At 40.0% G+C, this 144179-nt stretch overlaps 4 protein-coding genes and 1 long non-coding RNA gene across 9 annotated transcripts; 3 read left to right on the top strand and 2 right to left on the bottom strand.

Annotated features, from left to right (window-relative positions):
* Positions 1-40261: 40261 nt before the first annotated feature.
* stmn1a (stathmin 1a) lies at positions 40262-43111 on the bottom strand. Of its 2 annotated transcripts, none has more exons than XM_067611578.1 (5): positions 43028-43111; positions 41196-41239; positions 40927-41099; positions 40560-40751; positions 40262-40464 (listed from the first exon to the last, which is right to left on the bottom strand). In XM_067611578.1, the coding sequence occupies exons 2-5, from the start codon at positions 41209-41211 to the stop codon at positions 40390-40392; spliced, it is 456 nt and encodes a 151-aa protein (XP_067467679.1). In that variant the 5' UTR covers positions 41212-41239; positions 43028-43111; the 3' UTR covers positions 40262-40389. The 2 variants fall into 2 exon arrangements, with proteins under 2 accessions (XP_067467679.1, XP_067467680.1); XM_067611579.1 differs by having other exon boundaries at positions 42963-43060.
* A 14495-nt stretch (positions 43112-57606) lies between these two features.
* Positions 57607-63204, top strand: LOC137198002 (uncharacterized). The gene is made up of 2 exons (XR_010931555.1): positions 57607-61531; positions 62430-63204. It is a non-coding gene; the product is annotated as an uncharacterized lncRNA (long non-coding RNA).
* A 2087-nt stretch (positions 63205-65291) lies between these two features.
* pkib (protein kinase (cAMP-dependent, catalytic) inhibitor beta) lies at positions 65292-88201 on the bottom strand. Of its 2 annotated transcripts, none has more exons than XM_067611576.1 (3): positions 87955-88201; positions 68259-68414; positions 65292-67249 (listed from the first exon to the last, which is right to left on the bottom strand). In XM_067611576.1, exons 2-3 carry the CDS (start codon positions 68398-68400, stop codon positions 67167-67169), a joined length of 225 nt encoding a protein of 74 aa, XP_067467677.1. In that variant the 5' UTR covers positions 68401-68414; positions 87955-88201; the 3' UTR covers positions 65292-67166. The 2 variants fall into 2 exon arrangements, with proteins under 2 accessions (XP_067467677.1, XP_067467678.1); XM_067611577.1 differs by lacking the exon at positions 87955-88201 and adding an exon at positions 85319-85523.
* serinc2 (serine incorporator 2) lies at positions 83720-98788 on the top strand. 2 transcript variants are annotated; one of them, XM_067611575.1, is made up of 10 exons: positions 83720-83797; positions 94536-94697; positions 95018-95205; positions 95369-95448; positions 95923-96060; positions 96314-96483; positions 96771-96861; positions 96966-97125; positions 97665-97880; positions 97966-98788. In XM_067611575.1, the coding sequence occupies exons 2-10, from the start codon at positions 94605-94607 to the stop codon at positions 98102-98104; spliced, it is 1275 nt and encodes a 424-aa protein (XP_067467676.1). In that variant the 5' UTR covers positions 83720-83797; positions 94536-94604; the 3' UTR covers positions 98105-98788. The 2 variants fall into 2 exon arrangements, with proteins under 2 accessions (XP_067467676.1, XP_067467675.1); XM_067611574.1 differs by lacking the exon at positions 83720-83797 and adding an exon at positions 91538-91687.
* Positions 98789-101987: 3199 nt separating this feature from the next.
* On the top strand, positions 101988-139321 carry hivep3a (HIVEP zinc finger 3a). 2 transcript variants are annotated; one of them, XM_067611571.1, is made up of 7 exons: positions 101988-102954; positions 124680-128936; positions 129381-129559; positions 133220-133389; positions 133490-133564; positions 134954-135555; positions 138373-139321. In XM_067611571.1, the coding sequence occupies exons 2-7, from the start codon at positions 125067-125069 to the stop codon at positions 138913-138915; spliced, it is 5439 nt and encodes a 1812-aa protein (XP_067467672.1). In that variant the 5' UTR covers positions 101988-102954; positions 124680-125066; the 3' UTR covers positions 138916-139321. The 2 variants fall into 2 exon arrangements, with proteins under 2 accessions (XP_067467672.1, XP_067467673.1); XM_067611572.1 differs by lacking the exon at positions 101988-102954 and adding an exon at positions 120086-121122.
* Positions 139322-144179: the final 4858 nt, after the last annotated feature.

Genomic DNA, 144179 nt, shown 5'->3' with positions numbered 1-144179 from the left:
CCTTTATTTCCACGTTAATGGCACAGTCACTACATGTCTCCTGACATCATGTCAGTTTTTACTCTCACAGCAGGTTAAGATATAATGAAATGCCATTGCTCGTTATGTTAGGGCCTGTATAAAATTATTGGAGTGGGGGGGAGGGAGGGCTTAATCTGAAATTTTGTTTAATTAAAAAGCTTCCCTTGTGTTATTACCCTTTTCAGTAACACTTACTTTAAGCCACTTTATCTAGCATTTATAAGTAGGGTACAAACAGTTAATAAATGGTTTATAATACACTGTAATGTGGTTAGGGTTAGGGGTTAGGGGTTAGGGTTAGGGCCAGGGTTAGGGTTAGGGTTAGGGTTTTTTGAAGTGTTGTATTTGTCAGTTATGATAACTTCACGATATATTTTATATTATTACAACTTTTACTATCGTCATTCATTATCTTTTTATACTGCAGACTCCACAGTAGGAGTTATAGTTATTGACATTAATAAACACTTATATCTGCTAACATCTACATTATTACATGTTTGTACACTGCTTATAAACTCTTAGTCCCCCCCCCCCCCCCAACACATCACTATTTTTGAGGAGAGTGCTGCTATATAAACTGTTAGCAACTGTTACAGTCACTAAATAAGTGATTAAAATTAATAAAAGATGAGAAACAATCAGGTTTCTTAATGGTTCTGTCCATATTCTAGGGTTGGAAAAGGGCAGGTACTGGTGGTACCTGCTTATTTACTGCACAAATACAAGTTGGAGAGCTAACATTACTGCTTGTTAACCAGTCAGCCAAGGTTTGACTCATCTTTATTTCAGAATGTAAAGTAATGTGTACTCTGCAGTTCTGGCTGAGTTTAATTCAGAAGCTGTTTTGGTTTGTGATGAGTTCAAACTCAGTGCAGACTGAACAAAGGGAAGGGTTCTGTCTGCTTCCTAGGAAACATAAGTGATGTTTATTTGTGGTGTGAACAGAAAGCAGATTTTTTGATTGAAGATACATGATTTTAGCATGAATTCAAAAGCTAAACTATTACTATACTATACTACTATCACATTCATTTGCTAATCACTGGGACTGTCACTGTGATGTGTACAATATGGTAACCATAGGAAGGACAGTGAGTGATGAGTATGATACATTTGTTTATTACTAATCAGTACCACTTTCTAATAAGGCTGCCTTCATGAAGTATAATTACTGTCTTTATTATTGGTTAATAAATTGTTTATAAACTATATTTTCAATCCATAAAAAAGAACAAGATCAAGGTTTTGTTATTGTCTCCTGAAAGAGAGAACTGTCCTGCAGGGAACTGTTGCACAAAGACAGATATAATCTCAAGAGAAATGGCACCTAGACACTGAATAGATAATGTTCTCGACTCTCGGGACCCACACCATCATTTAATCAGGTGCAGTGTATATATATATATATATATATATATATATATATATAATTATTACCTGATGAAGACATAATGTCCAAAAGTCATAAATCATCTTTTTGGAATGATCTATACACAATAAAATCACAATATGTCCCAAAAAAGACATTTAACAAATAAAAACACATTAACATACACTGGCCTGTATTGAAATAACTGAACACACTGTTCATAAAAACATGCTCATTGCCATAATGTCAAGAATTCTAAAATATACATCTCAAAAAAAATCTCACATCTTGCCTGTTAATAAGTCTGATAGCTAAAAAGGTGACGGAGGAACAAATTAATGTTGTTGTTGTGTGACAACACTTACACATATATCTGACACACAGAATTGTTGCTTTTTTTGCAAGCATTCCTCTAATTTTTGCTTTTAATTATTGTGAACTGCTGTGTTTCATCTCCTCAAGCTTCTGAAATGTATTCAAATAAAACAAAATAGCAAAATCATTCAGTTGGCAGACGATGCAACATGTGAGCAGGGGTCCTGGGCAGACATTGCTTTATTTTAAAGGGGCCACAAGCCAAAAAGGTTAAGCCATTAACAATGCAGTTAACAACAAATGTTGTAAATGTTATAAATAGATTTTGACCTTTAAGATAAGTGGTTCAACTTTACATCAGTAACTACAGCAACAAACAAGTGTCATGTTTAAAGGAGGATAAACATCGGCCAAATGGAATTTTCACAACCCGGCTACCCAAAAGCTGTTCTTATAACTGCTCCAAAAATCGAACACAAAATAAACAGTTGCATCAATAATGTATATTTGAATATAAAAGAATATATGAAGAGTGAATAAATAAACAGTAAGCAGAATAAAAAATGATATGGATAACAAAAAGCTGAATATTATCTCCGTGTATGCATCAGTTATTAATGTTAATGGCTAGTGTGTGTGTGTGTTTCTTTCCTTCACTTGGAGCTTGATCTGAGCATGCCTCCATGAACACTGTGCTTTAAATGGGATACAATATGTGGAGGCGAAGGCTCAAACACTTCCACGGAGAAGTAAACACAGCAGCTTTTCTGAACACAGTGTACCACTGCACCTGGTCAAACATCACCGAGGGCTGTTTTCATCTTCTCCCGCCGAGTCTTTCCTCCCTTCACAAAGTTGTTTATCTCCCTCTGCAAATCTCTGTTGTCATGTCTCTCTCTTCTTCTGTGAAACCACGCAGGCGGCATTTTTCAGCCCTGCTGTGAATTGCTTAACCCCGCCTCTGTTACTGTACTTTCTAGCCCATATGATCCATAACAATAAAGACACAGTTTGACCTTTTTGATTTTTACACTGCATGTTGCTTTTTATCAGGCAGATCTCAGGAGAAAGGAGTCTTTCTCCCTCTTATTCCTCTGCTTGTTTTTGTCAGATGTGCTTAATTGTGGCTCATTGATCTGTTGAATCTTCTTTTTATGTTTGCTACTTCTGACGGAGGAAGAGCTGTAGGAGCACCCTTCATATTCTTGCCTGTATAGATGCATTCTTAAAAAGCTCCCGGAGCATCAACAATCCACTGGCAGATGATAAATATCCCCCCCTCAGTGCCCCCCCAGCAAGATGTCGTCAGAGAATGTGAGTGTTTGTGAATGGAACAAATGTGTATTATAAGGCTACCTGAGAGCACAGAGTAGGGCTCTTTAAAGTCCTCTCTGCAGCTCCTTCAAAGTTTACTTTGTGGAAAGGCGATTTTACGCAAGAGGGAGAAAAAATAGGGCAGTGTGAGGCCGCCCACACACCTCGGTAGTACAGTCCATCTCTATGAGGTCAAGGGGGTTAAGATCACCAATCAGAGAATGGTGATTGAGCCCTTGGGATGAGAAACACCGAGAGCCTCTGGAGAGCCAATCAAGAGTCCACATGCAGGATACAAAGTCTGTACTTTGGCTAACTCTGTCACATTGGAATTCAATCAGGTGCTTTGTGGGGAGATGGGAAGTCCTCTCATGTCAAGGTTAGAGATAGTGAAAGAGAGAGAGAGATGGATGCATTAGAGCAGATCTTTAAAGGTGTTAGTGCTGGTGAAACAAGCAGCGGCTCAACCTTCCTTTTGAGCAACACCCAAATTGGCCGGCATGCTATCCCTGGAGTTAAGTCGCATCAAAGTTTGTCCCGGGGCTGATTGACTGGAGAGAGCTGCATTTGAAAATTGTCAACGTGTCACTTTTCTCTCTTTCCCATCTCTTTTGGGCACTCTACTAAGCCGGACAGATTGTCGCTCCCTTAAACCCCATTATTCTATGCATTTTCAAACAGCCACGTGGAAACCCGCCGGTGAATTCCAACCGAGCCATGGCTGCCCAACGCAGCAAGGCTGCGCCTGCTGCCTGCCTCTGGTATTGATTTTCAGCTTCTTCTGAGTTTGCTTTGTTGTGGACTGAGGCAAGGTGCATCAAGGGCAAGCAAAAACATGTTAAGGGTTTCTATGACAACAAGTGCTAGGCTGGTAATTTTTCTGCCGGCTGTATGTGGGAAAGGGCAGGTTGTCACAGATAGGTAAACCCCTGTGGTGTCAGGATGATTGTTGTTCAAACTTTGTCTTTATTGTCTTAGAACACACACATACACACAAAGAAAGCACAGAGGCAGTAATCATCTCTACAATACCAAAATACCAAAACTGCAAAAAATAAACAATACATGGCATTTGGAGATACGTTGAAAAATGTATTTCTGCTCAGTAATATGTATAATGTCAAAGTCTATTATGCCCCTTTCAGTGTAGAGTGTCCATCTGTCCAATATGTCTGTTCCTGGTCTAGAACAAGCAATATGTTCATACACTGGCCTATTGTAATTGCCTTAAAATTTCAAATAGGTAGTCATGGTCCTCCCAGGATGATTGCTAATGATTTTCAGGACCCCTGACCTTTCATTTGCTTGCCATTGTCAGATCAAAATTTCTCACTTTGATCTCTGATGAGGCATCTCGAAAATGGTCTGATTTCCATTCCATTTTGCTGTGAATATTCAGAAAATGAAACAAATAACAGACACAATAATTTGTATCTTTCTGTTTATAATGTTGACAGTGTTGCATGTAGTGACAAACCAACAGAGAATTATCACTGAACTCTGCAGTTTACCTCAGCTCTAAAGAGCATTTGGGCTTCTTTCAGCTCATTTTTTTGGTTTTACAACTTTACTCACCACTCTCATCACCTTTGTTGCAGGAGCAGGCAGCTGTTTTCAGCAAAAAAAAAAAAAGCTCTGATAAACACCCTTTACACATCCTAACTAACCACCAAAACAGTAGACAAAGTGAACTCCCTGGTGTACCTAATGGAGCGTTTAGCTGCTGAATATGAGCCAGATATTTTCCCTGAGGGAGTTGGTGAATACCAGAACAGAGCTCAAAGGAGACTGAATATTGGACCTGGATGACTAATTAGGCAACTCCTTGCCAACACTTTTGCTTTTTGCTTACACTTTTGCTATAATGACTTGATGAGATGATGTCATGGATGTGTTTTGGAGGTTGCTCTGCTTCCCCAAGTGGCCAAAAAGCAAATACATTTTTTGGTAAGTAATTTACATTTTTGCAATAGAAAAATGGCTATAAATCTAGTGGTATTGAATTTAAACATTAAAGAATCAGGCTCGCATTATTAGTAGTACTAGTTTTTCTTATTGTCAACAAATCAGACAATCAAACAATGTGTAGTCCTCAATACTTTCTGCATTTCTTACCCTGTCAGTGGCACTCCGCTACCCAAACCCATTTATCCCCACTGAAATTGTAAATCTCTTAAAACAGAAAACCACTACATACTTTAATTTTTTCTTCTAAAACAGCTGTTCACTGTAGTTATTTGTGAACACTACTTAAATAGGAGTAAATAGCGCATTTGTTCGGGGCTATTTTCAGCTGCGGATTAATACACATTTGGCTACACAGGAGATATTTGTTAGTAGGGTCAATTTATTGTTGATTTTGGTCTTTCCATGAGATTCACTGACAATACAAAAAGTATAGAAACCAGTCTTATCTTTTAAAGTACTCAGTAGTGGTTAAACATCACTGTAAGAACCCCAGTTGATAACATTCAAATTATTACAGGTATTATTTATTTCCATATGGTCCCCAGAGGATATACACCAATATTTCTGGTGACCGCTAGCTCCCAGACCTTTCTCACACAACCAACAGGCAAACAGGCAAATTTCCATAAAATTTACTGCACACATTCATGCTCCACCAGAGGATTAACTTTTTTCATTTTGGACACTTCAAGGTGCCCATACTGCCACCTTCAGGCCAAAATTTGAACTTTGCACTCATAATATCTCATAATCTAAGAGACAGATCTTTAAATAGGAATCAATATTCTTAATGAGAGAATTACAACAGATCTCCTTTTTTGATGTGTTAATTTTTTTGCCCTCATAATTAAGCCTTTCAGCCATTCCTAGAAACTGCATAAATAAATCAACATCACTGTGGTTTGAAAGGGGAAGTCCTGTGAGAATCTCATTACACTAACTAAAATAACACTTTCTTTAGAGACACAAAACACCATCAATAATCACGACAGAGCAATCTGATGAAATAAAGTTAACTATGCAAGGAAAAGCAGCTATTCCAGAGTGAAATAATTCAGTATTAATCCATTTTTATTTGCCTGCAGTAATTTCCATTTGTAATAATGGCTTCTGACACTTTAAAAGAAGGAGGCCTCTGGGGTGTGAGACAGTCAAAAAGGAAAGTTTGTGTTTCAGCCTTGTCTCATTAGTTGGAAAAGGACATGGCGACAGCCCCGTTCTTTTTTAGAAAAGAGCTGAAAGACTGAAGGGAGAGCATGGGAGGAGAAAGGACATTTTTCACCTCCAGGTAATCTTCTCTTTTGCACTGCAACAATTATTCAGCCTGATGAGGTTATGGACAGAGTAGAGGATACACCGAAAGCCTGCCTTCAGTGTTTTGGAAGTACAGAGAGAGCTTTTGTGTGTTATGCAGCCTCAGAGTGGTTTTGTTCCTGCATTTATTTTTTATTCTGTCACAAGCGTCTGAACTCCCTGTGAAGACCTATGAGGAAAACATCATTAATATTTGCTGGTATTGACTGAGAGAAGATTTGAGCTGAATAGGCTTTGCCATCCAGTCTAATCGCACACCTGAGCACATAAACAGCGCATAACATACAGAGGGATAGAAGTGATGATGGTGTTTCTCACAGTTGAATAACTCTGCTTAGTTTATCCTGTGGACAAATTAACAAGAATACACAGTACAAGTACTAGAGCTGAAAATTGAATCAACCTCACAAAATATTAACATTTACAAGCTTCACAAGTATTTATTATTAAAGGGGGGACCTATTATGCTCATTTTAAGCTCTATATTTTTTATTTTTGGATTCCACAAGAGTAGCTTTGCATGATTCACAGTTCAAAAAACTCCTTATTTATCTTATACTGGCCCTTTATGCAGCCCCACAGTTTAGCCTCTGTATCTAACAGGTTCCTGTCTCTTTAAGGACCCCCTCCTGATGAGCCTACTCTGTTCTGATTGGTTAGATATATATATGTCTAAATCCTATATCTGAGAATGTTGAGAGACACAGGAATGAAATTTTGAGTGCCACTATTTGTGTCTCTGACATGAATACTGCTAATAGATATAGTTTCATACCAGTATTCCCAAAATTACAAGTTTTATTTTTATCATTTTAATTTATTCATAAGGGCAACCTCTAAAACTGTTTTTAACCATCATACTGTACAACACTATGGCTCATTTCCATCTGGCCCCTACACAGTATGTTGAAGTGGACAATAAACCCTCCAATAGCAAATCTACACTACTAACCTAATCAGGATATGCTGGATAATGGATGAAGCATCACATTAATTTAAGTTCCTTAACATTACTCTGGTCATGCATATAAACCCATATACTCTCCTAGCATTGACCTTTCATGGTGGCTATTATGAGACAATGTGCAGCAAAGTAAAATGATCCTGTTTCCACATCTCTGAATCACTGCCCATGTCTCTGATTTGTTCAGAGATAGGCCACAGAAGACATTTTGCATGCTACAGTAGGAACACAGGTGTGAATATTAAATTAATGATTGTTAAATTTAATGTAGCTGCCTTGATTTCAGGGTGTATGGTGTGTGTTGGCTCACTGTCACACTGTCCTAGCTTGCGCTAAATATAACAGATCCATTGTTAATGTTATTAGTAACACCTGTTTTTTTCCTACTATTACAAGTCAAGATGTGAAAAAGATCTATTCAAATAGGTGTTATGCTCAGTGATGGCTGTCAGATGGAGAAACAATCAACCAATCAGAGCTTTTGTAAGTGGGATTAAGAATGGGGACTTCATCTTCCCACATAGCTAGCTAGTTATTTAGCTACAGCAATAAACAAGTAGTGACAGAAAACACCACAAAATGTGGCGATAAGTGTGGATGAGATGGGCAAAGCTGTGCAAGCTGCTGTACTGTAAGTTGACTTATAGAGATACAGTAACTATGTGCAGTATATTTCTTTAAACATTGTGAAAAGTCCAGCACAGCTTCTGTACCCCCCCCCCCCCCCCCCCGCCCCCCTCTTGCAAACAAGAATGGGCCAAAACAAGCTCAATTTCAGACTAAATGAATCAAGTTAAACAAAATGGCAATTCAGTCGGATTATTAGGCTAAAGTAAGATAAAGGGAACCATCTCTGCATCGCCAGCTAAATGTATTTAATTTGTCTCACACCCAGATATTCACACAACTATTTAACCATATATTTTATAGCACCGGCTGATGGTGTTGAGGTTTTCTAGTTGAATAATATTATTATATACTGTAGACTAATTCAACAACTGAATATGCAAGCTGTCTTATCAATATCTATGGTGATGAATGATTCCTGCACATGGTGGAGAGCAGTAGACCTTTTTCACAGCAAACATAATGACTTGTCATAGGAAAAGCGCAGGTGTCACTAATAACATTAACAGTGGCTGAGTTCCGTTACATGACAATGTGACAGTGACACAGCATGCACAGTAACAGGACCCCGAAACTGTGGTAGCTAAAGGGGACCTATTATGCCTATTTCTTATTTTCAGTCATATATATAATTTTGCAATGTTGGATGTTCATATTAAAAGTGGCTAAAGTGTCATATAACGAGGTAAACATATGTTGAAGTAATCCCCATGAGCATAAAGCACTGGCTTCAGACTGCTCCGAATGCTCAGCTTCCAACGGTTCTTTCTACTTTCAGCCCGAGCCGACGTTGGCTTCATCATCACTGTGGCTGCTTCTGCTTGTACTATTCCTCCTTGCATTATTTTTGACTTGCTGAACAAAGAGCTTCAAATATTTTCGTATGTTGTTGTTTCCACTGGTTTTTAGCACCCCTAACAAAGTTCCTCTAATGCAATGACGAACATGTTTCATTTCCTGTAAATTCTTCACAATAAAAGTCTCACGTTATTTAGTAATTTAAAAGCTTTTTATATGAATCAGTAAAGCAGGAAATGTTGGGTTTGCATCAGCGGTAACTTAACACGACTCTGATACGGCTGCTCCTGGACAGGCTTCTGGAAAAGCTGGCCAATCAGAACATAGTGGGCTCATCAGTAGGGAGACCTTAAAGAGACAGGAGCCTGTTACAGACAGAGGCTAACCTGAGGGGCTGCATAAAGGGCCAGTATAAGATAAATAAGAACTTTGTACTGTGAGTCATGCAAAGCTACTCTAGTCGAGTCTCAGAATAAAAATATACAGGTGGAAATTAACATAATAGGTCCCCTTTAAGGAATTTGGACATCACTCATTTTATTATTTACACCTGTGATTTTCCTAAAGTGACATGTCAAATTGTCCTCTGTGAGAAAGTACTATGGTAGCACTGTACTTAAGTACAATTATGAGGTACTGTACTTGAAAATGTATCTTTTGCTATGCTATGTTATACTATGTTTCTTTGCTATTGATTGGACAAACAAATTCTACATATACTAGTGAAAATTTGCTCCACCTGGACCAGCTACAACATTAAAATGCTGACAACGTGTTAATGTACCACTAATAACTCCAATGATATAAACTGTAAACACATAACACTCTGAATAGAGCCATTCTGCCTAATAAGTACTTTTACTTTTGACACTTAAAAAGCAAAGTAAAAGTAAGTAAAGTAAAATGTTAAGTGCAGGATTTGTAATGAAGCATTTTTATGCTGGGGTTTGGAATGCTTACATAGGAGTCAAAAAATCTTAAAGGTCCCATGAAATGGTATCATTGCTTTCTTAAAATAGTGTACTTCTATTTAAAACAGGGTGTTGTGGCAGGGCATTAGACAGTAAGAGATCAACTGTAAAACAATGAAATAACACATAACACTAATAGCACTTACAGTTTAAAGCTATTTCATGTGGTCTTTATGTTTTTTTCATGGACAAACAGTCTTTTATGAATCAATATGTAATCAAACAAATGGTGCCATATCCAGCGAAGTGTGTCATTGTAATAAAGGTCTGGTTACAGTTACAGTGAATGCACACAAGGCTGTAACCCTTGCTGAGAATTAAGTGCTCAGGTTGATTATCAAGGATTATTTGGCAGCTGTGAGGAAAAACAGTTAGAGGTGCAACTTAAGCCACTGCGATTACCACCGCTCGCTTTGAAATGAGATAGATCAAAGCTCTAACTGCACTTTGCTCAACTTTCCATCACCGTTAAGTAGCAGAATGTTTCTTTTTCACCTCCACAAGACTTCACTGGATGTTATTTGAAGTGGTGTCAGGGCCAAGTGGCAAAACAGAAAGCCATGCTGCAGCAGAGGCAACATATTAACATTTTGTCAGCATACAAGCACTCAAGGAACTCGTTTGTCTTCAGGCTGGGAGCCGTCATCTTACCACAGACGAGTTGTGTAAAGCTGATACTACCTCAAGTGATAGTCTCCCTACAAGCTCTGACAAGTTCATTTGGGTATAATTACTTGCCACGCTCAGGTATTCTGTCGACATTTGTCACCGAGATACCCGCATTGCCCGATGAGATTAATTTGTCATATTTCTTCTGTTGAATATTTTTCCTTCCTGTAACTGATCTAATCCTCACAGCTCAGCAGAGTATCGTAGCACAGGGCCTTTCTTTACCTGCCGAGCTGCAGTGCTTTTCGCAGAGTGGACCACCTCCAGGCTTATTTATGTGAGTGGTCCCTGCACCCGTAGATAACGTCATTTAGCAGGACCCTAGAGAGCGGCCCCTCCACTCCTGTTCAGACCTGACACTGGGCAGACGGATTTAGCTCCCCTGCCCCTGACTCTGCACCACTTAAACTATGGGCCATTCCGGTCTCCATTAAGAGAATCGCTTCCTAATGAACCCTCTTCCTCGGGAGGAAGTGATTAATTGGAGTGGCCATCCAGGATTGCATTACCCAGCAACACTCCTCTCTGCAAAATGGGGCGCACACAGGAATACAAAGCGAGCCGGGCGCTAGCATGCTAACAATCATCCTAATGTTGTCGGGAGAACAGAGGCAGTGAGCCTGTATGCTCTATCACAGCTTTGGATGTCCTATTTCTGCATTACACAAAATGGCAAGTTATCTGGCAGAAGTTATTTACTAATCCTTTGATTCATAGTGTCTGTTTGAAGTCTAAAACCACACACATCTCCATAGTGATCACATGAGACTTACTTCAAGCACAGTGGAGATAAAGGGATTACGCTGGAAGGGATCATTAGGTCTTTTTAATCAGTTTCACTTTCACTAAAGTAGCTACTGGGCCTCAAAACAAACTAACACTGCATTCTTTGGAGTCTAGTGTTGTACAATGAAACTCCACAACAATGGAAGCCATCAGACAAAGCCACAGGAGCCATATGTTAGTGACAACAGAACACCATCTCCACTGCCTCCTCTTCCCTAGGGCTCAAATCATGCCAAACTCAGCAGCGTGTTGCCTCCATTTTGCTTTAACATATGGCAGAGCAGCGGCTGGAGAAGATCATGTGTTGCACAGGGGAGAGTTTTGACAGTTGCACAGCTCCATTGGCTCTGAGGGGGTTTCATTTGTTGGCAATGACACAGATGAGGATCAGGCAAAGTCTCCCTAGGGATCATCTCCATGCTGTGGAGAAAAGCTGTTTTTACAGTATTAATCTACTGATCTATGACTTGAACACAAGCCCCATAAAGTCTATAAAGGCCAAAGGCTGCAAGAAAATACTAGACATTTAGAAGTGCGAGGCCTCTTAACGGACTTAACGATGTGGCTCGCTGGTTCACTGGTAAACTTTGCTGATCCTCAATGTCTTGACCCTCAGAGTCACGCAGGAAATGAGTAAAAACCTTTGCCCTGGAAATGCGTAAGGCTCTGCCACCTGTACACCTTCATGGATGGTTTCATCAAAAAAACATAAGAGGATACAGACAGCCTGAACCCTTGACACCCTTGATGAGGTGGTGAGAAAAGCATCGGAGAGTACTCAAAACGTGGAGAGGCTTCAGAGGACAGCTGAGACTGATTACAGCGACCGCCAGGGCTTTTCAAGCTCATCTGAGCGTGCTGGCAGCCGCCACATATACTCCATGACCCGGCTCCAGCTCAGCAAGATGCAACATGAAAAACCTGCCGCTGCACTCTAATTCATCAGCGACCTTTAGCCTGCATGCATGAACAGAGCTGAGCCTCTGATAGAGGCGACACACCAACCTGTTGGAGGCCGCCAAGCAGGAGTCATGCAGGTCACTGTGGATGAGGCTATGAAAGAGACGCTAGGCAGAGGAATGGAGTCCATTGTTCGCACTTCATTTTCTGGTCAGTTGGCATTTGCTCTCTGATTAGCTCATTATGGTATTCAACGAGCGGCAGGCAGCGCAGCCAGTGGACCTGATGGAGCGTACTGGGCCACATAAAATAGCTGCTATCACAGATGTGCATGACAGACATTCTAAGGCATTAGCACCCTGTTAATGAACTACAAATGATGATGATGACGGTGATGACTATAATTAAAGCCATTTCATATGTACATGTTTGCCCACAGAGAGGAACAAGCAAATGATCTGTTGAGCCCCAGAGAAATTGTTTTTCTGACAAGGGGAGTGACTGTTGGAGTTATTGCACGGCTTTATGCTGTATTAATACCCAACCATCCACCCCCAACCCTCCCCACAACAAACCCACATGCACACACAAAAATGATGGCAGCCCTCATTAGCTTTAGTAAAATATAAATCGAAAGCTGACACTCTTAAGTGACACACCACAACTCTGTCATTCTGCTTGCCTCAAAGGAAACATTAAGTAATTGTCAATTCAGAATAAGGCTTGCGGTGCTCGGCGGTCTTAACAACATCATTTTCTGCTTTTCAATTTAGAGGCAGCGCTTTATGACCACAGGAAACTGTCAAGGAAAGCCATAAACAGCGCCTCATTGCACTGAATGTTTTGTTTTAGCACCTTATGTCCACGCTGAAACCAAAAGATGAGCTTGAACTCAGACTGAAAATAATTAATTGAGGGTGTCAATCAAACACCATCAATCCATATGTGATCGATTGCCACCGAGCTGCCGGATGAGTGCTACGGGGAGAGTGTGGATTCGTCAAAACAGCAGATCTGTCCTTGGATGCTGTGTGGGCTGAATGACTGATTTGAGTTTGACCTCCACTGTTTTTGGAGGAGGGAATGGATTCTGCTTTGTCACGAACACAGCCCAGACTGATCCAAGAAGGCAGAATATTTTCCCTTTGACACTTCACTGAGAGCTTAGCAGTGGAAATAGAGATATCCCCCTGCAAATCCTTAAGTGACGGTTACTCCTCCTCTCCAAAGTGAAGTTAATCCGCTGCTCTCGGCCCACTGGTCACTGTCTGGTACATATTAGTACTGCCTGATCACCAGGACAGGTGCCTGCTGCTTCAAAATCTGAATAAAAATCCACTTTTAGTCATCAAGTGGGTTACATAAACCAAGAAGCTGCTCTTCAAAGATGGAATTTGTTTTTGAATGTTTCCATGATTCCATTGATAATAATGTAAGGAAAAACAAGTTTCAGTGTTCAGAGGAATATATAAAATCTACCCCCTTGAACATTTTGGTTTGTTAACACACTGTAACTGAATGTCATTTGGAAAATACTGGACTTCTGGTATCAAATCAGAAATCAGAGAGAAAATCAGAAACATGTCTGCTAATAAATGAGCTGATTTTGTCTCAGTGTGGCCCTGTCAGATATCTGCTGCTCATTGACTACAGTACAATAATATGTTTGATTACATATTCAGTGTAATCACCATAGATCATATTAGTTTTCTCTGGAAAACGCTCAACTAGAGATTATCACAGTGGCACATTTTGCTAAGATTCCATGGGAAAAAACAAAAGTATGTTTATGATTAGTACTAGTTGAACTTGTATCAGTAGTATTACTAGTATTATATGCTGAGCAGGTAGCAAGCTGTGAAATTATTAGAGCTTCACTGAAACAGCTGCCTGCTGTGGCCCAAAACCATGCTAATGATATCAGTCAGAGTGAACCAAACCAGTTCAGTTGCAGGCTGTGAGCTGAAAGACTGAACTGCTCTATAGGTTTGTCACTACAAGCGACCCTTTCCATATACAGGTTGTCATGTGATCCATTTTCAACTTTAAGCTATAGTTAAAACACTTTGTGAAGTTTAATGGATAGATCGTCACGGTTAATAATAAGGAAAGCAATTGAAAGTCTGTGACGTGGGTCAAACTGTTGTCTCCTGCATGGAAGTCAGACTTGCTACACACCTGTTCACCACCCCAACCTTTTCCCCTCTCTACATAAAAGGCACACTACCACCTTCACTGGCACTGAATTTATGGTCACTATGTGTAGATTTTTTATGTGATCAAATCATCTGTTAAATTATTTTTTGTTTGTTAAAAAATGGACAATTCCAGTGAAAATGGGTGCAGTTTGTGTGTTGCACTGTGCTCAGACCATTCATCTCCATATCCCCGAGGGAGTGCTGCCATCTGCCACAGTGTTTTTTTTTTTTAAACTATGACCAGTGGGTGCCAAAGTAAAAAAACAAATTCTAATTGAGCATATTGTGCATTTAGACAATGTGTAATATATATTATATATGTAGAGAGAGAGAGAGTCATGTACCTACAACCTGTATGTTGCATGGTATGCTGACCGAAATAAAAGCAGTGAAATAGGTGAGGTGAATAGGAGCATGAATCTTTTTAACATTTTATCTGTGCTCACAGCTCGGTATACTACATTCATCTTAGGCCAGTGACAGAACCCAGCGCAGTGACCCCTATCCCCCTCTCTACTCCCAAACAGTAAATTATTACTGTCCATTGCATAATTACAAGGCTAAGTGCAAGTTATTCCAGCCTACATGCACTTACCCAGCAGACAGTGCTGTCAAAGGCGGGTTATGTAGAGTGTGTATGCGGTCTTATTTCTGGGAAGAGAGAGAAGATGTGTGCTTAAGGGTAACATTGTGTAGGATGTGGGATCAGATTTCCTAATCAGGCAGCAGTGAGGGAGCATCATGTGATGAAACGAAAAAAGGGGACAGAGGGGAGGAAGAATGGGAGGATTAAATGAATAAGCTGAAATGCGATCAAGTATATGGAAAAAGATGAGATGGAATGGGAGCACAGAGATGAGGGGAAACACAAGCTTGTATTTCTGGAGAATATCTGACAGCAGCTCGTACAGTTCTTATATGATGGGGTAATAAATCAGAAGTCGCCCTGCAAGTCCCCTCTATCAGTAGACTTTTCTACATGGGCAATTTTGCATTGATGGGGGAGCCAAGCATGGAGCAGAGCTGAGAGTCTCATGATGGGATGGCAGGGCTGTGGTTGCGAGATGACTGATAGGATGAGCTCCCTCAAGCACTCAAGTTACACCTCAGTGGGTGGTGTTGACTAGCTGGCGGAGGCAGCGCTACACTGCTGTACAGCTCGGTGCAAAGGTATACTCACGACTGCCTGAAATAGAAACCGAGCTCAACACATACACAGCACACTGTTGCTACTTTTGTAATGTGCTGTAACTTTCTTTATTTATGTCCCCACACCAGAAAGAAGGCACAAAGATTAAAGTGGTAACCACAACAGTTGGGAAACAGGAGGCAGGGGTGGCAAAAAGTCATAAAAAAAAAGCTGCAGTGGCTGTGGTGAAAGAGCAGAGGCAGCTGAGGGACTGTGAGGATTCAGATGGCGTTTGATCGGCCACAAAGTTGCAGAAATCCTCTAACAAGCTCAGTGAGGCGAGCCGCCGGACCATTCATTTTGAACGAGTCGATCACTGGACTTTAGCGTGCAGATGGAAATAAAGGCGATGAACTGGAAAAAGAAATGGAGATGCTTTCGTACGTGCCAACACAACAATTTGTGTGTTATTTTCGACTGGTTGCAGATGGTCACCAGTGGATACTGGTGTGTGAAGAATTAGATTATTTCAGTCAGTGAACCTTTCTCACAGTAGAATATGAAGCCAATATGACACAATTGTTCCTAAAAACCTGCTGAAGTTGTTTCTGCATCAACTATACCACCATCTATAAAAGACCCGTTAAAACCCTGTTCCCAAGGTACCTTGCAATGAATGTTTTAATCGCCAAATCAGTGGTTCTTTGAGTTCTTGAAATGTCTCTACAGGGACCCCTAGCTCATTGACACATCTTTTGAATGTAATTTAATTCAAAAGAAATGATCCCGAGTAACAGTCTGGAAGAATGACTACAGCATATTAATCATAGTTTTTCTCTCGTCACCATCATCTCCCTGCAGTTCTGTAATCCTATAAAAGGCTAAATAAATCAATCAGTCACAAAAATCTTCTTATACGGGTGTCTGGGCCTGAATTGGTGTCATACAAGGATGACACTGAGACAATAATGGCTTCATGTGTCTGTGACATGAAAATAAGTGAGATCACTTGCAACGAGCAAGGAGCTAAATAACGAGTTTGCGGTGGATATTAATGTGTTGTGGTTGAATCATGGGTTCTCGTCTTACCTTCCGATGAGAGAGCTGTGTAGGTTTGACTGTTCTGCAGCTGGAGTGTGTTGGAGATTAACAACAGGGCTCAGCTGTGTTACTCTGTCCAACTACTGCCCCCTGCAGCTTGTAAAAGAAACTCATTGAATTGTGACAGCATGTTTCTTGGTATTTTATGTGAGCATGAAGGCTGAGCATGGCTGACACACTGAGGAATACTTGGTACCAAAAATGTTTAATATCAGATTAGAAAGAATATTAGATTTCTGTATGACTTGTTTCCCCATTAAGACACCAAAAGGCCACATTTTGTCTCCAGTGAGGAACAGATGAAGGCAGCAGCTATTTTGAAAGAGCAATTTCATACCATAGATTCTTTTTTCAGTCACTGTTGCATGACAAGGTAGGGCTGTCTATAAAATGTCAAAAATAATGACAAATTCCCATCTCAAGTTATGAGAGCCAAAAGAGATGCCAGAGCCAAAAGAGATGAACTTCACAAAGTTCATCTTGCAATCATTATCTCAAGTCACAGGTTGTAAAGAGAGCTTAAAAAAACAGAACTTCATATTTCTGTTCCAGAAGAAGGAAAACCAGATTCAAAACCCCACTGATATTTATAATAACAAATAACTAAAATCCAGCCTTGGAACATAGTCTTTCTCAACAGTATGCATGTCATGTGTTTGACTCCTTATGTCTAGATAAGGATGGTAATTATTTCAAAAAACAATTTAATATGGTCTGGGTGAATACTCTTTTCTGATTGGCCGACAGGTGTGCATTAAAACCATGTATAGCGCATGCAGTTCGGCTAAAGTTTAATCACCATTCTAAATTCATCTGCTACCCGAACTTGTAACCATGGCGACATTAAAGAGCACAGCTGTCAAAGATTACTCGTCAAGACGTTTTGAAGAATGGGATGCAGCAGAGGAAAAAGAAATGAAGAAAAGAAAGACACCAAGTGAAAAACAGCACAAGGAACTGACACCTGAAGAGCTTAAAATGATAGAGGAAGAGAAGGATGAGATTAATACAAGAAAGGCAACAAAATAGGCAGTTAATATACTGAGAGACTTTCTCTACCAAAAACAAAAGAACACTGATTTGGAGACATACTGATTGATTATCCCTTACTTATTTAATATTTCAGGTTTCAATCTGGCAGAGCATCACAGGTTAAATATCACAGCTCAATAGATGAAGAGAGACCATGGGTGAGTCCAGCTGTTGCGGTTAGTTCAGACATGTCTGTAATAACAGCAGAACAGAGAGAACCGAACAATGTAGACAGTTTTAGACAACAGAGATTACAGTGAAGAGAGTTTGAAAAATTACATTAAAAGATGGAAATGAAGGAAACCAAGTTACAATAGTGTAAGTACCTGTGCTGCTGCGTTTGGTATCTTCATGGGGGCTGTACATTCTTGTATGGTTGTTTAAAATTACAAATGTTTTAACTTTTAAAAGCAAGTGCCGTAGTAGATTTTTCTGAGAACATTTAAAGTAAACACCAGTAACACGCTTCATTTTTTCAGAAAGACTTATCAAAGATATTTAAAGAGAGATTGCATTGAGTTAGGGAAGGTATGGTGGAACAGAGGCTAGCATGGACATGACGTCCTAATGTGACAGACATGATAAAGAAAGTTGCAGCCACTTAGAATAGTCTGCAAAAGGAATTTAAATAGATGAATCTGATTTCTCTGACAGAATTTAAGACTGTTGTGAACTCCAGTGACTCAATTCTTAACTGTCTCTGTTCATAGCCCAACTTTAGCCTTGTTTGGATATTATTATTTTAGTATTAAGTGATCTGTTGTCTGATTTTGTATTGTTCTGTCTGTGACTTCTTATGCTGTCATCTTGGCAACGTTTCACATTGCAAACCTCACTGGGTCTTAAGTGGTTAAATAAAGGTTAAATAAAAGATAAAATACCATTTTACAATGGTATGAAAGTGATAAAAGAAGCAAATTCCCACATTTGGAATACTGAAAGCAAAATATTTTAGTATTTTACATACTGATAGTTAAATTTCTCTTCAGTTCAATTTCTGTTGACAGTACACTTTTTGGCTTGTGCGCCTTAAAACTCATGTAATTGTGACCCTTGTATTTTGTGTTTGACCAATTTTGTTTCTTTGGCCTTTAGAGTAAAAACTATCCAAAACATAAGAATTTAAAAATTCAGCAGTAAGTATTTTCTCCTCCAAAATGTCCGTCCCACAACTTAAGATCTCAGTATGCTTCAAACGAATGAGTTTGTTCAAAGTGTCTGAATAAATAGCAAGTTTCATCTTCAGAGAGGGTGGCGAGATGCAATGAAGGTTGTGGAATTACCTCCTCATCTCTGCTTGAGGACAGCAGCTCCAGGCTACATTAGCATCAGAATCTGTGCAGTCAAGTGAATTTAGTCACATTGTACCATGGGTAATGTAGGCGCCAGCTTTTGACGAGGAAGAAAAATGTGTGTGAATAAAAACAACAATATATCTGCTCCTGCTGTATCGATTTTGATCCTTTTTCCTCCAGCTGTCCATCAGGTGTCCATCAAGAGTGCAATGCTAAATCAGTGGAGTACTCTTTTAACACTGCAAGCCTTCATCAGATCCACTGACAATTTGTTTCCTTGGTAAGCTAGTCTCATGATATTTTGCTACTACTTTAAATGGCAGTCCTTTCACGGTCTGTGAATCTTGAGATTATAGTCACAGTTGATGCCTTTCACAATGGGCAAGTAAAATATCACTGCTGAGAATCTATCTCAGTGTGTAGCTTCACTGTAAAATAGAATACCTAGGGAATATATTCTTCAACACCTCAAATTTTAATAACATACCTTCACGTTGGGGATATTTTGCAAATTGTAATGTATTCCAACCATGAAATACTATCCTTGAGGTATTCTGCCCTCTGGGAAGGCAGAGGTCTGAGTCTCACTGTGAGGAAAAACTTCTAGGTAGTAAGAATGTTAAATGACCAGTGCAGGGTCATCTCAATGCAATCAAAAATACTGGGTTTTCATTCCCATAAGAAGCCAGCTTCACACTCTGCTGGCACAGAGAGGAAAATAAAATAAAAAGGGAGCATTGGGTTTGAACGGCAATGGTGATTTTTGTCTTGATTTGCTTGTGGCCACCTGAGTCAGCATTTGTCACAGCGCATTTCGTTATGGACTCAGTCGAATTTATCTTGCCACTAATCTAATTTAAATGCTATGGGAGGAGAGAGGGAGCCCTGTGGCGCATACTATCATGGCCCGAGTGCCAAAAAGTTGATATTCAGACCCAGCTAAAGGGACAAAGATAGAACACCGGCATTAATATTTCATGAGGGAATGCCATTTTCTTTGTATAATCAAAAGTGTTCTTATTTTGCAGTGGCATTTGATAAAGCATTATCAGAACTGTAGCTGCCATGCATAAAAAGATAGGCCTCTAGTGTGCATCTTAATTAGTGTGTGGATATATATATATTCCAGTGTTGCTGTTCGAAATGTTCTGGGGGAGATTAGCCCAAAAAGAATGTCCTTGCATGGTCAAGGGCTTCACTGCTCCTCTGAAAGAAAGATTTAAAACTCAGATGGATTATTCATTCATATAATAAAAACATCCATTGATTTAACAATGAAAGCATTTCATAGATACAGGATGGTAAGATTTTTTTTATCCTTGAATCAAGTCAGCCTTAACTTAGGGTCACATCAACAGCTCATGTTAGAATACAGTTGAACCGCATTTATAATGTCACCTATTTACAGCGGCTCCGCTGAAAACTTTATTCCACAACTTTGATTGACGACATCCTTGTTGTTTAAAGTGTTGTGTAGGTGTGTGACTGTGGTGCATATTGCCTCTAGGTGCTGAGGAAAGAGGGGGGGGGTCAGGTAGTTTATTGGCCCATCACTGGTAGTGCGACAGTATTACATTCCATTTGCATTCTAATTTTGTACAAATCCACTGCTTGTTCAATGGGCCTTAGTGAGATGGATGCACAGGTTTATAATAAACAGGGGACATCATTATGCAAATGAGGGAAATATTACACCCAGGAGTCATAAAAATGTCTGTGATGTGTGCGGTGGGTGGTGGAGTCTTGAAAAAGCGTAGCACAACACTGTTCATTGCCTTACGCAAATGTCATTATAGTCATATTAGAAGGCGAGGGGGACTGAGGGTAGTGAAGCAGTCACTGGCTTGGATAGCAGACTGATAGGTTTGGCATGGGAGTCTGTCTGTAGTACAGCATCGGGCACTGATTGCACAGAAGATGTACATGGCTTTTAATAATCAGATTTACTGAGCACAAAGCAGCTCTAATTGGTTTTAAATTTTTGCTAATTGGCAGTTATGGAGAGCTGCTCAGCAGGAAAAGAGGGATGGCGAGGAGAGGCGGGGTTGTGAATGAGCGGCCTCAGCGGGGTCGCTACGCTCGTAGAAGCTGTCTGTCAACTTGGTGACTCTCGTACATCAGCTCCTCAATAGTGAAATAGATAAATAAGAATAGCCAAACACACATTGGGAGACACACAGTGGTACTTAGTAAAAAAAAGCCCCTAGTTAGTATTCAGAGAGAAAAGTGTCCATTAAAGTTAATTTTTTGTCTCTCCCCAGAGAAAGCTTAATGGACAGGAGCTCTAGCAGCCGCCAGCTCAGAGTCCCATACTGAACTGAGCTCTGACACAAACACACGACTGTGTGAGAAAGTTAATCTGCATCAAACAGTGTGCATTAAAGCAGCCTGGAGGAGCCTCGGAAGACTTTATACCCTGGGGAAGACACGGCGCTGCTTTTAGCGGCTTTACACTACCTCATATTATAGTCACAGCTCATGAAAATAAACACGCTAAGCTAACCTTAACATAGACTGCTGATTCACTGCTTGTATTAAAACTATCAGTCATGTTGTCACTGTTTTCTTTTAACACATTCATCTTGATGGTCACAGTTGAATAGGGCTATATTAGTCTTTATCTCAGCCTGCCTTGTTCATGTTGTTTTCATACGTCTCTTTATAAGCAGTGCGGTTTGGTCCTGAGGCCTACTTGCTCGGTGGCGAGGATGTGATGAATGGCTGCCAGGGGCTGGCACTGCCTGTTGATGGATGGGGGGGAAAGTATGCTAATGGCCTATTGTTTTAAGGCCTTCGCCCGCTGTAACTTATAGCATTGTGAAAGCCTTTTCGCCGCAACCCCATCAATTTGTCACAACCCAAAAGTTCAGAGTCAGAAAATAAAAAGGGAATAGGGAGAAGGGCTGCCGGGTGATTTAAAGTCAAATAGGCAGCAAGAGAGAACACAGAATGAAGTAGAAGGTGCTGGAATGCCACCATATGTTTCATGGCATGTGTTAGCATAACATAAGACTTGCTCTTGTAAAATGAATATTTTACAAGAGCAATTTTGTTTATGGTGTGCAGAGCCTAGCTGATAAAACATCTGTGCTAATGGTGATGGGTTATAACCCAGTGGATACAGCATCTTCTTGTGATTCCTACCGATACAGTATGTCACACAGTGGGTAAGGTGTGGATCGTACAACACCCTCAGAGTAAGAAGGATAGACTGTGTAGGGTTTAAACCCGTTGAGTTGACACCTCTTCATTTCAAGTGTCAGTGTTGTACCTGCAAGGAAACAGGATTATTCACAAGAGATGAAGTCTCTCTGTCCTCGGCAGACCTCCCCGCAACATGTATGAGTCACCCGTACCTGTTCTTTAGCTCTCATTATCACAGATGTTTAGCAGCTTTGCACACAGACTGTGAAAAACACAGACAAGGGTTTTTGAGGGGATGTTTTGATGCTGCGCTGGCGGTACACAGGTGGGACAAGCAAGTGGAAACTACCAGTTTCCACAGAGTATTGGCTAATAGGCTGAGACACCTGTCAATCAAAAGTACATACTTCTCTTAAAGTTGTAAAACCCTCCACAACAACATGATTTAAGGCAGTATCATTTCTTATCTTATCTTCTTATCACCTTATAAAGTTGATATGGCAAACACAGCAGACAATGGAGCAACATTAGCCTTTATATTCTGATGTGACACTGCTATGGTTTAAGTTCCCCACCACTCAGAAATGTGTTTTCCTTTTGTCACTTGGATATTTGAGCGTCACTGTACAGAATGATGTATGTGCAATACAAAAGCTGTGCTCACCTTAAATCTGAGTTTAAGAAGCTTATGTACAGGATCATTTTGTGATGTCACAACTGATTTGGAGCCAATCATGGTCCAATATGCAATTTACACAAGTGTGATATAGAAACTTGAAGCCTCCAGTGCACATAAACTGAGAATGGGCTTTTCAGTGGAGTTGGAAACATCTCATGTCCAGCAGTTAAACTTTTGAAATAAAAATATTTGCATAATCATAAATTATGGATTTAAAAGAATATTTCTATGTCTTAAAATATGTCTGGAGAAGATCTTTGAAGGGGATGTACCATGCACATTTCAAGGTATATATTTATATTCCGGTGCTCTACTAGAATGTCTTTGCATGATTTAGAGTTAAAAAGGTTTTATCTTTATCTTATACTGGCCGTTTATGCAGCCCCTCAGTTCAGCCTCTGTCTGCCTCTTGTACATGTTTAACATAGACATCAGACATTATAACAGTATATAAATGACAGAAAATCATAAAATATATATATATATATTATGTCCCCTTTAAGTTTTGGCTAGGTTTTATGCACAAAATCTACTTGGACAGGGTTAGGGAAAGGTCATGGTCATTACAATAAACACTTTAAGGTTAGAGAACAGTCATGGTCATGGTTAAAAGAAACCAACATTGACTGTCATTCTCATCCAATCTCGTTCTCGCTCTATAACATCACACTGCTTCCTCCCGACGAACAAGAGTCAAAAAAGCTTCGGTGAAGTATTCCAAAATGGTCACATGACAGTTCCTCATCATTATAAAGTAAAGATGTCCGATGGCTTCAGGAGTTTTGTCACCGTTCTACACGTCTGACCTTCAGTTCCACTTCGTAAGCGCTCCGAAAATGTCTGACCAAAACTATCCAACTCGTTATAAAAGGCGAAGCATGTGCAGTCCCATTCAGCTGATCATGCCTTTCATAGTGATCTGTGACATTTGACTTCATTTTCAATTTCCAACACTTTCTTAAAAGGATAAGAATAGATTGAATATGTATAAAGAACATCTGCTTCCACCAATTTATTCCTGTGGAGCTGCAGTGTGCAAGGTATCATTGGCTAACCCGGACTGTATCCAGGAGAAGTGGAAATCATTTTGGTGGTAAATTACGGAGAATTTCACAGCTTTCCATTTTTTTCCGAGAGAATATGCTGCCTTATTTCTCCTAAATATATCCCCTCCTCAATCTCTCACTTTCACACCTCCTGCCTTTTATTTATTTATTTATTTATTTTCCTCTTAATCCTTCTCTTTTCACCTATTCACTGCTAGCATGCAGATCCGGCCTGATAAATACCTCTCATTGTGTTTCAAACAGGGAATGATTTGCATAACAAGGAACATGATATGTGACATCAAACACATTCATTGACTGAAGTGCTTCCTGATTTAAAAAAAAAAAAATCATTCTCTCTCTCTCTTTCTCACTCGCTCTCATGATACTGATTCTGTGTTTGTTATGATATTTAAGACCTTGAATCTCTACAAGAATGAATGTAAACACAGATAATAACAAGGAAAATCCATTCTGTCGAGCAGCTGTGACCCTTGATTTTCTCACAGACCCTGCAGTAATCTCTTTCCGGAGGACAGCGCTGACAAAATATGATGTGCATAGACTTCTTACATGCAATTTATTCAAAATAACTTGTGCTGTAATTTGGTAAGGAGTCAGAATATCATTCTCCGTTCTAGGACAGGACCACAGATAAGCATTTCATATCTGATGTTCAAATAACCTTGAATATATAGTATGTATGGTCTCAGAGGACAAAGTTTCATGATGGGGAGGGGGATCTCTGACTTTTGTACACACACATAAAACAGATCTTAAAAATACCAAGAATTACTAATACATTCATGCTCCCCAGATGACAGGTTTAATGATCCCAACGCCTGTCAACTGCTGCCGGATGTTACATTTTTAGCACCACTACAGGTATATTTCCGAGAACAGCAAAAGTCTGTATGTTTGTTCCGTCTGAGGGTGTGTTGAAGCTGAACATATTTTGAATTTTAAAGGTGGTGCGACTTCATACAAGAAAATGGAAAGACATGAATTTGCTCTAGGCAAAGACACAAGTGAAACCAGTGTAAACTTAAGTTAATAATTCACATTTATCTCCGGGCTTTTCGACTCCACTTCGTAATGTACAGAGACAAAGGTAAAAAAGAGTGCAACTTAAATAAAAAAATTTAAAAAACTGGAGGTCCTTTTGACTGCTGAGATGAGCCAGGTGAGTCAGGAACACACACACACAACCACACTTGGCACACATGACTGGTGAGTATGTTGCTACCTAGCTACGGCTAACATTTATGTACTTTGGCTGTTTGGGGCAAAAAAACACAGACTGTAAAACACACCAGCTGTCATATTTGTGGGAAAAAACATTCAGCTTAAAGGATAAGCTCATATTTTTTCCAAGCCTGTCCTAAAACAATACTTACATGCCCATATGTAGAATGAAGACTGTGGATTTTTTCCTTTTTGGTACATTAGAGTTGTGTTAGGAAGAGATCTCTTCACAGCCATTATGGGGGGTAACTGTGACCATAATCTGCTTCAGTGCACCTGTCTTGGTAATGTGACCTTTGATGGAACAGAGTGTAGTTCAACTACAGCTGAAGCTATCACATTAGCCGTTATATAACCCAGTACTCTGTTGAAAGAGAAGCAACATCGGTAGAACTTTACTCATTGTGTCTATTTTGCCACAAACAAAACTAGCCACGATGAACAGCAGCCATAGCACAACTTGCAAGTAGTGACTGTCACCAAATTTCCAGCACCACCTATTATACGAATGAATACTGTCATCCACTAATTGGGGGATTTTGCAAAATTCAATATTTTGTGTTCAGTGCTAACATTTTATTAAGTCTTAAGTCTACAATATCTCTGCATGGCAACAGATAAGTCCTAAAAACGCTGTGAGGTCATCCACTCAAGGACGACACAGAGAAGTGTTTTCTGATTTGATGGTTCTATCAGCAGGGCAGCATCATTTGTCTGTGCCTTCCAAAACCATTGCAAATCACTGCTGATGATGTCACAATGCTATGGTGAAGGTTAGATTTAGGTACAGAAACTACTTGGTTAGGTTTATGTAAAGATCAGGTATGAGTTAAAAAAGTACTTTGTTAAGGTTATAGAAACATCATGGTTAAAATTAATACCCTAAAAATTGTTTTGACTCGCAGTTGGAAATGGGGAGGTGAACAGTGATCTCCTGTGTTAACTTCCAATGTTTTGTTGACCCATCCGTCCACTCAGACCTCCCCCTACATGGACTTTATTGCTATATCATAATGTCGTCCTATTTCTTCCTTTGCTCCAGTCATAATTACAACAAAATTTTTCTGAACATATAACTGCAAGTGTTAGTAACTGTGAATACAAAAGCATCCACTAGATGTAGTTTGAATGACTTTGTGTTGTATCAATAAGAAATACTCGAAAGCATTGCCGCATTTTATATGAAAGGGATTAAATATAGATGCAGCTGAGTCACTCAGAGCCTCCATCCTGCTGCTCTTTTTACTCCAAGATGAAAATTGTTGACTAAAAACTTAAAACTGTGGAGTGCCAGACACAGCCCATCTGGTGCACTCACACCTAAACATTTAATTAAACTGAATCTACTGTATCACAACATGTCACAAGAACAGTGTCCAATAAGTACAACCGCAGACTCAATGTGACACTCACTTCCGGATGGTAATTGGAATCGCATTTACTTTTCGTATTTCCTCAGATAAATCTTTATCTAAAACTTGCAGATGTTGCCTCGGTGTATTTGGATACACAAATAATCACCCAAGCAAGCCATGCTTGATGTAATTAGCAACTCTTCCAGTTTAATCAAGTTACCCCGACACCAGACACATACACACATTCCTCACTGTTTGAAAAGAACTCAATTTTCAGAAACATCAAGCGGCGTCTCTGCCTGTAAAGTTCCTCTTTCTATTCACATTTCTGCTTATCTGCTCTTCGTTGCAAACTCCCTCTATCATCGCAGCTCAGAGTTGCTGCCACTTGCCACCGCTTCCAGGAGCGTGCTTTACCTCTTAGAAAAACAACTCCACATTCACCAGTCAGGATTTAGATGACTTTTCCACAGTGGCTTTGCATAAATCAACTTTGGAAGTGATCCCTAAAGGGAGGGGGAGGGGTGGGGGGGGGAGGGAGGTACATCACGGGGGCGATAAAACCCAACAATCAGTTATTATTCTTCACAATAGTGGGAGCAAATTGTAGTCACGGCGCACTGTGCCCAAAAACCGGGTGAGATTTTAGCTGCTTAACAGTGGGTCATCTCCTATAAGCACTGAGGCGTTTGGATTAGCTACTCCTACACTGCTGTACTTCAGGACTGCTCCATGTGAAAAGTATGCACGGCTCAGTGATGGTGCACGCACTCACACTGTAGGCCTGTTTGAATACACAGCGCTGTTGATCAATATATGTGTGATGCAGCTCAGAGTGAAGAGATACTTGCCTTGCTGACACCTACACAAAAAGCACTGCTCACAGAGACGTGTCACTAAAACATCCTCCTCCGCTTGACATCACTTATTTACCATTTATATCAACACTTTACCAGCCACTGATGATGGAGCATGCACAGCGTGAAATAACCAAAGGCTTTTTGAGGGTTCAAGCGTTATTATTTTGCAGATATTATCAGGACAATATTTTTTATTATGTTTTACTGCAGTGTATGATTGGCTGATAGCTGTCCTTTTGGGAAAATTCAAACACACAGTAGTCATGGTCAAAAGATTAACCAATGTTCTAAGTCAGTGCACAAGGTACATTAAACAGCACGTAACCATAGCAACAATGCTTCAGCTTTAATACATGTTCCTCCCAGCCCAAAGCAGTGCAACAACAGAAAGGATGCAGATACATATCTAAAAAATCCCTTAAAAATGATAAAAACATATAAATCCCAAGAGAAAAAAAAAAAGAACAAGTAGCTGCACAGTGCATTAAAGTGCATTTAGCAAGAAAGTGCATTTCTTAGTTTGTATGTTGACAGCTGGTGCATGTCAACAATGACCAGCACTGATGGGGGGGTTTATATAATCCATTTTGCTGTCAAGAGAATGAACATTAGGCAGCATGATTGTTGGAACTGCCAGTTTGTATGGGTTACATACAGTTAGCCTAGCTTGCCCCACTTCCACGTCCTGTTGCACCGCTTTCAGTGTTTCCGCTCCGGTGCAGCTCCAGGCAAGTCCGTGATCTCCTTTGGGTCCACTGGGCGTAGTGGACCAAGCTCGCTCAGCTGATTTAGCTCCTAGCAAGTATGTCTCGTAGCAAAAGTCTTTGTTACAAATGTCCAAAAGAAACTGACGATCATAGACATATTTCCCTTGCACGCCACATGACGACACAGATGTAGACATAGACGTGGACAATTTTAAAAAATATATCCAAAAATGATATTTCCTCTTCTCTTCTTGTTGGTTAATGCTGTAATCTCTTCTTTAGAGTCCTTTCTGAAGATTATTTCAAGGTTATTTTGCAAAATGTTCTACTTCTTAGGTCCAAGTTCGAGATGTATTCAAGAGCTCATTTTTGGTGCAGCTTCTCTCTCTCATAGAACTTTTTTTCTTTTTTTGCCACATAACCACAGATTTTCTCTCTTTGATGAACTGATCTCCAGCTCTTTGGTGATTTACTGCTGGCTCTAATGTCTCTGTAGCATTGTGATATATGATATAATTTCTTTTGGAAGATAAATGTTGCTCTCACAGATGATATCTAACAATTGTAGCTGCCACATTAGTTTGTCTAAATGTTAAATGAAGCCTCATGTTTCTACTGTACAGAACAACAGCGCCGCCCCTGGGGCTCTATATGCATTCCTGGAATTAAGTCATTTTTAGGGCAAGGCCACTTTGGCCTTTGATAAATACAAATTTATTGGGGCATCGCCCCCAAAATGCAGGGCACCAAGGCCAAAACCAATGGTACAATAACAATAAGTGATAATTTCATTGTATGAAGACAAAAGTATACAATCAACAATTAGGAGTTAGTGTATTGAAAAACAGTACTGAGTTTATTAAAACACTGATATTTGACTTTTCCACAAAATGCTGTCTGATTGATTTTTTTTAAAAATGTGAACAATTCATTATATTAATTGTTATTGTTATATTTTAATGATAAAATCAAGTCTATAAATGGGTAAGGATGATCAAAATGAACCTGAACAGGTTACAACACACATGCAACTATTAGCATTTGAGTCTGAGATCATAGGAGCAGTCACTAGAATGACTTAAAACACTTTTTTACACATTAAACATTAAACACACTGATGAAAAACTTCTCAAGCAGAGACTAGGATGAGAGCTGTGAGTCATGTAACAGTCGACAGACTCTCCTGATGTGTCTCAACTGAGAAGTGGCTGTCTGTTTACAGAGAAATGGATGTGTGTATGAGTATGTGTGTTAATGTCGCATTGCACTCAAAAAGTAGCAACCCATCAGATCTCACAGCAAGTTATAAACTCTATGTACGTTCATAGTTAGCTAACACTATGCAGCAATATCCTGGTTAGGGATGTCAACGGTTAACCACTGAGAATATTTTTGATCGGTTACACGTCAGTCTATAGGTAAATTTGCATACACACTCCACTAACGGCTAGACAGTTGCGTCTTCACAACATCTGATGTGTAAAACTGACTCCTACATGGAGTGTTGCATTACAGGTTGTTTGTAGCATTAATGTTGCTAGGCTAGCGAGTGTCTTAAAGTCTGTTTATAGTGAGTCAGCTCTAGAAGTGTTTCATTAGTCCAGTTTAACCTGCAGGAGTTTCTGAAGGCTCATGTAACATGTTTTTCTGCCAAAGGAAAGAAATTCATGACAAGTGAAACAAGTCCAAAGCATCTCCCGACGTCTCTACTGCAACAACAGAATATGTCAAGCTGCCAAATACCACTGTCACAGATGATAAGGAACTCAAAAGACAAACAGGCAGTCAACAGCTAACAGCTGGAGAAAATAATATGACTGCTTCCAAGACTCTGGTGGGAGTGTGTGACTGGTAAACTTAAAAACACAAAATGTGTTCACACTTACACAATACAGTGTTTAGCTTCTTGTGCTTATCACATAACAATTGTTAGCTAACGTTAGCTAGCGGGTCAGCTGTTAATGTTTACATTACACATATATTTGCTGGAGTGGGAGAAATCTTGCGCTACTGTTGATGTCCAGCGTGATGATGGAGACACTGAGAAACGTTCAGTCTGTTTATCTGCTGCATCGTTTTAAGTGAGGAAATCTGCAACTTTCTTTTAAGGGTACAACAGCCAGTTCAAAACAGGACATGCCAAACTGGCCGTGTGGGTAGTTAATGTTAGAAGGGGCAGTACAGCCACGCTCCGGGGCATCCACAGCACTGGCCGTTTGGCCGCGGTATAATTACCTGTTGCTGGACAGCTCCCTCAGCAACAGGCTGCTCCTCCCACGCTGCTCTAAGGAGCAGTTCTGCAGATCTTTTGTCCCTGCAGCAATTAGACTCTACAACAGCAGTCATCACTGCTCACGGCGGTATCATTAGTATTAGTAGTAGTAGTAATATCATTGTATTATTAGTATTACAACTGATATGTGTCATATCTCCTCACACTGAACCATCCAACCCCAGGGTCTGTGCTGACATATTCTCTTTCATTTGTCATCTCCTACATATTCTTATATTGTCACTTTGAAGCAGTTACATCCCAGGTCTTACACTTTTGGCTGCTATTTGTTTGTTGTTTGTGTACATTGTTTGCATTCATATGTTGTGCTCTTATGTTGTGTATGTTGTCTGATTCTTACATGTGGCTTGCTGCTGTAACACCTAAATTTCCATTTGTGGGATCAGTAAAGTTTTATCCTATCACATTTCAATAAATATAAATGTATTAAAATGAACAGATCAGTCTATATTAAATTTCATTTTATTTTATGAAGCTACATAACAGTTTGCAGTTTTATTATAGCTACATTTTAGACTGAGTAAAATAATTTGCTGCATTTCTCTGTCGATGTGGTTGTTTTTGTGAGAAGAAAGTGTTAGTGGAGCTTTGAGTTGAGATTAGTCAGGTAGGTGTGTTGAAGCTGAGCTGGTGCTGTCAGCAAGTACGCTGCTGCAGAGAGAGGCAGAGGAGAGCAGAGCAGAATAGACAGCTTCCTTCTACACCAGAGATTAGTGAAAAATACAGAAATACTCAGTGAATTAATTGAAATAAAGTAATTGTTAAATACATTGTTTATTTCATTTACAGCAGTCTTTACAACTGTTTACAACATAAAGAAAGTACATAAGAAGTGGAATAACTGCAGGTCATTAAATTCAGTCTTATAAATATTAGGCCTTAGAAAATATGTTTATGTATATTTAGTTTCAGCTGAGCAGTCCCTGGTGGTGCTGCTGGACTTGGATGCCACAATCATAAAATTTAAAGTTCTGGCTCCATTTCTAATAGCTGTGTCCCAACTGGCAATTGCAGCTGTCAAGGTTGCTAGGCGACAGGAGAGGCACTTCGTGACGCAGGGGTAAAGGCGGGAACAGTCGGTGACACAAATAGGAAATTCTCCGTAGACCAGACCGTCTCATTTAACAATGCTCGGTTCCAGCCTTCGCGGTCTACGAAGGACACGTCTTTGTTGGCCGTGTCCTTCAAAGGATGTGGCCCCTGAATTGAGACACAGCTTGTGTGTGTCAGTGATGGAGAGCCAGTACATCTACGTCTCAGCCCTGCTTTGTTAATATTACTGTTAGTCAGCCCTTAATATCGTGTTAAGGTCTGGATAAAGCAGTTATCGGCAGGGTCATGTGTTGTTTTTACTGTTATTGAAGAGGAATAAATCTCTCTTGTCTTGTTCATGTAAAACGTCATCACTTGGGGAGTGTGTGTGAAGGCTTGCTAATGTTTCCAGCAGCAGCTACAGTCTGTGAGAGGCACAAACTGGAGCTAAGGTCAGCCAGTCTTTCACTATTTATGCTTGGAGCGGCAGCTGCTAGCATAGTTGGGGAGGGTAAATGTATGAAATATACCTCGGAGTCTTGCCTATTACATCACGGTTAGGGAGGGGTCACAGAGTTCAGCTGAGCTGAACTTTCAAATCCAGGCAGACACAAGCTAATTTGAGCAGAAAAGGCATTTTTGCATAATGTTGGAAAAATCTGTATTAACATCAAATGCTGAAAAGAATCTAAGTGATTATAAAGCACATCAAAACGAAAAAGTTTGGAGTTCCTCTTATAGATATACTTTGAAGGTTGTGCCCAATGCAATGAGGGTGAATGGGTTTCTGTTTGTGTAGCTCAAAGCGATGCTGTAGCTGCCATTAAAGAGACAAAAGGCACGTCCTTAGTATTGTTTCTGGCAATGCGGGGGCAATGAAGCTGAGGAGGATTTTACATTCTAAAGTTATGAACAAATAAATCTATTTAAAATGTCACTAATAAGAATGTAATAAAATGAAGGGATTTAAATTATATTTCTGGTAGTGTGGAAAAAGCTGTGAAACTGAAGTCAGATCATCCTGTATGGAGAAAACATTCACTGAAAATATAATTGGACAGTTACACAGATACAATAGAACAACAAATAAAATATGAAAAAATATTTTTGGAAGGCTAGTTTCTTAGGGCAAGAGTACACTTAAGGATTTTGACTCATGACTTTGGTAGTTATGAAATCATGGGTACAGCCCTGACTCAAAGCAGTAAAATGTGACATTTGAAAAACTCAATAGTAACATCTCGTTCCAAAAACGATGCCCTGATCAACAAACCTCACTATGGACAGTTTTCATAGGGACTGTTTTTTGGTGAAAAGTCATGCCAATCAAACGCTTGTCCCTTAGACCATAAATCTGTAAATAAGCTGCTTCTATGAGGAAGCGTACTGATTTAATGGGTGAGTGATTTACTAGATTGCACCATTAAACCTTGTCTCATGCTCTTAATATGGGATAGATGGGAAAGATTCCAGTGTTTATAACTTTTGAGCGTTCCGTCAAATGACAAAGATGGTTGTAAGATTACAAAGTTAATTGAGTGAGGGTTAAAAATAATGTGCAATATACTTATGTGAATGCATCAGAGTTATGAGCGTGTGGCCTTCCTATTTATTGATGTCTGAATATGACATGAACATGGCATTAGTGAGTAATCAACTATGTAAAGGAAGTCACTGTAGCATAACTTCCAAAAGTTGTAGTTTCGGGGGCAAACAATAAAGTAGATTAAACTTAATGCCTTTGTAAATTTACGCATTTATATATGCACACATGGAGAAACATTGGTCATTCAGCCATTCAGTCCAAAGTTATTGGCATGTAATTTGAGCCACAGTGTGTTATTATTGTGAAATGTAATTTAAAATCTTCCCAGTACACATCCTTCACATCATTAACTCTGAACGGGTTTTATTAGCATGCTTAAGTTAGATTTTTGTCAGTTACTTCAGTTAGTTATGCTGCAGATAATAAAGAATGACTTATCTCTCCATAAGAACTAGTTTTTGAATGAAAAACTCAGGGAGGCCAAAGTCGCTTCTCTTGTAACACTGAAAATTACTGTTTGAAAACACTTCTGTTAAAGTATAAAACTCACCTTGGTATCCATAGATGTATTAAGAGAGCTGGATATGGTGCTGCCACTCAGCCTTGCTGGCCACTTGTGATACTATAAAAAAGTCCCCTGCAGCCCAAAAAGCATTTTCCTCATAGACCACCATTATAAAACAGACGTAGCTAAAACTAGGTAGGTAGGACACCTCCAGCTGCAAATAAGGTCAATTATTACTCATTGTATTAGGAATTTTTAATCCATGAGGATATTTTATTCTATGTTCCCAGAGCCTAGAAAAGCTATCTTTATGTGTGTGATATTTTTTAATTTGAGAAAAGTCTCAATTTACCCAGAATTCACAGCAAATGACCTCACCTTAAATCACCTACTTAAGATAGTCAGGAACTTTGTGCAACAGATACATTTAGACGTCTGTGTGAAATCTAGTTTATTATAAACCAGCCAAAGTCTGTCTTTGTGGCAACAGGTGCCAAATCTGCACTCATATTAGCTAAAATCCTGAATTTTAGGTATCAGAATCAATATTTGCAGAGAAAACATGGAATGAGTCAAGAATGGAGAAGCTACAGTTCACAGACCTCAGGGGCCCCAGTGGCCCAAAACTCCAAGTTACTGCGTGTTCAACTAGACGTTGCTAATTTAATTGAATCTACATCTTTGCATCACTAAAGCACTATATCAGTTATCTTTAAAAGGATCTTAAAGTGGGTCCTGCTTTGTTATCTAATCTGGAGGAAAAACTGAGGCCAGGTAGATTAGAAAAATTGTACACATTGCACAGAACCTACAATGGGGGTCAATGGGGGCCTGGCAGCTCATTTTTGCCCTGGGGCCCTCTAGCCAGTTAATGCGACCATTCGATCGGTGCATGCTTACTTTAAAATATCCATATCTTATCAGTTATTTGTTATATACTAGCTTTAACAAAGCTGCATTAGTTGAACCCTAAACTATACAGTGAAGTGATCTGAAAACAAAAAAAATCTTAAAAACAAAAAACCCCAAAAATTCTAGATTTTGAATTACAGCAGAAAACATCTGTTCCTGGCAGTGACTGTTTCTGCTCTGTATCAGTATCTGCCTTAAAAACCTGACATCGGTCAAGCCCCGGCTGATATCATCCCCTCCCTTATCACTACGTGTGTTCAACCACCTGCTACTTTTAATATTAACAGCATCTCTTTGCTACATTAAAAACCCAGTCAACCCTGTAATAGTGTTTTCACGTCCGAGTTCATCATTCCGCCTCCCATGCCTCCCTATCCTGGGTTTATCTCACTCTTACTCATCATCTCTGGTGATCTGTGTTTCTCAGCCTTAATATGCCCGTTACACCACCTCCGCTGACCTGCTCAGCACCGCTTGCCTTATCCTTCCCTGCCTCAGTCTATCTCCACACCTTCTATGCTCCCTGTAGTCCCAGCCTTAGCTTGGCCCTATTTGTTGTTTCCCCACAGACATTTTCATTAAGATTATGTCAGATAGACTCAACTCATTCTGCATTATGTTTACTCAAGGAGATAAAGGGAGGAACGTCCTTTTTCTTTGTTGTGATCTTACCAGGCTCAATATGGCTCTCTTTAAATAAATAAAAATAACTGAAACAAAATTCAAATGGAAGAAGATAAGATGAGCATGTGGCGGAGTAATGATGTTCATTTTCTGTGTATTATGGATTTACGGGGATATTATATGTAAGATTCAGTAAAACCTCAAAGCAGGTGTTCCCACCTTGGGAATGATAAATCTGAGAGGTTGTAAGATTATCAAAGTTATACAACATTATTTTTGTGTTTTTCTGACATACAGGTGACTACCTCATGAAGCTGGTTAAGATATGGCCAATAGTGTGCAATGCTGTCATCAAGGCAAGCAGTGGCTACTTGTAGTTTAACACTTTCTTGATTACTTCATAATTCCATGTGTGTGATTTCATAGTTTTGTTGTCTTCAGTGTTATTTGACAGTGTAGAAAATAGTAAAAATAAAGAAAAACCCTTCAATGAGTAGGTGTGTCCAAACTTTTTACTGTTACTGTATCTCTAGTTTTTGCTTTTTTCCTTGTGTAATACTGGATAATTGTGCCTCTACTGGATCCTAAAAACCTATTTAATGAAACAATCTCAGAAGGAAAAATCACTCCTCGTTTGAACTGCTCACAATTTATGTCCGCAGTAAGACCATCATCTGTGATAATGAGTCACAAGTAGACACTGGTTGATTTTAAAATAGGCACTCTGGTGATATTATTGCACCTCTGTAAAGGTGTAAGCCCCACAAGTGACAGATTAACAGGACTAAGAGTCTACAGTCATGCTGTGAGGGCTGTACATCAGCACAGTGGAGCTTTGAGCTAGCATGCTGATGTTTAGCAGGTATAATGTTTACCATGTTTGGCATTTTAGTTTTGCATGTAAGCATGCTAATATTTGCTAGTCAGTAGTAAATACAAAGTGCAACTATGTCTGATAGGACGCATGCATGCACCAAATTTAATGATAATCTATCCAATAGTTGTCAAGAAAATTCACTCAAAACCACAACCTCATAGCTGTACTAAGAAGGGTGAGGGGATCACCAGAATAATTAGGATTCATCCATCCAATGGATCCTTTTTTCACAGCAGTAAAAGCACAGATGGAAATGATCCCATTAACAATGGCTCCATTCCATTAACTGTCATAAGTAAGTAAGCCATGTCAGTGAGTGAGCATGCACAATACCAGAGTACTGGAACTGGCTCACCTAGATGGAATTCAGCCATCATTCATGTTATTAATTCCACCTGTGCTTTTCCTGATTTGACAAGTCAACATGTCAGCTGTGAAAAAGGGTCCATAGTTGTTGACATATTTCAGTCTGGACCAAAGTGCTGGATGTTCTGCCCGATTAACAATGTCATCCATCGAGCTACTGGCATGGCTGAGAACAAGAGTGGTCAAACTGGAGGCAGCAAAGGCAAAGATTTTTTAATCCCTAGTATCAATCACACCGCTAAAACACTGAATCCTACACTTCCCATAATGCAATTAATGGCATCTTTTTGTTAGACCCTCTAAAGGCCCACCATGGCTGTAATAAGAGATGTTCATGTCTTTCAAACACCATTTGTATCGAAGGTTTTTTTATTATAAATGTGTAATCTCCAAACCCAAGCTGATGACATCATCTGGGGTTATTTTCTTAGATTTAACAACTCTCCTCCTGAGCCAAAGAGGGCAATATACAAAAGGTGGAGGAGTAGTAGTAGTACATGAGAAGTAAACTATTCTTTATGAGTAAAATCAGTGGAGTGCACCTTTAATGGGTTCACAAGCCAAAAATACCTAAAAGCAATTTAAAATGGAGGATCTTCTGCAGAGAGTGAGTAGCTCTGCATTTCCTTATTAGATGAATATAGCCAAATAAAACAAGGGTTGATTGCAGTAAATGCATGTGATTAGTTCTCTGCAGGCTGTGTTCCAGAAAGTGATAAGTCATAATGAGTGCCCGATCTACACTGTTAGTACTGTGCCCAGCTGAATAAAATCATTGAAAGTGTAGGCCTGCAGTGTTGTGTCAAGTAAAGATAGTTTTTCATCAAACTTTATGGAGCCAACATGTTCAGCCAGGTACTCTCTGTGAGGAGCCGACAGCGGGGTTCTAATATGAGTTTATGTGGTTTGAGAGCAGTTTGACAGGACTTAAAAAGATATTTCACAGTTAATAGGCAGACTGAGACAGCAGCTCCCAATCTAGGACTCCCAGGGGTCCCTGAGGGTGTTCTAGGGGTTATGGACCCAACACGTCTACTTTCTACTCTCATGTTATCATCTCCTCACTATGGTGGAAAGTAACTAATTTAAAGCAGCTAAGTACTGTGCTGAAGTGCAATTGAGGTACATGAACTTGAAAATTTGCATTTTATGCAACTTTATACTTTTACTTCACTGCACATATTTTTTTTACCCCACTACATTTAATTCACAGCTAATTTACTCATAACATTTCAAAACACATGATTGTTTTATAGAATATGATGCATTTTTAGATTAAACCAACAAACAATGTATAAACTACCTACAACTAAGCATGAACATTCATTCTTCACCATGGAAACAGTACTTTGCCCCCCCAAAAAAGAAAAGAAAAAGAAACTTTAACTCAAAGTTCTCTTACTCTCCTTTTTCCAGAGCTTTTAAGCAACACTCAACGTCTTCAAAATGTAGTTTGCCCAGCTGTCATCATCTGTCCTAATTACATGTATGAGGGTTCTTATTATCCAAGGTCTGGAACTTTGGTAATATGATGACAACTGATCTCCATGACAACTGAGTGAATTGAGAAAATTGTAAGAGACATGGTTGAAAGGCCTTGAAAAAGTGAATAAGTGGACCTGGAGTTAAGATTTTTTTTGTCAAACAATTTGAAATTTTCTGTTTGTTGAGCAGCTGCAATAATAAAATGATGCTTACGGCATTTGTACAATCCAATAATAAATGTTTTAAACATGTGTATGGATAATGCTTTAGGGCCTTCTGCATAATAAGTACTTCAAGTTTTATACCACACATTTTGTCAATTATACTTGTATTGTTTTACATAAATAAAAATTGGAAAACAGGAATGTTATGTCTAATTGAATATTTTAACATTGTGGTATTTCTAATACGTCTTGCACCACATTCAGCATACTGCGTAGCGCTACAATTCAAGACTACATCAGCAACTTTAGGTTCTTACCATATGGATTCCTGGAAGCAAGCCATATGCAATGATGCAACTTTTTGAGAAATTTAGTCAGTTACTCATACAAAGTCACTATGATGCAACGAAACAGTAGTGGTTACAGATTGGTTGGCTGTGGCTGTTGGCCACAAAGTTGGCTTTTTGTAGGGAAAAATGGATTTAATCCAAGATTTAAAGATAGTAATTTTAACTGGTATGATTGCTGTTTGGAGAGAGGCAAAGAGAGGGAGTAAAGAACAACATTGCCCTCTGCTGGTCTGTTAGACTGATTACTAAAAAAGCATTATCTACACAGACTCACAGCATATGAACAAAAAACCACACCATTCAGATTTAGTCATAGTGTTTATGTAGACATTTGCCTCTCTGAAACTCTATTGTGGAAAGTAATGAATTACATTTACTGAAGACATTTTACTTGAGTATTTCCATTTTATATGACAATGATGATGATAAACTATCCAGTAGTATGTAAAGCAGTAGTACTGCTTACATGTTACTGCATCAGTAATACTGATCCAACCCTCACAGGGGCCATTCTGCATAATGGCCACTATTACTTTAAATACTTTTAGTATATTTTGTCACTAATACCTCTGTAGTTTTAGATTTTGAAGGTGGGACTTTTACTTGTAATTGAATATTTTTATTGTGGTATTGTTACTTAAGAATGAAATGATGTGAATACTTCTTGCACAACCGCTGAAACGTCTCTTTGGGAGTTTTTCTTGATCTAAATCAAGGCTCTATGGATAGAGGGTGCCATATGGTGTGCAGATAGTAAAGCGCTTTTTGACAAATTTATGATTGGGCCATATAAATTTGACTTGACATGACACCAAAATGGCATTTACTTTTATACAGACTAATATACAGAATAAAACTGAAGGAACCGTGAATAATAACCCTCCCATTAATTACTATGTCCCACTTTTCATAAAGCAAATTGATCAGTTTAAAACAGCATATGTGCGACTCAATACTTTCTATCTCAACATCATTACAATAAGTCTTGTTTCTGTTATTTCAGGTTTGTTCATAGCCTCTAATCAGGTTATATTTAGCAACATTCAACCAGAATAAAATTAATTCCATATTCAACAAACATCTGTGTGCATGAATCCTTAATATGGCGTCACATTTAATGTAACTGATCCAGGACTTTCATCAAAGCACCACCAGAGGGAGACACAGACTGCAGTTTTAATGAAGCTGATGTACAGACTGGACTAGTTGTGATGTCACTGATACACATCTATAATCAGCAAAAACCTCTTTCTAAATGTATTTATTCACTGGATCTTTGATGATGATCTATTATTTTTAACACTTGACAATAGAACATGTTATCAACACTGTGAGGGTCTTTGGCCAGTTTTTCCACCTCTCCTCCAGCAGGGAGCAACATACATTTGAGCATCATTTCAGTACTGTCCACTGTAGCGGTTTATATATAACCAGTCAAGATCAATTACTTTACAAGAAGTCAATATTTCGGTTTGTCATGTTATTGAAGCACAATTAAGAAGTGCTGAACCTTATAAGTTCAGTCTCATTGACTGGAGAGGTTACAGTGTCTGCTTGAAAACATGGAAATGTAGACATTTATAAACTGGAGTTGTTCATGGAGAAAATGCTTTGTTGCTCAACCTGCCACAGTAGGACAACACACACAATAATTTCAACACCAAGCAAAACAGTTTGTTTGCATTTTTTTTTAATTTGTTTTAGTACAACAGTTCAAGTCAACTAGCCACTGAATCTATTGAGATGCCAAAGTGTATTGCTCTTATGCATTCCATGTGTAGACCCCTGTTCAGTGATATTCAAGATGGCATCCATTTACATGTCTGGCATGTTAATTCACAGCTGTACAGCAAGAAGTCATGTGCTTTGAAGACAACCCCAATATTTTTACAAAAGCGAAGAATCAGCAGTGGCACAAAACATGATCTGCAGGAGCAAACTAGCAGAATCTGGGTAGCAAAGCTGCACTAAAACACCTGTATGTGTAACAGCCAACGCCTTGATCAAACCTTGTGCTACTTTTTTTTTTGTTGTTTTTTTAAAATACACAGTAAGTGCAGAGAACAGGTGTGGTTCACAGGGACAGTTTCAAAATGCACTATGAAATAGGCAGGGATAAAAGACCTATGCATAGAAACATGCTTCCTCAAAAAGGATAAGTACACACTGCTAATTTTCAAAAAGGGCAGAAGCTGCACTGACAAGCTACATATCAGATGGATTAGACTCGACAAGGGGGGAAAATAATCCACATGTAAAACCAGCGCAAGTACACTTATAGCAGGAGAATTGAAAAATTCACAAAGTGGAACTTGTTTTATTTCAAAAAGGTGGGTAGTGAACACAACAAAAATACTGGCCGAACAAAAAATAAATCAATCTTTGGATACGTAAAAAACCCTATACAATCCCCCGTTGGTGACTTTCAGTCTTCCGAAGTGCCTTCTTCTGAGTTCTCTTTGGTTTCCTTGTTCTTTCGCACCTCTTCAAACTTTTTGTCCTGTTAAACAGAAGAGGAAAATGCAAGGTTAAGTCCCAACATCCTGGCAGCAAACTATTTTAGAGTATCCATTTACTATCATGTGAAACACTAACCTTCTCCTTGAATTTCTCATTCATCGCTGCCATAATTGCTGTGCGGTTCCCTTTGTTGGCCTCCATCTTCTGATTGAGCTTCTCCTCTGCCATCTTGCTAAAGTTGTTGTTCTCCTCCATAGCTTTCTGTAGCACTTCCTTTTCATGCTCACGCTTCTCAGCTAAGTGCTTCAGAACCTCGGCTTCATGGTTCTGAAAAAGCACGGTTAAAAAAATATCACATTTTAGTTTTCCCACCCAACATCCTCCACACGCATTCAAATGTATGAAACTGATGAGCTTCAGATTTTAAAATAAATAAAAAATGTATGTTTTTGTTTCTGTGACAATCTGGGCTCAAAGTTTATTATATTGAAGACATTTTTACCTTGCGTCTCTCCTCTGCAGCGTCCAGCTTCCTCTGGATTTCCTCCAGTGAGACATCCTTTTTCTTGGGAGGAGACAGGGGGAACTCACCCTTGGCGTCTGGGGCAGGAGCACCCAGGATGACCTCAAAGGCCTGGCCAGAAGCCCGCTTGTCGAGCTCTTTGACCTGGATATCTGCACAGAAAAAGGCAAGACAACGCATTAAAGCACACTGAACCATTATTCAGAATGATTTACATTTTTAAAAAAGAAACTTAAGCTATAATTCACCTTCAGAGGCTGCCATCTTAAGAGTGCGCTGCAGGTCAATTTACCTAAAGGGAAAAATAGAAGAAAAAAGTCAAATTGTTGTGACAGTGATTTACTGTCTGATTAATTCATGTTAGCAGATGCCTCTCAAATGAGTGACCTCTAGCGGCTCTTTCACAGCATATCCTAGCAACCACCTCCTTCAAAAAAAGCCAGATTAAAACAAGGCCCTCAGTCGACACCCCATGGCCGTCTTCAGCACTGCAGCCAACCACCGCCCATCAATCCACATAACGGCAAAGGCATTCAACGCCTGCAGGACACACACACCATTGTTTATCTTCAAACTTGTGGCAGCAGTGACATTCAGATCAATCTGCAAGCCATTGAGCCGCTTCACTAGACAAGAGGAAGGCCTTTCAGAGACCCATCTACCGCCGCCTTAATTGTTAATGAACGACACAAGCCACATTTTGTTGAAACAAAAGGCTGTGATCAGGGTGGGTACGGCAGGCAGTGCCAGGTGCAGACAAGGCCTACACCCGGCCTACTAACAGCCAATATCCACCATCTGAAATCAGATTAGTGAGCAATGAGAATATCTGGGGAAAATCATCATCAGGGAGCACCTGTTCTTTTCACCATGTGTTTGAGCCACAGGAGGGGGGGTGAATACACAAGTGTACAACAACAGCCGACTAACCATGCAGGAGGGGGGAGCTGGTATAGACTGATCCTCTAATGTAACAAATATATCATTTGAAAGACTTCCAAATTTCAAAAATTGACTATAAATCTGAGGAAGTGATAGAACAATGACAAACAGCTGTCATGTCATTTGGTCAAGTAGTTAATGAGAGTCATAAACGATTACCAAAACCAGCTGGGCTCATTGAAAGAAAAGACCCCTCCCCTGATATTGCATAAAAGGCTTCCAACTAGCTAAATGTGTCTCTTTTTGACGTCTGCTTCCCATATAAATCCAAAAAACACTATAGAAATCTCATTTTGACCCAATTAGAATGAGATTTGGCAGATGCCCACACCTTGCAAACACCAATTTGCCACCCACGGTTGGCATTTTTTTGAACTGTTGCCTGACATCGTCTTAACAATGTCCTCGTTGACAATGACGATACGTCTCCTTCATTCAGACACAGGTTTCAGTCAGTTTGCTGGTGTCATTAGCTCAAGCATAATAAGCAGCATCAAACAAAGGCGCTTTTGACAGCGACGTGACTAGCAGCTGCAAACAAAGAAGAGCTGACGGCAGGTTGCTTCCACAGAAAATGTCGAATAAAAAAAGCTTTTCACACACACACACACACATACACACTAGTGCGGTGGAGGGTGTGTATAAGAATTGGGAAAATGTGGCCGCAGCCCACCGATTTCACCGACATGAAAGAAGTCCTCCAAGTCTGTCCTCGTCTGTCTGTCTGTCTGTCTGTCTGTCGGTGCTGTGCCAGTGTCTCCCACCATACAATAGGCGAACCACCCGCCATAAAGCACACTGCCAGGCGCCGTTTCTGTCTTTTCTTTCGTTGAAATAATCCCAAACGATTTTTTTTAAAAAGCCTCACTAAATCGAAGATATCCACCTACAACTTATCAGTCAGTGTTAGTTAGCTCCAGTGCTACACTAACGAACACACAATTCACAACAAAAAAGGATGAACAAAAATTCAAACAGACCGTCCAAAAATAATGCCTATAACATTAAAATATTAAACTTGTCTCGGCTGCATCTCTTTACAACATCATGAACTCAGCTATGTTTGTACTTACAGACTAAAAAAACAATTCCTGTAGACTTTTTGGAGGGTAATAAAGATGCTGTCTGTCACACCCACCTTCAACAAGCCGTGGATGCTGTGCTCCTCTCTCACAGAGTTTACCGCGAGCCCTCTGCACGAGCTGTAAAAGCTCGCACATAAATGGACCAACGCGAGTGCCGTCACGCCGTTTGCTGCCAACCATTGGTTGGACCCCAACTCCAGGGGGCTTCTGGGAATTGTAGTTATTTGTGACTTTATGTGTAGACAATGAGCTTCAGTTACTCCACTACAAAAAATGTGTTTAATAGAATTTATCATGACAATGGAGGGCAAATTATGTGAAGTAACAATCCATGATAATCTACTGAAAGCCATATATAAGAAAAACACATATTATGGGAGTTTTAGAGTTCATTGTTCCCCCGAAAGTGATTGTTGCCCCACCCAATTATTAATATAAGTGTATGTTGGAAGGTTCAATGTCACAAATGGTTTTATTTTTCGCATTTGAAACGTTATGAATTTAAAAATGTTTAGTTCATGTCCATGACTGAAGCATTACATGATTTCAGGGTTTCACTATATTACACAGCACTAGAAGATATGGTGTCAAAACTAGAATAAATAAGTAAATAAAAACACAGGAGATTCTTAGCCACACAATCTAAACAAACTCCCCATTATGATAACTAAAAATACACATTTTGATATGTTTGGTTTAGGCTATTTGGAGATTTTAGATTTAGGGCCTTGATGTTGGCACACCCTGTGCAATGAGACTGTTGTCAGTATGATGTCAAAATAAGTGCAGGACAAGACTGAAAGAGGCCAATCTTGAGACAGATCATACAGGTTCAAGCCCCTACATCCCTACCAGCTCTGACCCTGACCTTTGACCCTTCTGTGAGGAAAAGGAGGAGCAGAAACAGTCAGTAAGGTAAATATAATTTTACATTTAGATGCAAAGGATTCCTGTAGGGAAATTGTGACATGAATGTAACACAGGTGGCAAAGTCAACACTGGAATATGTAAGGATGTATAAGAAGGATGACTGTGCTGCTATCCTTGTTAGTTTGAGTCCTCACTCCTGACACAACATTTAAGTGAGACATGTGGACAGCAGATGCCCTGAAAGCAAATTGAATTTATTGGGAGCAGTCAGCTGTAGCCCAATGTTCCTATATAGCTGATCAGTGACATCGACACACACAGTCTTTACTCTGTAAGTTAACAAAGCTGAATTAGCAATAACAACTGGTGCATGATTTAAAGGCCAGTATGCCAGGCATGCAAGGGAAGTAGAGGGAGGTGCTGTTGTGGTATGATATAAACTCAGTCCATGGTGTACATTTCAGTTCTAGTGCTTAAAGGTCAGAAGGTCACATTCACAAGATGTTTGACGTGACAGTCAAAAATTGCATCCTTGGAGAAACAGGCTTATTGTCATTTTCAAGTGAGTTGACAGTCGCCCTTTAAAGGACTGTCAGGACACATCGTAACAAGAAAGGATGAAATCAAATCCTTAGAATTTATCTTTTCACCCTCAGAATCTATACGATAATGCCTCAAAAATACCAGGTCACGGAAACAGCTGAAAAATTTGGCAACCCTCTAAGCTTCGGAAAAGAAGTTATATTTTATATCAACTTTTCTTATTTTTGCTGTCATTATAATGCCTTTTGCGTCTGTAAACACCCAGCAAGCCCTGTTCCACTGTCTATACTCTAAATAATAATTGGTCATAAGATTCAACCTTGTGTTGCTGATTTGTTTCCACAAAACCCAATTTTGGTCCTTCTCAGTTAAAATGTTCTGTCCCTTTTAATCTGATTAATTATCGAAGCTGTTGTTCATCTATGTTTCCCAGAAGTTGAAGTACTTCGTGTGCTCTTCTTAATTTGTTCATCTGCAAATCCAATCTAGTGTTAAAACTGTAGGTTTTAAGTGATATCTCTGAATCTTTGTGGCTCCTGGCAACCAATTTCCAATGAAACTGCCAGGCATTATGTAAATGCCAATGCCTGGACTGAATTCAGCTTCAATCGACCTAACCCAGAGTATTTGATTTATTCTGTTCTATTTTTAGTATAACATTATTCTGATGACAGGAGGAGCAGATCAGTGTTTTTTCAGTCACATTGAAGATGCACTGAAAATATTTGTAACCACAGGGCCCAAGTTAGATCTATTTTTACTGTTGCCATTTGGATGTCATTTCATCTTGTGATTTGGGCCACTGATTTATATTTTTGTTGAAGGGACTTTCAGTTGGATGTGTGAGTGCAGACAGGGAGAAATCAGTCCATGCTGCACAGTGGATGCATGTCCTCTCCTCCGTTGTGTCACTGAGTGCAGCTCTGGCTGGACTGATCAGATGGTCATGGATAGCCTGTGGACATTCAGCTTGATTCAGTCTCACACTTTACAGTAGCAGAGTCACCAGCACGGCTGCATGGTCTCACAGTCTGAAGTGAATTATAATTACTCACATCAGCACTCAGACATCATTCTTCACTCCCCAAAGGTCACCAGTCCAAATCCCCAGAGTCTGGGTGGGAAAATTGAAAGAATAACACACTCAGACAGATAAGGGTAAAGGTGCCTTTGAGAAGTAAACCCACTGTTACTGCAGGACTTGCACAGTGGTCGGCAATGCAAGAGTGCAGCTACTGAGCAGTGTGAATGTATTAACTTTATAAATGCAAAGCAGTACAATTTTGTCCAATTTTGAAAAATAAAGATAGTCAGGGAGAAAATAATCATCTTTTAATTCTTTTCTAATAAATGATTATTTTTTTAGTCTGTAAAATTTCTAAAATGATGACATTTACTCATCACAGCTTACAAGAGTTAGTTACATATTTTGTTTCTGAAGAACAATGTTGTCAGTTTCTAAATTATATGAAATGTAGAAAAGAAAGCAATCCTAATATGACAATAAAGACTGTGGATTATCCAGGACAACCAAAACATTGCTTCTGCTGAGTTTTTAGATTCTTAGCATGAAGAAAATTCAGTTCATGTCCATCACAGTCTGAGGCATTAGAAGTCTCAGACACTAGAGATTACGTTCATAACACTCATTTGCAAAATACATTTTCTAAGAAATGTTTTGTTGTCTGGATTGCATTTGTTTATTGATTAATTAATGTGCAAAGTCACAAAATGTTCATACTGAATGTATCTACTAAGCTTTGAGTCACTTACAGCGACTAAAGCATTATTAATGTTTGTGTGGTTCTGTTTAGGCACTCACAGCTCTTGATGTTAGGGAAGGATTGTGGTCTTGAATATTGAAAAAGACAACATTCACTTTAAGCACAAAACTGGATTTGTTTACTTTTTCAATATTTAACTGAAACCACTGTCTTTTTCTAACCTAACCAAAGTCTTTTTGTTGCCTAAACCTAACCACACACAGGACTCAGCATGCAAATCCTTGTCTCTAATTTCAAAGGCCTGTGCTCTGTGCACCAAGAATCTAATGCTTCCTACACTGAAAAATAACTACAGTGAACATATTTGCAGGCAGCAATAATGTTTCTTTTAAAGGTGCAGTGTGTAGAATTTAGTGACATCTAGCAGAACAGACTTGGCAGAAATGGAATACAATATTCATAAGTGTGTTTTAATTAGTGTACAATCACCTGAAAATAAGAATCATTTTGTTTTTGTTACCTTAGAATGAGCCCTTTCTATCTACATAGGGAGTGGGTCCTCTTCTATGGAGCCCGCCATGTTGCACCACCATGTTTCTACTGTAGCCCAGAATGGACAAACCAAACACTGGCTCTAGAGAAGGCCTTTCACATGTTACGCAAGTTTTGCGCTTGGAAGGGTAGGGGAGGGAGCAGGGGTATTCAGTCGGTTGCAATCTGCAACGTCACTGCTAGGTGCCACTAAATCCTACACACTGGTCCTTTAAAGTATATTTGGAGGACTGTCCTCCCAAGAAAAACGACAGCTTTCTAATTCTTGCAGACACATACAGTTTATTCACCTGATGCACCAGATGGTTTGTTAAACAGAACCATCTGAGAATTCATCCTTCAAACTGTTGGAAAAGGGCAGGCACTTTAAAAAAATACTTGGCATGTGATATGATGAACCATCTGTCTATTACTATCTATCATGGGGTCATGTAACATGCCGTCAGGGTGACAGCATCAGGGCATTGTGTCGTATAGTAAAGTGGGTATGTCATGTAGGGTCATGGTGAGTCTGCAAGACTGCAGCTAGACCCTTCTCCCTGTCGTCACACGTAAACCACGCCCACAGCTGCCAGGAGTTCTTCATAGGATGCTGATTGGTCGATAAGGGTCTATCTGAAGTCTTGCAGACCTACACAATACACCCACTTTACTACATGTCACGCCCACTTTACACATGACATATACCCCCTGATGTTGTCACTGGAACAGCATGCTGCACAACACACCACCCTGACCCCTAACCCTAACCATCTCACTGCTCATGCCTGAGCCTAACCAAGTGGATGTGTCATGTAGATACTGCGAGTACACAGATAGACTTACTTGGATTGGTCCAAACCACTGTGGTTTGGCCACAGGTGCATAACTTGAAGACTGACAAGGTAGATTCTTGCATGTTAGGTGTGATCTAACATAACACGACATAAAACAAAATCTATCTGCAATGCAACCAGTGGTGGAATGTAACTAAGTACATTTACTAAAGTACTGTACATTAGTACAATTTTAAAGTACTTGAACTTTACCTGAGTATTTTCATTTTATCCTCTTTATACTTCCACACTACATTTCAGAAGAAATATACCTTTTACTACACTACATTTGTTTTACAGCTTTAGTTACTTTTCAGATTAAGAATTTACATAAAAAACCATAATGATGAGCTTATAAATTACACTGCATTGTTAAATAATTGTTAAAGATTAAACAGTGGTTCCAAAACTTTCTGGCCTGTGGCCCCTTGCAAAAAATCCATGTATTTATGTCCCCTTGTCATGTTTCAGATGTCTATGAGTTTCTAGCAGGTCCACCAAAGAGACATTTTCTCTCTAAATTCCTCCTCACATGGTTTCAAATAAATTACTGTTTAAGGTAAAACTTTCTCATAGTTCACAAAAATACAAAGATTAAAGAAAAGTTATGAAAAAATTAATCCAAATGTATGTAACCGAACTATGTTTTTTCTTCTTTCCTACCCAAGTTATCATCTCACAACTGGTCAGTTTTATCTTGTGACCCTTTTAAAGCAGTTCAAACTAGCTCCGACCTGCTACAACTGTAAGATGCTGGTTATGAATGTATTTAATATATCAGTCACAGCCAAATTATCTGCAAAACCAGTACTTGAACTTCAGTACATTAAGTATATTTATTACATTAAGTTTTTTTAGTGGGCAATACTTCTATACTTTTACTTAAGTAGGATTTTAAAGGCAGGACTTTTACTTTTTGCATTGTAATTAAGTATTGATAATTATACTCAAGTAAAGGATCTGTGCACTTCTTCCACCACTGATGGCAACATAATACTACAGGCAAATCAAAAAATAGGTTTTTGGAATTTGTGTGAACTGATCCTTTAACATCACCATGTTTATCTTGTCTATGGGGATCAATATTCTGTATATACTGTAGGAATTCTGTAGGGTGGATACGCTGTGTAGATTTTATCCCATAAGCTAACTTAAAAAAGCAACATGGTAGCACCTTATGTGTCACTTTTGGTGCATCCAAATGTACAAAATCCAAAGAGAATGAATTGGTACATAATTTGTACAGTAAATAAAGATCCAAACAATACACGATCAATTCTAAAAACCACTCAAGTCAATCTGCTATAGATCGATGAATCAACTAATCACTTACATACAGTGTTACGCCGGTCGAATGTGACCCATCTTACTGTTCTTAATGATGTAAACAGAAAAATAATAGTTGTCACGTAGTCTTTCTGCAGTATTTTTCACCTATCAATAGGAGCCTGTTGTGTCTTGTGTGTTCAGTCATTTCAGTGCTCTGAGCGGCTCTGTCTTGGTGAAGAGGAGCAGATGGTGTTCACGGCCTGCCAGCATCAGTCTCCCTCACTAACTGGATCTGTGGTGCTTCACAGGACAAAGACGGGCAAATGAGAGAGGGGCAGAGAGATGGGCAGGGCGGGGGAAGGCACAGGAGGGCTGTCTGTCAGCACGGTCCAGTGGCGGAACCAGCCAAAATTTGCAGATGTGTGTGTGTTTGGAAGAGGATTTGGGTCTTGGTAAAGTATCTTGTGTCTGGGGGAGCAAGTGTTTTGGACTTTATGTGTGTGTTTGTGTTGCTGATTATCTTTTCATACATTCAGCCTTGTGGCTAAGATTTGAAAAATCAGTTTCGGTATTCAGGTCATTGCTTTGAAACAGGAAATTTACTTGCTCATTTACATTTTTCGATGAGTTTTCAACAGCAAAACTGAACATTTTCAAGGCCTCACATTTCCAAAAACAGCTTGGCAGAAATGATTCATGGTCCAATTTGATCATCAGGGAGTAAATTCTGCTTGCTCAGAGGTTTCTTCCAATATTAAGGTTTAGATTTTATGTTTATCCGCCTTGATTTATTCATGCTGTCTCCTCAGAAATGAGTTTCCTGCATTGTGAAAGTGTTAAAAACATTTTCACGCTAAAGGAGGATGCTGTCCGATGAAGCAGCACATTGGGTTAACTGCATTGAGATTTCAAAGCTTTGTGATAAAAGAGAGGGCAAGTGGTTGCATGATGGGAAACAAGGGGGGTTACTAATAATCTATGTATCTCCTACTGGGCTGCCACTGTGTCACACACATATCAGCAGCTGATCCACAGGGTGCATTCCTTCTAAGACGGCGGAGGAGTGAGACCCTCCTTTCAGAAGCACTCAGCCATGCTGGTGTGTGCTGTGGCTGGAGCTGGAAGCCTGACCCATTTTTAGTCCACACAAACATAGTGTGGGCCACCTCCCCACCCTCCCATTCATTCCCTCCCGTCCACAGAGGCAGCAGGATCCAATAGTGAACAGATCAGGGAATATGGGGACCGGGAGTCCTCTGTGTTCCTAGGCTGCGCCTCTATTGGTTGGTCCTGTAATTTTTCAGATAGGAAGCCTGCAGGCGTAATGTGTATGTCTGGGGCATGCAGAAAGGAGGCTGTTACATGTGCAGGTTGCCAGAACACAGCAATTACACATATTCCACAGAGGTTTATGTATTGGCAGAGTAACGTGATGAGCGCCAATAAGGTATTCAACCCTATGAGAAATCAAACACTGATTCACAAGGAACACAAAAGCCTTTTTTTGTAAATATGGCATGCAAGGCGACACAGTATGTTCCCTGTTTCCATGAATCCAAACCTATAGGGTAGTCATGTTTAAGTATAGTGATAACTTTTATGTAACTGTGGGTTACATAATCTCTAACTCAGCGGCTCTCCGCTCTGGGAGGCTGCAGGCTGTCTAGAAGTGGCTTCAGCATCCCTGCCCCCACCCCACATTTGCTCTGCATGTGTGTGCATACTGTAAATGTGTGTATGTCTGAATGATGGCTCCTCATGTGCTGAATGTACAGTGTGTTGCACAACAGTGCTGTGCTGTCAATTCTGAATAGGTTGTGATTTTTTATTTAAAGCTGGATCACAAAAGTCATTGAAAATACAATATATATAAAATATTTGTGATCTCTCAAATAATAGATTAAACTATGGATTATTCAGTCTTAATATTATTGTTCTTAAATACATCAAACAGGAACAAAAAGATAATATGATGAAATCCTGAAGTCACACACATAACCAACAATTATGACAAAACTGCCGCAGAAGTGGAGGACTTTGTTAGTTATGCTCATGGAGACATCACGTTAATCCTGGGAAGCTAAAAAAAAAATAGTTTGAGTATTTCTATATTTTAAGTTTTGTGGTAACTTTGATATATTTTATTTATTTAATTATTACTATTATGCCAATGCTGTGTAATAAGTGATGAATGCCAGTGTGATTGCCAGATGTGAAAACTATTTTAAAACAGTAATATGTGATGTGAAACATGTGTCTCATACTGTACGATAATTTCACATACAGGCACATTATGCACTGGCCAATGGTGCTTTTGTAATGATAATACACTAACGTCAGTAATCTACAGAGCCCCCAACCCAGATAGCAAAATTGCTGTGGCCCACATCCGGCCCACACCCGACACTTTCATGTGGCCCACAAACCGCATGGAATGATGGCACTTGGGCTGTTTGCTAGATCCGGCCCACAAGCAAACCATAGCAATGCCACATGTAAACCAAAAACCAAACAAATAAACCAGATCTGGCCCACATCTGGACCACAGTTAATTTTTATTCTGGCCCTGATCGGGCCCACATTCCATATCCTCATTTGGCCCACATACTGCATGGAATGATTGCACTGGGTCGTTCCACTCCTGTTTGCCAGATCCGGGCAACAAGAAAGCCATAGCAATACCGCATGTCAACCAAGAACGAACCCAATAAACAAGAACTGGCCCACATTTCTAATGTTCATATGGCCCACATCCTGCATGGAATGGTGGCATTTTGGCAATGCACCCCTGTTTGCCAGCAACAGGCCTTGCAACATTGTTTTTGCAGTCACCACAGTCAACATGGTTTGCAAAGTCTGAGACCTGTGGATAAAGCATTTGTGTATCACTGGAAAGACAGCTGCCTTACGCTGTGCAGCCCCCAACAAGGTGCTATCAGTTAATCAGTTCAATTGGGTACATGTGGGGTTCAACCCTAATTGCACCAAACAAGGCAATGGAAACCAGTTCTTAGACTAGAGGTGGGGACTGTGGCTGGACTGTTACGACAATGATCACTGGACTAACATGGAACAGTAAATTCCATGTTTGTAAGAGGAGGAGGCCAGGGCACGCTTTGCTGTAGAAAAATAATCTTCTGGGAGCAGTGTGCCATATCTTGGCCAAAACTGGCCCAGATATGTTTTAAGATGACTGGGCCACATTGGCTGCATCATATGTTGGCCACCTCAGGCTCACTTCCAGATTAGCCAGTACTAATTGCGCTGCATCTTTACCTATAGTGGCCCAATACTGTTCAACCATATTTGGGCCATATTCACCATTTCAAATATGGGCCATACTAGGCTCACACCCTGATTAGCTAGTGCTTACTTAAGATAAACGGGCCCAATAATGTTCAGCAATATTTGGGCCATATTTACTATCTCAAATGTGGGCCACATTAGGCTCACACTATGACAGCCAGTGCTGACTGTGCCATACAATGCCAAAAGTGGGCCAAATTTGTTGTATAGTATTTAGGCCATATTTGCCATATCATATGTCGGCCACTTTAGGTTCACATCAAGTCAAGCCAGTACTTATTGTGCCGTATCTTTGTCAGAACTGGCCTAGGTATGTTTTAAGATAACCGGGCCACATTTGCTGCACCATATGTGGGAAACTTTTGGTTTACACTCGCAGTGCCACATCATTGCCTGAAGTGGCCCACTTCCGTATGCTATCTGGGAAAGTACTAAAATATGATGAGTACATCTTGTGCTAACAAGACATTCATGTGTATACATAAATTATAATCTTGTGTGCACAAGTTATGGATCTTATGCAAATCAGATAATGATTAATATTACAAACATTGATAGTATTCAAAGGTTTGTGTGAATGTTTGTTTAGGGTGAGTTATAAAAAAAATCACTCCCCGTACAGTTGGGGTCTATGAGGATTGACTCGCTTTTGGAGCCAGCCTCAAGTGGCCATTCGAGGACCTGTTTTTGGCACTTCTGCACTGCAGTGGTTGCCACTTGTAAACAACATGTGCTTGGCTAGCTAATAACAGCATATAGTAATAATAGCATATACATTTTTAACATAAAACCTAGTTATGTGGCTTATAGCTTATTACATATATGTGCAGGCAGTGTTGTCAAGGTGGACAGTAGTGACAATTCTTGGAGGCCACAGCAGCCCCTAATAAATACCAACAAAATGTTATTTTAAAACCAGAGAAGCAGTGAGTAATGATATCAGGAATTCCTCTCTACATCCCTGCATATACTGTTTTTTAAAAACACTGTGCTTTTTAATGCCATGTGTCATATTTTGTAATATTAATATTTACATGTTTTGCATATAAAGACTATTGCCCATTTAGAATATAAACCAGAGCCAAGAAAGCAATTGGTAAAACATAAAATGTAGTTCAAATATCATCATCATCATAGTTGATATGAGTTCATTAAATTTGATACTTCAATCATTATATTTTATTCATAATCAATAAATGATAATGGCTTTAATAGAGATTAGCAGATAGAGTGGAAGTGTCTTTTTGAAATTATACCTATGAAAAGCTTCATATCGATTTGATTAAGATGACGGCAAGGACTGAGTGGTGTTTTGGCAAGGTATTCTGTAATTGTAAAAAATGAATGAACTGACCCTTGAGGTCAAAGCAATTGCCTGTGTCAACATCCAGATTCCTGACCACAGCTACCACTCCTGCGGTAAAGCCCATTCGTCCCATTAGCTAGTCCTTTGCTCTCTCCTGATCTAAGACCCCTCCCCCCCGCCCACCCTTCCACCTTGGCCTCGACCTCCCACTGTCCTGTCGCTCCAGGCATTTGTCTGCACACAATAGTCCTGTTTTGGGTTTTTTTCCCAAATGAGGCCCAACAGATGGGACTCACACCCATTGAAACAGCAGGCAGGGACAGAGTTGAGAGTAATAATTCTGTTTGTTCCGCTGGCTGTCAGAGAACAACAGTGCGTGACATAGATATGAGAGTGGTATCAGTCTTCTCATGTAACTCCAGCAAAAATGGGAATATGTGTATTTTCCAAAATGGTGAACGATTACTTTAAGATGCATGGCTATTTGATTCTAGCTCTGGACCAAATTGAACTGAAGGACTGGACATATTACACAGAATGAAATTTCCCCCCATGGGCCAAAATCCCAAATGATTTTTAATTTGGTCTCAATAGAATGTACTAGTGTTTTCTAGATACACATTTGAATAGTAAAAATAGTCATAGAAAAGAATTACATTTGATTACTTATAAACAATTACCTCTGAGTTATGAGTGTGTCAAGGTGAAGTTATTACAAGGACAATTGAATGTCTTCTTTCAAAAATATTGCTGATAAGGCAAAGCTGACAAAATGCCATTATCCTCATGTGCTCCCAGCATGCATTATTAATCCAGGCATTTAAAATATAAACCACCGTCAATATTTTGCTCCTGGTCGATGTTCTCTCACATGATAGCAGGACAAACTACTGTACAGTAGTGTACTGTATGTTTTGTACGGAGCTGGATTAGCCTAGCTTAGCATAACAATTGGAAGCAAGGGGAAACAGCTAGCCTGACTCTGTAGCCTACTAACATCTCTAAACCTAACTAATTAATATGTTACATCTTGGTTGCTTAATTTGTGCACAAAAAGAAATTAAAAGACAACTATTTGTGGTTTCAGGGTGAGTCTGCAAGGGCACGATAGTACCAAACCTGGCAACCTCACTGAGATGACAAGACAAAAACAAGTCTTTTTTTTTTACTTTTTTTTTTTACATTTTGGACAGAGCCAGGCTAGCTGTTTCCCCATACTTACAGTTTTTATGCTAAGTTAGGCTAATTGCCTTCTGGCTCTATCTCAGTATTTAAAGGACCAGTGTGTAGGATATAGTGGCATCTAGTGGTGAGGTTGCAGATTGCAACCGACTGAATACCCCTCCTCCTCACCCTCCTGTTCTATGCGTGTAGGAGAACCTACAGTGGCCGCGTAACTCGTTAAAAACACGAAAGGCCCTCTCTATAGCCAGTGTTTGGTTTGTCCATTCTGGGCTACTGTAGAAACATGGTGGTTCAACATGGCAGCCTCTGTGGAAAAGGACCCACTCCCTACGTAGATTTAAAGGCTCATTCTAATGTAACGAAAACACAATGACTGTTATTTTCAGGTAACTGTACACTAATTAAAACATAGGCTTCTCATGAATATTATATTCCATGTCTGCCAAGTCTGTTCTGCAAGATGCCAATAAATTCTACACACTGCACCTTTAAGTCTTAAATTAAGTCTTTCTTTATGCATCCATGTAGTTAAATTATTACGCTATACTAATGGCAATTGTACACAGAGACGTCATAATAAAAAAGAACATATACAGTAAATTATTTAAAAACTGATTACTTCAATTTTCTCTTCAAATTTTTATCATTTGCAGACCCTAATGATACAACCCAATTTACAGTGCATTACCACAGTGTCACAATATTTTTGTTTAGCATTAGTTAAAATTATATTGTTTTTAGTGCTCTTTGAATTATTTATCATTTAGCTAATGTGGTTTAGATGATGGTACTATACAGACAATGGTTTGCTTAGACCTCTCTTTGTCTTCATTTGTTGTTTTTCTTTTTTGCATCATCACAGCAGGAAACTTTGAATGTTTGGCAGGTTCGTGCCCTCTCTGGCCTGTGTTCAGCCTCCCTCCCCATTTTACCGGTGCTTTTAAGCAACATTTTAAAAAATTCATTTCAAGCCCTCGGACTTCTTATCTTCGAGTTCTTTTCTGTAGTAGACATTTCTTCACTGCAAGTGAGACACAAATGTTCTTCCTTGAAAATGGGAAGCAATCTTGTCCGAAAAGACGGTGAAATGTAGAAGGTAATACTTTGATGTTCTCTTTCATATTCATGCTTTAGATAAATATTTCATTTTGGTGTTGCCCTGATGTTTCCCAGTAATGCACTGTAGCCACCCCAGGCACAGCCTATGGTGAAATAAGAGCCCTGCCCACATGGGAGAGCTTGTTTTCAGCACAGTAAAAGCAGTCTGAATGCTGGAACCTCCTTAAGGCTGGAGGGGTGGAGGGTAGAGGGGTGATGGGCATGTTGAAGGGAGGAGGGTTGGAGGGAGAAAAAGATAGATGAGGAGAGGGATGCAATATACATGGGGAGCAACCGCTGACTCAGAAGTGATGCAGGATAGGAGCATAGACGGGACTACTTGGTGCTGAATCAGGGCTTGTTACCATCACAGGGCTCCTCTGGGACCATGATGTCAGCCCCGGGACAGAGAGAGGAAGGGAGACAAACAAAGGGATGAGAAGGGAGAGGGAGGTGGAGGTGGCAAGGGAATCCACGGGGGGATTGACAAAGACCTACAGAGATGATCCACAGATGGCTGCTGAAAGCTGCAGGAAAACACAAGGCATCAATGGAGACGTATTGCAGAGCTACAAATCAGATTTTCGTCCCCCTTGATGAAATTAGTTTCATGACTAGAATGATACTTATTGGTTTCTTTGTAATTATGGTGATTGATGCAATGGCATGGTGCTACAACCTTTATTTACTTGTTACTGATTGGCCCAAACTTGCACTGACTCTGCCTTGTTTACGGTTGCCTCGTTAGATGAGGCCTGAGGTATGGAAGAAAGACTGTTTGTGTGCTGGTGAGTGATAATCATAATCCCAATCTGGGCGATTAGTGTTATCCTGATATTATAATATTATCATACCAACATCCACTCATACAAGCCAGATGTCCTGATGTGACGCTCAGTTCAGTTCATTTCAAAGTATTATCTCAGACTGTGTTAGCGTTTTAGTGGCCCTTAGCTTTCAGCTCTTAGACATTGACACTGATCTCTTTAGCATCGTTGAGGGACAAAGCAAATCCCATACGACTGTAACTGACGAAGGAAATGAAGTAAAGGTGTGTGGGGAGAAACTATTATCTCAATCTCAACAGATAACTTTGACTGCTGCCTCAAAGTATTAGAATTTGCAATAAACTTTTGTTCCTACATGCAGCAGATTAAGATATTTGGTATTCATTTGCATTAATCAGAATATTAAGCATTACAGCAAGGCACCATAGGTGAAAATGACAATAATTGATCAAATCTATTGTTGATTAATTAAAATTTTAGATATGCTATCTATCATCAAAATCATCTATCAATATTTTGAACACACCATAACATGCCCACTGTATACTGAGTACACAGCACAAAACTAAAGATATTAGCTGCCATTTTCTGGAGAATGATGTTTACATTTCCAAGATAACATCTGTCAGGTAACATTTGCAATATATATTGATTTTAGCTACGCTAGTAGCATTGCTTGGGCAATGTCTGTCGGTCAGTCTGACACCACTTTGGACCAAATATCTTACTTTTGGATGGATTTCAAATAAATTTGGAACGTTTATGTTTCCCACTGGGTGAATTGTTATTTACTTTTGGTGGTCAATTTGTTTACTATGATCAAATATCTGCAAAACTAATTCCCTTCAGCCTCACTTGTACTTTGTGTTCATGCTAATTAGCAAATAGGTTACTAGAATGCTAACATGCTAAACTAAGATGGTTAACATGGTAAACATTATACCTGCTAAACATCAACACGATAGCATTGTTGTTGTAAACATGTAAGCATGCTAACTTTAGCTTTAAGTCCAAAGCATGGCTGTAGCCTCTGTAGTCTTGTTTTCAACTAAATTTGTGTTTATGGTCATCAAAGTTAGCCTGCTGCCTCTTACCAAAATGTAGCTGGTAATATATAAGTTATAATGATGATGCTGTTGATGTTGTTAGTTCTTGTTGTTATTGAGATATTTAACAAAATAGTCTTAGGTCCACTTACTTGCTTTTTCCCACAGCTCATTTGTCATAAAGTCTCTTAAATTCTGTTGCCAATGATAAGAATAAACTTTAACTGCTAACCATTACAGCTAAGTGAACAATCAAGTTTTTCCTTCAATGAAACTCAATGAGAAATTAATGTAATAATGAGCAAATTCATACATTTTAGTGAAATATTAGCTTATGTGAATATAATAATAATATAAGCCATAATACAGGAAGTGATTTCTTCATAGAAATATTATGATATAGTGCTAGAGAAAAAGCCTCCCCAAATTTTACTTAAATGCTGATACATTCAACTAATAACAGTGTCATTTGTATTTCTGGGCTCTGGTAGTTTCTTATTCTAGTGGATAATTAATGAAAGTGAGTCACAATGTATTTCCAGTGCTGTTACAAAAGGGCTTGATTGCCATTCAGCAATCTACATCATCGTCAGCAGTCATACAGACATGACAGGAGAGACAGCTGGATGCATCCAAAAGAAACTGTCAGCCACTCCTCTCTACATCCACAGACAAAAACGAACTGACATGCTTCAGGCACACAGTCTGAACATTGAAATTATTCTGGGAGGTGTAGGAGCTCATTAACTGATGTAGATATAAGCGAGGCAAGTTAAGAGAAAATTTAATTCCAATCCTTCATCCCAAAATAACTTCTGGGGTAAATCACAGATTTTTGATGTCCTACTGAGTATGAACATCTCTGCACTGCAGTAAAGTATCTAACAGATATCAAGCTTCAGATACACACGATAAGATCTAGTAGTTCAATTCATACTGCATATGCACTGGCCTTAAAAGTCTATAAAAGGCAAAGTCTCCAGACTAACAGTGAGTCCATTGGCCATTATTATGCAGAGAGAATATTGATGAGATGGAATAGGGACAGGGGCATTCCTTCCCTCAGAGGCTGCAGTTGAAGATAGCCAATTAAGAACAGAGGTCAGTCGGATAGACAGAGGAGAGGGCAAGATTTGGGGGGGGGCGGGAAAAGTCTGCCCCTTTCATCTGAGTATATTATTACCAAGAATATGCTGGAGAAGAGGAGGGAGATTTTAGAAAAAGGCCAGACATGGCAGACCATGGTGATAGCACCACATAATGTCAGCGCAAAGTGACTTGGTCTCCGTGAGAACGGGGTCAGGCTAATGCTCGTTTCATCTTATTGGGGGAGAGTGATGCCAAGCTGAGCTGTCTGACAGAGAGCTTATGGAGGGAGAGGAGTTGTGCTACCCCACTATGTGTGTGTGTGTGTGTGTGTGTGTGTGTGTATGTGTGTGATGCCAGGCTTAACGCTGCCAGTCTCCGCCCCATCACTGCTTGGGTGATGTCATATGTCTGTGTGTGTGTGTGTGTGTGTGTGTGTGTGTGTGAGTGTGAGCATGTGTATTTGCAGCCTTGTGATCTGGACAAAGAATCAAGTCACTGCCAAGCTTGGATGCAGTGGAAGGAAGGAGGTAGGCAAATTCAGAATAAATCACATGGGTAAATAAACAAACTGAGCTCATTTTTAACACATTCTTTTCTCAGTTTCAGCCCCCCTTCAGATCTTGACAGTCTTGGTATCTTCCTTACATTGAGGACAGGGGATTAGAATGATGTTTTGGTCACACTTACTTAACTTGATTGATGCCTGGCTGGTGCTTAACAGTCTGTTCATAGAGTACACAGCGCAAAAGGTCTGATCTCTGATTGTCTGTTCAATTAATTGTCACCAAATGCCTTCATGTGATTGTTTTTCACTCTATAGTTCTTGCAAATAAAGGATAGGGCTGACATTATTTTATAATTTATCTTATTATCAATGACCTGAACGTACAAAATGTGTTTTGTACGTTTTGTACCTTCCAGACTTCCCCATCCTTCCCCAAGTGCATTCATTCCTACTGAAGATGTAAATATTTTTAAACAGGTCATAAATGAATACTTTCATTTTTCAAAAAGGCTCAATAATTTCCTAAAACACCTGTGCACTCTAGTTTTTTAGCTAATATTACTCAACAGGAGTAAATAGTGCATTTGTTGGGGACTATTTTCAGCTGTGGATTAATACACATTGTTGCTCTAGTGAGTATTCACAGCAGCAGAACAGTGTATGTGGGATTTAGTCAAAATAAATAACACTATGTGTGTTCATGTTAATGAAGGAACATGTCACCCAGTACAACTGTGTGGCCCATTGATGTGTTTCTAATAGTTTTTGGACAACAATGGGGTTCTACGGCACAGGTGTTATATCAGGCACAGGCACAATATTTGTTAGAAGGATCAATTCATTGTTGATTTTGGTCTTGTCATGGGATTAGTTAACTATGAGAAAAATATAGAATGTTTCTAGTCTTATGATTCAAACCCCAAGGCTCCTGAATCTCTGGGAATTTTCTTTGTGACTTCAACAGAAACATTCATTCATTCATGTCATAATGATGACTCATGCAATTTACATTTACAAGGATACATTTCTTTTATGTCACTTTTTTTTCCTTCTACACTGTTTAGGGTCAATCGCACAAAACAGGGTGTAATTATAGAGATTAAAAAATCAGGCAAAAACTCACAAGGTAGACGGGTGACCTATATTTAATAATTAATTACCCTGATGAAATCACTACACATCTTTGTGTTGCTTCACAGAAATGAAAGGATAAGGCTGGCACTATTGTTGCTGTCTCTTATTGCCCAGAAACCCCATGAAAAGACAGAAACCAACAATGAATTCATACTGTTTAAACAGGAATTATGCTTTTGCAAAGATAAATGTAAAAGACCTATGCAGAAGAGGGTGCTATAGGTCAGTATAGGTCCCAGAAGAGCCAACGCACACATCTCCCAAATCTCCCAAATGCTTATTATGCAAGTTAATTTGTTGATCTGACTTCTGTCGATAGGTGTGTTTGAAGCAGAGACAAAAAAGGTAAAATATATATAATATAAGTATAAAAGAAACAGCCATGCAAAGGTCCCAGTGCACATTCGCCTACATGCAGCCCAGAGGACCATGTTTCAGCCTTAACAAAGCTTGATATAGCTTATTCCTTTGTCTATTGATGTTCAAAACAAACATAAAATCACATAAATGAGCCATGATGAACATGAGCACTGAAGTTTATTATGAGTCAGTCCCTCTTAGATTACTGCTGTAAATACTCACTAGTGCACCCAATGTGTATTAATCCACAACTGAAAATAGTCCCCAACAAACGCGCTATTTATTCCTGTTTGAGCAATGTTTCCTAAAAAATATGGTTGCCAGCTGTTTTAGGAAATTCTGAGCCTTTCTTTTTAAAACGAAACTATTAATTTGTGACAAATTTCTCAAGATTTACATCTTCAGCAGGAACCAATGGGAAAGTATTATGAGATGGATCAACACAACGTTAGATTTGGTCTTTTCAAGATATTTGTCAACAATAGAAACATATAGAGCAATTCCAGCCTTCTCCTTTTGTGTGTGGATATTTTGCAGCAGCATTTCCACGGCTCAGGAGTTTATTGAACTGAAGCTCCTGTAGCTTACAAAGTCTTTTCCTATCTCTCTATCTTGTGTTTCTATCCTCTCTCTATTTCTCCCATGTCTACTATCTTTTCTTCTTCTCTCCATCTTTCCTCCTGAGGCTCCTGTGTGTCGGAAATGGCACGTTGACTTCCACGTGAAGGCTTTTCTATTCGCTGGGCTGCCTGCCTGCCTGGCATCCTCTCTGTGACCCATGTCTGCATGGCCTCAGTGCCAGTCTTATCATCCAACCTCCCTCCCTCTCATTTTGTGCCCTTCTCTACAGTATATGTCTCTCTACACTCACTGTCTCCTCCAGAGCAGCTGGATTTCTCCTTCATTTGCCTGGCCATGGGGGGTTAGGGACTCACAGAGAGCAATAGAGGCTGAAAAGCACAGAACAGTTGAGTACCTAAAGGCTGCTGCTGCTGTAGTTCATTCACTTAGCTTCGATTGACAACACAGCGTTTGGCTCTAATCTGCCTGTGAAAGGAACCGCAGTGCATTTCTGAGGCAATCACACAACTTCCTTAACGTAAACCAATAGCTAACCGCTTATACCAGGCTATTCAATTATGTAAGAAGACAGAGAGCTTTCCTCTCCTTCTGCTCTGTGGAATTACAAACATACTGTCTTGTTTCTTTAGATTTGTAAAAGTGTGTACAGTTAGATTCTCAGTGTAAGAGCTGATGGATGATTGTGACATTTAGGCCTGACAATTCACTACATCCACAGCTACTTGTGGATATTGCATCCACATGAATTTCTTGTCATTTTGGTTTATTTTTCAAATTTTTTTTGTGTGTGTGTAAACTGCTCACTTGAAGCTAACAGGGCACCACACTTTACCATACCCAACTGACATCATGCATGTCCTTTGTCCTATGCACATCATATGTCCTCAGTGCAGCCAAATCTATTTTTCACTTTCTCTCATACTCTAAAAAAAACATGATTGCATACAATGTCATAAGGCCCAAGCTTCTCTCAAGGCTAGGTTACCCTAGCAACAAGTTACGTAGCAGCAGTCTGGGCGAGGGGAGCTACCTCAGAGGAGAGGAGGATGCCTGACAATGGAGGTGGAGACTAACAGGGACATTTCAGCAAAAACAATAAGTCACAAATGGATTACACATTTCTGTTTTGCATGAATAAATTATGAACATTAATACATAAACACACCATATGCAGTAGAGCCATTGCTATATGTTAAAGAAATAATGTTTCTCTTCTGTAATATATGGACCAAAGCATTAGCTAATATAATGTAATTCACACAAGTGCTTTACTGTGTCTGCAGAGAGACAAAGAGCCATGGGTGTATGGTCTCATCTCCTGTCAGCAGGGATGCTGGGGCGCAGCCAGACAACCAGCCTGCACAAAGGTTTACTCATGGCTTCCAGACACACACACCCTCTTCACTATCAATCTCCACCTCCACAGGTTAGAAGCAGCATTCGAGGTGATTAAACCGAAACAAAGTCGAGGAGTGAGTTTTCTTGATACTATTCCCTACTAGTGTCGAGACAACACTGGGTGTGTCCAAGTCAAACTCCTCACTGGGTTTAATACTGAAACCCCGTGCAAGAATGTAAAATTAAAACCTTCAATTCATGGTTTTAGTCACCATATTTATGTAACAAAATGTATTTATGTCAAAGTTGATGTAAAAATTGCATTTTAGCCATTTTCTTTGTACCAGACATAACAAAAGAAATTCTCCCGTCAGTGTGGAAGCATGATGTGGGGTGAATGATAATTTAGTGAATGTCTCCATCTGCTGTACACCCAGAGGAACTGCTGCATTATGTAATAGGAGTGTGCTAAGAAAGCTACTATGGAAGGAACAGAAAGAAAGCATGTCTTGCCTTGTGTTCCCTTCAAGTGCTCTTTTTATGTTCTTACCTTACACTTCAGAAGATGTAAAATGATTGGCACCATTTCAAGTGCCTTTCAATGGACTGTAATCCAATACAAGGCAGCTATGTAGTACTTAGCATAGAAGAAAGAAAAGTGTATAAATTATCCTGTTATTGTGGTAACATGATCTACATCATAAAAGAACTCAGGCTCTCCATGTTGTATGCTTTGATTTGCCATTTTGTGTGGTCAACTTGTGATATATCCAATAGCTGTAGGCAGCATGAGACTGTGGTTAATGTATAGCACATGAAATCTGTATTGGCTGTGCTTCAAGCAAAGACAACATGTAATGTCGGGTCAGCAGATTGTGGTAAAAAAAAAAGAAGTAATTTTGCATGATTGCAAATCTAAAGGTCTGCTAGTATCCACTAGAGGCTGCAATGTTCATTATACCCCACAATATGAAACAGTGGATGTGATAACGAACATACTGATACCTGTAAAAAGCTATTGGGACATTAAAATAACATGAGTTTGTTTTCTGGAAAGAATGAATATATATATGCTCATCAAAATTCATGGCAACCTTTCTAGACTAAAATATATTTGGTTAAAGGCAAGCAGCAACTATCACGGCTTGAGGCTGAAGCCAGTGTGGAAGTACATTAAAGTGCAGTACCACTGACGGCCACTAGATGCTGGCTCAAAAAATCCCTGGACCCAACTGACTCCTATTTTTCAAGTCATTATGGTCTCAATTGCTAAATTTGAGCCCTCTAATAAGTACACTGGTGGTCATTTTGAAAATTATTGCTCCTTGATATGATTGATTCACAATTCACTCACCTGCTGCTCTCCCCGGCTCTGGGACTCACACTGAGTCAGACTATTGTTGCAATATTTTGGTAAATTTAATATTACTGGATTATGATACATGCCATGTTTTTAGCCCGAGTGTGCAGCACTCGGCATTCCCAGTGAGCGAGCATTCGCTTTGGTCCAAGGTAGCATGGTGTGTTTCCAGATTGTGAAAGGCAACACCCTGCACTCATTATTTGGAAGGTCCTGGCTCCAAACGGAGAAGATGGCACCGACAATAAACTGCAACTCTGGGCTTCAAACCTAGTCCAATATAAACCAGTGCATGATGTTAAAGGTGGTGTTTTGACCCAAGGATGATGCAACAGATCTTCATCAGTTAAATGAAAATTAAGTGGATTCATGAATTTTACCTGATGAAGGTCTGAGAACGGAAACATCACAAATAAAGTGAATACAAGTGATCAACAGTGTACATTTGGCCTGATGGTGGTGCTTTGACCACCACCATCAGAGAGAGAGAGAGTGAGGAAAGGTCAGTGAGGTCAGCGGAAGCATTTGAAAACCTCTATTAATATTCATACTGAATTTCATGGCAATCTGGCCAGTAGAGGTCAAGATAACTTTTTTGCACTGTGTTGGATGTTGGATAGATTAGTCCACCAACATGACATCCATAGACCCCTTCACTTGAGGGATCTAAGAGCTAAATCTAGAGCTGCAACAATTAGTTGATTTGTCGATTTTTGAGTCATTTTTTAAGACAATAATGTCCAAATTCTCTGATTCTAGTTTCTCAAATGTGAATATTTTCAGGTTACCTTGGGCTCTGGGTCGACATTTTTCACCATTTTCTGGTAAATGGCTGCATTAATATGGCACTTTTATCCAAAGCGCTTCACAATGTATCTGCTGCTCATTCACCCATTCACACACCAATGCCTGCAAGCTACCATGCAAGGTGCTGGTACAACCATCCAGAGCAATTTGGGGTTCAGTTTTTTGCCCAAGGACACTTCGACATGTGGACAGGAGGAGTTGGAGATCAACCAACCTTCTGATTAGTAGCCAACCTGCTCTACCTCCTGAGCCACAGCCACGCAAACAAATGATCAAACTAATCGATTAACTGAGAAAATAACTGACAGATCAACCAATAATGAAGACAATCGTTAGTTACAGCCCTAGCTAAACAATATTATTGTATGCTGATATCATTATCATAATTTCAAAAAATCACCATCATTATTGTCATCTAACATGCAGCAATATTTCTCAATACCACTACAAAAAGCAAAACTCAAACTAAATTAAAATATTTTCTGAAGTTCTGCTCTGTCTGTCCTTCCTAAATTATAGTCATAATCATTTAAATATCATCCTTATTTTCAACATACCTTACCGAATGTATGCCAAAATGTAAAGGTCAAGCATTAAGACCGTGGGCCTTGTATAGAAATAAAACAATTGAACACACTGATATGTAAAGCTTGTGGGTTTAATATGGCAAGTTCCACCACCGGATAGAATCAACATATGGGATTCAATCCAGCTAAGTAAAATATATGCACCACTTAGAGATCAGGACACTACAAAATACACCTCTGATTCATCAACCCCCAAAAAAGTGTTGCTCATACAGCTTCAGATAGACCATGAACACTTTCTCTTCAGCATTAGTAGTAGTACAGCATCAAAAACAGAGGCTGGGCAGCAGCACGCCAGGCTTTCCTTGTTGCATTTGTGAAACACATCCACATAAAGACACGGCCACCGGTAAGACATCTTCAAATAGAGACAATTACACAACATCACTTCCTTGTGGGTACAGTATGTGAATAAAGTCTGGTAATCATACAGGCAGTATGTATGACACACATGGGTTATACTACAATATAGTATATATACAGTAGCAGTGAGTGAATAGCTGTCAACTGTGGACTCTCACTGTGTTTCTCGCTCTCCGTCTTGTGTCTTATTCACAGCTCTGCTTATGTGTTGATGAGTGTGAACAGACTTTTCTCCGTGCAGAGCGGCAGAAGGCGAGTGTGCTGCCGTTTTCTGCACTTGAAACACATTGTGGCTGTGGTGTTGCTTGATGCTTGCGCCCGTGCCCATTCAGTGGGCATATGCTGCTGATGCTATAAGCACGTGCGAGGAGTCTTGCTCTGCAAAAAGCCCTGCTCAAGTTTACGCAAAACTGCCGGCTTTTCCTGACAGATAGTAAGATCTGCAAATGCAGATTTGCAGAATGTTACAAAAGTGTTTTTCTTTGTTTTTCTTCTTTACAGTTTAAGCAGTAAAGATGTGTTGTGATAACTCCCATTAAAATTGAGGAAACATCAGTAGCCCCAAAAGAGTTGATAACAGTACTTCACAGAGAAATAACACAACACACATTTTCGGTTGTAAACTGCCACTAGGCACATTTTCAGAGGTTTGGAAATGAAGAGACTTTTAAAAGCAGCCTTGAGCAAAGAACAAAAAGGAAATCTTAGAATTTTTCCCAGTATTATAATGAAGCAGTGTGTATATTGTTGGCAGTGGAACACTATTCTCTAAAGGAATGTCTCAAGATATGGACAGCTCTTCCACATTATCACCTCACACCATATGGACACCTAAAAAAAATGGATCAAATCCCTGGTTGTTGTTACTAGGATCAAAACAGTCTGGTGATGAGGGGTAAAAACTGCACATTTACAATGTAGATATACTGTACAGCCTCAGATTTTAAAACATACAGTAGATCAAAAGCAGAAGTGAGCAAGACAACACAGAGAGTTCCCAGTTTTCTTAAATCTACTGTTTTCTTATTTCATGTGTTCCATTTTGCAGCCAGTTAAATTAAAAAGCTTTCAGCCACTGCCTGCTGCTTTAAAACTCCCTCCTACTATTGTCAATGTAAAATAACACACATCACTATAAAACAAAAATCAGCAAGAAATGTAAGGAAATGGTACATATTACAGTTTGACTCATGAGATCTTTTTCTTTAGAGATTTAAATAAATCATACAAAAATAGTAGTGTACAGTTTACAATCTGTCATGGTCCCTTTGATTCTCAGTGTAGTGTCCGTGGTGAGTGTATAACACACACACACTCACTGGTTCATAACTAAGTGATGTCTGACTCTTTTCAGATAGTGCTGAGTGCCAAACAGTCCTAAGCTCATGGCTTCAGTCCTTCAGGAGTCGGTCCGTCACTCTCCCTCTGTGGTTCAGTTGTTTTGCAAACAGACTGACTCTCCACAGATCATCAGTCTTTCTCCCACTGGTCTCCCTCTATCTCGTTCTCCGTCCCTTCTCTCAGGTTATCGCTGCAGGCCTCCCGGGAGGTAAATAAACAAGTCCCTACGATCCCTCTTTCCCCTCGGAGCTCTCCGGCGGTGCTGGAGGCTCCTCGGCTGTGGGTGACTGGGCCCCTCCTGGACCATCTGCGCACAAACCCAAGAAAGACACAATAAGAAATATGTTGCTATGCTGTTGTTATTTTCAAGTGCAAAAAAATGTCATTTTATGGGTCCTATTGTATGAAAGAATACCAAAACAGTTTCAAAATCACCAATTGCACCAATTGCTTTAAACATGAAGTGTGTTTCTCAAACATCTTGGACTAATTTGGGGCTATAGTGGGAAAATTCATCATGTCCAGAAGTCTAGGATCATAGGGAAACAAATAGGTGTATGCTTACTTTAGCTTGTTTGCACTTTCATACACACAATGTTCCAAATGTAACAGAACATTGTAAGTTAATTGACTTAAAACTATTCAGCAGGCAGAATTGGTTGGTAAACAGTCTTAAGATTTGACAGTGCACAGAGATAGGCTTATAAAGATAGAGTAAGAGTGAGCAAAGCCAGAATTGTACTTCATTACATTTTGGAGCACACAAGACTAAATTTAGCACACCTGATAGCTACTCTCATGCCAGAGTTGTGATGAATGACTGAGGGATGATTCTGGCTTGCAAGGAGCAATCCTAGTCCAGAGCTGGCCCAAATGCTTATATCTGGAGCTGATTCTCAGACCAAAACAAATCTGAGACTTTGTCATATCTGACAGCCATATATGGACCAGGGCCGGGGCCCAGGGGGCCAATTGTCACAGCCGAATGCACAAACACTCAGCTACCTGGGTAGCTAGTGGTGTCAGGCATGGGTTGGATTTGAATTGGAAGTGAAGCATCATCACATTAGAATAGGTTTTTTCTCAGTGTGCCCCATCTTCTTTTCTTTGCCTGAAGGATTTTAACTATTAAAAAAAATCTGAACATGTAGATGTGGTCTGGTAAAATTCTTGGCAGGTAACATTTCACTTCAACTTAAGTACTGAGAATCTAGCAGAATCTAACAACTGACTTGAACTACATTTTTTTTTTTGCCTTATTTGCCTTATTCTCAGTATTGTAATGATACAAAGAAAGAAATCGTGGTGCTCTTCACCTTTGAGGGACAGCTCAGCCAGTTTAAGAGGCAGGTCACCAGGGTTTACACCTGCTGGAGAGCCCAGGATGTCAGGCAGGGCATTTCTCCTCCCCGAGCGGCCCGAGGAGGCAAAGTCCAACACCGGCTCTACTTCCGTCATTCCGACCTGACCCTCTGCAATAAAAAGAGGGACAGAGTACAATGTCACATTTTTGGCTGTCCTTGAAAATAGTCCTCTACAGCGAAGAAAAATAAATAGGGTGATTGTCAGTTAGAATGAAGCACACAATATTGTGCTCCATAAATCACACATGTTCAGTTCCGTAACATCTATGCTAACGTGATGGAAACATAAATAATGCATTATTTCACTTTTTTCAATGTAAATCCTCACAGTTCTGAGTGATATTAGCTGAATAGCTGTCCAGTTAAAGTAATACTGCTGTTTGCTTGGTTTGTTAGTTAGCTAGCTCTTGCTAACTAGTTTGTTGGAGAGCTGAATAGCAAAAGAAACAGATTCGTAGTAATGCTAAATATTAAAGATCACCTGGATTGGCACCAATTACATGAGGCTGAACCTTTAACTCAACAACAAGGATTTTGTTCTTTTTGCATGCATGGGAAGACCTATGTGTAATAAAGTAACAAACCTGCACGGAAACAGCAAATTAACTCAACATTAATTCCCTGTTAATTCTCAAAGTTATCCATGACACAGGCTAATTAGCATTAGCTGTCCAGTTACAATTTGTGTTTGTCCAAAAGACTAGCTAGGGCTAGCTAATCAATTTATTGGACTATTGCATAGCTAATAGAAAAAGAAGCAGAATTGTAGAAATGTTGTTGAATAATAAAGATGTGTATTTTAGTCTGATGTAACAAAGATTTACATGATTTACATGTATTTCTGGGTCTTATTTTTATAAACTTATTGTTGAAAACTAATGAGAAAACCTCTATATACTAGTACAGTAACTAAATTCCACTCCAAATACATTTTAAATGATGTGGTTAGTCTGTTATTTTTCCCTTAGCAGATATGTACACCGGTATTTTTTTTTATGTTATTCTGATAACATTACTTCTGAAATAATCTATAAATTACACTTTCAGTAATACGGAGCCCAGCTGTGGCCGTTTATCTTGACATATATATCTTAAAAACAATATGCATCTAATCTGTGTAGTGATTTGAGCGTCAAGAGAAAAGATTTATCACTGAAGCAGAGGATGTGTCTGTCTGGTCTCATGGCAACCAGCAGCTGGGGAGTCAGCTCTGGGCTACACTGGTGACAGGCAGAATTACATCCCTTGTCACACACACACACACACACACACACACTCAAATACAGCGAGCCGCTGTTGCTATGGCAACAACACAGAAAAAGCACCACTGGCAGGTAAACATATGACTCCGACCCATTCTCTCACTATCTCACTTTCTCTCCCCGTCTCTCCCTCTTTTGTTGTGTTGCCTCGCTTTAAATAACCATACCATTCTGTGGAGCAAAATCCCATTTCCCATCGCTCTCTTTCAACAAAGGAATGACATGTGAGTTAATGCGTACTTGCAGCTATAAACTCACAGACATACACACAATTTAGATTTCTAGAAAAAGGGCCACAGGTTGGCCATCTGTTAGCCTCAAGCACACTTGCAGCTTAGCCATTGAGCTCATATAAGCCACACTAGTGCATTGTGGCCTATTTTTTTTTAATAATTCCGTGAGCATAAACATATTTCCTCCAACACTTTCACATAATCACATGTTAAGTACTGAGCCTGTGACTCTGTACATAGAGGGAGGAATGACTGTAATGGCAGGGCAATGTAAACACAATGAAATGGCAGCTTCTGCATGGCTTTGATTGATTAAAGGTGACAGATGTAGCATTTTTAAACGTCAGTACATCATTATCAAATTTAATTGTGCTACCCATCATTACCATTACCATCAATTTTATTCAATTCAAGCCCATTACTTCACTGCCCCTCCCCCAACACAGCATCCTTGGCTTAACTGAACATGATAAACATACAGTAAGATACTAATAATTAATGTAGTCATGATTTATTGATGTCAGAATGCTGCAAATTTGTTGCACATTTAATGTCCTGCCCTGCAGGACACCCTTACAATACTACGACCAGGGCTGTAGCCATGATTATAACAATGAGGAAAAGAGTTCTCCCAACGCACCTCCCCACCACTCTCAAATTATTTTAAATGGAAACCAAAAAGAAGTAAGCATATTTTTATAAATTATTATGATTTTCATCTTATTTATTCAGTTAATTTGGTCTAAATGCCATTTCAAAACCAGGAATAAAATGATGGGGGTGTTTAATGTTTTTACAATATTTATTGATGAATTTCCTGTCAAATTTAAATGTATTGTATTAAAAAATACTGGAATCAGCCTATAAAATATCCACTAAAGGGCTTTAAAAAAAACTGCAAAAAACAAACAAAAGAAACCCAAGTTTGAATAAACATCTGATTCTGAACCTTATCCTAGTCCTACACTATTTGGATTGATGTTGTTTCGTTCATTCGGTGTGCCTCACTTGACTGACAAGCTAACATTACAGTAAGACATCTGCATTTTACATTTTCAGCAAAGAAGCCTTACTATTAGCCACAGTTGTTGTGGTGTCAAATCAAAAATGCTTATAAGCATTACTTCTTCATGTTAGTGACTCCATTTTGCATTAGCTAAAACATCAGCCTAGCAATGGTGGTCTATGGCTGTGTCTGATATCATTCTTTCATTCACACATTTACTATTGTCTATATACTATAATAGACACTCAATAGTGTACTTTCAATTGAGGTTTCAAGATGTATTTAGCATCAGCTTTAGTCATACATTGGTAATTGTTGCATCTATAAAATGTGGTGCACCGCATAGTGGAATTGTTGCAAAAAGTAGTGAACATACTGTGGACACTACTTTTTTTCCTTTGTGGAATTACTGATAGCACTATATAGTAGATAAACACACTCAGATAAAATGTTGATACATTTAGTACACTATAATTCAAACAGATGATTATAGAATATTTTAAATAACTGAATAATAGTTCACATTTCAAATAAAAAGTGACTGCATAATCCACCATGAGTGTGATTTAATTGTGGAATGTTAAGTCCACCCATTTTACTTAACTCCCCAAATGAATATAAAGTACAGCTGGCATGGCCTCAGTGTCCTCAGCGGTAGCTTTGGCTAATTTCAGGTCTTTGGATTGAAGTGGTGTGTAGTGACCCTGTCTGCTCAGTATTAAACATGGCATTCAGTAGGATTGTACTGTAGGTGTCCATGTGAGCCAGGACATTGTTCCAGTTTTCCTTCTTAGGCCCCACATGTCAAAGCTCCTCTTTGTCTTGGATCAGAGGCTTTAACTGAAAGTCAGACACAATAGGAGTGTAATCACAGCTGAGCAGCAGGTAGGACACTTCTCACAGCTTGTCTCTCTGTCCTGCTTCGGTCTTTCTGACAGGCTTGTCAAACTGAAAAACCTATTGTTAATGAAAAGCTAGGATTTGTCTGTTAATCTGAATAATGAAAACTAGACCTTTACTGATCTATTGACTTTCCGTAATGTCAGGCCTATACTGACCTTTTATTTAATACTACACACTGGCCACAGTCACACATTGCTGATGTGACAGCTTTCTTGTATGAGGTGTGAGGATTTTCCTCAGCAGCTTCAGGGGAAGCTGCCTCAGCTAAGAAGCTGTTTCCCCAGCTACAGAATTGGTTTTAGCATCCAATGATGTTTTAAGTGTAGCATAAAAGTCTTCCCTCTTTGTAATTTTTTAGATAAATATTCACGGGGCATCAGTACAAATCACTGGCTTTCAATAGCTTCAATCCAGAAATATCAGTGTCAATAACAACCTTGGAACACCACCATTAGTCAAGTCCAATCCTAATTAGAACATCTGTTGGGTAACTTTCATTAAGCCATCCGATTATACATTGAACAGGCAGTGACCCGTCATCTGAACAGGTTTAGTTTAGCTGTTAATCCAACAACAGTTTAGATAGGATTATCCTGTCAAGAAAATTGACCTAGATACTGTGATGTCTGCGCTAGCTCAGTCAGACACAGGAACAAGCCGCAGGTATGTTACGCAACAAGGTAGAGTTATAAAAGCCTTTTGATAGAAGAACTGTCAGAAGTCAAGGATTGTTTACTAAGAGGGTGCAAAGATGCTGATTTAAAAAAAAGAAGACAAAAAGACCATCCTTCTTGTTTTCTCTAAAACTGTGAACATGTGACAGCATTGCAATTAAATAAGAGCTTATTAATATTGCAAATTGCTACCTGGGCTATTTCTAAACACAGTGACCTCTATAATTCTGCAACAAATTGTACAGTGTGTACTCGAAACATCATCCATCTTGCAGGGCCACTGTTTAAATAATCATGCAGCTAAAATTATTCGCTCATATCTTGTCAGTTGGACACGTGCAAATGAAAAGAGGCCTTTTCATCCATGTCTTCTCCTGTGCATTTAAGAGAGAAGGTCTGTTGTATCTCTGAACTTAAACAGCCCTCACTGAAAGCATCACATTCAATGTTGATGGGTAATTTTGACCACAACAGCAGAGGGTACTGTCTCTGATCAAACTGCACAATAATCTCAACGGCAGTGAGAGTGGCTCTATTCAGAAGAAGCCTTGGTGGCTTTCGAGAGAGTGCCTTTTATTTTAAATGGAATACATGTCCAAGGACCCTGAGCAACAAGAAAGCTTGTCTCAACAAACATTGCACTGACGGTGAATAGAGGCTTTCAGCACCACGGACAGAGCAAAAGAAAGAAAACGGGTGAAACAAACAGACAGAGATGCTGGGAGCTCGATAACCTGTCAACCAACACAGACACCTCTTCTGGTGTGAAGAAAATGTCAAAACCAAACTCTATTCAAGAACCTGTCAGGTAAATGTGTAACATTTGTTATTGACAAATCCTACACACCTAGTATAACATGACTGTAGACCTTTCAGAAACAGATTCATTCTTACCCACCAGGACACCAAGACACTTGTATAACATTAAAGATTCAGCTTTTAGAGCTGGTTGGCCACAGTCTGCTGCCACCAAAACAAGCAAAGTAGGGCAGTAGAATTGCACTGAATTCATCTGTGGTTCTTTTTTATATGTAAAAGACCAGTCAAGTGTGCACAATATGTAGGAAGTGTATAGTTTGACATTTTTTGATACTAGTGCCAATACAATGCTTGAAATTTGGTACTGGTATCAAATATATACTATTTTAGTACTTTTCATGGAATATTTTTAAAAAGTTCAACAAAACCCTTTTCCTTTAACAAAAGAAGCATGAATCAGACCAGGCATTCCACCAAACATGCACTGAGGTTTGATACCAAGCTGTTGAAAAAATACAATTGTTTTTTTCCTTAACTGCACAAATTAGCAAAGCCATTCAAACAGTCACGGTACCCGCCCTAAAAAAATCATTTAAACCTCAGATCTTAAAAAATAATTGGTTCCTAAATAATTGGCCCAAATGTAAGGTGACCCTGATGATAAGACGACCCCCCCCCCCCCCCCCCCCCCCCCTTTTCCAACAGCTGGTTTTGGAGAAATACTTTTTGAATATAATACTCACACACTCTCCTACCAGGCTCCATTTTGTTAAACCTGCAGTAATTTATTTTTGGCCACTTTAAGGCAACACAACAAACACAGCATTGACATATTAGCACCTTATTAAGTTAATATGGCAAACACGTTAGATAACAGTTTTTTATTACACGTCAAGTAGATGCAGAGCAACATAGCCACATGTCAGTCCACCTGATGAATGTAAGTCCAATATTCATTCTTTTCAGCTCTGTTTTGATCTCTACCAACTCCTGAGAAAAATATCTGGCTCTTTAGCTGCTAAATGCTCTGCTATGTTCATCAACTAGTCGCTAACATTGTCTGTCTACTGTTTGGTGCTGGGAAGCTAATGTAGGCTACAGCTGTTTTTTGCTGCCTGCTATGGCTGGAAACAAGGCTGATATGAATGAACCAAAACAGTTAAGTTGCTAGACGTAAAACCAAAACAATGAGCTGACAGTCACTAAAAAGCTCCGTAGAGCTGAGGGGAACTGTAAAGTTGGGTCATTTTAACAAGCCACACCTTTAATATTACAGATCCATTGTTAATAAAAAATACTGATTAGAGCTTGCTCCTAATAAAGTCACAGTAAAGTCATCTCAGTGGGCGGTGGTTAATTTTGATTTTCACTGATTAGAGCAGCTTTAACATTTTGTTGTTACACAATTTGACACAATTTATCAAAAATACTGGTATTTTTATAGAAAGCACTATTCAGATTACTGGTTTCAAGATTAAAATATATTATCTATAATTAGGAATAATATCAAAACTACAATAAATGGGGTCATTCTTGATATGTGTAAAGAGTTGCATAAGAGAAGCTTTTAAGGATCCACCTGCTGTACAAAAAAGCATGAGCGAGGTTTTTGAAAATGTCATGCTCATTACAGTCAGTGGTTATGTCAAAATAAATGAGACGTGTTCTGCATTTACTGTGTCGGAGTCATGTGTTCTTATCTCCTTGAGTGATTACAGACACTTGGAAAAAAAGGTGTTGTTTCGCAATAAACCAGGACAAAGTGCTGAGAAAACCACTCTCTAAAAAGCTCAGGAAAATCTTTGCTTTTTGACTCCCAAGTCTCAAAGATGACATTTTAATAAAGCAGAATACTACAAAATGACTTGAAAATGGAAGCAAAATGCACAATCTAAGACACTCTAAGACACTCATTATCATTGCTGGATTGAATATATATCAGATCGTGACAGCAGAGTAACATATCAAATCAAACCATGATTTCTATGAATTGTCACCCCGCTATGTGAAGGTGTACTTGCGTTTTTCTGAATTTGCACTAGGCATAAAACAGTAAAAGAGTTAACAGATATGAAATACTAGCACGACAACTAAACTAGCTAATGGAAACTTTAACATGAAAATATCTGGCACTGACTTTAAAAAAAGCCACATCAGTCAAAGCTTTCTTCTCTTCAAACAAGAGACAATGATAGATATCAGTTCTCTGAGCCAAGCAGCCTGGCCCTGCCTGCTGCCTGAGGCTGACCTCTATTCTGCTTCTCATCAGTCTAGCACTCACAGTGTGACAGCCACAGAGAAGCAGCCGACGTCACCGCTCACACTAGAGCTTCACTATAGCCTTTACATTACGGAAAAGTGCATGTAACATATGAGCTGGCAATGATTAAATTAAACGCGATCACATTCTCTGGTCATTTATGGCATTATTTAGAGAGATGTTAAATTAAACGTTTGCAAGCTGTCACTTTGGATGTTTTTCAGTGAAAAGCAGTAGTTTGGTCCTCATTACACAATCCCATGCTTTTCTCTCTTGCTTCCTCTTAAAGTGTTGCAAAAACTGTTTCTTAGAATTAATAATGAGGAAGTAGGGAGGTTAATAAAGGTTGCTTGGGGTGATCAAAAACCAGTTTCTTTTACTATGCAGCCTGTATATGTCCATCCAGTGTAGTCTTCTTGTAGGAACTGTACCCCCCTCCTCCTATAGTCATGGTGTTGTCAGTCAGTAAGACTGTTGTGGTTTAGGTCGAAAAACTGCCTGCCTGCCTGCCTGCCTGCCTGGCAAGGAACTGTAGAAGAAATGATGTTTACACAGCCTGCACAGACACGAGAAGTTTTAGATGAATAAATAATGCCTGGGATTAAGTCCCTCACTATTTTTAGTCCCTCATACCCTGTGATTATTCCCTGTCCTTCTCCCCACTTTTTTCATGGTTATCCTAAAGCTTAACATGCTCTAGCTGCCATGGAAACTGCACCATTGTTATAAAGGCAGCCATATAGTGGAGGAGGGGAGCCAAGGAGGAAGCAGACTATCTTTATACAGCCCTGGTATTGGTTTTTGTCTGCTCGTGGAGGTGTCTTTCGTTATGTTAACATCAGATTTGATGTTAATATGAAGTTTGGGAAAACTGGGATTGTTGCTGCAGGTATCAACAATAAAAATAATACAGAAACACAATAAAACAGTTAGGATTTTGTTATAAAGGAGTGTATAATGTAAAAAACTGGTTAAATAGAAAAAGATGGTTGAAAAATGCAGCATTTATAATGAGAAAATGTAATGAAATAAGATATATGCAGTGCAAATGAACAATATACCAGCTGAGAAAGAATGTGAAGAAAGAAAATGGGCTTCACTCATCATATTCACATTACACATCACATAACTGCACAGAAGGTCATATATACAGTACACACAAAGGCTGGAAGGTGAAGCACGACTCTGATATCAGCAGTTGATTTTCAAAAAAAGCTGTTTTTTTTTTTTTTCTTCTTCTCCCAGAGCAGCAGCAGAAAGAAAGAGAGGGAGAGAGAGAAGCAGGGAGGTGAGACTGATCTAATGAGACAGTGTGATCACAGCCTCCCTTTAGATCTCGCAAACATCCCGGGCAGATCTTCCCGTCTTTTCCGCTGATCCGCGCAGCCCTTTTTCTCACTATGGCTGCCTGCTTTCATGTTTCAGAAGCCAGGTCTTGCAGACAAAAACACATGAGCGCAGGCTTTTACTTTGTAGATAATTTGCTTAGGAGGGGGATCATTTGAGAGAGAAATCATCAAGGTCTTGTGCTACAGGTCCGTGCATGTACAGTATCACCCAGATAAGCCTTTCAGTGGGCGAAATGTCTTGAAATAGAAGAATTTTCCAGGAATTTTATCAGATCAGTCAATACCACTCTTAGAATTTGATGGATGGATATTTTCTTCTTCTTACTATTAACAATATTATTACTTTTAGTGTCCTGTGAGGGTCCCCCCAAATAGGAATTCAATTCTGGGGGACACCTGTCCAATTATAGCTTACTGTAAACTAGGTGCAGCAGGTCTGTCATGCTAAAGCTGTGTGCACTGGGCTCTGGTGACAGAGATACTTGTTATTGCAAGAGTTCACTGGGTGACATTTTTTTTAGCCTTTTCAAAAGCAAAAACACAAGAGCTGACGACAGTATCTTAGCAATGATACCTTTTGTGGGGTTACAGGTTACATTAGAAAAGGCTCCATTCAGGACTAAACCAAGATTGTGTTACGTTTGCCAAACTCATCAGTACACCCTCATTCATGTAAAAATGACACATATTGTTTGAAAATACAAACGATAAAGCTCAAATGTAATAGATGTATTGTTTGCCTGGGACATGTAGCTTTAGCATCAGTCATTTAGCATTATATCATGTATGTAGCTATTAAGTGCGTAGAACCTTTTTCGTACAGGGTTTGTGTTTTAAATTGAGTCAACTTAAAATCTAAAAAGTCAGCTGGAGTTTTCACAGAGTTAATTAGCTAGCCACCAATAGCAGACAAACTTTTGTATAACTTCTGTGTAACATTGAAGACCCATTGTTTTAAAAATAACTACGAATTTCAAGTGGTAAATCTCCAGCTGTTATCAAGGTAAACTGCATATATGTCATGCTAGGTTGGAAAGCTTAACATGTGTAGCTAGCTTAGCAAAGAGTCAATTTTTGTCTATTTAATCCTTGTTTATTTTTTAATTCTTAAAAGCAATGAAAAAAGACAGTCAATATAAATATTATAGCTTTCAACTTCAATCTCCTGAATATTAGTATTCTTAGTGAACGCTACAAGGAAGTTACAACCACTGACAAGCTCATATCATTTAGCTATATTGTTTACTAGTACACAGGTCCAAAGAGCACCTCATGTTGCAGCCCTTCAAGTAGCACCTAAAAGCAAACCGCCTTGTCTGTAATTAACTGCATTTAATGTGCAATAACAACAAGCCATTATACAAAATGAGGCCAACAAAGTGGCCTCCACGTTGCCAAATATGAGACAGATTGAGCAGCTTTTCATAAGGGTCAATCACAACAAACGGAGCACCCAGCTATTTACAGCAATTAGCACACTTGACAGAGAGCTGTAAAGAATGGCTGGCAGGCAGCGCTGGCAAAAGCATCAGGGGCGATACGAAGAACAGAACATATCGAGCCAGAACAGACTGTTTTGGTGCATTTACAACTTTTACACTTCCTGTTCTGATTCAACTGTGATTATCAACTGATCCCGATCATACGCAAAGAGCCTTCCTATTTGTTAGAAAGGTCAAACATGAGAGAATCACAGTGTCCTCAACCTACAGAATGTCCTATTTTTGCCTGGTGGTGGCTGCACACGTGACACCACTGTTTCTATTGATGTATCTCTGCTCTCGGTCTCATTAGACTGAGAGAAAGTGAGCATAAAGCTGTTGCCCCTGACTCCCATCTTAACCAGTTGGGTTTGATCAACAAACGATCAAAGGGGAACTCCATCGATTTTACACATCAAAGCCAGTTTACTTGTCAATTGGAGAACTAATCAGCCAGTGAAAACAGTTGGAGAATGACTTCTTGGGCTCTGCAGGTTTGTTAAGACAAAATAACACTTATCATGTTATCAGGGTTTTCTCAGCTTGATCTTGGACACTACATATTTTTCAGCTTGCATTGTAACTGGGGACGTGGAGTGAGTTGCATTATGGGAAGTGTAGGATCCAGCATTGTTGGAGCTTGGCCCATACCAGGAACTAAAGTCAGGATATCGCTGCCTTTGCTGCATCAGTTTTGACCATTCTTATTTCATCTGTCCCTTGCTAATTCCCCAACTTTAAGGAAGTGCAGTACAAAATATCTGGAGCACTTTTTTAAATACCAGAGTGATGACATCTATTTAGACTGCACTTTAAGTTTTATATTTTATTTTTCTGGACAGCTGTAACTCAGAGGTAGAGCGGGTCATCCACTAATCAGAAGATCAGCGGCTCGATCCCCGGCTCCTCCAGTCCGCATGTCGAAGTTGCCTTGGGCAAGATACTGAACCCAGAATTGCTCCCGAAGGCTGCGCCATCAGTGTGTGAGTGTATATAAATGAGTACTAGAAACTCCTGATTTGCAGGTTCGCACCTTGCATAGCAGCCTCTGCCATCAGTGTATGAATATGTGTGAAAGGGTGAATGTTGGCATGTAGTGTAAAGCGCTTTGAGTGGTCTGAAGACTAGAAAGGCGCTATATAAATGCAGCCCATTTACCATTATCATAGCTGTGAGATGAGACACAGCTGTAAAACTCATATAGAAAGGGAAGTTCAAATTATGAGTATTAGACTGACACATACATTAGTGTTTTTGTGTCACTACAAACTGTATTTATTATTTATTAATCAACCAGTTGTCTCTATGTGAAGCACTTCACCTAAATTGATTCCAACCATACAAGCCTGCATGAAGAGCATGCAATATCACTATTATTATTAGTTCTAATAGCAGGAGAGTTTTAGTATCCTATGAAAAGGCACTCAAACTTGACAAAAATGTATCTCTGGGGGATGCACTCAATATTTTATATTTATTTTTTATATTTATTTGTATTTATTGTAAACTTTTTTCAAATTAAAATCTTGAAATTATTGAAGATCAGTTAGCAAAAGTTTTAATCTAGGGCTGCATAGTGTTGGGTATTGTTTGAAATTTTTTGATACTGATGCCAATATGAAACTTAAGTTTAGGTGCTGATATAAATTCAATACTCTTTTAGAGACATTACAGACATTCAATGGCAGCTTTTGGGTGTGTCATAGTTTCCAATAGTCATCGCTACAGACACAGTTTGGTCAGCACTAAAGAAGCATTGACAAAGAAATAAGTCCCTTTGACTGTAACTAGCAATTATTGTCATTACAAATTAATCTGTCAATCAATAATGCAGTCTAAAAACTGTAAAAATAGTCAAAAAATGACCATACTTTCCCACTACTTGAGTTGACATGTTCAAACAGTGTAATTAAAACAGAGCAAATCCTCACATTTGAGGGGCTGGAATCAGTGAATGTCACTCGATTGACTAATCAATTCATCACCTGATTGTTTCAGCACTTGTTCAGTGGAAAACTAGTAGTGTCAGCTTTCAGAATCCATATATCACTTGTACCCTAGTAGCAGCAGTGATGCCAGAGAATAAATCTATTGTATTTGTTACACACGCGTTGGATTCATTTGTGACACCGTGAGGACAGTGTGTGCTGCCGTCACATCAATATTTCAGCACAAAGCCTGTTGTTTTGAAGAGTGTAACCGAGGCCGTCCTCCACCCCAGGCGCTCTCTGAACTAGACCATCGTGTCAACAGCGATGCAGCCTGCACGTGCTGCTCCTGCACGCTGGCTAGCACCCATGGGCCTGTGGCACTCTCTGACAACCACCATGGCAAAAGGGGCATCGGCACACACACACAGACTTTGCTGTAAAGCGAACACACACACTGCCACCCAGCATCAGCAGACGTGTCATGCTCTTGTGTTGTATTTGTGATTAAAGCTGCACTAAGCAATGAAGATAAAAGAGGAACTGCAACAGAGGAGACTTTCATCTCCACCATTCATCCATCCCTACTGCCATTTTTTAACACATATCTAAATTTAAAAGAGTGGGACCAATATTCTTTTCCCAGCCACTTCCTCCAGCTCCTCCAGGGAAATCCCAAAGTGTTATGGACACCCACCAGCATGTTCTGGGTCTGCCCTTACAGTTGCCCTGGAATACCTCTACAGGTATCCAGGAGGTATCCTGATGAGATGCCAAATCTACCTTAATTGGCAAAAAAAAGCCAGAAAGAAGGAGGAAGAAGGAAACTTGTGATGTCGCCCAATAAAATTCCAGCATCATGTTTGGTCTCTTCTCCATCCTCAGAAAGAGATGAATCAAAATTGAAAGGTGACAGACAAACTATTCAGATCAATTTGGTCCATAAAATGTAAGAAAAATGCCAGAACAATTTTTTAATGCCCAAGATGAAGGTATCAGATTGCTGTTGTCCCACCAACACCTTGAGACTGCAGATTATTATCACTTAAGACAAACATAAGTAGCAAATCTTCACAATTTAGAAGCTGCAACCAGAGATTATGATGTTGATGGATGTCATGGTTATATGTCATGCATCTTAGCCAGTAGGCTACTGGGACGCGCCAGCATTTTTGTTTTCAAGAAATTACCTAAATTATGACTCAATTATCAAAATAGTTGCAGTTTATTTGCCTGTTGATTGACTTATCGGTTAATTGACAATTTTCAGACGTAATCGTGTAACCATCATGCAGAGTTGCCTACCAGTGCTCCTTTAAAGGGGACATATCATGCACATTTCCAGGTCTACTTTCTATTCTGGGGCTCTACTGGAATATTTTTGCATGATTTACAGTTCAAAACTCCTAATTTAACTCATACTGACCCTTTATGCGGCCCCTCAGTTCAGCCTCTGTCTCAAACAGGCCGTTTTAGCTCCTGTCTCTTTATTACCGCGTACAGACCAAACTGGCAATGCGGCACCACCACGCAGGGTTCTGTGGAGGTGTGGACGTGTCACTATATAGCCCGTTTGTGAGATGTATCTAATCATAGTACAAGTAGAAATACTAACCAGAAATTACAACTTGCAGCCCAATAAAACACCAAGGAAGTGCACACACAGTGATTTACGTCTTTGTACTTCCCTCACTGATTGGCCAACATAGCGCCTTGTCGGATCACATCATGTTGCGTTCCGGCAAAAGTTGAGCCTGGGTCAACTTTTTTTGCCAGACCACTGCTGCAATTTTTTGCTGAGCCCGACGCAATCCCCACCCCTGCGGTGTAAACGCACTTCCCCCTTTCAAATGAATTGGAGAGCTGCCATTTTTCACACATTGCCGAATTTGGTCTGAATGTGGCCTAAGGCCTCCTCATGAGGAGCCCACTCTGTTCTAATTGGACAGCTCCTGGAAGCTACCCCTCAGCAGACATCCGGCGGCTCAGGAGGCAACATGAACAAACTATAGTAGTAGGATTTCACTTCTTTTTCTCATTCTTTACTTGAAATGGAAACTTCTCAAAAACGTCCATACATGTTCAAGCCAAAATCCAATCTGAAATATGCAAGCGGACAACGCAAACAACACATGGAACAACCTAAGCAACAAAGGTGATGGAACAGACGGCAGTTTGTTGGCATGCATAAACAATCTGATGTCATCATGAGGAGTAAGTAGAGGTAATATTGCAAATGTAGCATTCTGAGCAGGTTGAAGCCCAGGCTTTTGACTTTCAGGGAGCATTTTTACATACTTCATCTTTTGGACCTTTTGGACCTGAACTATGTTTAAAATAGACATTCAACATCATAACAGTGTAAAAATCACAAAAAGCATGATACCTCCCCTTTTAAAGTGGCGTTAGCTTGAAAGGGGTGCTGCAAACATTCAGACATATCAAAGTTGCTTATTTACCCAGCAGACACAGAGTAATATTAGTATTCATTTAGACTCTAGTTTCTGGCCACCTGATGAACTTAAATCTCATATCCACTCAATTTTTGGCTCTTTTTTCGTTTCCATGGATTACTGAGAAAAATATCTGGCTCTTTAGCTGCTAAATGCTTCACTATGTTCACCAGCCAGTCACTAACTTTGTCTGACTGCTCTTTGGTGCTCAGCAGGTTGCATATAGTAGGTTTATCAGGGCTTAAAACAGCTGCCTGCTGCAGCTGGAAACAAAGTTGGTAAGAGCAGAGTTTGTTGGCAGGAAAACCAAAATAATGATATATAAGAGGCTAAAAAGCTCCGCAGAGCTGAGGGGAGCTGGATGATCCTCTGTGGGTTGTCACTAAAGTGTCAGGCTTCACATCATAACTTATCATTTGATCCTTTGTTAAAATAAAAAATGTTCCCAAAAATTTTGTTGCAGTATACAGTATTTGCGTCTGTAAGGCCTCAAAGCCCTTCTCTAGTCATCCTAGACTTTGGGTACAGTTCACTACAGTTCATCTGAGGACTGATCATTTTGATTTCTGGATGATAACACTTTATTATTTCCAAACATTTCCCTCTTGTTGCCATTTGAAGATGCAAATGTGCCAAGTTGCCAGGTGCAGCTTTAGAGGGGCATCCTTAGTGAAAGCCATGGTTGATGGTCCCCATTGAAATGCAATTCAAACAGCAATTGCACCTCTCACCCTCTTACAGCCTCTCCATTTGCCCATCAACAGAATGAGCTCTTCAGATGGTTGATGTCTGCCAAACCGTTCTGAGATGCCGTGCCTGTTTCTAGGGCAGACGGAATTCCACGCAGTAATTACGGGGGAAAACGAAGCAGCTGATTCTATTGTGTGGTCTGATACACTGAAAAGGTCACTGATCTGTGGACTGAATGGATGCCTTGGGAATTACAATAAACCCTTTGTCTCCACAGAGGAACCATCCCATCTCACCTACTGTTCCCTTCCCATCTAATCAGTATGGAGAGGCTGGCAGCAGGAGAGATGACATTGACGAACCACAGTCCTTTCCCATAGAGCCAGGCAGAACCGGGCAGAGGCATGCTGGGGGAAGTCTATTGAGTTATGCTGCCACCCCCCTGCCTCTCATCAGGCTGGACTGCTGGGAAAATGGGCACGCAGAGGTTCAGGTCAGAACAGTATAACACAGCTTCTTAGAGGAAGCAGGTCCCCTCTGTTCCTATTATCATCCTCCGTCCTCTACATCTCTGCAAAACATGTCCAGCATCTTATATGTCCTACAAACCCAAGTGGGAAAGAATTGACTGACACGTTTTAATGGCAGAAAGATAAAAGTAGCGGTGGCCAAATGGCAGCCAGCCATAGGTCACAGTAAAGGGCAATGGGTTTTACAGAAGCACCGGCTCAGACTAGACTCTTTTAGGTCACTGGTCAATACAGAGGAATAATGAATGAATAGCATTTAGCTTGGGAAATTACTGTTTCCATCCTCAAAGTGACGAAGCCCACAATCAATGAGAATTGAATTTTGGCGCCGGGTGGTAAAATTGTAAGTGACGGGTGACACGAACCTGTCGTTTATCTTGCTGCAGAGAGACAGATTTCAAAAGTGAGGAAACTCTTCTGTTCCTCAATAGCAATTTATGGTGGAAAGCAGGTGCAGAGACAGGGTTGATAAAAACTACTCAAAAGAAGACTTTTCATCTCCAAAACTTTGCAGGGATCAGCAGGGCTGGGTATCTTTTGAAATTTTTGTACCATACGTTCCAATACTAAAACAATACTTTTTTCAATACCTTATTATGAGTAATATGATCCAAACTTTTAAAATGTTAATGGTTATCTAAACACAAGCAGCCATGCAAGAACTTTGCCTAAATAAAACACAGTATTACAGCGGCAAAATTATAATTTAAATTAAATCAAAGCGTTAGTAAATGAGAGAATGACTCTGACCAGATTCCATGCCAATTTCCTGAACTTGACAGTTATGATTCTTGATACTAAGGATGCAGTTTGGTTGGTGCCAAAATAGTATTGAGATTAAATTCCCAGCCCTAATGATGCGAGACAGGTGTTACTGATTGGGAGTAGTTGAGTTAAAACTAACCAGTTGATGAATTTTCACAAAGCCCATGGTGAAGTCTTCAAATGGTTTTGTCTGTCTAAAGGTGTGTTAAGACTGAGTGCAAAGAAAATTCTAAAGGTGGCTGAGTTGAATATCAAATCGATGCAAAGACACAAGTAGACACGAACAGATGCAAAATCGCCCTGAAGGGCGCAAATTTAGGCGAAGCCACGTCTGCACAAGTTGACAATATTTTTACTTGAGCCAAAAATTTGCACCAGTCACTCAAACGTTTGGCATTTTGGCTTGATAAATGACTTACATGATTAATCAATTATAAAATGTGTTGCTGATTTATTTTCCAATATTCAACTAATTAACTTTTGATATGCATATTTTGGTAGTTCTATTGGAATAGCAACACAAAAAATCTGTATCATATGTACTCCATATTGGTCTAAACCTACTTGAATTAACCTACCACTAAATTGCAGTAGGTTAATCTCTGTCTTGGCTCTTCATTGTGGGAAGTGATAGATAGATAGATAGGGGATGAAGATAAACTGCTCAGTAATGTTGAGGCCACTGGAGATTAAGCAGATTGTATAGGTAAAGCAGTTACCTGTTCACTGATTACGGTTGCAGCCTTTGTTCCCTTGTAAAAGATAAAGATAAGGCTGAGTGGGGCTGCTCAGGAGGTTAGTGATAAAGGACTGAGCAGCCAGCCACGTCTGGCACCTCTGGGACTCCAGAATCAGACCGGGAGGTTGGAGGGCACGTGGTGCGATGTCATCATCTGTCTGCCATCATCTATGTTAACACATAGTGACATGAAGCCTGACTTCCAAGAAAGAGCAGGATGTGGAAGGAGAACAGATGATAGGAAGTCAGATGATTCACCCAGCGGTGACAAAACAGCGCGGGCTGCCTGCGATGACGGTGTGAGCAAAGTACCTTCACTTCCCATGACAAAATATTAATATTAATAATGAGAGAGTTTAAACATGACTAGAACTGACTGTATTCCCACGACTGTGATGCTGCTGTTCCCTCCTGCACCATAAATATAGTTACACAGACACATTTTAGAGCTTTTCACTCTTTAGCTTATATCTATACTGTCGTTTGCCAACCTCTGACCTATTTGGGTCACTGTTGATCTCCAATACGTATACTGTGCATTATATTCATATTATACTATACATTTTAAGGCTGCAACATTCAATATGTTTATGTTAACAATGGATCAAATGACTGTGTAATGTGAAAGGTGCCCTTTACTACGTGACTGTGTAGTTCCCCTCAGCTCTACAGAGCATTTTAGTATCTTTTTACTCTTTGTTTCGGTTTCTCTGCCTGCAGAATTTGCGATTGGTTCAGTCAACACTCATTAATCTTGTTAGCAACTGTGGCGGGCAGCTGTTTGTAGCAAAACAGCTCTGATAAACTACATGTCCAGCACCAAACGGCAAACAAGTTAGCAGCTAGCCAGTGAGCATAGCGTAGCATTTAGCAGCTAAAGGTTTTTCTCAGAGGTTGGTGATAATGTAAACAGGGCTAAAAGGAAAAGTGAATATTATATTTGGCATGTGGCCAGAAACACTAATGTTACCAATCTGCTGAATGTGTAAATAGGTAAATAACTGTTTGCTAACACGATGGACGCAACGTGTTTTCAGCTTGTTTTTCTGCCCCAATGGAGCCAAAAAATCCATTAATGCAGCTTCAAAGTTATAAACATTACATTTATATAACCGTAACCTTTATTACTGTATGTAATGTAACACATTAGTGACTGAAATGGCCAGTTAATTAACCCATTTTCCACATGTTTAATAATCTTATCTCACCGTTTTTGTTGGAATAAACAGAAGAACTTGGTAATGAGTAGGAAGCCAACCCAAGACACTCAAATATTAGCAACACAAAGAGAAAAAGAACATCTAAGAAAAAAAGAAGTCCTTATGCTGCCCACACTGTCTGACTGACAGCTGGTGATCACTGGGCTGCTGAGCCAGAACACCACAGCAGCCAGCCACTGAACCAAGGCTGCTGAGTAATTTTTAAAAAATGACCTCACGGATGTGTAATTAACATGAGACGGAGTCATAAAATTAAAGGAAGCGCCTTGAAGCTAAATAAAAAATATGGAGGAGCTGCTGGTAGACCCAGGCTTCATTTTCCCTTCTTGACATTGTGTATCACATTAAAAATGTGCTAAACAGAACATTCACAAAGACGAGGACTGTAGCAACTACATGGAGACACACTAATACTGCTTTAAATCTTTGTCTTCACATTGACCAAAACATAAAGACTGAGGCTTGTTCAAGGGCCTGTGCACACACCTGGAACTGCACTTGTGTGGATGTGAAAAATGCTTTTCTAAGGTCACAAAGGGGTAAAACACACACATGCAGTTTAGCAGAGTTTAATATCGGGAACTGCTCAAAGGATATATGGATTTGCTTGCAAGGGTCATAAGATATTGATATTACATCCATTTTTAGATTTTAAAGGTCTCACATGATGGTTGGAAATTTAGTCTATTTTTGAATGCAAGGTGATGTGCAAGGTGGCACAAAATACTGTCCAGTGGCTCCAAGTTTTGGCCTTGAAAAACTGAACCAACAGCCCGGTATGCTTGTTCTGAGAATGCATGAGCCTGATTCTTAGTTTTAACCTTTCAAATGTTAGTGTCCTTTATAAATTCAGACTACTACTTCAGTTTACCATATCATTTTCATCATCTGAAGGTCACAGTTATGCACCTTTCAATACAACATAAAGCAGATAATCCATCCATACAGCTCTCTGCTGGGAGCCTGTGGCATTTTAATGTGAACAGCTGATACACACAATGGTGTGAGCCCATATGGAGGTGACAGGTAGGCTGATGGAGTTGACTGGAGGCTACTGTTGGCATATGTAAATGTTAACAAGCCTGCAGCTATTGCCAGATTTGACTGGTGTTTGTAGATAAGTTTTATCACATGTGAATTTGTTGATTCAGCTCCTGTTTGGATTTTCTTATCAGTTTCTGTGCAGATAATGGCTCCAGCACGGATCATTGATTCTTTCCCTGCACGCCTATAATTTTATTGTAAGCAGCGTCTTCTTCTCCAGCGGTCATTCCTCTGCTCGTGTTGTGTAGGTTGGATGGTCGATGTGTTAGCGCACAGCAGCAGAAGCCACTCTCATGTCCTACCTGTGGAGCAGAACAGGTGACAGTGTATGTGCGCAACGACGGACACTCACCAACTGATTCAGCGCGCTTTGCCAAGGAAAAAAAAGGAAGTCCGAAGTTGGAACTAGCCGCCAGCCACCATCTTCAGCAGGGACGAAGAGGAGAAAGTGCGGAGTGTCAGGGAGTCCGTCCGGTGCGACACATTACACGGCGTCATTACAGGTGACACGGCTGGAGCCGCGGCACAGTGGACTGAAGAGCGCTGAACCCACTTCACTGTGCGCTCATTCCCAGGCAGCAGCAACAGGGAGGAGCGTCAAGGTGTACGCAGTAAGGCCGGAGGAAACAGGAAACCTGTGGAACTGGCCTTTAAAGTAAAAGCAAAACAGCTGTCTGAAAAAAAAAAAAACAAAGGGAACGAAAACAGCTTTCATCATTTCCATGTAGGGTAATGGAATATTGCAGAAAAAGTAAATGTTATCATACATATACAAGCAAAATATAAGTATATCAAAATGTAAATGGAGTAGCTATAATACCAACAACAGCTATACAAACTGAATCAAATGGGCTACATGTGAGCGACCTACAGAATATATGGATTTCAGAAGGAATTAGCTTGATAAAGTTCAATATAATATAAAAAAATGAGATCATGTCACTGGTGGCTTTTCTGTCTGACCTGAAGCTCTCAACGTGTAGTAACAACAATATTAAAGCTTAACAGCTAAAATAGAACATTTAGTTTACCAAGAAATACCATTCATCATGATACATGTAATGTGTTAAATAATGACATTTGACCTATTCCTTAGTTTCACTTATTCAGTTACTCAAAATAGACAACTTACTGTAGCATAGAGTGTGGTACATTTTGTATTATTATATGTAGCAGTACTAGTAATAGTAGTAGTAGTAGTTGAAGTTTTAGGCCTATAGTAGTGGTGGTAGCAGTAGCACCAGTAGTAGTAATGGTAATAGTAGTAGTAGTAATAGTAGTTGTAGCCTAATTGTAGAAGTGCTTGAAGTATTTCAATGTTTTGAGTATTTGGTTTTATTTTGAAGCGACAGTAGTACCGCTTCCTGTGTAATTCTCGCGAGCTCTTGCTGTTTTGTCTTGCCGCTGCTGCTCAAAGGTTTGTACCATTGTCTTTTCGGTAAGGGGTGCACCTTGTCTACACATTCAAATATTTAGAAATGGAATCGCCTGTTTACCTGGCATTTGATCCAATCACTCACTAATTTGTCTGCGGTCTTAACCTGTACATACACTAATCTAATGCTTATTAGAGGGATAATAAAGCCGAGGAACGTGTATTGTAGATGCTACTGCCTTAAAATAGAAACACTGGTCCAGTAATAGCAGGAGAGCGAAAAATCAACTATGTTTCCAACAGAGAAATTGCTATTTTAGTCATCAGGTTCTCACAGTCTCACTCTTTTCTTTTATTTATCTTATTTGCTATCAGCTAATTAGAAACATATGAGAACAACTAACAGAGGCTACTAAGCCTGTGAAAATGCGTCACAATGAACTCACTGCCACCAACAGGCTGAAAAGCCACAGGAACATAACAGGGAACACACTGTGCTGATAAAACGACTCACAACTATAAACACGTTAAGATTATTATAGAAATATCAAATCTAAAGAAGAGAATAATCATTACTTTAAACAGAATCAATCCCGTGAGAAATATCTGGACATTGGCATAACATTGTAATGGAGCTGTTATCGGATTACCATCAAACTCATTAGACTGCTCATTAACCCGTGCATTAATGAGAGCTATGAGTAAGCCCCTTGTAACTTAAACTGAGATAAATAGCGATGTGGAGAAGCAGCTTTATCTTTGCACTGAAACGGATTATACACAGGTGAACACCTTCACTGTATTTCTGAAGGTCAGACACAAACAGATGGAGGATGGCCCCCCTGTTGCTTTAAACTCACCGTCTGACCTTCATCATCACACGCCTGTTTATTCACTGTCTGTCACTTCTGGTGAAACAAAATCATTATTATTCCTATTTTGCCCCTATTTAACCGGCTGTTACAGTGACTTTGCAATGGCCTTATTTTACTTGTGGGCTATTAGGGCTTTTGCTAATCATTTCCCTTCAGTAGAAAAATATGAATACATGTTCAAATGCATTATACATATTACTTATGGCTCTCACTGTTTTCTTAACAATATAAAGCTAGTCTAAAAAACATGTTTATGCAAGAAGAGATGGACTCCTCCACCTAACATATTGTGCCTTTTTTATTGCAGCTGACCGTCATTCTGATTTACGTCAATGGGTTAAAATGTAACACACAGCCTATCTCATTAGGTCAATTTTAATCTTTCTCTCTGCTACTCAGAGGTCATCGGAGAGATAATGAGGTCCAGATTTTCAAACAACATTTCGTTAAAATAAACCTTTCTACTGCAATGAGGTTGTGCATTTAATGGCTTAGTTGCACAACTCACAGACAAGTTTACTGGGACTTTGAACAGAACAGGGTTTAGCAAAAGTCAGGCAATTAGAACAAGCGACCCAGACCAAATCTAGTGGAGCATAAGCAGGCAGGCAAGAGTCCAAAAAGGAAGCAAGGTTAAAAAACAAAGCAGGCGGGATACAACAGGCTGCGACAGGTGTGACCTAACAGATGATATGGTGGAGTATTATGGTTATGGGCAGGTTTTGAGCGCAGGTGTTCAAGTGGGTGATGAGGAATAGTAAGAAATACAATGGAGACCACTGCTGGACAGGGAGGGGATGGCAGGCTCTGAAATCTCAGGAGAGATCACTGACTGGCAAACTGACAACAGAACAGATGCAAAAAAAATTATGGTTTTATTTGGCTGTCACCATGATAGTCCAACCAAACTGAACAATGTCCGTTTTGACAAGAAAAGACTTCCTTCTGTATTTATTAAATAGTTAGAACTTTTAGCACTGCTGATGAACATGTATGTTTGCAATATGTATATACAGTATGTTCATCAAAATATGAATATTTATTACCAACACAAGCGCTACAACTGGAAACATGACTATATAACCTTGTACTAAATTTCCTGGTACAGAATACAGAATCATGCACAAACCTCATTGGCTGATGATGTGGTTATTAAAGGATATAAAGTTTCAGTATATGCTTATGAAAAAGAGTAACAACAACACATCTCCAGAGGGGAGAAAAGACCGTCCCTATCCCCTCCATGAAAACATTTCAGGTGGTAATTACAGGTCTATGATAAAGGGATGGTCTCGTTTTTGCGCATTAACATCCAATTGGTCAAACTTTTAGAGTGAAGACTCAGTGAGCCAATCACAGTCTGGGTGTGATTGCAGACGCTCGTCATCGTGTTGTTGACAGGCACGCCCTGCATGAAGTCAACTCACGGATGTAAAATACCGAAATTCACCCGAACAATGTCGGAAGTAGAGAAGAATTCCCATTAAAATAAAACAGCGTTAACACAGACGGTGCCAACAACATCTAAGTATATTACTCCGTGGGTTCATTGCCTCCCATATAGATATATTCCCCCCAAAACTCAAATATACAAACTGAGATGATATTATATGTCGTTAGTTTGTATGATAAATAAACAGTTACGTGTACATGAGGCGTAAAGCTTTTATTTTGAACGAACTAGACGGATCTCCGTCGGTTGTTTTAAGTGACGTGACGGCGCCATTTTGTTTTGAGTTTCTTCCTGAACTTTTCAAACTTCTACGACTTCCATCGGAATTGTGAATTAAATCGACATGGGTGCTTGTTTGGCCGTGAGTTCGCTGGCCAGCTGTGTGAGTAAACATTTACCGGTTGTAATGTTGCTTCATGAAGTACGTAGACTTAATATTTCAAACAATTTTTCGACCAGTGTAACTTGCTAGTTTAGGTGTTGATTAGCCAAGACGGCGTTAACTTGCGTGTTTTGGTATCGACATAACGTCATGTGAAACTAGCGATAAAAATCACATATTTTACTGCGTAAACGTTTCTACGTGTCTCATATGGCATATTAGTCACTGTTAAATTCTGCATAACACGCTACGTCTTATAAACCTGTTAACATATGAACATATTAACGTTAAGTTACATGAATGTGTAACGTTACAGTTTGATAGTGTTAACGTTCTCCCCTCGCGGAGAGGTGTGAAAATAAACGGCCCATCAACGTTTTAAGTTAGCAAACTGGTGCCGTCTTAAAGTTAAATTAAACCAGACCGACTTGGAAAACATATTTAGCTAAATGACGTTTTATGAGGCGATACAATTTTCGGATATGCAAGGCGACAGCGAATTTCCAGATTTTTGAATGGAGTTTGGCGTGAGAGCAGGGACGTACTTGTGCTGTCTTTTGACTTTATTTAGTTGTCTTATAAGGTATTTCGTCTATTGACGTTTAGGAATTACCCTATAAGCAAAATGTAACACCATGACCGGTTAAATCTGTAAGCTGTTCTCCAAAAAGACACTATTTCCGGGTTTTGCTAATGGATCCTACGCATTCCTGTTGGAGTTGGGTGTCGCTGTTTACTTGTTACGGCCATTATAATCATTCTTTCATTGATCTCTTTGTTGTGCATTTACTCCCATCGGACTTTTACAACATAGAATCGTAGTGTGTGTATTTATATGAGATTTTGACACTGCTACAAAACATATCCAAAATGTAAAACCCACTAAAAAGGATACAATTTCCAACACACTGAATACTTCTCAGATTACAGTAAGATCACTGAAAAAATGGAGGAAAGCTGTAAATCTTCCTCAAGTAGGCAGTTCTCAAAAACTCTTTGAGTGTTTGTGTGAGAAGGACACTAGTGATGGAGGTCACCAGCTGACTCTCTTCATACAACTGTGTCCCGAGTGTGCAGACAGTCTCAAATAACATCTGGGCTAGTGTTTGCCAGAGGGCATGTGTGAGACTCAGAAACAAAGTGGAAGATGTTTCTGTGATCTGATGAAACCAAAAGTGAGCTTTCTTTCCATCATGCTAAACACTTGAGCTAAACACAGCACAGCAGCAGAAAAGCACAAGTGAAAGCCCGACCTGGCAGAGTCACACCCTGAGGGTGTTTCTGTGCAGCAGGCCTCTGGAAGGCTGGTTAGGGCAGTGCTGCAAAATACTGAGAAATCCTTAAGAAAATATGACTACAGTCTGCAAGAGAGCTGTGGACTTTACAGAAGATTGACTTTTCAGCAAGATAAGAACGACCTCAAACATGAAGATAAGCCTTTACAGGGACAGTTTAAAAAACATTTAGGTCCTTGAGTGTCCACATCTCAATCCAAACCAGAATCTGTGGTTTGTCTGTTTACATTTTACTCACTGTCTGTATGAAACCTGTCAAAGCTGAAGCAGTTTTGCAAAGAAGAATGCTAACACAGACTGATCCCCTTAAAAGTGCAACTGCTGCCAAAACTACCTCTACCAAGTATTGACTTGAAGAATGTCAGTAATTTGAATTTTTTTGGCACTCGTGCAGAAACAATACCTGATCTTTGGTTCAGATACCAAGATGATACTTTTAATGGTACCTTACTTTGAGGAATGAACATGTTTTTCTACAAACAAATCAACTATTCTGATAATCATTAAACTGTTTTAGCCCTTTTTCAAGTAAACAATGCCAAACACGCTGTGGTTTCAGCTTCTCAGATGTGAGGATTAGCTGATTTTCTTTGTCATATATGGCAGTAAATTTAACATCTTTTGCTTGTGGATTGTTAGACAAACCACACAAATTGAAGACATCACCAAGGGCTCTGACAAATTGTGGTTGGCAATTCTTGAATTATTTTTTAACAATTTATAAACTAAAACAATTATCCGACTAATCGACAGAATAATCGTCAGATTCATCAGCCATGAAAGTAATCACTAGTTGCAGTGCCTGTTAAAGTAATTAGTCTAAACACAAGAATCTGTACCAGAACTTTGCCAAAACATAGTACAGTCTGATCAAAATGCACTAATCTGAGCAAGCATTTGATGCAAGCTTTCAGTACTTGTGATACTCTGTGCTATTAGTTTACACAAAAAAAGTGTCATTGTTCGATACCCAGCCCTATTTAATGTAAAAATAAAACATGAAAAAAGGCACTTTAGGCCAGTGTAGTTTTGAGTTGTTTGTTGCCATGGCAGACGGTGTGAGGCTAAGGCCAGTCTGAACCATGGAAACTGGATTCTCCTCGTCACGGCTGCAGCCCAGGGCTTGTGTACTCTGGTGCATACTCATATTTAGTGAAGGATGACTGATCTGAGCCACAGCCTCCGCCTCGGTGCTTCACACACTTCTCAGCAGTCTGCGTTTGAATCATGCAGGAATCCTCTGTGATCCTGTTCACAGTGCCGGATAAGAGACGGAGAGATTTGTGAAGATGGCGGCTCTAATCAGAAGGCTGATTACCGCTGCTGTGAATCATCATTTGTCTCTGGTTTTCTGGAAGCGTGAGGGAGGAGAAAGATGGTTGCCGTGACAGCAGACACAATGTTTGTTTTGTTTTTTTTTCCTCATCCACAGTCGTTGCAAGCCATGCATGCATTACCCTGATTATCCCGCACCCCAGAGCTCTGTCCCTGAGTTTCATAAAATATGAATCTGTATGAATGCTCCGCTAATTCTCTCCCCGTCTCTTCTCCAGGCGTCCTGTTTGTGCGGCTCGGCCCCCTGCCTCCTGTCATCATGCTGCCCTTCAACGTACAACTCCACCATGAGCCGGCTGGCCTTCTCCTTCCTGCTGCTGCTCGGGACTATGGTGTCCGTCATTATGATCCTCCCGGGCATGGAGGAACATCTTAAAAAGGTACTTTAGATAAGAATAGATCAAATGTAATGATCCGCATGGGGGATGTCGCGCTGTTGCACCAGCTGCCATTAATCTTTTCATAAGACCCAAGTTTGCTCAACCCACGTTTCATTTCCCATTCAAGAAAAAATGGTTTCACAAGTTTGTAACCCAGCAACAGTGATATTATAGAGGAGCTGGACAGGATGCTTGGATTATGTGTTTTTTTTAATAGCCAGCTGATTTTTTTTTATTTCAGTAACGCAAAGTGTTCAAGTTGATTTGAATCCTCTGCTGTCTTCCACTCATTATTTCCTTCGTTTGTGTTCACATGTCAGATTCCAGGTTTCTGTATGGGCGGCACAACCATACCTGGCGTGGAGAACAAGGTGAACTGTGACGTCATCGTGGGCTACAAGTCTGTGTACCGCATGTGTTTCGCCATGACCTGCTTCTTCTTCCTCTTCTCCATCATCATGATTCGAGTGCGCAGCAGCAAGGACCCCCGAGCCGCCCTTCAAAATGGGTTTGTACTAACTGCAGCTTCAGGACCACAGATCTCTATGATGACAGCATGCTGCACTCTGCTGGCCAAACATCAGCACTGCACCACTAAGATTGTTGTACACTGTCACTGAAACCTGTTTGTTCTGCACATATTCAAAATAACTTTACTTTTTTCTTCTCAGTTTCTGGTTCATCAAGTTTCTGATGTTGGTCGGCATAACTGTGGGAGCTTTCTTCATTCCAGATGGCATCTTTAATACAGGTAGAATGTGTATTAGTGTCATAAGCGTCAATACATCACCACAGTGTGTTTTGAACTATCCATCGAAAACTATTAAATACTGACATCTAGCCACAAATGTTTGCTCAGAATCATACTTTTTTGTTTTCTGTCCTTTTTTTGATCAGACAGTTTCAGATTAAATCATAACTTTGCCATGTTAGTTTTCATGGTAAATAACCTCTTAAACCATGAACTAGTTTCACTCTGTGTGATGAATAGGAATGTCAACACCAGCCTTCTTGAAAAACCATCTTTCGATTCTCGTGTGTATGCTCATAAATAAGCTAAACATCAGTTTACATAAAACAACAGAACTGATCAGTTGTGAACTATGATGGTGCACACTGTACTGAGAGTCCACTGCTTTAAAGTTTAGTACTGTAAATTAATGTCATTCCACCACCTAATAACCCTCTAAACAAATGTCCTGAACCCTCCTCTGTCTTATCACAGTGTGGTATTACTTCGGCGCGGTGGGTTCCTTCATCTTCATCATCATCCAGCTCATCCTGCTGGTAGACTTTGCCCATTCCTGGAACCAGTCCTGGCTGGAGAAGGCAGAGAATGGAAATCAAAAATGCTGGTTTGCAGGTAGAAAGGCAACACACACTCACATTTATACCAAGAAACCTTGAAGTACACCTGCATGGTGGTGATGAATGTACAATCAAACTACATGAACTGCACCATGTGAGAAACAGACAACACTGACTGAACTATGTGAAAAAGCCCAGTGTTCATATAAAATAGCTAGAAATGATGAGCTGATACTGTCATCAGACTCAGCTGCCAAACCAGCAGGTTTCATTTGAATGTGTAATGATTTTGCTTGTTTTTCTCCCAGCTCTGCTGTCCGTCACCATCCTATACTATGTCGCTGCATTTGTCGCCGTCGTGCTCTTCTACGTGTATTACACCAAACCTGATGACTGCACAGAACACAAGGTCTTCATCAGCCTCAACTTCATATTCTGCGTGATTGTGTCCATCGTGTCCATTTTGCCTAAAGTTCAGGTAATGTAGACTTTTATAGAGGGCAGATGCTAACATGAGTTTTTGTACTGAAGCTACTAATCATTGATATTTTGTGCCCTGGTCTTCATATTTCTTGTATATGTACATGTGATGCATGTATATCAACAAAAAATTAATTTCTCTCTCAATCTAGAAGACTAAAGCTAAAGCTGTGATCCCTTTTATGAGCCAAGACAAATAATTTTTTATTACTGCAGCAGTGGAGAGGGGTTTGTTTTACCAGCACTATGTTATTTACTTTACATCCCTTGCCATCTCCCCTACAGGAAGCTCAGCCCAGCTCAGGCCTGCTCCAGGCCGCCGTCATCTCCCTCTACACCATGTACATCACCTGGTCAGCCATGAGCAACAACCCCAGTAAGTCCAGTCAGTCACAAGTCACAACACAACAGCATTTTATTTTACAACTTGAATTGGATAACTTGCCTAGCTGACATTGTTTTCTGTGTTTCCTACCTCAGACCGGCAGTGTAACCCCAGTCTGTTGAGTCTGGTCCAGCCCAGCAGTCCAACTCCTCCACCAGGACCTGTTCTTGCTACACCAGCTCCAAGCGTCCAGTGGTGGGACGCACAGGGCATCGTGGGATTGACCATTTTCTTGTTCTGTACTCTTTATGCCAGGTAGTTTACTGTGAAAACTGTGGTTCTCATGTCATCATGATTTGCATTTACAAAGAGAGAGTTTTATATATAACTGACTATAAATTTCATCTTTTTCTGCAGTCAAAAACATCTAGCCTGATCTCTCTGTCAGTGCAATGATTGAAAATATCAGAAGAAAATCTTATTTGGGAAAGATTTCCATTTGATAAATGCAACACTACTCAAATACAACACTGACAAAAATAATACTGATCTAGTAGGAGGGTATAGCAACTGCAAAATGAAACAATTGATGGTTTTTGTGAGTCACAAAAATGTCTGTAAATATCGTACATTTGTGCTAATAATTGTCTACCCTTAATTCAAACCTGCACTTTGACTAAAACAATCTGCTTACATCTGAGATGAGCTCGCATCCTGGATATAAATACTGTTCTTTGATAGCACAAAACCACAAAGATGCATTCACGCTCAGCTTTGGACATCGATATCTCAGATGTTTTCATATCCTATAATCTGCTACTGTATGTCAATTCCTGTGCTCTCGCCCGCCACAGTATCCGTTCCTCCAACAACGCCCAGGTGAACAAGCTGATGCAGACGGAGGAGGGCCAGGGTCTGACCGCTGACTACGAGGCCGCGACGGGAGAAGACGGAGTCCGTCGGGCCGTGGACAACGAAGAAGACGGAGTCACCTACAGCTACTCCTTCTTCCACTTCAGCCTCTGTCTGGCCTCTCTCTACATCATGATGACCCTCACTAACTGGTACAAGTAAGTGTCCTCCCATGTTGCCTTGCTCCTGACTAACTCTCACAGACAGGCCGACCTCCCTCTGACTTCGTTCTTGGCTCCGCAGGCCCAACACTGACTACCAGGCCATGCAGACCGCCATGCCTGCCGTCTGGGTGAAGATCGGCTCCAGCTGGCTCGGCTTGGCCATCTTCCTCTGGACCCTGGTGGCCCCGCTGGTGCTCCCTGACAGAGACTTCAGCTAAAAACGGTGAAGTCTGATAACAGGTGGTTGCTAGCCTTTTGCTATTTGCATCATAAGGAAAGAAAGCTTTAGTATAAAGTTGTTCTGCTTGATTATTCAGTCTTCTTACAGCTCCCCATTTAAGGTTGCAAACCGAAATGGTAATATGCTTTGTTTTAGATTCCAGGTCACTGTACACGTAACCTAAATGTTCATTCTTGTGGCTCGAGTTTAAATGAGCAGTTCTGCAGAAACATGGGAATGTATGAGTTGAGATTTAATCCCACATTCCAGTTTTTCATCTCAGGTTATTTGTTCAATTTTGTCTTTTTTCTTTATTGTTACAAAATATTCAAATTGAGAGCACTATGCGCCTTTTATAGGACGAGACCAAATGAAACTGTAAAGAATTGTTTTCTTTCACTACATTTATATTGTGTTTATATTTTTTAAATCAATCCATTTAAACAGTTTGATTTTATGGTAAACTGATGCCAAAATATCTGAGAAACCTTTTCTTAAACATTTTTATTGCACAGCATCGTTCTTTAACCCAGTGCCTTCTTATATTTTGCACACAAAATCTATTCAGAGGGACCATTTTTATATCTTTAAGCGTTTATATGACATTCAGATTTCGTTGTTAAGTTGCTTCCTCAGTATATGCACACTTTTCATTGTAATCAATAAAGGTTAAAAAAGAAAAGCTGTTGAGTCTCTACATCAGAGTGTAGGCACCAGTTCTGGTCTGTAGGTGGTGCTGCTGTTCTTCAAATTGGAATGTTTTTTTCTTTTTTGTTGCTGGATTTCACTATAAATAACTGAATTAGTCATATAGTATGTGTGCTGTAGGCTCTCTAAACCTACATATGAATCTGTTCTTCTTATACACGCCACCTTGTGAATTGACCTACATTTTCTCCAGAAACTGCAAACACAATGTCATCAAGTCTGGTCAACAGGGATTTCCAAATGCTTCACTGCCCTCCCTCCATTAATCACATGATTCTGCTAAAATGTGATTTATTGTGTTCCTGCTATGCAGGATTCCCCAGTGCGCGCTCACACACACACACACACACACACACACACACACACACACACACATACACACATTTGGCAAGTAATGTAGAGGGAATGTGCTTTCCCCTTATCACAAGATCAGCATGAGCAGGGGGGCTGAACACAACACTTCATTATACTTCACAATATTCATTCAAGGCTTGTTCTGGGAAAGAAGGACAAATTACCAACTTCTGAAGTTGGGCGTCTGGTATAGCTGCAACATAACTGTGCACATTTCTGCCCACACAGTAATGACATATTTTCTTAAACATAGGATATCCTCTATGACTTCCCCTGCTTGTTTTTCATTCTTTTATTTGTGCCTTTCATGTTACAAATAAACCAGAATACTAGTATTATAAGCCATGGCAGTGATCCCTTCAGAAGCACAGATAAACCAAGCGTATATGTATCAGACATGTTTTTGTGGTTGTTTATGTCATGGTCTGATGAAAGAAATTCATTTGCAATACTTCTAATGCACCACATAAACCATATTGCTGGATTAAACGGTTGCTCCAGCAATTTTATATTGCAGTTCCATACAGACGGGAGACTCTCAAAAGAGAGATTAAAATAAAATAATCAAAATCAAAACAGCAGAGACTGACATATCCACATTTTTAGTCTTCAGTAATGGTAAAGCTCCAAAAAACAGTGGATTCTACATTACATTACCCATAATGCAACCATCACCAGACTCTCACTGCCCGGATGTGTCTTTTAAACTCCGCACCTCCAGCTTGTAATGCAGTCTTTCTTCTCATAATTTGAAGCCAAAATAACCCAGATGACATCATTGGGATATTTTTTTTCAGATGTACCTTATAGACTATAATAGGTAGCCTGATGACTCTTAAGAGCAGTTGCTTTTTCATTTCCCTTCGTTATTTATTCTGAGGGGTTATTTCTTCCCAACCAATCAGTAGTCAACTAGGATAAGTGCATGTTTTCCCCCATTGGTCGAAGAAATACAACTGCCTGCACAGCTGCGTTAAATTTATCCCTAATTGCTGTCACCACGCCGTCTATGTGGCCTTTTTTTTTCTGGCTCTGGCACAGAGAGATGACGCCCACATTCAGTAAATAAGATGACCTTATTTTAGAGTCCAATTTGATGTTGTATTTTTATCAAAATGGAGAGTCAGGATGAACCAAAAAAGGGCACAACTGGAAGCATTCAGGGCCAGTGTTCCCTCTAAGCTGATAGGTTTGTTGACATACAGAACATCAAGCGGGCTAATTTAGCACAGTGAGCAGTTACATCAGTAATCTGTCGTCGCTCCACTTTGTCTCTAGAAGTTAAGCCCGCTCATGCATGTAGCACTTATTTGGTGATGAATGACGTTAGATGCAGGGACAATAGCACCACACTCAGACCATCTATTAACAGTTTATCCTGCCTAATTTTGTGATTTGACCCGCTTTGTTCTGGGTGACAGTGACAGTGGTAGTCCCCGGCCCAGCTGTGAGCAGCAGGCCGACCTAATGCCGTTACATAATGCCGAACGAGGCTCTGATCAGTTGCATAAGCCAGTTAAAGGATCATGCTCTCATTGGGGGCTCACTACACTCCTCTGCCTGCTGTGATTTGGTCCCGGCCCTGCCCCGAGAGACCTTCACCATCATCATCAGGCTCATCAACAGCAACTTCACCCTCCTCCTTTGAGGGTTCGACGCACCTGGCAACCCAAGTTGAAAAACAAGCTAAATGGAGCCCTGACACATTTAGGGTTTTAATAGGCAGCCCCAAAAGTCTTCATTAGACAGCTGGATGATGTTCACCTCACACTTGTTATCGAAGGCGTGTGAGGACAAAATAATGTGTAATACATTACACATTCCTGGAATATGATGAGTGTGTACTTAGATATTACAAGGAAATAGTTTATATTTTAGCTTTTAATATTAAAATTAATAAAATAATGAATAGAATCAAATAGTTGAATAACTGATGAGTACAACTCTCTGTGATTCTAATGAGACCACATTATCAAGTTGAGCTGATAAACACATTGTTTTTGTGATTATTCCTCTACTTCACATGTTGTGTTTCATTGGGGTGTTTTGATGCTCTCAATGCAGTTTAAGAGACTTTTCCAGAACCATGTTAATATTCACAGATAAAACAATAGTGGTACTAATAATAACGGCCATAAAATGTTTGTGTGACTATGTTGTCCTTAAAGTAGGATAAAGGTTTCCCAGATTTTCTGTTGCTGGCAGTAGTCAAGCCTGAATAAGACATTCAAGCCGGAATTTAGGTGAGTTTGCTTTCAGGACAACGGTGCAGAAATGTGACTTATGGACCCGATGTGACCATTATTTATCTGCTTTATTCATTATCATCATTCATGCCATTATAAATCAAATTATTTATTATATTAATAGATTAAAGGGATTAGAATGACTTGAGTTTTCTGTCATTTAAACTGTATTGTCATTGTGTCCCCCAATGTGTATGTGTGCCGCCCCACATATGGTTATATTTTATTATATAATAGAGGACATTATTTTTAATTTGATTACAAATCCCTCTTTTATTTTTCTCTTTGCTATTGAAGGCTACTCATTTTTTTGTTTTAAAGGGACAGTTCAGCCCTTAAATCAACCACATATTTTTCGTCTTACCTGTAGTGCATCTAGATTGTTTTGGTGTGAGTTGATGAGTTTTGGAGATATCGGCCATAGACATGTCTGCCTTCTCTCGAATACGATGGAACTGGATGGCATTTGGTGCTAAAAGTGCCAAAAACTATTTATGTCATAAATCAAGACTCGTTTACTCAAGATAATCCACAGACCTTGTTGTGAGCATTTTCATGTATGAACTATTATCTTTCTCCCGAACTACACCCACCAACCATGAGTAGCTTTCTTCTGTGTGGTGAGACGGGTGTAGTTTAGAAAGAAAATAGTTCCTACATGAAGGTCTGTGGAGTTTTTCAAAAAAAAATTTCTTTCCTTTTTTTTTTTTTTTTTACAAGCCAAGTGCTGTCCCGTCCCATTGTATTCCAGAGAAGGCAGACATCTGTATGGCCCATATCTCCAAAACTTGGCAACTCACACCAAAACGAGCTAGATGGATAAATAGCACCAGAGGTAAGAGGAAAAATATGTCTTTTTGATTTTGGGGTGAACTGCCCCTTTAAAAAAGGTATGGCCGGAAGTGCTGTGTTTTCTCTATACCGGACAATGACAGCAGTGATGCTGGCGCGTTGGCAAATTGCAGCATCAACTTTCAAGAGGATTCATTTCGTCCCACAACCATCAGAGCATCTGGACTGAAGTGCTTAGTAATTACAGCCGGTAACAACTTGTGTGTAACAGTCTGATATGAAGATAGTGACAGACCTGTCTGACAGGATGGAGAGACACATAACAGAAGCTGGAGGTGTTGTAAAAAAATGAGCATAATTACTGTTATTTGAGGGGTGTTGTATGAGGTGTTGCTGAAGATGCCAGTATCAAGCTAGCGAGAATGAAATAGGGCGTTTCCGGTCTACCATTAGCTATTAAAACATGATGACCTTAATGCAGGGTCAAGTTGAATGTAGTTGTATTTACAGCAGTGCTTAAAGTTTATATGTGGACTCAAAGACGGACAATTCACATATTCAGTATTCGAGTTGCACTTAACGTCGTGCTCACAGTTTTGTCAACAACTTCAAGGCGCACATTTCCGCCTTTACTCTGAAGGCCACATGTGAACATTTCCTGTCTGGTCTTGATGAACCTCGGCGGACTTGATGCAGCTGGTGAAGCTTGTGGCCGCACCGCAGAGAAGTGAAGTTGAGCATCCTGCAGGTAATGTAAGCTCGTACACGGTGTCAGTGGGGCATTGTTGGATATATTATCACATATTACGTAGCTTTGTTTTAACGGCAACATTTTTACATGCTGTGGTAGGACGGGTAATATCATTTAGCATGTTTTTTCTTGTCGCTATTTGATCAGAATGAGAAGATAAAATGTAGCTAACGAATAGCATAGCCAAAGCTAAGAGGAGATGTTGTCCTTTTTCTGTAATGTTTTTGGCTAACATGTTAGACTGGTCCTGGGCTTGTCCATTCCCCAAAACTGGCTTCATTCATTGTCTGTGACAGGGAGGAGGAGGAGGAGGTGGAGGAGGAGGAGGTGATCTGCGGCAAGTCAGCCAGAGTCTGACAAAACAAGACAGGAAGTTTGGGGATTTCACCTTCAAAATAAACCTCGAGCGTGAATTATATTTTTGCAGTTGGGCGTGTAGAGCAGCAGAGGTGATGTTCAAATACTCTGCTTTTAAGCACAGAGCGGAACTGAGCTGAAACACTGAGTAGAGACGCTTGTTCCTGTGATGCAGTTTTATTTTGGAAACACTTAATTTAGGAGTGTGATGTTCCTTTTAGCTTGACGCTGATTTTAGTGGCTGGACTGTATGGTTCGGTCGGTGTGTGGCATTATGTAGAAAAACTGGAGTAGTGTGCCCCAGGTGCTCTGTTAATAGACACTGTGTTGTACTGCTGCTGCGGTATGTTGTGCCAGCTGTAATAGCAGCTACCGCTTGTTTCCAGCTACTCCATTTAAAATCCCCCAAATGAGGCAGTTTTACACAGGTGTGTGTCCTCTTTGGTCAGGGCTTATGGTTATTGGCTGTTTTGTTGCGCTGGGCTACATCAGCGCTACGAACCCCGTTTGTAGCCAGGCTCCATTCAAAAAATCTGGCCCTTCAATATGTTTGATCAATTCTGCTGCGAGCGCGCATGTCTGTTAAGAACATGACTTCAGATGTTTTTTTAAAAAATGATTGGTATTTTGGCGCAAAGGTGCCACCAACACTTCTTTTATTAAAATTATTATTTTTTCACTCCAGTGAGTCACCGTCCACATGTGTTTTAGAGGAACATCATTGACAAATGTTGTGGGTTTTTTTGGCACATTCACTGAATTTTTGAATGCCGAATATACAAAGGGACCATCAATATTTAGGAAATAACGTTATTCGTGTTATTTAATCTACGCAGCTTGTTGAGAAGCGTATTTACTCTAAAATGTGTGATTTGTTTAACGGACTCTGGCGTTGCTGTTCGCCCGTGCAGCATCAGAAAACGTAGTTAACCTGTCTGCTGCCACACTGCCTGCATGATGCCTCCCGGCTGCTCGGACATTTCTGCAGAACCTGCTGCAAGGAATTCAACATGACATCATGCGTGAGAAACATTTCCGTTCAGGGCCGCAGGATCAAATCGCCAATAATATTACATAATCACAACCTAGCTTAAATTGGTGGGTTGATCTGGATGTCAGTGTAGCGGCCAAGTGGATAAGCTTTAACGTCCCATGTTATTTCGGTATATTTCTACCCCATGAAATAAAAAAATAAAAAAACAGAATGTAGTGGAGGATGCGCTTACAAAGAGCAAGAAAATGACCTACTGTACAGATCAACTCTGCAACCCCAAAACACTCCTCATTGCAATGATGCCGGCTGGATTAGAGGGCATCTGAGGACAGCTGTAGCTTGCAACATCGCTTTGCTGCAAAGACACTTGATACAACGGGGTATTTTTCATTTTCTCCATGTGATTGTGATTGGTTTATCACAAGATTTAGAATAAGCTAACTCTCCAAAGGCACATCACATTTCTAGGCACAAAGTGGAGCAATGTCTGTCTGGGTGTTCAGGATTTGATCAATGTGATAAATGTCCTGTTATCAAGCTGCAGAAGAGCAATGGTCATGGATGTAAATAATGCTTGTTTTCATTATTGATTCATCTATTGATCATGTGTTTGGCTCATTAAATTGATAAAATATGAAAGAAAAATGACTGTCATGAGTTCTCAGAGCCCAACTGATGTCTTTGCATTATTTTCATGTATTATATTATATATTATTATTATATGTATATTATATGACATATTTGCAGCAAATTTCATTTACAATGATATAAAACAAGAAAATCTGCAAATTCTCACACAGACAGATGTTTGAAAACCTGGAAGCAGAAAAGCTGTCTCATCGAGTTACGTACTAAATATGATTTGTAATTGAGTTGATTGATCACAGAGGACATAGCTGATATAATAGGGTGGCATACAGTAACCAGACATCCACTTCATTATCGTAATAGTATTAGGGCTGTAACTAATGATTGTCATTATCAATTAATCTGTCTATTATTTTCTTGACTAAGCAATTAGTTGTTTGGTCCACAAAATGTCAGAAAATGGTGAAAAATGTCGATCACTGTTCCCCAAAGTCCATGTTGACGTCCACAACCCGAAGATCTTCAGTTTACTGTCATAGAGGACTAAAGAAACCAGGAAATACTCACATTTGAGAAACTGGAATTTGGAAATTTTTTGATTCCAAACAATTAAGTGATCAAAATAGTTGGCGATTAAATAAGCGGTTGTCAACCAATCGAATAATCAACTAATCAATGCAACCATATATAGTATACCAAAATAAAACATACACTTGTTAAGTATAAAATCTGAAATGTGCAATAGTTAGTTTATGTGAAGTTAAACATATTGATAGGAAGTAGTAACGCATCACACATCACAGATACGCATAATGACTCACTCCTTAATGAAGTGATTTCATTGGATTTTTACAGTCGAGGTTTTGTGTTTGCAGAACATGAAGCTCTCTTCATCCCCATCATCTCATCATCATCAGTTGTGCTTTTTCTGAATCCAAAAGGAACCTGAGCTGCCTCTCTGTGTCATGTTGTCCAGATATTTGGTATTCTCTTGTCAGACCGTGTCCTCCTCGACAGGGAATTTCTGTCCTCAAAGGCTCAGTGGAAAAGCCAGTGGCTGTGACCGTGGTTGTTTATTATCATTTTTCTTGCCTCTCCGTTGTCCTTCACCTCATCCCAGGAAGGATGCACAGGGGACATAACAGTCTGCGAGTGTATGTCCCATCAGTCAGGTTTGATGCTGTGTACCTGCATCAATCATTCACCCACATGATGAACAGGAGGCAGCTCCTGTTATTTTGTTGTCGGACGGCTTGTCAGGGAAACATTGACCTCATGTATGTTTTTGAAAGCACAGCTCAACATTTTAAAAGCAGAATATATTCCTTGTGTCATGAATCTGCTTGTTGTACCATGAACATGTACATATTTAAAGGGTCACTCCACCAATTTTACACATCAAGCTCAGTGGCCGTGAGGAGTACCAGTCAGTCTGTGAAAACAGTTGGATACTCTCCCCTGTCGCTCTAGGAGCTTTTTCAAAAATCTGAAAAAATTATGATGTCTAACAAATGTCAACATTGAGTTGCGTTATGGGAGTTGTAGGATCTAGTATTTTTGAGCTTGAGCCATACTTTGGACTAAAAGTCAGGATATCATCCGCTTTGCTGATTTTAACCTTTGATACGACTTTTGTGAGTCCCTAAGTTTCATGGAAGTGCAGTACTGGAATATCCCTTTAAAGAATTAATATGCAACTTGTCTGTTTCACTTTTTTATCCATCTTTGTTGTTTATCTCTCATTGTTTAAGTGGTTTTCATTGTATTTCCCAGAGACAACCTGTGTAACCTTGGATTTTTGGTTGATGATGTTTGAGTTTCTGTTGATGGTGCTTTTTTCACTCCGTACCACCAATTTGACTATTGCATCGACTATTATTGTTGCACTGAAACAGAAATTAAATGCACGTTTTTCCCACAAAGGACCAGACATAAAGTGTTGAAAACAGCCAATAGAAAAGCTCTGGTTTACTAGATACAGGTTGAATCATTATTGTTTTATATCAGTAAACAATGAGGAGTAGCATATATTGCTGTAAGGCATTTTGCCAGCACATTTATCCAGAGCGACTTACCAAGCTCTTGAGTGTGACTTCCAGTGTATCAAGCAGAAACAAAACCATCATCGTCATCGCCATTATCGACACTGTGATTCCTGTTAGTTTGTTATGGATCCCTGTAGGTTAGCGTTGTCTCTGTCAAGCCTGATATAGTCATGGGTGCTAAAGTGGGAGGATAATGGCCTCACTGTGGCACTGATAGGCCCGGAGCCCAAATGGCTTTCACTGTGTTTGCCACTGGAGCCAGAAGGGTGTGTGTGTGGTTTCTTGACACTGGACATAAGCAGCAGAGCTCAAAAGACAACCAGTCTCACAGTCGATGCTGCCCGGCTCATAACACATACAGTGGTGGTACGGTAAACATTTATGCGGTGTGCAGAGTCTCAGAGTGTGTCCTGAAGTCCCAGGGCGAGCTGTTGCATCATGAAATGGCATACACTCTCAGTTTTTGCTACGGTCCTGTCAAAGGTCTCTCTGTTCGGCCAAGGGCAGTAGAGCCGGGTGAGGACAACATTGATATTCATGCAGCTCGTTCTGACGGAGTCACCAGCGGGCACCTCATCCCTCAACTGTCAGTCATTACAGTGTCCTTGGTAGCAGGTGAAATGTGAGGACACTTGTATCTGTAGAGCTTCACTGATGTTCATATCGCTCTTCCAGACGCTTAGCGAAGGGAGGAAATGCCGAGCAAATAAACAGCCTGAACTTTATTGAGACATCAAATGAACACCTCTCCAGGTGAGGGAGTGGAAATATATTTACCCAGGAGAACATGTGGCATCATCCTTCATCAGTTTGCCAATCTGAACCCTTTCAGGACAGACTGAGATGTATGGATGAGTGAGAATACATGAGAAAAAAGAGGTTTCAGTTCATTCCAGTGTTAACCAGGGCTGGGTACTGTTAGTTATATTTAAAAAAAAATACTTTACCAATTTGCTTCATTTAGATAGCAACAGCAGATGATGACAGATGATGCAACAAAGCTCTTTCTATTATTAGAAGTAGATTTAGATGCACATCGAGGAGCTGCTTGAAAAAAAATAGCTAATGAAATAGTTGCAGTCAGTTTAGTTTAATTTAACTTAATTTTCTTTGGATGTATGTAATTACGTCATGATGTCATAGATATGCAGATTAGCACATGACATAATCTAGCCACTTTTCCTGCAGGCTTTAGCTACTTCCCACTGAAAACAGTTGGCATCACTGTCCCTGATGGCCACGTGGCCGTCGCCCTGCAGGTTGTAGCGACTCCTTGAGAAACTCTCCAGTAAACTTGCTTCTTAAAAAACAAGCTCCATACATTCAATACCAACTTTCAGTGTTCTAACTTTAATTTGAAATAGTATCAGTGAATGAGGTCAATTTGTATGTGTCCAAGGCGTCCTCACGGTCTTAAGAATTTCAGGAAATCACAACATTCATTTTGACCATCCAATACAGTAAAAATAGGAAGTAGGAAATGACCATTCACCATTTCCCAAAGTGGTTACAGTACATAATGCTGAGCTTGCTTTACACTTATTGGAACAAATCTCCTCCCAGTGCAATATATCATCAACTCCATGTCCTTGCCTCAAACCTGAAAAAATACCATTTTATAAGTCTAAGTGACTACAGCAGTAATAAATCATAGATTCCTGGTGCAAAACCTCGTGTTTATGATTTAAGATGTGTCATGTAACCAGTGCTCACATGCGAGTTAGAATGTGTAGTGCGCGCACATACATATACGCATTGATAAGGGTGATAACATTCCAGCTAGTCATGCAGGAAGGGACCCCAGGGTGGCCCTGGTCATCCATCAGGAGGACTTCCCCCAGCCGCAGAGGCACAAGCTTAAATGTCAAAACCGCCGTAAGCAAACAGGTTTCCTCTCTGTCGGCAACCAGCCTAAGTCGACGGGAGCGGAAATTGACTCTCATCCTTGTTAATGAAAGAATACACTTGCTTGTGTGTGTTTGTGTGTGCGTTTACATCCTTGCCTACGCGTTTGCTTTACCATGTGCTTGTGCACAGGAAAACGTGTTGGCACAAAAGCTTGCACGTGTGCTTTGTGAACGCCGTATGCTCGGGTGTTAAGTGTTGTGTTTACATGCAGTGCGCGTGTGTGTGTGTGTGTGTGTATGTGTGAGGTGCATGGGAATCAGAGCATGTGTGCGCTCGCTGCGAGTTGTTAGGCCCTTGGCTGAGCTGCAGCCCTCTGCTGGAAGGGGTTGGATGCCGTCAGTGACCCTGGAGGCGAGCGTATGGACCCAGCTTGGTTTGCTCTGCGAGGTGGAAGGGCCTCTGGTTTCTGTGACCCCTGTGGAGAGAGCAGCCTGTCAGGCAGAAGGCCTGTCAGCTGCAGTCTCATTCACAAATCACCTAGTGGACGCACACGCATGCACACACACACACACATGCACACACACACGCGCTCAAAATGCATCCACATTCATGTCCAAAGATGTCCTTGCTTCCTTGAAAAATTGAATTACACAATGTTGAGACTGGCCCTTTATTACAAAGGGTTGTAATGTAATCAGAACAAACATGCATGAATGTTTGATTATTGCTCCTGTATATTCTTACTGTGAGTGATATCATAGGTTTAATAATAATAATAATAGAAACGCAGCTCAAAGTGCTTTACAAAATAAAGAAAAGAGCAGATATAATAAATCAGTACAATTGAAAACACAAAGGAACTTGTATAACATTAATAATAAGAACATACGCCTATAACAGCAACAACTGCGATTATCATTACTATAAACACACAAGTGGGATGTGAAGATTTGAGCCTCTTTTGCACAAACACTGAGAATGGACTTTGTAGTGAAGTAGAAGATTTGTGTTCAGAAGTTTTGCAACAACTTTTGAAATAAAAAAAAAATCACATTTTCATAGATTAAGAATTTTTCAATGAGGTAGAAGGAGGAGATGTCATTTTAAGAATTTCTAACCAGTAGTTTTTTTTTTTTTGTGGAACGACCATTTTAATTTCTATATTTCTTAAAACATCCAAAAGTGATCTTTAAGAAAAAATGTTGAAAAATATACTAAATGTAATTTTTGGAGAATATAGTGGATGCAAATTGTCAAATTTACCAAATGATACTAAAAGGTATCTGATGTCAAAATCCTATAGATGTTGATTCACACTTGAAACTTTCAGTCATAATTCTTAAAGCTGCAATAGTTCATTTTTTGGCGATGTGGGGGCAGTGCTGCAACAAGCTGTAGACACAACACTAACATATCATCACCTTATAAATTTGTTAATGTTAGCAAACAGTCACCTATTTGCATATCCAGCAGACATGGAACATGAGCATTCAGTCTGAGATGCACTTCTGTTTACCGGGAAACGCAAGTCCAACATTCACTCTCTTTTACCTCTGTTTTGCTTTCCATCAACTGCTGAGGCTCTTCAGCTGACAAAACAGTAAAGATGCAGGCTGTAAAACCAAAACAATGAGCTAAAAGATGCTAAAAAAGCTCTATGAAAATCAGAGCAATGTATCTGTTGATTTTGGTGCATTCATACTGATTAGCGCAGCTTTAACTCAGTGCAGAGACATTCACAGTGTGAGAGGAACATCACACTGACGTCCACACCATACTGTGTCCCTTCCTGTCTCCTGCTTACTCCTGTTGACATTGTCATTGTTGCAAGGTTGTGTTTTCTCTGAGCAGAGGGAGAACTATATGGTACTAGACCGCAGGCTTTTGTTATATAACAGCACTTGTATCTGTTTTTCTGGATTTGTCCCACAGTAGGTCTTTTATCCATGATGCTCCTGTGATGGAGACTGCAGCCCTGGTAGATAGCCTGCTTTCACGCAGAGCTACTGCTGACTCAGCTGATACCTACAGGTAGACCTCATCGGCAGGAACGTCCCAATTATTGCTTTGCATCGCGAGTGTATGTCAAAATATTACCGGTGCCTACAGTAAGACTAGCTTCTCCCTGCCTCTCTGTGTGGATGATATAGATTCCTGGATAGGCGGGCTCTTTGGCAGACTGCCTCATCCCTGTGTGTCGATTCACTGTTAGTGAAATAAGAGAACATATGGCTGCTCTCTCCCCGCATTACATCACCTTGAGATCCAAGCAGATTGGTTTAAAGCTCAAGGAAAAAAAGAGAAGCTGACTGTATTTGGATGTTTTTTTTTATCTAGCTGTGTTTTCTACAAAAATTGGCATGCTGGCCTCTGAAATGAACTGTGTCTTAATGAAGTAGATGCACAAAAGGTCAGCGACTTGTTTTTTTTTTTTTCTTCCCCTACTTGAAAGCAGGCTTGGATGTACTATTTTGTACTCTGTATCCCGCTTAACCTAGCGTACAGCCCAGCCAGATGCATCAGGCTCAACTGTGTTAGTATTGATCCATCTGAGTTATATCACATCATGCAGAGTTACTGCCTGCTGCACACGTTCAGGCTCCTGTGAAGACTTTGCATGTGGTTGTTATCAGCTATTCACTGGTTTCCATTAGCTTCCTGATTTAGCATTTCTACCTGGCTCTTTTCATGCACTGATGCATTGTGTACTCTCACCAGTCCGATACTGGTAACGATTTGGTTTGAAACATCTTTATGACATCTCAACTTCAGACCCTGACTCTTCATACCAAAGCCAAACCGCCGTCATTAGATGCTCGTTTTGAATTTTAAAACAGAGGTATCTGAGACTGAGTGTGGAACCTCAATACTTAAAAAAAAGATACATTTTTTGACATTTTTCCTTTATTAGATAGTGTGCAGTTGAGAGAAATACAGGTTATATAGGAGAGAGAAAGAGTGGTGACATGCAAGAAAGGTCCCTTACTGAATTCAAACTGAAAACTATCTGTATTTACATTTATTTTATATTAAATCAAAATCTTTCCAGTTTTAGACAATTTTATTTTTGCCAGGGTCTTGTACGGCAGCTCAGTATTTAGCATTTGTGAATGAAAGTTCATTCTTGACCTCGGAAACAGTTTGACAAAACAATACCAAATCATGGTCTATTTACCAGCTTTTTCTGCAACTTGCAACCGTTTCACTTGGTCTTCATCCGTAGCTCATGGAGCTGGATCTGTTGACATGTGAGGGCAGTAGTTATGATTTCATACATAACACTTTTAGGCCTCCACGTTAGCTTAGAAGTTAAGTTCATTCTTGACTTTTGAAATAGTAATTTTGACAAAACAATCGCAACTAAAGCTTAATTTACAGGCTTTTTCAACACGGACGAGAAGTCTTTTGAGGAAATCATAACAGATCCAGCTCAAGCTCCAACACATCCAACCAAACAAACTCCATCTGTTGATGAAGACTGTGAAAAGGATAGTGAGTGAACCTTGATTTGGGATTATTTTCTCAGAGAAAAGGGTTTTGTTGTTGTAAGATATCTAAAAAGTATTGCTTGGTATTGGAACTGAAACTTAGGTATCGTATTGTACTGGCATCAAAATATTTTCGACGATACCCAGTCATCACTGTCACATCTTCATAAGGTAACTTTTCCATTCAACGACTTCCTATATAAACCATTTTTTGTTAGATTTTCAAATATCTTTTCTTTGCAATTCCAGTTAATCCCAAATGTGTTAAGTACAATCCAAATATTTGCGGTTTGATATGACAGAGCCAGAAACCAGACATGGAAAGTCCCCTCTGATGTCATCACCTATAAAGTCTGGAGCAGTTCAACAGAGAATTGTGAACGATCAGGTCCAGTTACTGTTTCGGAGACAGTCTCAAGGGGGATTGTTCTCCTCAGAAGTGTACTGTATGAATCTTGTTTACTTCCTGGCTCCAAGAAGTCCAGAATATTGATTCACACAGTCTTACAAGATGTAGCTAGTCATCTACACTGCAGGTGTAGCCTTAAGCAGTATGCCTTTGTCATCATGATGGTGATGAGTGTATGCAAATGGTGTCACAGTTTCACTCAGCAGCCTTACCGAAACCCACACTCACACCCTGAAACCACAAACACTGGCAGAAACAGCTTAACATAGATGTGGGGACAAATATAGGGAGCGGCTGGTCATTTTTCCTATATTTAGCATTTCCTCTCAACATTTTCAACTTGTTTTCTCTTCACTCGCACAATGCCGCCCATTCTTCGCTTCTTTGTGCCTACTTCCTTGTTCCCAATTGGGTTTGCCGCTGGTCTAAAATTATACTTTTCTGTAAATGAACCCGTTGTCAGTGAGTCCCTGTCTGTAAATATCAACATATCACAATTTTTATTTATAGAGTGATTACCCTTGGTTAAGGTATAGTATCTAAATTGGGTTTTTGGAGGTTTGAAAAGCAGAAAAGGAATCTCCAGGATTTCTATGAATGCTGTCAAACAAAAATACTTCGGTTTTTACGGCAACACTACTATGATCAGAACTTTGTCGAAGTCACATGTACAGCATATAGCTAGTTATTCAAATCCTCTTCTCTGCTGTTTTTATAATTTAAGCCATGAAGTATCGACTTTTATCAGCCTGTTTTGCTGACCAAGGAACTGCAACAACATCAGCCAGTCTCTGGCAGAGCTTCCAGTGGCCTGGAAGCAGGGTTTTTCCTGGCTCAAAATAGTGCCTTGGTGGTGGACCACCCGTGCAGATCAGTATGTGGAGCATGATAGACTGAAAGTGTTAAGGGATTGGTTAACGCTTTGGTGGTCCTTGCTCAATACGTTGATGCGCTCAACCTCCTGTGAAATTTGACGAGGAAAAGGAATCATTTATCAGTATTTATGTATGATATTGAATTACATTTGGTTGAAAATAAAATACACGCAACAAAGATTAATGTTTTTAAAAGCAAAAATAAGTAAATGAAAATATATTATTGACAGAACTCTGAGTCACATCAGACAACTAGTCCCTATTTCACAGTATGCTTACTTGCTTTCTTACCGAGAGTTAGATGAGAGTATCTATACCACTCTTATATCTGTCCAGTCACTATGAGGCTGGAGACAGGAGATGCTTAGCTTAGCTTAGCCTAGCTTAGTATAGGTTAGCTTAGTATAGGTTAGCTTAGTTTAGTTTAGGTTAGCTTAGCTTAGTTTAGCTTAGTTTAGCTTAGCTTACTTTAGCATAAAGATAATACTGGTAGAAACAACTAGCCTGGCTCTATCAAAAGGTAACAAAAAGCACCCTCAAGGACCTCTAAAATAATTTGCTAATTAACATCTCATTTGTTAAATCCATACACAAAACAAAGTGTAGAAATGACAAGCTGCACTTTTTCGGGGGTTATGTGCCAGACTGTTTCTTAACCGGAAGTGACGACTTCCTGAAGTCTTATCTAGGGTAGCTGTTTCCTCTAGTTTCCAGTCATTGTCACAATGGCACACTGGCTCATAACCCTCTATATTGTGGACGTATATTATGACTGACCTTAAATCTGATGTATTTTGGTTGAATTTCCCTTTAGTGAGGACCCTGCCTGAGTACATATTAAAAACAAGAAATCCAACAAAACAAGTAATATATCACTATAAAGTGCTTTGAAATAATGAAGTGCTTGAAAAATGAAATGTATTAGCCATGGTGTGTAGGATTGGGAGTGTCTCAAAACTGTAGTTGCTTGGTAGGTGTATTATGGTCACAGTGCTGTGGTGCACAGTAAAAATCTTAATTCTTGCTCCTTGAACACACAGACAGGCCTCTTTGGTTCATAAAGGCACATTTGTACATACATGGAATTAGTATGTTATTGGAGCAATAGGTAGTCTGGTTTGAACTTGCACCACCCACCACAGCTGAGCTCTGCACAACATCTGTCAACATGGTCTACTGTTGGGAAGTCAGGTCTTCCAGCAAGCAGAGCCTTTTTTTGTTCAGACATTTTTTAAAGCTCAGATAGCTATTTCTCTCTGTGGACTCTTTAAATTGCGGCACCGTAGCCTACCATGTGTTGGTCACATTGCTGTTTTCTGTGGCCATCGAGGCAGGTTGAGGTTGAGAGGGGCATCTGTTCCGTTCTGGTTGGTGGTTGTACGTTGGAGGGGGGTCTCTGGTCTGTCTGTGGCTGGGCGTCTGCAGGGAGGCAAGGGGACCTGTGGTTATAGTTATATGTTGGGATTTATTGGCTGGGCTTACACACACATGCACACACATACTCATGCAAAAAGGTACACATCAACCTTCTAGATCCAGACAAGCTGTTATTTTTAGGTACAGTCCACTGTGTGGAAATGCATGAAAAGGGTCTTCTTCTTTACTCACTGTTCACTGAACCTATGCACTCCAACAGACATGTTTCAAATCAAACATGCAATCCAGTATTTTTAACAGACAGTGATAATGCATCTCTGAGGTCATTAAGTACTACAGACTGACTTGGTAAAAACCACCTTGTACTGTAGGAGGCAGCGGCAGTGACAGATTCTGCTGTCTCTGTGGTGTTTAAGGGCCATATGTGAAGCCCAGGACCACTGGGATGCTGAGGAGGACACTGCCTGTGTTTTCTCTCCTCTGACAGGTGGCACAGTGCCCAGAAACTCCCTCTGTGGCACTGCAGGATGGAGCCAGCACTGTCCTAAGCTTGGATGCTGCTGCTGATACTCCACCCCAAACCAACCAGGGTCGGACCGATATATGTGTTTGTCAATATTGGCCTCTTAGGTAAAATCAGACATCGACCGGTCACTGTCGTCCTGATGGAGGTTCATCCCTGACTGCAGCAAGTCAGTCAGATGTCTGAGCAGACAAATGATGTCATTGTGGTGTTGAGGGGTTTTACTCAACTTGAAATCTTTAAAAGCTGCAGTGAAACTACTTTTCCTGTCTTTAAAGATGTGCTGACCCACCTTAAAGCCGCTCTAATCAATCTTTTTCTAGTAAAAATTGAGCGAATGACAGCATATGATGTGAAAGTTGTTGCTCATACTGATGGACCCACAGAGAATTGTTTGTTTTGGTTTTACAGCCCGCAGCTTTACTTTTTTGGTTCAGTCTCACAGCTCTCATCAGTGCTGTGGCCAGATGCAACAGGCAGCTGTTTTACAGCAAAAAAAAAACAACCCAGATAAATATATAGTTATGGTGCCAGATATTTAGCTCTGGAGTTACTGGAACAAAACAGAATAAAACACAGCTCAAGGCAGCGTGATTATAGTAGTTACATCTGTCAGGTGAACACAAACATGACTCTAAATGAATTGCGAAGTTGCTTGGTATTTGCTGGCTGTATCAATTTGCAAGTGTTTGCTAACGTGTGATGATGATGTAATTGTGATAATATGTCCATGTTGTGTTTACAGCTTTTTCTGCTGCCCCCAAGTGGCCAAAACACACAATTCAGGTTTAATTAATATAATTAATGCAGCATTTTTAACGAAGAGTTTCATAGGTCAAATATGATGTTTCAGAGGCTTTCCCCAAATACAAATCAGTGAGAAACACTTACTATTTGTATGTTTTAGATCATGTATGCCAACAATAAATCAATATTAGTTGACCCCTTTCTTCCACCGAAGTTAAATGAGGAAACGCAAACTCCTTCTAATAAGTTTAAAGAGAGAAATTTTAGTATTGTACCTCCAAAAATTTGGGGCAAGAATTAGATACAAAAAAATAATGGTCAGACAGGTGACCTTTAGTCACTAGCATCAGTTCAGCTCTTCAACACTGGATCCTAAAATTCCCATAATGCAACCAATAGAATCTTTTCTTTAGACCATCCCTGTGTGGTAAACACCCATGTTTTTCAAACTCCACTGCCCTAGTTTGAAACATAGGCTTTCTGTTATATATTTGCGGTCTCTAAGCCGAAATACTCAGGTGATGTAATTTGCTCAGACACCAGGGCCAGCCACATTAAAAATGCACACCACCCAGGCACGTAATCATGTGTATTTATACTGTAAATACCCAACGTCACCCTTCACACCACCAAGTGATAGTTCTGATGCCCTTTCAAGCATACAGCAGCCATGTAGGAGTAGTAGAACAAGTCGTACAGTAGCATGTATTTTAGTGTTTCTTCATCCAGCTAGAGGCCTTAACAGCCTTATGTGCCCCCAGGCTTTTACTTGAGCCCTGTGCTCTACTAGGCTGAAGGTTGTCTTGTTCTGCTCAAGTCTTTTCTAATGACCACTGTAGACAACTGTTACCCTGGTGATGAGATAGACAATGCAGAATGAAACCACCAGGCTTTACTGTAAAGTAGTGTTGACCTCCTTTAAGTGTGACCTTCCATAAAGGGTGATTATTTTTTTTTTTACATACACACATGCTTTTGTCATGTTGCAATTTTACACACAATTCTTCACACAATAGCCAATGATGGTGATTATAATAAATTCAAAAAATAACAATACAGACAAAAACCTTTCAATTTCAGAAAAGCATTAGCGTTTCCTTTTTCTCTTAAAAGACCCGTTCTTCTCCACCACAGGGTTATGTCTGCTCTAGAAGTGGGGTAAATTCTATTCTGCAAATAAAATCCCGGCTAAACTGAAATTAGGAAGATTTACCCTCTACATCTGCATCTTTAAAAATAGCCCATCATTTCTATTCAGCCACTGCTAAATGTTAATGTATTGTATAGCTTGAGGTACAAAATGAATTCAGAGTGTTCGGTTTAGTGAAAAGAGGACAATATTGTGAGACCTTATCTTTTTGTTTCCATCCCGTTCCCGTCCTACATTCCTAACAAAAAGAAATATTCCTGTAGAGGAAATGTGTTTGGTAGCATGATGTTCACACTGTGACAAGGCCGTCCAGACAAGCCCCAGCTGCACAGAGGCAAACCTCCCCTGTGAAAGAGCTCAACACTGCCAGCTCTGTCACCTCCACAGAGGCTGACAAGTAGACCAATTCACTGAGCCAATATTAGTCTGCATGTCATAATCAAATAATATGACAACAAACCAAATATGTTGAAAGCAAAACCCGTCTTTATTTTCAGTAGATTAAGCCTCAATAAACAGTCATTTCTCATAAATGGCAAGTGGTTTTCAGGATTCAATAAACAGATTCAAAGAAACATGTTCTTTGTCAGTTTGATATATTGAGAACCAGTTCAAATCACTTCTCAATACCAAACCCAACCTCTGATATGATGGGGTTTCCTTCCTGGTTACAGCTAGTAAAGATGGTCTGTTTTATTTTAATGTAAAATTTGAATATAGAAAGATGAATCCAGTGTCAGAAGATGTTACTTCCCGTTTTGGGAAGAGTCGTAGTGACAAAGCTAGCGAGCCTAAAAAACCCAACACTGTCTTGTTGTTAAATAACATTACTGCTGTAGTTGCTAAAAGTAGTCAGTATGACATTAGCTGCTAACGCTAGAAGAGGTAATATAGGGACATTACTGTTTCTGCTGGCCCTGCAACACCAAAGTAGCCCTTGTTAACTTGTTCTGTGTTGTAATTTATATTGTCTTGGATATTTGTCCTGCAAGAAAAGACAGTCTTCTACATGGTCAGCACTGTAAAAGTGTAATTAGCATTAACATTAGCAGCTAACTGTAGCTAATTAGCTTAATTAGTCAATATGATGGCTTTTTTGTTTGTTTGTTAGTTTCTTTCAAGCACAAAAAATGGACTGTATGGTTGTTGTGTTTGCATGTCACACAGCCTGGGAGCACTTACTCAGGGCTGCCAACTTTTGACTTCAGCTTGGAGTGAAATTTGTTCCCGTGAGGTTGAGGGAGTTGGGGGGGGGGGAGTATTTTAGTAGTACTTATTTTTGTTCATTATAAAATGAGCATTACTCGTGGTAAATTGACCCACTCGACCTCTCTCTGGCCTTATGAACCAATACCTTTTTTATAGGACTTTTTCTTTTTGCTAATTTGTGTTTGTTGGGTAGCATTTTTGATATACACTCCAGATATCACGCATATTTTTCTTCAAAACATAGAATAAGAAAGATTTATGCGCCTCACCAGATGATGTAAATAAATGCTGCAGTAACTTTACTAACCTTGCTCTATGTAGGCCAGCTCTACAACTTTACACCAACAGTTCCTGAGAAACACCTGGTGAATTCATAAATAGACAAATGACCATTGCGCACCTGTCAAGATAACAAGACTGAAATCCCTGAGGTCAGTAGTTGAAAGCCCTGAACCACCCCCACCACCCACACACACAAAAAAAGACAACACATTCAAGCATATTGTTGGCTACATTTGCATGGCATTTCATAAACAGGTCTATGTTCATCCCATAGAGATAAGAGGTTTTCAGTGAAGGTGCTTACCATCGTTGACAACGTTAGTATGACTGCAGCATAGACGTAGTGAGCCGCACAGTGAAACAATGATTTGTTGTTGCACACTTTCCGTTCAAACAGATGATGATTAGTGCGTTCTTCGAGAATCTGTGAAAAGTGCTGCCTTAACCCTGTTACACTCTATGCCTCAGCCCATCTGAACTTGGGAAAAAAAAAAAAACTGCTGTTCTTTCACTTAAAAATCACAAATTTTACATCAGAGGAAGCAAAGATGGAAAGTTAGAGTGAGAAAAGGCATGTGTGGTGTGAGATCATGAGATCTGTACCAAGTCTCACGCTCAATCCATGAGAGCTGGCAGCCATGACTTACTGCTCTGACACAAATATTAGCATGCTAGAATATTAGCCACAGCTAGTTGTATTGGCTGTGAGTGTGAAGTGAATAGTGTATGCTGCCCTCATGTCTTATTGGGGAACATCGGGGAAAAGGTTCATGTCAGTCTCCTGAGTTTTAATTCCAAGTCAGAGATATCAGGAATTTCTGATAGCTCCAATTTATTCATATCTGCCTTCACTTGTTATGCATGTAGCATTATAAAAATAGCTGTTTTAAAGCTCTTTTTTTTGAGTTATTTTTATCTTGCATGACTACAAGGCTAGCAATGTGAGTAACCATCTTGGAACAACTCGCCAACTCACTCAAGTTGTTTTCCCGTTCTTCCTGCTCTTTCAATATGGTGTGAATCAACATTAGCATTGGATTGGATGAACACTGGGTATTATAGGAATAGCTGAAAACAATTGTACACATAAGAATGGCTTTTTCTTATTTCCAGTATTTGGTACAATTGGAAAAATGAGGGTGGTATTGTAGATTGACATATTATCCAAAATGATGATAGCAAAGTGGCTATAAAAGAAGCTGCTGCAGTGGTGACTTTTAAGCTCAAGCAATGGTCTAAGTGTTGTTTCATAATGTTTTATTGAAAAGGATAAAATTGCCAATCAGAATCTTTAATCCAGACATTTTTGTATGAGAACTGGCCTTCATACACCATTTTCAAATTTGGAGCCCCACTCACAAGGACTCTCTGTTGCCTGGTGCAGGATGGACACCCTGGGCTCGCTTCCATTTCCCTCTCAGCTTCCCCTTTTCACGCCCAGCCAGATGAGCGGCTGACCGCCTGCCTTCATCCCACCGGCTGGTATTCCCTCAATGCTTCACATGTCTGCAAGCTTTCAGCCTGCTGAAAAAGTCACTTGGCATAGGAGGGAAAAACCCAAGGCATATGAGAGCTTAGAGTGATGTCAGAGTTGCCTGGACTCATTTCAGCTTGACCCCTGGCAGGAGCATGAACGTTACACAGTCGTGACATTCTCCAGAGCTGCTCTTAAAAACCGGATCCCTTTGCTTCTTTCTCTCTCTTTTTTTTTTTTTTTTTCCACGTGGGTCCTTGTTTTCAAATTTTCCAGGGTTTTTCTCAGAATGCAACAGCACTAGCTCTCCACCTATGCTGGAAAATGTGAAGTGAATGGGGAAACTGTGTTTTAAAAATATGAAGTAACCTCCCCTCCGCCCCCTTTCCCAGTCAAATTAAAACACCGACCACTCACCCTGCCCCTCTACCTCTCACCGCTTTGCCAGCTGTGCAGCCTGAGAACGCTGCCAAAAGAAACACAAGCTTACGTCAACTTCCAAATAAGGAGCTGCTACTTCACTTTGACCTGAAAGAGAGACACTAAGGGGGGTATGAAAGAGGTGGAGATAGACAGGGAGAGAGTGTCCCCTCCTCCTCATTCATACGCATAATATACTCAGCTACCTGTTTGTCAGCCCAGTGCACGTAGAGCGGAGACTCGATTACCCCTCTCTCTTCACCGTCACTCTCATTCATCCTTTCTCTCTCTCTCTCTTTCCCTTCACCTCTCTCTGCCTCTCTCTGCTCTCCCCATTTCCAGTCATTCACAATCGGAGGACAACACCACCTGCTACCAGGTAAAAAAAAAAAAAAAAAAAGAGAAAAAAAAAAGCCATTGATATCCTTTGTCATCTTCAGTGATTTTGATGTCTGTGATGCAATGTGAGTGATGTGATGTGAGGACTGGAGGATTTTCTCCATTCAGGTCTTTGTTATTACAAAAGGCTGTTACATCAATGAACAGCCAAGAATCATTTGTGGAATTCTGTTCTGTGCAACATGTTCAGAGACATTTGAAACAAGCTGAATATTTTTTGCCGTTTTTAAACATATGCAGACAGCGCAGCTTCTGCAGCGAGGCTGTTTGCGCTTGTGTGTGTGTGTGTGTGTGTGTGTGTGTGTGTGTGTGTGTGTGTGTGTGTGAATGAAGGAGAGGGAGAGTGCATATAGTGAGTGGTTCGTGGGCTGTGTATGTATTAAAGCTCACAGCTCAGACTGGGAGTGAATGAGCTCCCTGTGTCGTGCATTCAACCTCCTATGCTTGGCATGTCCTCCTGTGGACTGGGGAGCGTTCCCGAGGTGCACGCGTGCCCACACACACACACACACACACACACACACACATATGCACACAGAGGAATAGCTATGAATGCACTCACTCCCAGAGGGCTCTCCTCTGTCCCTGGAGAGCGCCGCTATCAGGCTGCTGATGAAGCTGCGCTTTCTGACTCAACGGCATTGCTAATGCTCAGCTGACATCGTGGTTGGAAACACAACAACAGATGAGGGCATTCACGGTGTCGCTTAGGTCAGCTGAGTCTGCAAGATGATGATTTAGGATGAAGGTGAAATACATGAAATACAAATTAGCATGCTGTTTTCACTGAGTTTCATCATGAAATTGTCAATGAAGTTTGTACTTTGTGCCTCAAAAATCAGATGCTTTGTATGCCACTGCTTCATGGAGCCTTATTAAGTGTATTGTATGCTAGGCAATATACATATTTGTACATTTATATTTATGATATTTTATATTTGCTTGAAAATGTTGCCTTTTTTGGTGAAGCCTAATAGGAAACAACAACATGGTTTTAAAATTGTTTAGATGGTTTAATTGTTGACTGGTTTTTCACGGAGACCGGTCCAGTGTTCTTTGTCATTCCCACGTTTGCCTTTTCCTCTCGAATTCCCCCTGAAAGACTGGAGGAGTATCGGTGTAGTATGAATTCAAGACTCCCAAAGTATTGATTTTCTTTTGAGATGTGTACCACCGTTCTCTTTCCAAAAAGCTGTAGCTTCTAGGAGGGAGGCACCTTCGCCGCCTCGCTCTCTCCCTCTCTCTGTAGTCGCTAAGGATGCTGGAAGATAAATTTAGCCCTCCAGCTCTCCTTCCATCTGCTACCACATGGTTTAGGGCCGTTACCATAGGAACCACCGCTGGGTGCCCATTAGTGTGAGAAGAGGAAATTGACAAGATTTTTAAAAAGCCATTTATACAATATTCTTTTTATCTGTGTGTGTGTGTGTGTGTGTGTGTGTGTGTGTGTGTGTGTGTGTGTGTGAATGTACACAGTATTTCACAGATTTATAAAAGAGAGTTGTTTTTTTTATTTAACTTGAGGTGTTTTTGTGTGTGTGTGTGTGTGTGTGTGTGTTTTAGTACCTGCAGATTTTGAGCGCACGCTGCAGATTGTAACAGTATGCCCACACTGTATATGTTCACACTGTAACCTTTAGACAAACAGCAGAAAATGACTTACATGTGTCAAAATGTCTGCTGCCAGTGTTTTTTGAAAACTATTTAAGTCAGCGGTTGAGGGGAGATTTATTGATTTTTAATGCATTGTTGCTATAGAAGCAAACTTGTGCGCAATTACCAAATGTGTATTTATTTGCACAAGCAAACAGCTGTCCGACTTTACTGCTGAGAACATTACACCTAGACGTGTGTTTTCTAGCAGAGCCTCGCAACGCTTCACCCAGAGAGAATCACAGAGGCTGAGAGCCAAGGACAGGGGGAAAACAGGATCCATGTGGAGAGAAGGATTGAAGAAAAAAAAAAAAACTGCCTGATAGGTTCATTTGCACTATGAGAGGTGCAAATGAACAATCTTTAGTTAGCACTGGAAAGTGTGACACATGCGAGTGTAAATGAACAGATGCATGGTTTTAATGATATGATTTAGTACTTACAGTAAGTGTTCAGTCTGAATTTATTTGACCCCAGTCATTGTCACCCTCATGCAGAGTATGTGGCTCCTCTGAACGTTTCACAGTCTGAGCTCTAAGGCGTTATTTTCAGTAAGATGACAGAGTCTGACTTTCCTTCCAAATCTCTTTGTCCAGATTTTACTACCTGTCTGACCTACATTTAGCACTTACTGGTCTCACTGCAAGACATTTAGGCCTGTAACATCTGAATGGTCTGCAGACTACAAAAATGATATGCCTGTAAATTATGCCTGTTTTCTGTTATAAAAGAAAGAAATGTTGGATTCATAGTCATTCGATATTGGCATGCATACTGTTCCCACAAGTTATATCAAAGATGGTTATCAACCTGTTATCTGTAATTTGGATATTGTCCAGCAGCTTTGCCGTCTTCCACCAGAATGTGGGTGTAGAAACCAGCTGGTCAGTGCGTGGGATGCCTTGTTTACTGTTTCAGTATGCTGGCACAAAAAACATTCAGTTTTCTTCAGTATCTCCACTGAGTCACCTTGTGTATGCACTAACAGCTAACAGCCATCCCTTGCCTTCATTTGGCTGGGGCTTTTTAAGTATCTAAAATCACAGTTAATCAGATCTGTACAAGTACTGTCTGATGATCATCATTGTGAAGGAAATGAGGTCTGATATCAGACAACACAACATGTCAAATATGCAGCGTCAATTAGAGCATGTTCAGACACTCTGCCCACCAGGTTCACATGCCAAAGCCCATTAGTTAATCCCACTGTAATCAATTATGCAAAGGAAACCTCAAGCAAAGCAATTTCAACAGATTATTACAACAGATTTTAAAGAGTAAGGAGGAAATAATAATATCACTGATGTCATTTTTATTTCCTGTTGATTGATGTAAATCCCTCCTCAACCGAGAGGATTGGATGGTATTTCTATCTGAAAATGACAAACTCTTCATGGAGCATCATTTTTTGCTCTGTCTCAGCAACAAGAAAATTTGGCTCATTTTTATGAGAGTGGGTGAGATATGTAAGTGGTGCTGTCTGACAAGGAAGACATTGTGGTACACAGTTTTGAAATAAGTAATGCACGGTTGATTAGAAATCATTGAAGAACTTGACAGTTTCAAATGATGCTGTTGTTGGAATATTCCTGTCACAGTCATCGGACATATTGCCTCTCTTATGGAATGTTAGCAGGATCATCATTTTTTACTTGCCCCATGCTGATGTATTTTTAGACAAAAAAAATGTTACATAAAGCATTCTAATTTAAAAGTATTCAGCAGCCGGGGGAAAGTGTAAGCTGGATGTTGACACATACAGTGATTATATAACACACGAAACATAAATATCCATATTTGGCGAGCGGAGGGTCAGAGGGCTATCTGTGTCTCACAGTTGAATTGTAGGCACTATTCTATATAATGAGTTGTTTGTCTTCACAGATCTTCATGTTGAGAAGACAGAAGAATCATATATTCAGCTGAGTCAACTGAGCATCAGAGTGTGTGGCAGCAAGACTGGCTGAGTGCTTCAGGATGGGATACTTTAGGTCAGCATGGCGGAGGACATCCTCTACAGCACACAACATATCACAGCTTCATTTTTTGATGCCGCCGTTCTACAATTGATGGCAATGTCCTGCTGTCAAGCAATAAAATTTAGGTAAAACAAGTAAAATTATGAAGCCTGACAGTAAACCTAAGTGGATACAATTTGATAGAATTCACTCACATTGAACCCATTACCCAGTTAATGATTTGGCTTGAACTCTGTAGCCTGGCACAGGCAGACGCATCCCACGTGTCTACCTGAGGCTGTCCTTCCATTTTATGGAGGCCTTGCATAGTTGCCTGACGACTGGGGAGCAGTCCGGAGATCAAGAACATTGTCAACCAGCGTCTCCTCAACAAGGCCCCCAGCCTAAGTCTCCCTCCCAGCAGCGTCAGCAACAGCAAACTGGCTCCCCAAAGCCCCATGGCACACCACAGCAGCCCAAACAGTCTAGAAGACAGCATCCTGAACGTAAACGTCTCAGGCACCAGCGGCAGAGCATTGACTCAGATACGGCGCTGGAACACAAACATGAGACAACAACAACAGCAAAATCAACCACAGTTTCTAGTTTGTCACCAGGAGTCCCACCTTTGTCAGCAGGTGGCCCCACACAGTCTACACCTGAAACCCAGGAGGGTACTCCAAAACAGAAACGTGAGCGTAAGCCTCAGAGACCAGGCAAATATGTCTGTACTTACTGTGGCCGTGCATGTGCAAAGCCTAGTGTCCTACAGAAACATATTCGCTCCCACACAGGTGAGAGACCCTACCCCTGCGCCCCATGTGGCTTCTCTTTTAAGACCAAGAGTAACCTCTACAAACACCGCAAATCGCACACCCACAGGGTGAAGGCTGGTCTGGCACTTGGGGAGCCGAGATCTTTAGAGGAGCAAGTCACTGAGTCAGAGGATGAAACAAGACAGTTATCATCAGCATCTTCCAATACAGAAAAACAAGGCAGTGTAGCCTCAATCAAGAGTCATGAAACAGACAGGGCCAAAGATTGCACTGGAGGAAATGATGACTCTTACGCAGTAAAAAAGAGACTGGCCCTGCGTTTAAGTAGAGGAAAAAATGTTCCTCAAGATGCTTCTGATGAAAAGTCCTCATCTCTAATTTTAGGGAGTAAAGGCAGTACAGAATCCGGTTATTTCTCTCGCTCTGAAAGTACAGAGCAGTCACAGGACAGCCCCCCGAACACAAGTGCCAAAAGCTATGCAGAGATCATACTCGGCAAATACGGACGTCTCGGACATCTACAGAGAATGTCTCGTCCTCATAACCAGCAACCCTCTGATCAGGAGGACAAAAACATCCCATTCACGGTGCCCAAGAAGCAGGTCATTGACCATATCACCAAACTCATCACCATTAATGAAGCAGTGGTGGACACCAGTAAAATTGACAGTGTAAAACCAAGGAGATTCTCACTCTCCAGAAAGAATAGTTCAGATTCTCAAAAGAGTTTATCTATGAAGGAACCACTTATTCATAGCCCTAAAGCTGGAGATCTGGGATATAAAAACAGTGGGTCCATCACCATGGGAGTTCCATGTGAAAAATTTCATCATCCATCTCTAAATGTGGAGCAGCCAGCTGGGCAAACATCTACCGCCCCTCTGGTGAGAAGTCACTCAATGCCATCTGCAGCCAGTTCATTTGACGCCTCCAGTGGTGGCCCTAGTAAATTCCGCCTAAGTCAGTCCTTTGACGAACAGCAGCCTTCGCGGGCATCCCGTCGTTATGGGATGTTAAGACGGCAGCCAGCTATTGAAATTCCCCTTGGTGCCGAACTTACAAAAGAGGAACATGAGGGTTCTCATTCATTTTATCCTGACAGCATAACCACTGTGCCTGACCACAAGCAAAGACAACCGCAGCCATATGAGTGTGAAGCCTGTGGCACCGGATGCAAAGATTGGATAGGCTATAAGAAACACAAGCAAAGCCTTTGCTTACCACATCATCCCAGAAGTGAGGTGGTAATTAGTCAAATGGAGTGCTCACAGCTAATTAACCATGCAGTCAGAGCAGGATCTTCAGCAATGCGCAAGAGAAGGAAAGAGGAGAGTTTTGAATTTGATGACCCCTCCTCTCCATCTTTGCCCTCTCCTGCCCTCTTGTCAGGACAATGTAAAGATGAGAGTACTATAGCTTATGAGGGTCCCAGAAGACCTACACTGCAAACCTGTTCAGTAATTCAACATACTAGTTCATTTGAAAAACAAGATTCTTTGTGCAATGAGAATCAAGGCACTGAGGCAACAAAAAACTCTCCGCCTCATGAAGAATATCAACTGGTGCCTCAGAAACAACTCCAACAACAGTCAACAAAACTAACATCCCGTAAACTGGTCCGCCAACACAATGTGCAGGTTCCAGAAATACTGGTGACAGAGGACTCTAACATGAGCAGTATGACCTCATTAGAGCCGTCCTCTACAGCAAAACATTCAGAGAAACCTGAAGAATTTCAGTGGCCACAGAGAAGCCCCTCCCTGGCCCAACTCCCTATTGAAAAGCTTCCTCCAAAGAAGAAGCGGTTACGTCTAGCTGAGGTGGCCCAGTCCTCAGGGGAATCCAGTTTTGACTCTATATCCCTGCCCCGCAGCCCTAGTCAGGACAGTAGTGCATCTTATGCATCCAGTCGTTCCACATCCTTTGAAGAATCAAATAGACCAGACATGGAAATAGCAATATCGACACCACTGAGGAGATCAAGAGCTCCTCACATGTTGACAGTGCCTGGGGTGCATCAGCACAGAGAGATGAGGCGCTCAGCATCTGAGCAGGCACCACATGACCCACAGCCAAGTGTCCTAATGGCTGAGACCCGGAGTAAGTCCTTTGACTATAGTTGTCTGTCCCCTGAGCGCTCTGCAGTTGGTTGGAGGGAGAGAAGAAAATGTCTCCTTATGAGACACACTGCTATCAGAGATCCAGATGAGGAGGAGGAGGAGCAGTGTGCTATTCCAAGCCGTAGTCCTGATCATATTAGCCCCAGCACATCTTCTCAAACAAGCCCGACTTCTGCATACTGCAGTAGGTCCCCTGCTTCTCCTTCATCAGGTGACACAGTCTTGCGTAATCCAGTAAGATCACAATGCAAAGAGATCTTCTCTCAGTGGAAACTCAGTCAAAATATTCAGTTAGCAGGGAGCACTGAACTCTCCCTTACTCATGGCCCACCTGTAGATCCTCTAAAAGAGGAGGCCTCAAACATCCATACAGGGCAGCCCCCTCCTCAAGCACCACAGCCCTATCCTACACATGGACCTTCAGGGGCAGCCAGAGCTCACTACCTCCCCATGTCTACAGGGCTGAAGCTAGAGATTCCCTTACGACATGATGATTATTCAGAGGTTCGAGTAAGTCATTCCCACATCCAACACTCTGTCCCTCACATCACCTCCAGTCTGGAATTACTGAGGCCAGTCACATCTCCAGCAGTAGCAGTGCGTCTCCAAACAGACACCCTCACCCCAGCAAGTGCCATATACACCACATTGTCTCAGTCCACCTCACCCAGGCCGCAGGAGGCGATTGATGCTGTTTCACACAATATATGCATCCCAACAGCTGAATACAGAAACCATAGGAACACAAGTCCAGACCTACAATTGTGGTCTGAGGATGGCCTGAGGTTATCAGGCTCAGGGAGTAACAAGCGCATGCTTTCCCCTTCAAACAGTATAGAGCTGCCTCCTGAATCACAACAGCAACAGAAACGAGTAAAAGAAGCAGAGGAGAGGGAGGTGAATTGTTCAGACAAGTCATCAGTGGATACATGCAATCAGGAAGTCAAAAGGGAGGATCAGTCGTGTCAACCCAGTGTTTGTTCTCCGGTCACACATGTTGGACCTTCATTCCCAAGTCTCCTGTCCAGCACCTGTAATAGCTGGTGCTATTTGAACTACATTAAACCAAACCCCTCTACTCTGGATGAGGAGAAGCCTTCAGTGTATTCATCGTGGTCCACTAGCGGCTATGACCCCAACCCACCTGGCCTCTCCAGCAAGACAGCTCTCTCTCTGCTGCACTGTAAGCAGAGACTCAGTCCCTCCATCTACACCATATCTCCCATGTCAGTCAGGACGACAGAGTCAATGGAGCAAGAGGACGACACAAGACCAGGCTCCACTGAGGTAATTACAACACTAACCACTGATTACAATTGTCTATAAATCTATAACAGAGCACTGTATGTAAAAAATGACCACCATGAGAGATTGTCTGGCATTTTCACATTTATTAGACCAATCAAAATGTAGAACTTACAGGACAGAGAGAGGGTAGATGACATTCCATTAAAGAGTGTGAGTCACATGTGAAACTAGATGGTTGGTGCCCACACTGTCACTGTGTTTAACTCCAGTAAAGGAATTCTGTTACACATATACAGGATTGATTTAGGGTTCTTGGTAAGTTAGCATAGCAAGCCTCTTTGCAATGATGACACGCTGAGGGAAAAAATATATGTGCTTTCACAAATGCTATGATACACAACGTTCAATGAGAATTCCCAATTTTTGTCTCCCTGGGCATGCTGGAGCAGTTGGTGAATTTGCCCATGTCTCTTTCGAGTGTAGGTCTACAACAGCCAGTCGCACTGCGGAGACCATGAGGGAACAAGGAAGGGACAACAGTCAGCAGATGACATCAGGTCAAACAGAAAAGAGAACGAGGAAGAGAAGAGGAAGGAGGGGGAGGAAGTCCAGTCATGCTCCAGAAATAAACAACCTCCTGAAGTTTGGATTTCCGAGAAAGAGTGAGTACAGTATGAACTAATGACAGCTCAGCACTGTGTAAGATGCATAAGAACATTAGCTAATAACATCAGTGTTAAATTGAATGTTAGTCATTGCTTACAGTGTTGGAGGATTGCGTCACATACCGTGGTATGTTGTGGAAACTGATGTCTGTCCACCATGTTGGAGAGGCCAAGGGTAGGCTGTCTGCACCAACAGAGTCCGTCTGTTGAAGGGATGAAGCCAGGAAACTACCTAGCTTCCTCTGCCCCTGCAGAGATTCATTTATACCAACCATCACAGCCATTCACATGTAGAGGCAGCATGTTTCAGTCTCTCACACTAACACCAAAGGACTACAGAGAAAATCTAGGTACATGTACTTGAGGCATAAAAGGGAGGCTGCCATATGGAATGGAATTGGGCACAAAAATTACAAATGTATAAAACGAAAAGTGCTGGGGTCTAAAAATATGCTGAGAGAACACATATTTTACTATACATATATATATATATATATATATATATATATATGTGTGTGTGTGTGTGTGTGTGTGTGTGTAATTTATATTTATAAATTACATTATACTTAATTTTAATGTAATGTATTATTAGTTTGGCAGGCATGTAATGTCCTTTTATTATTAATTGAATATTGCCCAGGTAGGTTAATACAGTGAGTTTAATTTCTTTTTTATAAATAATCAAAGGCATAAAAATGGTTAGAATGCATCCCAACAGCACTGGGAGGTTCAACAGAAGTTTATTAGGCTATTAGACTTTTTAGGCTACGGGTTCTATGTAGTAACCTCAAACTCCCGGATCCCACTATTATTAATTCAATTCAATGTAATTCAATGAACACTGTTACTTACACTCTTACTGTAAAATTACAGAAAGTGTTGTTGTAATAACTTTTTTCTTACGTTATTGTCACGGAAAATACTAATTTCTGATTGGCTAGCAGGTGTATAAGAGGACACCTAAAACAAAGATCCAACCTACAGTTTAACCACTGTTCTAAATCAGTGTGCAATACAGCATATCAAATGATACATACAAATGCGAATAACCATAGAAACAAAACATGTGTTTAATGCTGTATTACCTGTTGTTAACTGTCACTGACATGGACCTCACAATGTGTTAAAACTAACTATGAACAACTTTGACAAATGGTTTATAAATTGAACACATGCTACCTTGTTATCCTTTGGTGAGCAATGGCATTAGTGCAATAACACCCTAAGGTATCTCGATATAGAAAATATTGGCCTCTGTGGAGAAAATACCACTCTGCTTTATGTTCGTTTTGTCCCAGCCTTGTATTTCAGGACACATTGCCATGTATTAACCCTGACCTGTTAGTTATTTTAAAAAATGTGATTCTTTTTCCTTTTAGTGACACAACAGTCTTTCACGTTTTACTGAAAGTCAGTGAAATGCAGTAAGCAAACATGTAAGGTGTGAATTTGTTTGGACACACTTCTGTCAGGAATTTGTCTTAATTAAAGCAAACACACTCCTCAGATTATTTTGCGTCGAGGTTAAAGCAGACATGCTCAGTACTTTTGATACCCATCAGAAATAAACACTGCAGCGATGCGATGCAGGGGAGTGCAGAGAGGTGCCATCTGTGTGTCTCTTTTTGGTTCGGGAGTGTGTCTGTGAACAAATCCCTGTTGTGACTCATGTTGACGCTCATCACAGCCTTCCTAAAAGAGTGAGTCATCCTCACGCCTGCTCGCTTTCTCCTTCTCCGTCTGTTCAGTCTGTCTGAGGGACAAAAAAGACTAAAGTGAGGCAGTAAGGTAGTCGGATGCTGACATTTTTTTGTTGTTGGCATGGGGGAGAAGGCGAGGGTACTTAAACTCTAATCTTGGGTGTAAATGGTCCTTGCATGAAAAGACTATGTATATACTGTACCTGCTTTATAATATAGGAGTACAGTGCACGGGCATGACGGCAAAGTGTTTCTCTTTCATTAACTTGAAAGTTTTTCAAGACTGTAAAAGCCACCGTTCTACCTGCTGAGTTTATCCAGCCGTGAAGCCTGTAGTGAAAATAGAAGAAAAAACAGCAGATTATAATCAGAAGGATTGTTTATCATAGGAATGTGTTTTCATTTTCTGTGTTTTTTCATGCTTATTTGGAGCAGCAGCTGGTCTGGGCCAGGGGTTCCCTCCCTCTCTGCGCTGTTTTTATTGGCTGGTTGCAGCAAACCCCGTACTTTGGGCCACATCGTAGGCTCCCCCTTGGTTGGACTCAGTGGTGGTGTGAGATGTGATGGGGTTATAAGCAGGGTGTGATTTGTGAAAAAAATCAGAGGGGAGGATGTTTATGAAATGTTTTTATTCATGAAAATAAATCAGAACTAAAGTGGGCCTATCTAGACTATGAAGCATATTAGGCTATTTCTTGCAGCTGTTACAGTAACATTTATAAAATAATAATGAATTTAATAAAACAATTACGAAACTTGACCTTGACCGCTGCATTTGTCCAGGAATGTTTTCATTCATTTTTTAAAATGTAGCTCATCAAGTATTGCAATATTTTTACTCTCAGCGATGTGATGAAGTTCACGTCTTGTCCTTTCCTCACCCGCACATGTAGGAGATGTGATCATATACAATAAAACAAAACATGCCAGAATTAAATCCCCCAACACGCCTTTCAGTGCTGTGGATAACTCCACTCAGCCAGACGTGCCAATACGCTTAATGCCATTCTTGTCACTTTTTAATTCACCTCTTCATAGCGAACTTCAGTATTGAATAGAAAATAATCACAACATGCAATAACACAATGTGCTGTCATCATAAAAATAAATAGGCTACAGTACATGCCTACTTGTCAGATGAAGAAAACAGTCTGCTTTGATGATGAACTTTTGTCTTCTTTTTATGCTTTCCTGTAGAAGGGTCGTCCACAGCACGTTGTTTTGACCCACATCTCTGCAAATGCCAGGAAGGAGGCGACCCCTGGTCCATTTATTGCATCATCATGTAGCCCAGACGCAGTGTCATCTGCACTGTCACACGAGCACTTACAGTGAAAGTCCATTTCTGATTTTAATGTTGTTTGCACTAATGACTGTTCTCAGGTTGCAGAGAACACTTCGATTTTTTTGAAATAGCCTGTTTTTATTTTAGATATTTTATATGGTTAATGGTGAAGCAGCATAAATGACTATGAGGGGGATACATTTTTGTCCCCACTGAGGATAAAAATAACTCAGCAGAGGCAGGGATATATAGACCAGAGGGAGGTGAAGGGGGGGGGGAACCCCACCATTCCCCCCGGCAAATCACACCCTGGTTAAAAGGCACAGAGGTGGGGTTCTGGTTTTGGCTTATGAAAGCCGCCCTGTTGAAGCTGAAGTGGGTGCTTCGCTGAGGGACCCTCAGTATACACGGAGGCGTGGACCCCCGGCCCAGCTGCCACAGTGAGAGCTCAATGTACAGTAAAGGCCAAACAGATAGCGTACTTATGCTGGATAAATACAGGCACTAAAAAGCTGCTTACAGGTGCTAAAGGGCCCACAGCCTGTCTGTCAGCTCCACTTACACTCTTATTGATTGCGACTATTATTCTGAGAGGAGCAGCATCAATAGACAAGTGACAGGGAAACTCTCTGAGGACGAAACTGAAAACTCTTGTTTTTTTCATACCTACAGACCTAATGAGAAGTATGGCATCGTGCATGATGGAGCTGGAGGGAAGTGCCAGTGTAAGGAGTGTGGATTTCATTGCAAGAATACTAGTGTGCTGGAAAAGTGCACCCATCGCATCACAGAATCCTCATTATACAACTGCAAACACTGTAATGCTGCTTTCAAAGCCAAAGGTGAGGAAAGACAATGAATTTTATTTAGTTTGTTTCAGAATTTGTGACATTTATGTTCACTGTGCAGCTTATATGAGCTCATCTTCTCTTGTTTTTATAGGGAGCCTCACTGAACACCTGAGATCTAAGGCACATGGAAAAGAAACCTGTTGTTACCCAGATGACACAGATGAAGGTATGCTGTGTTGTTTATTTTTATCTGTTTATATGGGGTTGCTAATATTTTTGGATTGAATGTACCAATAAAAAGTATTTTCTGCCATTTCTCTTTTTTATTGCTAAGAATATTAATAAAACATGGTCACTGAATGTTTAAATTCAACTGAAACTGCCATTGTTTTTGCTACAGATCTGCTTTGTAACTTACATGTCCTCTGCTCTCTTCTTTGGCACTGATTTACATTAGCACCCACATTAGCTTTTAGGCTAGTATCACCTCATCCATAAGCATTGACTTGTGTTGCACTCAGTTGTAGAAAAATGTTTGCAGGCTACAGAGCTGTTTAGCTAGTCAACTGTAGCACCTTGAAAAGTTTAAAAATGTACTTGCAAATGTCCTGATTGGTCAGTTTGAATGCCAATTGATATCATTGTTCTGAAGTCCCACTGCTAAGAAAAAGCTTTGTCCTTGGCCTGTAAGCTTCATTTAGCATTGCAAGTTTGTTTACATTGTGTCTCAATGTACCTCCCAGATCAGCTGTCAATCAAACCCATACACTGGCCTGCCTGAGAGGCTTGGAAGCAAAGAGGCTTCTCATGTTTCTCCAAAGACCTCATTTTCTGTTTTTGATAATAAAGAAAAGTATTTTTTTTTACCACAGAAAGGGCTGACTTCTGTGATTTTAGTTAAGTATGCATTTTCCAGGAACAATTTCACTTAATGTGTAATGCCTTCTACAAAGGAGATAAATTAAGACTTAATTTCATTCATTAGTTGGAAGACCAATAACAGTCCTTTTTATTGGTGGCTGCTCACAATTACCCTCAGTGCTGTAACCTGGCCTACCCACCCGTTCTCATTAACACTTCAAGTATTGATTGATTGATTAAAAGATTAAACCAGGTCTCTCATTCTATTGACTCACATTCTTCGTCACTTTGTTTGACATTTCACATTTCTTTGAAGAGAAGTGTAAACATTGGTTATCGGCGTATCAAGATCTCGGGCGTACGAGATGTAAGATATGTGGGAGTAGATATGCAACATGGGTGAGGCTAATACATGTAATACCAATGGGAAAAAAATCTCTGCTACTTATTTTTTTAATGATCTGTTGCAACACAGGCCACTAATACCTGCAAAGTTTTATTTCCAGTGCCAACTTGGCCATGGAATTGGAATTTCATTGAAAATAAAATGGTGCTAAAAGTTTTTACCTGAATATTAGAAATGCATCTGAACAGCACAGTTTCCTCCGAAACACCTCTTGTATGTACAATAGGTGACATTGGCAACTATTACCCCAATAATTGATTGTAACTCTAGAATGGTGTTTCGGTAAGAAAGAGGGCTGATGGAAAGTAAAAAATAGTAATCTCTTTTGAATTTTTTGTCCTATCCTAGGAGTCTGTGAAGATCATTCAGTTCACCCAGATGAACAAAAAGATGATCAGTACTCCAATCTGGGAAAAGGTGGAGATGAGGATGATAACATTAAGGACAAAGATTGTGATGAAGACAACTGCTCCACAGCTGCTGAAAGCTCTCACACTGCCTCCCCTGATAGCAAGAAACCTCATCCAGGAGGCCAGCTGATGGAGCCTGAACTCAGCCGATCCCTCACACTTAATCCCAAGGATTTTACCAAGAAGAGCTCGGCCAGCACCAGGAGGGCCCTGTTCGCCCGCAGACGCCTCGACGCGTCAGCATCCTCTGGAGGCTCTCCCTCTCCAAGTACTGCATCCCTGATTCCACAGAGGGAGCCATCTCCACCCCGTAGCCCATCGCCCAGGCCTCGCCACTCCCCTGCTCCCCCTTCCTCCCTCTCCCCATCCAGTTGTCATGTCTCCACCTCCCCAGTGAGACCAGCCTCCCCTGTCAGAGGCCTTTCTCCTGTAATAGTCCAGTCTCATGGAGCGGGGACCTCAGGGCCTCCAGGCTCCCTGGCAGACACCTCTGTTCAGCGTTGTCTTTACCCAAGGGACCGACCATCTACAGCACGACTGGTAAGTCACTTAAAAAAACACAGTGACATAACATCTGTTTACAGCATTTTGATTAGTTTTCCACTTATAACGCAACTCAGTCATTGTTTTCTGCATGTATTTTAGTCTAACTCTGTCATGGTGCTGTGTTTTTGTCATGGGTATAATTAATGCTGGTGAAAATGTGGGCTTTGTTCAAACCACAGTCTTCACTCACCTGTGACTTGATCCATCTCTGTTTGTTTAGCCTACAGTTTTAAATAAATCAGCTTTTGGCTCACAAAGCTAATCTTGTGTGGCTCAGTCAAATCCCAGTAAGTCAACATCTAGAACAAATATAGATAGGCTGGTACATATGAGGTTATTTTAAAGTTGCACATTTATTGGAAAAGGAAGGAAAGGCAACTCTCTTGTTTTATATCAGTCAAACCAAGCCTGCAGCTCCGAGCCTTAAAATAATGCGGGAGAGTTCCCAAATAGACACAACATGTTTTCCCTGGGCAGCCGCTGATAAAATGAGAACCAGGCCGATCGTTAAATACCAAAGATTGGAACCACATGTCGACGATGAAAACAACATGGGTGAATATCTCAGTTTGCTCCAATAAAATAAAAAACATGTCTACTCCAAACTCGTCGTTATGTTATGGTGTAACCTCACCACTTCCTCCTCACACCAATATAGGTCTCATAGGAGAAGACACTGATTCACATTCTCCACGGGGTTGTTTTCCGCATCTGCACACAGACATTTCTGTTCACATGTTAGCTACATCTGTAAACTGAGTATATATTTATAAGTTGAGTAATTTTTATCCACCAAAATATTTGATGCATACATATGCATCATGCATACATTAAAAAACCTCCATACTTGACTTTCTTTATATCCTTTCTTATATATATTTCTTTAACACACATATTTTCACAAATTTAATTCATTTTATTGTGTTTCAGCACACCATTCTCATAATTCAACTTATACTAGAGCTTGACTAATAAATTGTTTGAGGTAGTTTAAAAGTACTGTAAAATGCCATAATCTTTTAATAACCAAATCTAAGGATCTAAGTATACTTATAAAAATATTTTTATATAAGATAGGTATTATATTATAGGTATTATATATATATATATATACATACATACATACATACATACATACATACGTGCATACATACACACACACACACACACACACATGTGTGTATATATATGTGTACATATATATATATATATATATGTGTGTACATATATATATATATATATATATATATATTATTCACACATTTATGCTTTAAAATATTCAAGGAATATTGGAATTATCACGTATTATCATTAGAGAGGCTATATTACTTTTGAAAGGAGAAATAACACATTCTTCCTCTGAGAAATGAAAAGTTAATTAATAAGCAATAAAATGCACCCTTAGCTTTCCTTATACAGTCTTACAGTACTTATGTTGTAACTTATGTTGTCTAGCGTTAGCTAACGTAGCAAACTATATTGCTACTTTGTCCCTTCTCTTTTGCCATTGTTAAACTGCACTTGAGCATATCACAGATAAACATTTGAATGGTTTTAACACAAAGAAGTAAAAACACAGGCTGAATCCAAATGTTGATGTTATCGGTTTGTATAATTTGGCCTAATGTAAGCATGTAAATGTTAAATAAAAGAGGACCCAGGATTGAGCCTTGGGGAACTCTACATATCACATTGTTCCGCTTGGACGCACAATTACCATTCAAATGAAATCCTGAACTGAGATTCGTCACATAAGAGGTGGTCCCTTTTTGTGTTTGTGGAATGAACATCAAACTTTTCCTGACTCTGCAGATTCTAATAAAAATATATTATCATACTTTTGGATTATAGCCTATGAATTGTACATAACTTAACAAAACATAACAAATTTTTCTGCTTTTATCATCATTCCTTTCTTTATGTTGTGACATCCGTATTAATATGAGGTATGATTCATCTTACGAGCAAAACCTGTTTACAGTAAGTAAACTCTCTTTGACAGTCCTCTGCACTCACAGACTTCCTGGGAAAGCTCCCATTAATTCAGTAAGTCTGCAAGTGCGGGGAAGGCCAGACATTTGGATTCATTCACAATACTTCAACCGGAGGCATGTTTGTTGTTTCCTGCTTGTGGTCCCATTCCACTTTCTCTCATGCAGGTTGCCTAATAATGATGTCTTTAAAGAATAATTAACACCAGGCTGAAAAGTAGTGTTTCACTGCCCTCTCTGGTTGAATGTTTTAAACCTGTTTAAACTCTGATTACCATATACTTCTACATCACTGTAGCAAGGTGAGAAGTTAAACCACTGGAGGTCAGAACAAACAAGATTTTCAGGACATGTTAGGATGCTCTCCGTAGTAATTGACTGAATGGGAAATGACAGGAAATACAATTTACCATTATCCTATATTTGCTACTTGTGACCAGAGTCACCAGTGGTTTAGTAAAAGTTCTAGCTTTAAAAGAAGTCATGTATGAGCTCTCTGGACCTCTGTCCGTGACCTGTGTGACGTTCAACCCAATCCTACGTCTCTGTCAGCTGCAGCTGTTTACACAATGTCACAGTTGCACAACAAAGGCCACCACTAGCTGAGACCTAACAGAAACATGTGGTAAAAGATTAACACATCAGCATTTCAGATATTCTTGATATTTGATCCCATTTACTTTTTTTTCTTTCATTGCTGGTTGCTCATTCACAGCACCTCCCAGTGCTTGGCTTTTAAAAGTTGTTATGTCTTTACTGTATCCTATTACTTTATCCCAGCAGGACTATTCAAGTTTCATTTTATCTTGTCTTGTTGTAGTCTGTGGATGAGGTTGGTCTCACCCACATCACCCCACATCCCACTAGGCCTCGGGGAGCCCACAACGTCCTGAGTCACCTCCCTCTTCACTCCCAGCAGCCGAGCAGGGCCCCGAGCCTTCTAATACCCATTGGGGGGATTCACATGATTCAGCCCAGGTCGCCCCTCCCTCTGTACACACTGGTGTGCAGCCCCACAGCAGCCACAGTTAACACCACAGTGGCAGGGACATCTTGGAGACTAAGTGAAGCTCCCAAAGGAAGGTTTTCTCTGCTGCATCGACAGGATACTCTCAAAGAGACGTCGCCCAGCAGCCGAGCCAGCCCACAGGACCCCGGTGCATCAGGGGAAATGTCCAGGAGTAGCCGTTCAGACACACACAGGAAGGCCCAAGGATGCTTTGGCGTCCGAAAGCCGTTGAGTCCCGGAGCAGAGACGAGACCTCCGGAGGTGAGCACAGATGCACATGTTACAGAGAGGTGTGTTTACCCCGAGACCACCCAAGGCCAAAAAAAGGCTCCTTCCTCCCAGACACAACTCTGATAGGAGGGAGAGTCTGAAGGGACAGTGCAAAAGACTACAAACCAGAGAGAAAACACTCTGGTTTAGAAACCGAGGACAAAAGGCAAGAGCACTTGAGCACCGCTTCTGAATGACGCTATTATGTAATTATATGAATAATATATAGACAATATGTTAGATATGCAGTATGTTTTGTAAATCTTTTTTTACCCTCTTGTTTGATGTCATCGGTGTTCAGTTATTTATGTGCTATTATGCAATTCTGTACTATATGCAAAAGCAGCTGGAATGAAAATAGAAAAGTTTTAATCAGTTCATCTTTTCCCTATTAACCCCTTTGACAGCTATAATATACTATTGCTGTGTTAATGTACTGTATTACCAAAATGGATATAGAAAGGTACTACAAATATTTATTCATCCCGAACAGTATTTTGAAGTGCAATTTTATGTCAAGATTGTGGTTTGAAATGTCATTCTTAAAGGCTGTGATTATTATTATTTCTCAGTTTTTTTTATTTGTTGTTGTTGTTGTCTTTGTTTGTGTTTGAAGAAGCAGGGTTACGATCACCTCCTTTTCTAACATCTTTAGAAAGAGAAGCTTCAGATCAAGACGTTCCAAGTGCACTGACAAATGATTTGATACCCAGAGGAAACCTGTTTCACGTACATGGTAGCTACGGTACAATTTTTTGCATAAACAGATACATGTATTTTTGTGTTGTTGCTTTTATAAATGATACAATCACTCTGTCATTTTCATGTTTACCATTAAACTTCTCATTTTTACAGATTTATATTAAAACTGTGGTATGCTTGTGGTTTTTGAGTTACAATTACTGATACATTTTCAGAATTTAAGGACATGAATGGAATCCAGGGGCTGTCTGAAGGTAGGAAAACTGCATTTAAACACAACAGCATGCTGAAGAAATGTTCAGGAATGTAAAGTAGTTTGAATGTAAAGTAGTAGACATGCTAGCAGGAATGCTGCTAGTAATTTGTAGTGAAAAGGTCAGGTCATCCAAATTACAAGATAAATACAAATACACACACACACACACACACACATATATATATTTATATATATATATAATACACATAGTTCTGTCTAACTATGGAGGTAATTTTGGGTTTACATGCTCATGTTTTCTGAGATTTCAGTCTCTAACAAAATGTAACAAAGATGAATGGCATTTCCTTTACGGTGCTCAAAGCATTGGCAAATTACAAATTACTTATGAAATTCAACAACATCATTATTTTTTTTACTATTTATATAGCACCAAATCACAAGGTTTAGACCGTACTCTTTCATTTACAGAGACCCAACATTCCCCCATGAGCAAGCACTTGGCGACAGTGGCAAGGAAAAACTCCCCTTCAATAGGAAGAGCAGAACCAGGCTCTGGGTGGGCGTCCATCTGCCTTGATCAGTTGGGTTGAGAGAGTAAGAGATGGACAGCAACAACAACAATAATAAAAAACATGACTAATAATAATGATAGTAGCAGCGAGTGTCGAGCAGGACCACGGGGGCAGCAGGCAGCCCACAACCACAGATCCAGATTCTACAGCTCCGGAGACAGAAATACCCATGAGACAAGAAAGCACAAAACTACAGGAGAGAGAGGATGCCAAGTTAGTAACATGCATTAATGGGACATGAATTCCTACAAATGGAGAGTAGGAGGAGAGGGAAGTCCCCCGGCAGTCTAGGTCTATAGCAGCATAACTAGGGACTGGTCCAACACAAGCCCAGGCTGGTCCTAACTATCAGCTTTATCAAAAAGGAAAGTTTTAAGCATACTCTTAAGCATAGATAAGGTATCTGCCTCCCAGACCGAAACTGGAAGATGGTTCCACAGGAGAGGAGCCTGATAGCTGAAGGCTCTGCCTCCCATTCTATGTAGAGATTCTAGGAACCACAAGTAAGCCTGTATTCTGGGAGCGCAGTGTTCTAGTGGGATAATACAGTACTATGAGCTCTTTAAGATATGATGGAGCCTGACCATTAAGAGCTTTGTAGGTGAGGGGGAGAATTTTAAATTCTATTCTGGATTTTACAGCTTGCCAGTGCAACGAAGCTAAAATGGGAGAAATATGGTCTCTTTTTCTAGTTTTTGTCAGAACATGTGCAGCTGCATCCTGGACCAGCTGGAGAGTCTTTAGAGACTTGTTAGGGTAGCCTGATAATAAGGAATTGCAGTAATCCAGCCTAGAAGTAACAAATGTGTGGACTAGTTTTTTTTGCATCTTTTTGAGGCAGGATATGCCCTTATTTTTGAAACGTGACGTAGGTGAAAAAAGGCAGTCCTTGGAATTTGTTTTATGTGGGAGTTAAAGGACATATCCTTATCAAAGATAGCTCCCAGATTCCTTACGGTGGTGCTGGAGGCCAAGGCAATGCCATCCAGAGTAGCTATGTCATTAGATAATGTGTTTCTAAGGTGTTTAGGGCCAAGCATGATAACTTCAGTTTTGTCTGAGTTTAGCAGCAGAAAATTGCAGGTCATCCAGGTCTTTATGTACTTGAGCCATGCTTGGAGTTTAGTTAACTGATTGGTCAGTTTCATCTGGCCAGCCAGTAAAGAGTTTAGTGAGACCAGTTATCCAGCATCATGGATGCTAGGGTTTAGTGAAGCTAGACACCCCACAGAGCGCCTGAGTAAATTGAACTTGCTTGGTGAGACCAACTGCTTACAGTGAATAATCCACAGAACACTTTCAACCGAAGAAATAGTCCCTATGAAAACTTTTCACACTTGGATGTGGAGTATGCAGAGTAATGAGGAGACAGATTATGAAAAGAGATGTTGTTGAATTTTTCAAATGTATTTTTTCAATGCTGTGTGTACCACAAAATTCCATTCACTATAGTATCCTGATCCACTGTATTAGTGATGGTAGATATCTTAAAATGAGGGCAAATAAAACCAAATCTATCTGCTTGTCTTAATCCCATGAGGGGTAAGTGAGAAAAATGTTTGTTTTTTGTAATTTGGTTGTACTGACCCATTAAAGAGCAACACACCTGTGTGGTCTTCTAAATGCATGTCCAATGTTACAGGGTCAATAGTATGGTACAGTAATAGTGACAATACTTTTCCTTAAAACTGAATTCAATTCCAGGGAGACAAAAGATTATAGAAAAGTGAATTTTTGTTTTTCTGAAACCTGCAGATATTGTGCCGATGGATGTGGCACCACCCTGTGGCTATGGTAAGGTTGCATTTGATGAGATGAAATACCACTTCTCAGAATGAAAGCACTGATCTTATATGAAATCTGTTTAATGGCCTGCCTTGTTTTTGTTGTTTTTTTCCTTCTGTATTCTGTATTTGACATTAGTCTTTCCATTTCTTCTCTGAGCTGATATGGTCATTAAGGCAGCTCGTCTTTGTTTCCCAGCACTGAAGATGTCACATGTAACCACTGGGTGGCAGGAGAAAGCCACTTATGGTTACTGCTGCCTGGATGCTAAAAAGGATGACATCACAGTATTCTGAACCCTTCTGCTGTAAAAAACTGTCCAAGAGATGACACACATACAGCAGGAATACAAGTACAAATATAAGGATGAACTCCCTGTTAGTCTACACTGGGAATGGGGGGAAAAGGGGGAATTTTATTGTATATTTTCTTGTTTAAACTGCAAAGTGATAGAAACCATGGACAACTGAAGTGTGGCAAAAGAAAATATTGTGCTTTTATTCCTACATGTGTGATTATTCCTCCATTTTTCTGCAATCTACAATCAAGTGTTAGTGGGAAAGGTTGAATGAATATGTAGGAGCAACAGAGCAACAGAGATAGCAAAAGCCAAAAAAAACCAAAACAAAACCCCTGAAATGGTTTGCTGTTTACACAGTGATAATATGATTACAACAAAAATATCAACTGAATATTAAGGCTTATTTCCAAAGGAAGAGTGATAAGGTTAGAAGAAAAGATCCAAACAATGAGACGGGGATTTCTTCCTCTGTGAGCAAAATGAAACATCAAAAACAAAAACATCGGCGACTAGGGGATTCCTGTCATATTGAAAGTGCAGAAGGAGGTTATATAAACAGAATGACCCGACAGACCTATGGCAACACAGTATTTTATCAGCAACAAATACCCCCTTCTTTTATGTCTGCAATACTAAGAGAATTAAAGACCAGAATATGTGAACATATCCCATTTGCTTACACTTGACCTTGTTGTTGTCATGTTAGTAATAACGAATAGTAAACTGGCTCAAATATGGCAAACACATATGATATAATAAAAAGAAAAGCACACACCATAATTTAGTTAAGTTTCACAGTTGAAATATTTAAAATTCTCATAGATATTACCTTTTTTAAACTGGAGGTTCAGCAGGCATTTTACAAAGTAAAAATACATTGATAAACAAGAGTCTCTAAAGATTTTCTCACTTTTTCTAATTATTCCAAAATGTCTTCAAAATATGGTGAAATAATAAAAAACTAAATGAGGCCTAATTTTCACTTCATGGTCTCCGGCAGGTTTCATTTGCAAATAACAATGTTAAACCCCCATTTGCCATTTGAACATGATGTGAGTCAGCTGAAGGTCATGGGCGTGTTAAAGCTCGTACGATAGATATAAATACAGATAGACGTCTCCTTCTAAAAGAGGACTGTCCAGTTTCTTTTAATTTATGAACTCATCCCTTAATTTTTGATTTTTTTTTCTGATGTCTTTTTATCGATACACAGTTTAAGAGTGCATTGGGTCACATATGTATCTCCTGTTTTGATACATTTATCAGCTTTGAACTTTGTTGTTCTTTATAATAAATGTCTGTTACTATGGCAGTCCCATAGTTTATAGAATATATCCTGTATCAGCTGGTTCAAATTGTGAAAATGCAATGTCAGAGAGGGTGGAATGAGTTAGTTAGAATTAGTTTAACCTTAAAGCTTTCTTTACTTCTTTCTTTCTTTCTTTCTACCTTTATTTTATTACACCATGGGAAATACAAGCATACAAAATCAACAAACAAAATCAGTTAAAATATTTACCATGGGAGATACAACCATACAAATCAACAAACAAAATCAGTTAAAATATTTATCATGGGAGATACAACCATACAAATCAACAAACAAAATCAGGCTGGTAATGGACGGTTATTAAGTACATTCCTTAAGTGTCCAAGAGGTATGAGAGTATTCAGTTTTAGGTCACGTTGCAAGAGATTCCATGAGTCTGCTGCACTAATACTAAAAGCAGTCCTTCCAAATCAGTCCTGGCACGAGATACCTGAAGAACCA

Source organism: Thunnus thynnus, chromosome 15, assembly GCF_963924715.1.
Source record: "Thunnus thynnus chromosome 15, fThuThy2.1, whole genome shotgun sequence".
Lineage (NCBI taxonomy): Eukaryota > Metazoa > Chordata > Actinopteri > Scombriformes > Scombridae > Thunnus > Thunnus thynnus.
This window is presented reverse-complemented; position numbering and strand designations above follow the sequence as displayed.

What these genes read in the sequence shown, in the direction of transcription:
- stmn1a (XM_067611578.1), bottom strand. An exon ending in CTGCAGAGGAGAGACGCAAG is followed by an intron (nt 40,752 to 40,926) that starts GTAAAAATGTCT and finishes GTGCTTTTTCAG; the next exon opens with AACCATGAAGCCGAGGTTCT. An exon ending in ATGAGAAATTCAAGGAGAAG is followed by an intron (nt 40,465 to 40,559) that starts GTTAGTGTTTCA and finishes TCTGTTTAACAG; the next exon opens with GACAAAAAGTTTGAAGAGGT.
- pkib (XM_067611576.1), bottom strand. Translation starts at nt 68,400, where the DNA reads ATGACGGAAGTAGAGCCGGTGTTGGACTTTGCCTCCTCGGGCCGCTCG. An exon ending in GGCTGAGCTGTCCCTCAAAG is followed by an intron (nt 67,250 to 68,258) that starts GTGAAGAGCACC and finishes GTTTGTGCGCAG; the next exon opens with ATGGTCCAGGAGGGGCCCAG.
- serinc2 (XM_067611574.1), top strand. Translation starts at nt 91,649, where the DNA reads ATGGGTGCTTGTTTGGCCGTGAGTTCGCTGGCCAGCTGT. An exon ending in AGATGGCATCTTTAATACAG is followed by an intron (nt 95,449 to 95,922) that starts GTAGAATGTGTA and finishes GTCTTATCACAG; the next exon opens with TGTGGTATTACTTCGGCGCG. An exon ending in ACCCTCACTAACTGGTACAA is followed by an intron (nt 97,881 to 97,965) that starts GTAAGTGTCCTC and finishes TTGGCTCCGCAG; the next exon opens with GCCCAACACTGACTACCAGG.
- hivep3a (XM_067611571.1), top strand. Translation starts at nt 125,067, where the DNA reads ATGGAGGCCTTGCATAGTTGCCTGACGACTGGGGAGCAGTCCGGAGAT. An exon ending in TGCTGCTTTCAAAGCCAAAG is followed by an intron (nt 133,390 to 133,489) that starts GTGAGGAAAGAC and finishes TTGTTTTTATAG; the next exon opens with GGAGCCTCACTGAACACCTG. An exon ending in GACCATCTACAGCACGACTG is followed by an intron (nt 135,556 to 138,372) that starts GTAAGTCACTTA and finishes GTCTTGTTGTAG; the next exon opens with TCTGTGGATGAGGTTGGTCT.